The 119255-nt window shown below is 40.0% G+C and overlaps 6 protein-coding genes and 1 pseudogene across 10 annotated transcripts; 3 read left to right on the forward strand and 4 right to left on the reverse strand.

Moving 5' to 3' along the window:
- Positions 1-3513: 3513 nt before the first annotated feature.
- Positions 3514-7255, forward strand: LOC120726463 (XK-related protein 8-like). Its single transcript, XM_040020062.1, has 3 exons — positions 3514-3958; positions 4470-4702; positions 6365-7255. The coding sequence occupies exons 1-3, from the start codon at positions 3651-3653 to the stop codon at positions 7093-7095; spliced, it is 1272 nt and encodes a 423-aa protein (XP_039875996.1). The 5' UTR covers positions 3514-3650; the 3' UTR covers positions 7096-7255.
- A 3818-nt stretch (positions 7256-11073) lies between these two features.
- LOC120726464 (XK-related protein 8-like) lies at positions 11074-14766 on the forward strand. The gene is made up of 3 exons (XM_040020063.1): positions 11074-11431; positions 11868-12058; positions 13274-14766. Exons 1-3 carry the CDS (start codon positions 11124-11126, stop codon positions 13939-13941), a joined length of 1167 nt encoding a protein of 388 aa, XP_039875997.1. The 5' UTR covers positions 11074-11123; the 3' UTR covers positions 13942-14766.
- Positions 14767-15427: 661 nt separating this feature from the next.
- Positions 15428-19053, reverse strand: LOC120726460. The gene is made up of 2 exons (XM_040020055.1): positions 17026-19053; positions 15428-15970 (listed from the first exon to the last, which is right to left on the reverse strand). The coding sequence occupies exons 1-2, from the start codon at positions 19051-19053 to the stop codon at positions 15782-15784; spliced, it is 2217 nt and encodes a 738-aa protein (XP_039875989.1). The 3' UTR covers positions 15428-15781.
- Positions 19054-24741: 5688 nt separating this feature from the next.
- On the reverse strand, positions 24742-33665 carry LOC120726459 (interferon-induced very large GTPase 1-like). The gene is given in 5 exon segments (XM_040020054.1): positions 24742-26441; positions 26550-28752; positions 28755-29304; positions 29420-29457; positions 33571-33665. Coding segments are annotated over 4 exon segments (4158 nt in total). The 5' UTR covers positions 29441-29457; positions 33571-33665; the 3' UTR covers positions 24742-25057.
- LOC120726447 lies at positions 31109-36056 on the forward strand (annotated as a pseudogene).
- Positions 36057-36878: 822 nt separating this feature from the next.
- Positions 36879-53049, reverse strand: eya3 (EYA transcriptional coactivator and phosphatase 3). Of its 3 annotated transcripts, XM_040020056.1 has the most exons (19): positions 52929-53047; positions 49748-49843; positions 48605-48654; positions 48434-48528; positions 48268-48348; positions 48121-48175; positions 46169-46278; positions 45769-45906; positions 45504-45589; positions 44758-44935; positions 43787-43956; positions 43428-43511; positions 43245-43334; positions 42738-42796; positions 42485-42645; positions 41989-42103; positions 41648-41769; positions 41435-41535; positions 36879-40526 (listed from the first exon to the last, which is right to left on the reverse strand). In XM_040020056.1, the coding sequence occupies exons 2-19, from the start codon at positions 49793-49795 to the stop codon at positions 40446-40448; spliced, it is 1824 nt and encodes a 607-aa protein (XP_039875990.1). In that variant the 5' UTR covers positions 49796-49843; positions 52929-53047; the 3' UTR covers positions 36879-40445. The 3 variants fall into 3 exon arrangements, 2 of the variants coding, with proteins under 2 accessions (XP_039875990.1, XP_039875992.1); XR_005694325.1 differs by lacking the exon at positions 41648-41769 and having other exon boundaries at positions 52929-53049; XM_040020058.1 differs by lacking the exon at positions 45769-45906.
- Positions 53050-54578: 1529 nt separating this feature from the next.
- On the reverse strand, positions 54579-75917 carry si:ch211-195b13.1 (STKc_SGK domain-containing protein). Of its 3 annotated transcripts, none has more exons than XM_040020060.1 (13): positions 69128-69430; positions 59925-60000; positions 59074-59149; positions 58940-58980; positions 58785-58842; positions 58597-58680; positions 58376-58507; positions 58176-58288; positions 57957-58080; positions 57753-57848; positions 57508-57663; positions 56937-57026; positions 54579-56548 (listed from the first exon to the last, which is right to left on the reverse strand). In XM_040020060.1, exons 1-13 carry the CDS (start codon positions 69153-69155, stop codon positions 56384-56386), a joined length of 1239 nt encoding a protein of 412 aa, XP_039875994.1. In that variant the 5' UTR covers positions 69156-69430; the 3' UTR covers positions 54579-56383. The 3 variants fall into 3 exon arrangements, with proteins under 3 accessions (XP_039875994.1, XP_039875993.1, XP_039875995.1); XM_040020059.1 differs by lacking the exon at positions 69128-69430 and adding an exon at positions 60524-60883; XM_040020061.1 differs by lacking the exons at positions 59074-59149; positions 59925-60000; positions 69128-69430 and adding exons at positions 66744-66748; positions 75907-75917 and having other exon boundaries at positions 58940-59009.
- Between the last annotated feature and the right edge of the window lie 43338 nt (positions 75918-119255).

Below are 119255 nucleotides of genomic sequence, written 5' to 3' on the forward strand. Positions count from 1 at the left end.
TTGGCAAGTAGTTAAAGTGGAACTGGTTATGTTTCATGTTGTTCTGGTTTTCAGAGATGCAGGAATACTAAAGAGGTTTGTACAAATCCTCACCACTGACTTTTCTGATCTGGGTGCCACATTGACAGTCACTATCATTCTGCAGATTGGTGCAGATTTTGTGATAGGTTCAGTTTCTTTTTCAATTTCAGGCCATTTTCATTTAGAGAAGATTCCTGATTCCAACTTGTCACAATGTCTTGGGATGTGCACCAAGAATAATAATACTCTTTCATGAGAAAATGTGATTTTTATATGGTCAAAGGAGCTTGTAAAGAAAAGCGTCTGGACTTGTTTAAGTTGCTTGTACTCTGGGTATCCTCTGAATATCTGGGGCCTGGATCTCCTCCATACCTGCTTCATACCCTGGGGGACGGGGCTATGGCTCCCCACACTCCCTAGCAGATCGTTACATGGAGAAACCTTTGGAATACAAGCATGCTGATCCACACAGGTATGCACACAGGTGTGCACACGGGTGTTCACAGACGCGGACTACAGCTTTCTTGGCTGCTGCCTCAAAGCACATTGTGCGCTGTCTATCTTGCGTGCTGCACAATATCGTTTATTATTTAGTATCTACTGTTATCTACTGCTAGCTAGTTTATTGTGATGGTGCTGTTTTTTTATTATGTTGATCTTTGTTGTTTGCTTTCTCTTCTGTTTTCTTTCTCCATACAGGTGACCCAGGTGTTTTGCTTGTTTGTTTTTTTTCTCTCTTCCCCCCTTTCTCACCATCTCGTCTCCCCTCTATTTTTCTTTCTCTCCCTCTCTTTCTTTCATTCTTTCTCCCTGTCCTATCCCCCAGTCATGTCTGTCCCGTTTGTAGCAACTGAAAATAAAATAAATTCATAATTATAATAAAGGTCAATCAAATGGACCAATATGGCAAGGCCATGATGATCCACTTGGTAAAATAAATCCGCTTGGCATCTTTCTTGGCCTTAAGACAACAATTCTGATGGTTAAAGATCCAAACGGGACACAAAAAAAAAAAAAAGTTGCTTGAAGATGTTTCACCTCTCATCCGAGAAGCTTCCTCAGTTCTAAGGTCAAATGGTGGAGAGTCCCAGATTTAAACCTAGTGGGAGTATCCCCCCCAAAGGGGGACAAAAGGACCCCCTGATGATCCTCTAATTCCAAGGTGCCAAGGTGTGAAAATGGGTGTGTGTCCCAATCAGCCAGGGTTTTGGGTGAGCTCATTGTGAAACCTGGCCCCACCCTATCATGTGATTTCCTGAGGTCAGACGACCCAGGATGTGAGTGGGCATTAAGGCGTTACTAAGTAACGCGTTACTATAATTAAATTACTTTTCCACTGAAAAAGTAGTGTAACTGATTACTGTTCATTTTTAGGTATTTTAATTACAGTTACTTACAATGTACTTGCGTTACATTGTAAAATAATTAGACACGCTGAATATCATTATTTAATTTCAATAATTTGTCTTCTAAACGTAGAAGTAAACTCTGCCGCTTTAACATCGCTGTAGTGCAGCTGCACATCATTTCGCGCCAGTTTGCTGCATAGTCGTATTCTAAAGCGGAAGATGTCGGACTCGGGCTGAAGCGAGTGGCTGTTTTATGAAATGGACATATTCCCGTCTCTTCACTTTTCTGAAACAAGCAGACAAGAATATTACAGTAATATGTAAGCCATGTCCTGGGGAGAAAAAACTATCGGCCGTTGTTAATAGCACGAGTAATCTACTGAAGCGCCTGACACGAGAGCATAGACGAACACTTCTGAGTGATCCTTGTTCATCATCCATGGATAACACTGCGGCAACTCCTGCTAAGCAGGCAAAACTTGATTTTACTTCAGCAGCACAGAAAGCGTCTGAAGGTGAGCTTCAAAAAATGATTGCAGGCAGATGCTACCGTGCATACTGAGTCTCCTTCTTTAAAAAAAAGTTATTTATTCATTATTTAAAGAGTTTAATTTCTATTGTTTGTCCAATCAAGGTTTATAGGGATTTTAAAAAGTATTTAGTTAAATTACTTATTGAGTAATTAAGTTACTTTTTTGACACAGTAATTAGATAAGTATTTTAAATACAATATTGACTAAGTAATTAGTAATTAATTACTTTTTTAAAGTAACTTACCCAACACTGATTGGCATCCTCGAAAGAGTGTCCTTTATCCTTAAGATGCAGATGGACTGCTGAGTGTTGTCCTGTGGAGGTGGCTCTTCTGTGTTGTGCCATGCGCTTGTGAAGTGGCTGTTTGGTCTCTCCGATGTAGAGGTCTGGGCATTCCTCGCTGCACTGTACAGCATACGCCACATTGTTAAGTTTGTGTTTTGGAGTTTTGTCTTTGGGATGAACCAGTTTCTGTCTGAGTGTGTTGCTGGGTCTGAAGTACACCGGGATGTCATGTTTGGAGAAAACTCTCCTGAGTTTTTCTGATACACCGGCTACACAGGGGATGATAATGTTGTTGCGTCTGTCTTTCTTATCCTCCCTCACTGGTGTCTGATCTTCTTTTCTGTGCCTCTTTGCTGACTTTATGAACGCCCAATTAGGATAACCGCATGTTTTGAGTGCTTCCTTTACATGTGTGTGTTCCTTCTTTGTTCCTTCAGGCTTAGAGGGAACATTTTCTGCCCGGTGGTGTAGGGTCCTAATTACTGTATGTTCACATTCTGGACAGAGAGGACAGATGGTTTGAAAGAGGAGTGAAAGAAGCCATCTATGTCCACTGTGAGCGACCATCTTTGAACAGAGGCGGTGTTTTACGACACCAACTGTCTGCCATCTATAATCCAGTTTTGAGTTCCCTCCCCAGACGCCTTAACGCCCACTCACATCCTGGGCCATCTGACTTCAGGAATTCGCATGATAAGGTGGGGCCAGGTTTCACAATGAGCTCACCCGAAACCCTGGCTGATTGGGACCCACACCCAGTTTCACACCTTGGCTCAGGCGATTTGAGGATCATCAGGGGGTCCTTTTGTCCCCCTTTGGGGGGATACTCCCACTAGGTTTAAATCTGGGACTCTCCACCATTTGACCTTAGAACTGAGGAAGCTTCTCGGATGAGAGCTGAAACATCTTCAAGCAACTTAAAGAAGTCCAGATGCTTTTCTTTACAAGCTCCTTTGACTATGATGACCTGGATGACTGAGAACCTTCACTGATGTGATTTTATTTGCAATTTTGGTCAACTTCCTTTAAAAAAATGGGCCAATACTTGCAGGCTTTTGCAATTAAAGTACAAGTACAGCACTTTCAAATAATTTAAATGCATTTCTATTAAATGTAAACATAATAATATTTATAACAGATAAGGCGTGTTAAAACTCTCTGACTGTGATCAGTTGCAGATCTTTTTTTTTTTTTACACCAAGTTCTACTGATTTTTCAATGGAAATACCACAGCATTGTTAAAGGGAAACCTTTCAGTAGGAGGAGTCTACATGTATGGAATATGCCGATACATCTTTAAGACGCTACTGAAAAAAAAAGGGTGGATCAGTTTCTAGGAGGTTCTTTTTAAAACCAAAGTTTGGTTCTCACTGTCAGTCATTCACAGGTTATACGTGAGTTGTAATCAGCTGTCAGTTATAAGATGCAGCTGTGTTAGAAGCAGGCAGCGGGACAGAGAACATGTCAGACACTCAGGGTGAGTCTAAATACTCCTGCTGGGATTTTCTCATCACTTGCGTGGGCCTGCCCTTGTTTCTGACCGACATAGGACTGGATATATGGGCCGCTATTATCTTCTACCAAGAAAAGGCATACGCCTGCCTCGGTGTTCTGCTGCTGCTACTTGTGGGGTCAACACTGCTGGCTCAGGCTTACAGCTGGCTTTGGTACAGCTATGACCAGTTTAAGATGAAGACAAAGGTTGAAGGCCTGCCTACCCAGAGGCAGCTCACGGTTCTGCACGTTTGTCAGCTCGGAGTTTACGTCAGGTAGTATTAAAACAATAATAATGTGTGTAAAGGCTGAGGCTTGTGTGGGAAGCTTAAATTTATTTGCCTGTTTCTAGACAGGTGCAGTTTTTTGTAGAGTAGTTCATAGGAAACACAAGCTGAACCATTATGTGTTGTGCAGCTGAACTGTACTCCACTACAGTGGTGCACATAGTATATACAGTAACTCCAGCAAGCATCAGTCTGCTGCATTAAGTAATCTACACATTATATCATCTGTTTCATTCACAATTTTTTTGCAATATTTCTGTGTTCAAATCAACTGTTGTGAACATGAGAATATTAGAAACACAAGCTGTTTCCTTGGTTTCAGAAGATAAACTGAGGACACATTTTATTTCCTTCATCATAAGTGGGTAAACTGGTTTCATTTGCTCCTTTTCACGCAATGAATACCTGCTGGCTCACAAGAATGGTTCCAGAGAAATTAATCTCAGTGTAGCTAGAAGGAGGATTCGGTCTGACTGGTTATGCTTCATATTTTTCTCAGGCATGCAGGAGTCCTGGAAATGGCAGTACAAAGCATGTACAATAGGCTCCCTGACCCTGAGAAAGGTGCCCTCACGCCAGGAGAACAGAAACCTAAGACTGAGGACATTACCGTGTCCTTGACCCACGATCTAAGCATGTTACGGATCATAGAGACATTTTCAGAGAGCGCCCCTCAGCTCACGCTCATGCTCACCATCATTCTGCAGACGGGCCACCTGGATCCTGTGACAGGTGCAGTTTTACATTTTTACACAAAAATGTATTTTTGAAATCTGTCAAAAACAAATTTCACATCTAGAATGGACTGAATTCACTGAGCTGAACCCATGTTTTTAAACATGGCAGGTGCAGGATTTTTTTCATTCATGTATAGTCTGGTATGTTTGAGAACACAGTGAGAGTCACTGTGTTCTTAATGATTTAAGTGAATGCTGAGGTCCTGAAGTAGAAACACCTATAGGAATGTCAGTTAAGTGTTTTAAGGGTAAATTCAATAAGGCGAGATCTCTTGGAAGAATTTACCACGATTTTTTGAGATAGAGAAATTAACGGATTTGGTAATTAGACTCCAATGACCCCTCATGGCAGAACTGGGTCTCAGTAGTTATAGGATTTAGGACAGGGATGGTGATGATGGTGAAGACAGAGGCTTGCATAGAGGTCTGGCTGCGGTGTCTGAGGTGGATGAGGGGAGGAGATGGATTGCATGAAAAAGAATCTGAAAGGGAGAGTGACACGGAGCACAGATTAAACCGTGCAAAGCGGAAGCTGATTGGCTCAAAGATGGCGGGCGAGAAGACGTTTGGACTAGAGTAATGATGTTAGTGTGTCCCATGTGATGACATGATTATAAAATCAATAGCCAACCTGAGATTTCAGCACATTGTGCTAAGTTGAACCGGTCGATCCTTCCAGTAACACTTCTACAGATTTTAATTTCATGTCGTCGCTTGTGTGAACATTCAAGTTCCCCAGTAGGACAAGAGAGTTCCCGACCAGCGTACTTTCAGCAACCAGCCCAGACACTCCAAGATTGTCAGGTACACTGAACTGTTATTTGACACATGTGGCAACAGTCAGCACCTGTTCCCTGAACTAAAGGCACAGGGAAGCAACCCTCTCATCCACTTTGGAAAAGCGCAATGGAAAGTCACCAAGCCAGAGGAGATACGAATATATCCACCCCTGAGCGCCGGCTGTCACTGTGAGCAACTCCAGATAGGAACATAGTCTATCCCCTCTCCAGACCCCAAAAAATTACAACACAATTACAAAGAATTGGTAACGAATGTCACAGTTACTGATCAGGAATAACTATCAAAAAGTATAGATCAATCAAATAATTTTGCCTTCATTCTAAAACATATTCACGGCTCCTACATTAGCCTCTAATTATTAGTCTGTTATACATAATAATTTTTTACATTATCCAAATTCATAGGAGACATGACAATTAAAATATTTAAAGTACATATATCAACTTTCACTTCCTGCACATATGTCGTCCTCTTTCTTCCGTCTTCCATGTGGCAAGTTCCCATAAAGGTCAAATAAATACATCATAGATAATCTGTCAGAGTCTGTCTGTCACAATCAGAGTCAAGGTTAAGTTCAAAGTGTCACTCCTCATCCTGCTTCAGCTTCCTGCAGCAGGCAAATCTTCATTATTGCCCAATCCAGGCAGCTGCTCTTTGTTTTGATGTGCACCGCACATCCAGTATCTCAGAAAATTAAAAATTAAAATTATTCATTAAATATACTAAAGTCTGCTGATTCTGAGTAGACATATCCAAATTTGATAGATTTGTATTCGGGATGAACCACTTTACAGCATTTTTCAGTGTTTGTCATTTGCATCTTGCTGGTTCTGACACTGTCTCTTGTTCCCTGCAGTGTTGAAGGCTGTCGGTTCAGCTTCAGCTATCGCCTTCACTGTGACGGCCTACCATCGCTCGCTGCGCTCTTTCCTGCCTGACAAGGAGAAGCAGCAAATAACCTCATCAGTCATCTACTTCACCTGGAACCTGGTTCTCATCTCTTCTCGTCTCACTGCTCTCGCTCTTTTCGCCTCCGTGCTGCCCTGCTTCATCTTCGCCCACTTCATCTGCTCTTGGCTGGTTTTATTCTTCTTCGCTTGGCGATCCAAGACGGACTTCATGGAAAGTCCTTGTGGAGAATGGCTTTATCGAGCCACTGTTGGCCTCATTTGGTATTTTAACTGGTTTAGTGTGGTGGAGGGGAAGACGCGGTACAGGACTGCGCTCTATCACGGGTATATACTGACTGATATTTGCATCCTCTGTGCCGTGTGGTGCTGGAAGATGAGCACAGATCCTCCTGATTTTGTGATAGAGCCCATGCACGCTTTAATCACAGCTGCCTGTGTTGTTGCGGTTTACATCCTCGGTCTAATACTTAAAGCTATTTATTATAAACTTTTCCATCCAAACCTTGACAAAAGTAAGATTAAAGGGACCAGCAGAGAGCAGCAACCTGTAAATGAGCCAAATATGGGTGATGAACCGGACGCATGTATGTTTAGAGCCAAAGCAGCCCCCTCCCCACCACCACAACCATGTTGTAATAAAAGAATGAGGAAGCTGGCTGAGAGCTTCTACTGCTAACCTGTTTCACTTTCACAGGAGGCTATAAAGAGACCGAGTCATCACAGGGCTGTGTGTGATTAAGGACTCTAACCTTCTGCATGATTAACCACATATACGGTCGGCTCAAGTTTATGATTTCTGCTCACTATTAACTGGTTCTACTGTCTAACAAAGCATTTAAAAATGCCATTCAATGTTTGTTTTCCCTAGCTTTAATCTTCAGGTCTGTAATGTTCTTGTATGAAATAGTTATCTTTTGCTGTGAAGACATGTTCTTCCATGACTTTCCAGTGGCTGTTCAGTCTTAAAGAATATAGTCATGATTTTTAATTAAAATATTTTCTGATCATTTAAAATACAAAAAACATTTCATAAATAATATTTCAGCTTCCAGAAAAGGAAGCAACGATATTTCCTGTTTTTAAAAAAAAAAAAAAAATCTACTTATATAATTTGTTTTTTCTGTCATCATGTCATTGTGTAAATTACTAATTGAATTTGAAATCTACTCAGTTTTTAAGATGTCTTTAATTATGAAAAACAGCAGATTTTTAAAAAGTTTTTATGCAGATTTTACTCTAAAGTTCCAAGATAACTATCTAATTAATTTAGGTGCTCCTATTGAGACTTCTTAGCACCAAGATTTGTTTGATATATAACCCTCAAGATGTTTTGTTTACATTGATATGTTTTTGTCAAACTCTGATGTGAGCCTTTCAATTTCACCTGGTTTAAAGCCACATTTTAATGAATAATTTGCTTAAGGCATATTTAGAAACACATCATATGAAGGTTCTTTGTTATAAATGTTTATATTTGATATTTTATTTGTAATAGTTGATTACACTTGCCTCTTGCCTAATTTCATGCTTGTTTAAAATTCAGGCGCTGCTGACATATAATCAGTTTTGTGTTCTTAGTATCAGCCTGAGTGTGTGCAGAGAGGCTGTTGTGTTAGATGCAGGCTTCTTTCTTTATTAGGATTTTATTCAGGTTTTTCTTTCCTGACACAAAGCTCACATGAACTTGTGTCTGCTCCTGGTGTCAAAGCAAAATCATTCCTGTTATAACTACAACACAAAATTCTACATAATCATCTCATGCTGGGTAAAAGTCCTTTGAAACACTCCTGAGGATCGACTCCAAACGTTTATCGTTTCCATGTTTGGAGCCCCACCTCTGATAAATTGGTCAGCAAATCTTATCACAGGGTTTTGATGGGAAATGGACAAACTGAACCAATCAGAGAGGCAACAATCTCCTTTGTGACATAAAAGTACTTCCCCGTCTTATCACCCTGACACATTTTCACCTCTAAAGCTCACAGGCTTCAACAATTAGTTAAATCAAACAAGTTTCTTATTTGTTACAAAGAAAGAAAGAAAATATATCACACATGAAATTTCATGACAGAAAATAGCCTTATTACCTTAAAAACTTTAGGAAATGATCTGTGTGTTCTGTCTGAATACAACTGAGATGTTTTTCATATGGATTAATCTTCCATCAGAAACCAAAACTTGTTCTTTCTACACTGCAACAATTCTTATGAAGAACTCCAATGAAAATCTTTTGAAAGTTGTAAGTTGTATTTATACTAAATATGTTGTGAATATTTTCTGTGGTTTACATTTGTAATTCAGTTTCTTCTCAAACAGTTTTTCATATGAAATAAAAAATACAAACTGAGTCTGAAACTTTAAAACATATATTTACATTATATTTAAATCTTACAGAGGTGTTGGGAGTAAACACTGATTATTCTCATTAAATAATTAGCAATAATTATTATGATAGTGTTTAATTTTCAGGGTCTCTTCACTCCTAATGGCCTCACATGTCTTATTTTGTACATTAGCATGTTTACCATGGAAAAAGGAACAAATAAATTCCACTGAGTATTACATGATCATTATGAACTATTATTATGTATTATTTAGAGCTATGGTATATATTTCAATAGACACTTAAGACCAAGTAAAAAGTGAACATGCTGAACGGAGGCAAAGGCCTCTTAGTTTTCTACATTTTTGCTTATTTTTTCTTGGATTCACACTTTGTTAAAGCTGCTTTTCATATTTTGATCTACAATAAAAACACCACAAATCAGGGATTCTGTTTAAGTGATACTGAATGTTTTACACAAAAGGAAAAAAGAAACTCTTCTTCAAAAGCTGAAACACATCAGACTGTTGAGAAGAATATGAGCGTATGTTCACTCCAAACCTTCATCACTTTCCCTCAACTGAAACACATTTCTTTAAACTCTGAGCCGCTGTGCATGTAGAGTGTTCATGGAGACCTTACAGATGCAGTGCAGAAAAAAGGTTGACTACACCAAGATAACACTTAATGACAATGCAGATGATTTCTCCAGTTAAGCATATGGACGATGGTTAAAAACACAACATAAATATGCACACAGTGACACAAACAAAGCTACACTGAAAAATATTTAAACAACAAGCAGAAAAGTATTGCACTGTCATATTTCTTTGTCTTGTGTGCACAAGTGTGGACTGTCATATGGATTAGTGATGATCACTTAAAGTAACTGCGAAGTTTTATAAAGTGATCTCTAAATTCTCATATATTTCAGTTTTGACTGTAGATTTCTGTAAATGTAACAACTTTCATACATTTTTTTTTTAATAAAAATAAAAAAAACAATATCCTGATCCTGATCCCAACCAGCTAGGATACTCTTATCATTTGATAAATGATTTGATAAACAATTATTAGTTATTTAATAAACCAAACAATTTATGCTTTTATCAGGTTTCTGTGACTTTTCTTAGACAAGAATTATGTTTAGTTTCAAATGAAAACAGTAAAAAAGTTTCATGGTTTAGGAAACTGAGCACTAAAGTTCACAGAAAAAAAAGCTGTTTTAATAAATTAACCATGTCAGTTGAAAGAACTTATCTGTCTTCACAGCACACCACTGGGATGTAGACAACAGTCGGCTTTATTCATCCCTTGTGGGGATGTGTTTGGTTTAAGTAAAGGAGCCAAGAGAAAACTTTTAAAAAATACTGTATCATGATTTCTTATTTTTCAGCTCATGCCATGGCTGCAGTAATAGGAATACCAATCACAAAGGCTGTACAAAGGTCTAGTATTATTGTGGATGGTCATATTGAAAAAATAAGCCCATGTGTAGGAGTTAAAAACAAAAAAATGCTAAATCTACTGTAATGAAATCATCGTCAAATCACCAACCTGATCAGTAGGCGCCCTGCTCTAAACGCATTTCTGTGTGTTTAGATAACAAAAGCTAGTGTTTATCTCACTCACCCACTCCATGTTTGTTTACTTTGTTATCAGAGCTGACACTAAAGTAAAATCTTTGTTTACTTTAGTTTCAATTCAGACTTGACCTGATCTCATATCAGACAATTTAAAGTTAAAACCCTTTCACATCAGCAATAGTTGATAGAAAGTGTTCAGATAAACTTTTTTGATGTTTATCAGATATTTGGATTGGGAATCAGTGACAGTGATTTGATGCATTGATTGTGTTGAAAATTTGAAAGTATACAACATCTACTACTTGATTATTTGAAAAAGTTTTTTTCCAATAGCACAAAGAATTTGTGTTGTATTCTGTTTATGCGGCATAAGCCTGAAGGACACACGTTGGGAGTGAGAAATAACTTTATTAAATTAACACCAGTATGAGAAGATCTGAAATATAAATGGTTTAATGCATTCGGAATGATCTCTGCTGATATCAAAAGTCCAGATCGTTGCTTATTTTTCATTTTTCTCTCGTCAATCTTAATGTGTTGACGTTGAGTTTTTCTTCTTTTATTTTTGTTTTTACAGTTTTAGGTTGTTTTAAGTTGTATTCATGTCTCGGTGGACATACTACAGTTATATGTATTATATGTATGCATGTGTGTAAAATGGTACTATATGTCTTTAAGATGTGTGGATCAGTTTCTAGGAGGTGTTTTTTAAACACTGCCTCTTTCAGTTTCAGTTTATGAGCTTGTCTTAAACCTTAACATATAGTTGCTTTAGAAGCAGGCCATCTAGTCAGCATGCCGGGCTCTGAGGATGAGTTTAAATGCTGCACTCGGGACTTTCTCTTCACTTGTGTGAACTTGTTGTCTTTCCTGCTTGATATAGGGCTGGATATATGGGCTGCTGTGTCCCTCTACAAGCAGGAGGCCTACGTGTACTTCAGCCTCCTGCTGCTGTTTCTCTTGGGCTCATCCATGTTGGTTCAGGTGTACAGCTGGCTGTGGTACCGCTACGATGATTTTAAGATGAAGACAAAGATTGAGAAGAAGCCAAGCCAGTGCCAGCTCAAGCTGCTGCATGTTTTCCAGCTGGGGATCTTCTTCAGGTTGTTTCATGATGATATTTGTGTGTTAATAGAGCCCCAGGCACCATCTTTACATTTCCTCACCTGTTCCTTGAAATATTTGATTTATAGGAAATAAATTTACATGAACTTGTTTGTTTGGCAGCTGCACTACAGAAGTACACACCTGCAGTAACATTAAATCATCTACAAATTGTTCTGTTTAATTTTCTCTTGATTTTAGGTTTCTGTTTATAGACCCATGAATCATACATTCATTTTCTTTTCAGTATATAAGCTAGTCACATCAATTGCTGACTTACTTTTTTACTACTTAAGTTCTGTAGATTTTTCTTTAATATAATTGGGTAAAGCCTGTTTTGTTCGGACGTTTGTTGCTCCTTTTCTGCTTCGAGATCTTTTCAGTTCAGCGTGTCTGGTGGGAGGATTTGTTGTAACTGGTTCTTCTGGTTCTCAGGTATGCAGGAGTCATGGAGAAGTCTGTGCAAAGCTTATACAGAAAGCGCGCTGACGCTGAGAGTGTGGCCAAGTTTCTGAGACAGGATCTCCGCATTTTGCGCTTCATAGAGACGTTTTCAGAGAGCGCCCCGCAGCTTGCTCTCATGCTCACCATCATTCTGGACAAATGTCGGCTGGATCCTGTTACAGGTACAGTTTGTTACTCAGCTTTTGGGCTGGGGCATAACCCCAAAGTGATAGGTTAAGTCTATCACAGAGAGACAAACAACCATTTACACTCACATTCAGGAGAAATGTGGAATTACCAATTAACCGAACTCTAATTGTGTTACTGTTAACTGTGGGAGGAAACCAGAACACCCAGTGGATTGTGGATTTGAACCACAAAGCGATGGCATACACGTGGTGTGTGTGTGGCTGTCTGCCTCTTATAACTCCAGTGGTTTTCCTGCAGTTTTTGAAAACTCATGTGATCTTGTTAATTTCATGAGTCCAGAAACTAACCACTCTTACTAGATTGTAACAGGTCATCTCACCAGGAACAAATTAAGTTGCTGAATTTCATACAGATCCGACATGATTTAATTACTTTCACCATAGAAACATGATTATTTATAATTATTTTCTTCAAATTACAAGTTAGACTTTTTTAATGTAACAACCACCCAATTTACTTTTTTCAGTATACCAAAAAAAAGTAGAGGCGGCTGCTCGACTTGACTGAGATGGATGCCTTCCTCAAACCACGATCCAAAGCACGCAAGACTGAAATCCTGTGCAGTGTCGCAGGATTTAACATATTAGCTATATTATTGACTTATTTCACTCGAACATGATATGAACAATTTAATCATGTAGTTGCTACACTATATAGTTACACTTAACTTTAAAGCATGAGTCACTTGTGTTAAATACATGCAAGCTGCTTATGTAAATCCAAGAGCTGGCCAATCCCTTTTTTTCAGTGTAGATGATGAGGAACACTGAGGAACATGTTTCTGAAATTGTTCACTTACTCGTCCAGTCTTCTTTTGCCTCCATGAGACGTGTTGCTGCCATCAAATTCAAAATTGCTTCAATTTTTGTGTGAAATCTGGTCATCAGATTTTGGAAAGTGAAATTGCAGCAGACAATTAAAAGCATCTTTGCTGGAGCTCACACTGAGATGTGAATAGAAGAGAAATAAATATACTAACCTGCTATAATTGGTTGATGTGAAAATGTTAAATGCCAAATGATCGCTGTTTCTGTGAAAACAATCATCATACAGTCGAAATAATAAAATACTGAATGACAAAAAATGTTTGAAAATATTTGGGGTTGCTTTTTGAACTCGTAAATTACTTGGATCTTCTAACAAAGAATCAGCGTTTGTTCTGACTCTGCCCCTCGCTCTCTCCTCAGTGTTGAAGGCCATCGGCTCGACTTTGTCCATCGCCTCCTTTTTGACCACCTACGATCACTCAATGCGCACCTTCCTGCCAGAGAAGGAAAAACACCACATGATCTCGTTAGTTTTCTACTTCATCTGGAACCTGGTTCTCATCTCTTCTCGCATCGCTGCTCTCGCTCTTTTCGCCTCCGTGCTGCCCTGCTTCATCTTCGCCCACTTCATCTGCTCTTGGCTGGTTTTATTCTTCTTCGCTTGGCGATCCAAGACCAGCTTCATGGATGACCCTCGTGGAGAATGGCTTTACAGAACCACTGTTGGCCTCATTTGGTATTTTAACTGGTTTAGTGTGGCCAAGGGGATGAGGATCAGGTCCGTGCTCTATCACGCGTATATCCTTATTGATATTTGCATCCTCTGTGGTTTGTGGTGCTGGAAGATGAGCACAGATCCTCCTGATTTTGTGACACACCCTTTAACCACGGCTGCCTGTGTTATTGCAGTTTACGTCCTTGGTCTGTTATTTAAAGTTATTTATTATACGTTCTTCCATCCAAACCTTGATAAAGATAAGCTGAAAGGGGCCACCATCACAGAGGAGCAACCTGAAGATGAAGAGCGTCCCCTTAAGGCCACTGACAATAAAAGAATGAGGAAGCTGGCCGAGAACTTCTTCTGCTGACCTGCATCATTTGACATCCACAGGATGTGGAGATTAGAAAGAGACTGAGTCATGTAGGTCACAAAGCTGTGTAGGACTGAGGACTCTGACCTGCTGCTTGATTAACCACAGATACATTATCTTATGATGATGTTACTCAGGTTTATCTGGGGATAAATTTACAGAAAACACTTTTCTCTGTATTAACTTGTGCTTTCCTCTAATGAAGCATTTAAAATGCCTCACTTGTTACATGCTTGTATGAAATAGTGATGGGTTGACAAAGAGATGAGTTTGCTAATGCTAATGAATGGGTCTGCCTTCCTAAAATATATGACAGTATTAAACCAGTATAAAAATCATGTTTACAAAATTTTTTTAAATGGTCATTTTAAAGGTAGAACGTTGAATGGCCTTTCAACATTTGTGTGTGTGCTTTTTAAATTCCCATTTCTATACCATTTTGTGAGCATCTTTTTCTTACGCAATAGTGGTGATGTAGGAGGTGTGAAATAGGTATAAAGGTATTAACGAGGTATCAACAACGAAGCAGCAAAAATACAGAAAGTGAAAGAAATAAAACATAAACATTGATAAAAACCATTTTGGTTGTAGGTGTTAACATGTAATTTAACACATATTAACTATGTAACCTTATACTGTATTTGAGGGTTGAAGTTGTCTGTGTGTGAATGTGCACACGTGCATGTGTCTTTGGAGGAGTGTGCAAATGCATAAATATATAAAGAACTCTGAAAATCTCAGTTCTTTCTGCTGCTTAGTGTGGAAAAAGTAAGGAAACAACTAATTAAGTAAACATAATCAGCTCATACTATAACATCCTTATGCTGGTCTCATGTGTAGTGGCAAATTTCTGTACAAAGCTTCGAAAAAATAATTCTTCCACTTCTTAATGTGAGCTGTTCAGATTGATTTCTGACTCGTACATACAAACAAAAGATGTCACGGTCAAAAAACTATTTGCTGCTACAGCGCACATTTCCATTGCCGTCCTGGCTCACTCTAACCTGCTACCACACATGCGCTGTAATGTTTTCTTGCCCGACACAAATTAAACGCGCAGCATTTATTCTCTAACAACATATTTTACAAAATCAAACATGTAACATAATAACTGAAACAGTATCAAAAATATTTCTCTATAGATTGGCTCTAACATTTCCAGCCCCCTAATTGGAGGGCGTGAAGACTGACAATTAGCGAACACTTACAAAAGAGCCAAATAACATTAACACTTCCTGTATCACACATGGTCATTCATATTATCTTTCACAAAACCTGTAACCGACCAGAACATATACTGTATTTTCTCATTCCAAGTTACATGACATTCTCACAGATCAAGCATAGCTTGTCAATGGGTCTCTCTAAGGTGTTAATCTTTGTCTTGATGATCACACGCGCACCAGACCCTTAGCATCTGGAATGACACGAAGAACTCTCCCCAACATCCACGAGCTTCTTGGTGCTGACTCGTCGACCACCATTACAATGTCCCCAACAGTTACGTTTCTTCTGACCTGAGTCCACTTTTGACGCTCTTGAAGCATAGGCAAGTACTCGCGCACCCACCTCTTCCAAAACAAGTCAGCAAGATATTGCACTTGCTTCCAACGGCGGCGGGAGTATGAGTCTTCCTTTCTGAAAAGTCCAGGAGGCAAACCCGGCTTTTTCTTCATCAGTAGCAAGTAGTTAGGAGTCAGTGGTTCCAGGTCTGTTGGATCATCTGTTACTGTAGTCAGCGGTCTGTCATTTAGTACTGACTCCACTTCACACATTGGTGTCAGTAAACCTTCATCATTGACCAACTGTTCCTTCAGTATAGAACTCAGGACCTTCCTCACGGTCTGATCTGCCTTTCCCATATCCCTCCAAAGTGAGAACCAGCGGGTGGGTTAAATACCCACTGGATTCCCTTTTGCATGAGACAATCTAGAATCTTTGACTGATTCCACTCTTGAATGGCTTCGCGTAAGTCCCGTTCAGCAGCGACTAGGTTGGTGCCATTATCTGAACGCATGACAGATACCTAGAGCTGGGCGATAGAACGATAACGATATGTATTGCGAAATAACTTTTCCTCGATAGAAAAGTTAAACTATTGCGATAGGCCTCGTCTCTCTTGTCCTCTTTAAAAAAAAAAGAAAAAAGAACAACAGCCAATCCAAATTAAGTAGCGCAGAGCCGATCCAATCACAGCCGCAGTGTCACGTCACGTGACTTGTTACGTACAGCACAAGTGCCAAGCCGCACATGTGTATTTGTTTGGGAAGCAGCCGGCTGCCGTGCCGCCCGGTAATGGAGGAAATGAGTGTGCCGACTAGAGAAAAATCAACCGAGCATGACCGAAGGTTACCGAAGAGAAAACAGATGATGGTTCCAATGCCGGAGAGACTGTCGAACGGAAGAGCCATAGAAGTTCCGTAGTGTGAAGGTATTTCAGCTATTTCAAGTCTGACAAAAAACAGAGTAGCGCGCACTGTAAATTGTGCCGAAAGCAAGTCTGGAAATACAATAAAGCGGTGCATGCTCAATCTCTGACTGGAAGCGCTAATTCATCATTCGGCTTTTGTCAGACTAAAGTAACTGTTAAAACTGTTTGAAAAGCTAAGCTATACAACAAGGAGAGATTGAGAATTTCCTTTTAGTTCTCAGTTTATTTGATATTGACAAAAGTTAGTCAATTTTGTCTGTTCTTCTGTAAAACAAACTAAGATTTATTTTTAGAATTAATATTTTGTTTCTAAGTGAAATTGACAATTTAGTCGTCTGTTTTGTTTGTTCCATTTTGAAACTTAAACGCTTTAGCGGCTGCCTTTTGTGTAGTTTGCAATATTTGCCTTTATTTATCTGAAAAAGTCTCATGTTCCTCAAGTACATCTACCCTGTTGAACTTATTGGAAATAAATATTTAAATCAAAACAAGCTGCTGATTATTTCACATTTTACTTGTGAGCAACGGCACATTTAAATCTTACAAATATAGTTATTTGGCTTATATCGTGATAGATATCGTTATCGCCTGAAATGAAAAAAACATATCGTGATATGAAAAAATCTTATATCGCCCAGCTCTACAGATACCTGACCTCTTCTGCACACAAAGCGTCTGATGGCGTTCAGACATGAATCAGTGTCCAAAGTGTGCGCAATTTCAATGTGCACTGCTCTTGTTGTAAGGCAGGTAAACAACACACCATACCTTTTTACTGTGCTGCGGCCATGCTTCACATCAAACGGTCCAAAGTAATCCACCCCAACATTAGAAAAGGGGGGTTCATCAGGTAGAAGCCTATCCTCTGGCAAATCTGCCATCTTCTGTTCCAGTGGTTTGCCTCTAGTTTTCCTGCAGATTACGCACCTTGACAGAAACTTCCTCACTTCTGAGTTAGCGGATGGAATCCAATACTTCTGTCGCAGCCGTGAAAGCATATACAGTCTTCCACAGTGCCCAATGTTCTCATGTATATCCTGCAAGAACAGTGTGGTGATATGTGAGCCCTTTGGGATAATGACTGGGTGCTTCACATGTTCTGGCATCCCAGCAGCTGTGAGGCGACCACCAACTCTCAAAACTCCGCCCTGCATCACGGGATCAAGTTTCCTCAAGTGACTAGTCTTTGTCACACACTTGCCTTTCTTTAACATGGTGATCTCTTCTTGGAATTGTTGACTTTGACAGAACTTAATGATCTCTGTCTCAGCTTGCACCAGATCTTTCAGGGTAAGTGTTGTCTGCATTGATTCGTTGTCTTGTTCTTTCTGTTTAACGTACGTCTCTTTCCTTTTTTCACATCGTCGTAGCAGTAAGTCTTTGAGTTTGATCATCCATGCCACAGCTCTCTTCACTCGATGCCAGCTGGAATAGTGATCGATCAGCTTGTTCAACGTGTGAACATTCTCAGCTGCATTTGTGAGATGTACCATGGTTGCATGCCTCACTTCGCTGTCATCTTTATCAATCCTTTCCTTGTCAGGTCTTTCTGGCCACTGTCTTTCTGGGGTTTTCAGGAAAGCTGGGCCGTGGAACCAGCTTAGACTCTTCATGAGCTTAGATGGTGCAAGCCCTCTGGATGCACAATCAGCTGGATTGATTGCTGTACCAACGTACCTCCACTGCTGAGGATTTGTTAGCTCTCTGATGACCGCAACGCGATTGGCCACGAATGTCTTGAAGCGAAGATTCTCATTTTCAATATACTTCAACACAGTTGTGCTGTCAGTCCAGAATGTAGATTCAAGAAGATTCATCTGAAGCTCCGTTCTTAACATTTTGTCTGTCTTTGCAGCAACCATAGCTGCAGTCAACTCTATTCGTGGAATAGTGGTTTGCTTCAGGGGCGCCACACGGGATTTTCCCATCATTAACGTACAGTGAACCCGTCCGTCATTGCTGGTCATCCTCAAGTATGATGCTGTTCCATATCCACTTTCGCTCCCATCAGAAAAATGGTGGAGCTGTGCTGTTGCGACAGGACCGAAGTCCAATGGTCTCACACACCTGGGTACGGTTACCTCTGACAGCTGGCACAGCTCTCGTAACCACTTGTTCCACTTATGACTGAGCTGTTCTGGGATCTCATCATCCCAAGCAAGACTCTCCCTGCATAACTGCTGCAAGATCATTTTTGCAGGGAGAGTTCCTGGGGAAAGGAATCCCAGTGGGTCGTAGATGGAGCTGGTGACGGAAAGTATTCCACGTCTCGTGACAGGTCTTTCTTTGATGTTAATCCTGAACTTGAATGCGTCAGACTCAGGGCACCATAGAACTCCTAAAGCACGTTCCATAGGCAGCAGGTCATGGTTCAATTTCAGGTCTCTGACATCTTTGGCTCTCTCATGCTCAGGGATGAATGAGAGCAAGGCACGACTGTTGCTTGTCCATTTTGTTAGGTGAAATCCTCCACCAGAGCACAATTCAGTGAGGTCTGTGTATAACTCCATACCTTGAGTTTCCGTGGCAACAGACTTCAAGCAGTCGTCAACATAAAATTTTTCCAGAACTGTGCTTACAGCTTCAGGTGATGATTTGCTGCGGTTCTCCTCTGCTGTTCTTCGCAGTGCATAGTTGGCACAACTGGGAGAAGTCGCACCGAAGACATGCACCATCATCCTGTACTCAGCAATGTCTCAATTGAGGTCCCCTGCTGGCCACCACAGAAAGCGCTGCAGGTCAGCATCGTCATCCGGGACACGCACCTGATGGTACATTGCTTCGATATCTGCTGTAAAGGCGATAGACTCTTGCCTGAACCATGTCAGCACTCCGATCAATGAGTTTGTTAAATCTGGCCCTTGTAGGAGTTCACTATTCAGTGAAACTCCTTGGTAGCTGGCAGCGCAGTCAAAGACCACCCTCAGCTTCTTTTTTTGTGGATGGTATACCCCATGGTGGGGAATATACCACTGTTGTCCTTGCGGTTTAACTGTGTTGTTGGAACCTCAACGGCATATCCCTTGCTCAACATGTCACTCATGAAGGCAGTGTATTCTTCATGGAGTGCAGGATTCCTTTTCAGCTTGCGCTGAAGGCTCAGTGCACGCTGTAACACTGCACTTCGATTGTTCGGCATCTGAACGCACGACTTCTTCGTAGGAAGACTTATGGAATAGTGCCCATCAGTGAGACGAGTAGAGCTTGACACAGACTCCATGAAGTGGTGGTCCTCTTGAGACATTCGTGCTTTATCATCACAGTGACGCTCTGGAAAGTCGTGGTTATACTGTCGTACAAGCAGTTGTTCCACGTTGTCGATGGCTATTCTGTTCACAATAGCACATGGTTGTACATCATTGGCTGCAGTATCTGTTTCTCTGAGTGGTCCATTCAGAATCCATCCAAGTGCTGTCTTTACGGCATATGGACCATTGTCCTCACTTGGGATCACCTTCCATGGCTCCAAAATGGTGTATTCTTTAGTTCCAATGAGAAGCTCCACTTCAGCCTCAATATGAGGCAACCTCACCTTGCGTAGGTACGGCCACTTGTCAACCTCTTTCTGGAGTGGGATGTTCTCTCTGGAAACAGGAATACTTTTCTGTGTGAAGACCTTTGACAGTGCGATAAAGTTGTTGTCTGCCAGACTGCTGACTTCCAATTCTGTGAGCACATAACTCTCCTCTCGACTTTTGGAATTTATGGTCCTCAACGTTAGCTCGGTTCGTCTGCCTTGCACCTTCAACTGCCTTGCCAAGGCTTCGGTGCAGAACGATGCAGAGTTACCTGGGTCAATGAAAGCGTAAACCTCCACAGCCTTGTCACTCTTGCAGGACTTCACCCTTACAGGTACAATGGCAAGCACGCAGCTGCCTCCAGCCCCAGTACAGGCCCTTGTCTCCTTTTCTTCAAACAACCCGGTAGGCCCTTAGCAGTGCTACCCGTATTGACCTCAGCGGGAGATTTCTCTTCCTCATAACTTGAGAAGTGCAACAAACTTGGATGATTGAGTGAACAAACCTCGCACACCATCTTCTTTTTGCAATCTCTGCTCATGTGAGCCTTTAGCAGGCATCCAAAGCAAAGTCCGTTTTTCTTCAAGTAGTCCACTCTATCCTTATGAGTCTCCTCTCTAATCTTGTAACACTCTTGCAGTGTATGAAGTTTCCCACAGAACATGCAAGGTCTTGTGAAGGCGCAATTGAGTGACAGGTCACTCTGGTTCTTACTCACTCTGCTTCTTTTGTCCATTTCTGAACCTTGGTTAACCTTGATAGCAAAGCTGCTCCCATGTCTAATGTCTTTCTTCAACTTATTTCCTTGCTGTGGCTTTTTCATAACCTTGTCTGACACTGCTGTTTCAAGATCGCCAAAGAGTGGGTCGGACATGATCTTTGCTTGGCGTTCAACGAAGGCCACCAGCTCTGTGAATTTTGCTCTGTTGCAGCGCCACTCCTGGATATCATATGCATGGATTCTCCAGCGCTCTCTTATTTTAAATGGCAACTTGGAAATGATGACCCTCATAGTTGCAGGGTTGTCCATCTCTTCCATATAGTCCACATCCTCCATGGCATTACGACAGCTCACCAGGAATACAGAGAATGCGCTCAACGCCTTTCCATCTTCAGCCTTAATTTGTGGCCACTTCAATGCCTTCTCAATTAGCGTGCTAGCAATCTGTAACTCATTTCCATATTTATCTTGAAGCAGCTGCAGAGCCCTTTCATACCCCCGATGTTCAGGCATATGCTGACAACTCCTCACAAGATCACGAGGCTCGCCTCGAGTATACTGCTCCAGAAAATATAGCTTGTCTGAATTGCTATCAGCTCTGGTGTCAATAGCGTGCATGAATGCCCTCATAAACGACCTGTACTCCAAAGGATCTCCGTGGAACACTGGCACATCCCTTTGTGGTAACCGAGCCAGCTGTTGGTTCTTTACAAACATCTCTGTGATATCTGCCTGTTTCTGCATAACTTGATAAAGCTCACTTGGTCCGGTCTCCTGAAGTGAGACACCATCTTTGCGTTGGCTCGGCCCCTGCAGTGGAGTTCTATGTGTCTTAGGTATGGCCCCTGCTGCAGTACTTGGATCACCAGGATTCCTCCAAGAGGCAGACCTCTCTATCTCTGTTGGCTTCCCTGGTGTGTGTTTTACGTTGCCATGACCATTTTCGTTATTCATCTTCAGTCGGTCACGACGTGGCATTACCGTAAGTCTGGTTTCACTCACTTGAGACTTAACCCCTTCACATTCTTCATACACTTTCACTCTGGCAGTAGACACTGCAATGGCTGTTTCAATTTCCAGTCTTTCCTTTGCAGCTTTAATTTCTGCTTCTTTTAACTCTAGAGCCTGTTTTTCTTTCAGTGACGCTGCTCGTGCCATCAGAGCTGCTCTGTTAGCTTCTTCCTTGACGCGCTCTGACGATGCTGTCGACACCCTTGACGTGTTGGATACTTTAGACGTGTTTGACACTCTAGATGTTTTTGACACTCTGGATGCACTGTCCATGGAAGTTATCTCTTGATCACATGTTTGTATTTCAATCCATGTATTAACTCTATTAATGAACTGCAAACATCGTTCTGACATTGGCTGAAACCAAAGTTGTTGGTCAGCCTCCTTTTCCTCCTCATCTTTAGTACACAGCAACACTGCATAATTGCATTCTTGTTCGCCGTGTTGTTGTGTGTAGGCGTCCTTATGCCGACGATCCGGTGATTTTTCTATGTCTCAGTCGGTGGCTCCACCGCGGAAAACATTCCTCCGTTACTGGCTAGTTTTTTGACTTTTATGTAGTGGCGAATTTCTGTACAAAGCTTCGAAAAAATAATTCTTCCACTTCTTAATGTGAGCTGTTCAGATTGATTTCTGACTCGTACATACAAACAAAAGATGTCACGGTCAAAAAACTATTTGCTGCTACAGCGCACATTTCCATTGCCGTCCTGGCTCACTCTAACCTGCTACCACACATGCGCTGTAATGTTTTCTTGCCCGACACAAATTAAACGCGCAGCATTTATTCTCTAACAACATATTATACAAAATCAAACATGTAACATAATAACTGAAACAGTATCAAAAATATTTCTCTATAGATTGGCTCTAACATCATGTGTTCGTTTTCCCCTTTAATTCTCTTACTTCACTTAATTTCCCCCCTTTTTGTGGTCAGTGTGTTTACATTATATATTAATGTGTCAGTGCTGTGTTCCTGTAAAAGAAGCAAAATGTGCACAGGTTTTAGTTTGTGGATGTTTGGGATCAGGGCAGAAGTTTTAAAGGGTCAAGATGAGAAGGTCACAGAGGAATCACCGACCTTCCAGTGACCTGCCTCAAGCATATTAAAGGATCCAACCTGTGCTGTGCAGGCTGCTCCTGGGATTTGTACACAGTTTAACTGCTTATTCACATTTCACATTGTGATGTAACAAAGCAAGTGCTCTGACATTTTTACTGCAACCATATTTCAATATTTTCCAGCCGGCCATTTGTGCTGTTGCAGCTGTATGGTGAGCCAGAGTTGTGCAAGCTCAAAGGGATTTTGAACACATTGTGTTAAGGTTAAACAGTGAGTTTCAAGCACATCGCTCTGGCTTCTAGTTAGAGATCAGATCCTGTGAGACACTCACAGAGGGAGTTTTTTAGTTAACTGTTTCAGTTAATGCAGCTCCAATATGAATTACCAGTGACAAAAAAAAAAAAAACATTAACACAAACTTACAGCAAGCACATGATAAATCCATTGTAGTCTGTAAAAACTGAGCCGGCCTTGCATCAGCATAACCACTGCTACCACTAAAATTGTTGAGTACTCTGTAATTTATGGTACAGGTACAGCCTGAGAGAATGCCTGAGTTTGTGAGCCTGAGCTCAGGCCTAATGCACTGACTTAACTTATTTACAAACAACTCTCCTCACACATTTGCTGATCCACCATGACAGAAGTGTAGCAAAAGTTACACATGAAAAGAAAGTAACTGAAACTTATTTTCCAAATTTACAAATCTGATCACACAAACAGCCAGTTGACTTAGTTTGGCAAACAGCTGTCAAGTTTGTTTCATCTGTTTTTTTTATCAGTTGTTGATGAATTTGTTGCTGCTCCATATCAGTGCAATTTATGAAATATAAGGTTAGCAGATTTTGACAATTAGATGGACTATTCTGCATTCAATGTTGTACACAATGAAAAAAAATCAAGCAATTCAAATGAGATGAAGCATAATCTATTTTATTAGTTAAGACATAGAAAACAAAAAGTTGTTCAAACTGTTACCAGATGTCTTTTTTCACTTGACTAAACACGCTAAACATTTGCAAATGCAAACAAAAAAAGAGCTGAGATGAAATAAAAGTCGAGTTAAACAAAATTCAGTGTGGATATAACAGGTTTAGATGAAAGTAGCATAAGACAGTCAAACAGATCTCAAATCATATATCTGTGAGAATAAACTTTAACTTAAACATTGAATCTAAAAGCAAATTGAAAATTTCACCACTCAATTACAAAAGACGATGTTTTTGTTGTGGTTTCAGATGCAATGTTTGAAATTAATACGGTAATCAAAGAGTGTTAACACTTGTCATTAAATACATTTAAAAACAGGACATGGAAAAAGATTTGAATCATTGAATGAATTTTTCTGAAAGATCTACAGATTAACACAGTGCAATGTAATGTACATTTAGAATATATTTTATATATATTTTATATAATTATATATTTTAGAAGATGAGAAGAATGATTTAACAAATATAATTCTCAGAATTTTACCTGAAAAATCAAGCATTAGAAATATAAAAAAGCAAAATAATGGAATTAATAATGAAATTAATAATGAGATTTTCCTGGATCAAAATGGGAGTTTGGTGGTAATCTCTGCATTTCTTCGATGCAAGCTTTGTCTATATATATTTAGTACATTGACTTGGTTAACTTGTTTGACAGCAGTTTTATGATTTAGTTTCCTTACATTTTTTGACTATTTTATAAATAAAAAAATCTTTGTTATAAACAGGTAAATGATATGCTAATTAACAAAATTAGGTTAATATGTATTTATCTGGAAAACACTCTGAAAGCCTAGATGGACACAACATTGAGAATGTGACTTTTGTATTTCACTTTGTATTTTTTGTGAATTAACTTACAGTCACTCATAACATCTTCTTCATGTTAATAATTTATAGAATTTCCTTTTCTCACTCAAACAAAATCAGACCGTCACAGCTGGATTCACGAGTTATTAGGTGAAAACAAGTATCAACATTTACAGCAGTTTTACAGTTTCTTTGGCTCATTAAAACATTTCATCCAGACTTTTAATGGCTTCTTTTTTAGATATGTATTTCCATAGATCTGGAATCACTCCTCTGCCCTGGAACTTTTTCTCATAGTGCTTTTCCAGTTGCGTTTGAAATTGACAAACCAACCATTTCCAATATGCCAGTTTAGTCCCATCAGGGGTGATTCTCCATGTATTATATGGTGGACCAGCAGTTTTGTACTGTTTGTAGGGAATGTATTTCTCTGGGTCAGAGCTAGGGTGAAAACCTCCTTCACTTGTAACAATTGTTGTGCAGAAACTGACGCTGAGGGCTTTAGTTTTTCTATAGTAATATCCTATTATCCCATCAGGTCGATGAAAATGAGTGCTGTGGTCATCAGGACTGTGATCTTTCATGGTGTTTGGTACAAACAGCTGCACAGAATGGACATGTTACCCAGCAGCAGTTACAAAGCTGATCTATGAGGATTTCTTCAGGCTTCAGTCTGGATTCCTTCATCTTATACAGTGACAGGCTGCTCATCTCAGTGATAGATGTAAATCCTTTTTTAATCTCTTCCTTGAGGAAATCAAAATATTTTAAGTCACTGAAGTTTTCAGAACAAATGTTGTCAAATGTCAGCTCATCCTTTAGAACATTAGAAAATTCCTTCAGCCACATGTCTGTGTTTCCTCTCTGATTTTGGACCTTTTGTACTGCAGTAAATAAAGCCTGACTTACAGTTGTTTTGATGTCATTAACATTTTTCTTGAGTATTTCCAGAGCTTCATCATTGTGACTCATGTAGATGTACTTCTGTACCTCTGCTTTGATGAAAGCTTCTGTTTGTTTCCTTGGATTTGTGATGTAGGTGATGAAATCATCAGAGTTTTCTTTCTTAGCGAGTGACCTCAACAAATGTTTCTCCAAGTTCAGTCTGTTCCCACTGAATGCTGGGAAATTACACCTCATCCTTCCAGCGAGATCAATGGCAGTCTTGTTATAAACAGCCTCAATACTGGAAGCTTTCAACTTTTCACAGACCAGTTCTCCAAGCACAACAGCAGATGAGTTTTCTTTACAAAAACTTCTAAAAACTGTGTAATACTGTGTTTTCTTGCTTGCCAAATAGGCCTTTGCATCGTTGTTCTTTAAAAGCCAACTCTCTGCCTTATAGAACACATAGAGCAAGAGATCAACACAAAACTCCTTCCTCAAGGTGTATTTCCTCTTTGACAGAAATTTCTGAACTTTTTTTGTGACATGATTGGCCATTTCTTGCAAATAAGTTGTTGAGTAGCCTCTTGTGGCTACAGGTTTGCTTTTGATTGCACCAAGTGACTGTTTTTCAGCTTGGTCAATGAGCGATCTGATCTGTTGGTGCTTTCTCCGCTGAGGAACAAAACTTAAAATATGTTTTTGAAAAAAACTAGTCACCCGATTACTACTTGTCATCACATAAACTGAATAATCACCAACCTCTGATATAATCTTGTATCTGCCACTTCTTTTACATTCATCTATGAGAGCTGGCTCAAAACCAAGTTCTTGACGGATTATAAACTGATCATTTTTCAAGTTAATTTCTTCAACAGGTTTTGTATCTGCTGTTAATTCAGTAACCCAGCTGCTCCAAACAGAGCTGAACTGTCGTTGAAGCTCTTCTTCATCTTTGGCCTTGTCCTTCAGTTTCTGAATGAGCTCTTTGCTCTTCTGCAGCAGTTTGTTCTCAAACTCTGATTTCTGATCCTTCATTTTACGACCTTTCTTCTGTTGGATAGGCATAATATATATTATTAATATAAGAATAAGAATAAGAATAAGAATAAGCATAACAACAATAATAATAATAATATTATTATAATCCAGTTTGTTCTTCAGGTGGATGACTCCATCCAGTTTTCTGTTCACTTGTTCATCATGGAACTCTTTAATTTTGATTTTCAAATTGTCTCTCCACTGAGCCAAGATCTCTTTCAGTTTTCTGTACACTGCAATTTCAAGTGTGTTTTCCAAATAAAAAAAAAAGTCATTCAGCAGTGCAGTCCACAGGTCCTGGATGTTTGTTTTGAACTGTGAGAGAGTGATCCCAGCAGACTCTGAAGCTTTAAAGAGGATGGTGTTCTTCACTTCCTGGATGCTCTCACTGTAACCTGGATTTGGAGGAGCCATGGGTGGATTTCCCTCCCACAGCTGGGCACAGTATTTCACATCTGTTTGAACATCAAATTCAATGACATCACTGAAGCACTCTGCATCACAAACTTCCTCTTTAGCTGCTAGTTTGGCCATCTGGTCCAGTTTTTCCTGCAGGCGTCTCTTTCCATCCATGTTTTTCTCTGCTGCTGCAACATCTGTGACATTCTGGTGAACAAACACACAACTGGGAGAAAGTTTAACTTCCTTCATCCTCATGAAAGCCTGAACAACAATCTGCAGGATGCCCTGCATCTCAGATGGATTCTCTCCAAAGATGTTGATCAGTGTCAGGTTTCCCAGACCAACAACAAGTGTTGCCAGTTCATTGTCATGATGACGAGTGTTGCTACCTCCAAACTCAAGAGCACGCAGTCCTTCAGTGTCCACCACTAGAACATAGTCAAACTTCAAGTCTTTCTTCATCTCCTCTGATACTTTGAGCAGCTGCATGAAGGCACCTTTGGTGCACCTGCCAGCACTCACTGCAAACTGCAGCCCAAACATGGTGTTCAGCATTGTTGATTTTCCACTGCTTTGTAGGCCCAAAACTGACAACACAAAAACTCTCTGGTCCCCCAGTTTCTTGATGACTTCTTCTAAAAGACTGGAGATCCATGTTAGAGGCACATGACCTGCATCACCATCCATCAGCTCCATCGGGTGTCCTGATATCATCAGGTGTGCAGCCAACTCAGGGTATTTAGACCAGTCAGAGTGTCTGTGCTCTCTTTGTGCTGTTTTATGGGCTTCATAGATCTGTCCCATTTCTCTGAAGATGTACTGCAAACCAAAAGTTGCAGACTGAATTTTCTTTGATATGTCTTCAAGGTCAGATTGTGTTTTTAATAACAGATCTGATTTGTCCCATTTGTTCCTCAAAGCCAAGACCTCAGACCACTTTTCATCATAACTTTGGAGAATTGAAGACAGATCATCTGTGGAGAGGGCATCTATGAAGATCTGAGTCCATTTTAGGAAATACTTTTTCTCTGTTGGCGGCAATGATGAGAGACTTCCAGTGAAGAACTCCATCAGGTTACTGCAGGAAGCAGCACATTGTTTCTGACGTATGTTCATCAGTTCTTGTTGCTTTTGACTTTTCTCCTTTTCAATGTTTCCTCTGAGTTGAAACAGTTCTTTGTGTATTTTGCTCCACTGATGCCACAGTTTGCCTTGACAAGGGAGAAATTCACATTTGATCTTTGAGACATCCATGTTATCCTTTGTAAGCAGATTGATTATTTCCATAGCAGCAGATTTCCCTCTTTGACAGGCTGGGTCAGCTTCATCCACTGTGATTCCAGAGAGCTCAGCCATGGTTTCAAGCTGGAAGGATGGTTTCAAGATGGGACCATCAAGAGAAGATAAAACTTCTGTAATGATCCTTTTCAAGTGTTCAGATACATCTGAGTAGTTTCTATCTTTGAGGCCCATTATGTACTTTCCCTTTTTTGTCTTAACAGCATCACAGCTGCCATCAACAGTGAGACAAATGAGAGGCATATGAGACTTAAAAACACAAGATATAAGTGACCAGCTTTCTTCATTGTTTTGCAGAGATGCTATAAGAAAAACATTGATGGAGGATTTTTGAATCAGTATGTCACGCTGTTTTTCAATCAACAGAGCATCACCATGGAGATTACAGAAGGCAATACAGTCATTGAAGGCATCATTGGGTTTTCCAGCAAGGCAGTACCAGGCAATCTCTGCCACACCATCCATCAAATAGTGAGACTCGGTGCTTCCTGGGCAGTTTCTGTGGAAGAAGGTGTCGTGACGGTCGTTGATCAAAGTGTTCATCAGCTGAGATTTAGACACTGACAAAGAACCCAGACGGAAAAATGACACCAAGGGTGTTTCAGCTTTGTAGACTGGAACACTCTTCATGGTGACGATGTTTGGGTTATCTTTGAATCACACCGAGTTACCCTCCAAGTTTTTGTTATTTGTCTGAAAGTCCACAGAGGAAACTGAATCTCCTTTGTAACTGGGTCATTGACAAGTAAAGGTAAGGCATACTGACACCGAGAGAGCTTCGTAATCATCATCTGTTTCAGGAAGCTGTCTGAGCAGTGAAATACTGCCATCTGAACGTCCATTGGATGCACAGAAGTCTGCTCTTTCTTCTGTGTGTCCACACTACTGCTCACAAAAACTTCCCAGTCACTGCAGGAGGCTTTGAACGACTCCTTGATTTGACAGCTTGATCTTACAGAAGTATATCTGGCCCTGTAGTCTAACATTATCAGCCTTTGGAGAAAAGTGGTAGGTAGATCTTCCTCAGATATTACATGGTCGATCTGTTTCCTAGGTGGACATATTTGAAGAAAATCTGCTGGTGACAACTTATGTTGAAGTTTGTCTTGAAGGTGAAGTCTGTCAAGCAATGTCTCGGTTTCTATTTGACATGACTTGTTCTGGCTGTCTTCTTCCATCACTGGCTGTAATAAATAAGCAAATAACACACATCATGCATTCAGAAATGACAGTGTCAAAGAATGAGACTATTCTTAAATATTCTTTAAGCTCTTGTGACAAATATTTGGACTTTCCTACCTTCTCTGTGTTTCTGCTCATGTTTTCATCTGAGATACCTGCAAGATAAAAATGAACCAGAAAGTGACATATACATGGCTGGATTAAATCAACAGTATGATAAAATTAAAATCATCAATGCAACATCGAAACTGAACTATCGTTTAAGTAGTAACTGCTGCTGTTCCATAGGTGTAAATGCCCACATCCTTCTGAAATTATATTTAGTGCTTATTACTTCTGCTGCTGTGTGACTCTACAGGCATGTATAAAAGTCAAAGACTGAATGTAACAGCCTGCTCTGTGGAAGAAACTGGGCATCACTAGGCAACCTGTCCAAGTTCAAACTAAGTTTCAGGATTTACTGGGATTTTCCATCCAACACAGCCATCTCTAGGGTTTACACAGAGTGGTTACCGGATAAATGTTGAGTGAATAGCAGTTTTATCTGAGAAAATGCTTTGTTAATGCTAGAAGATAAATGAGAATGACTAGACTGCATCGAGCAGAAGGCAACAGTAAATAAAATAACCACTTGTTCCCATAAAAGCATGCAAAAAGAGCATCTCTGAGTGCATAATACAGGTTTACTACAACTGGTGAGTAGAAGAAAATTATTGATTGGTCTGACGAGTCTCAATTTGTGCCGTGACATTTTTGGAGGGGGAGGAGGATGATGATCCAGCCATACACACATCACACAAACATCACATTGGGGAGACAGGTCAGAACAGGTAGCGTAAAGAAAAACAATTAAATGTACAACACAATAGGGTAGAGGAGGAGAAAAAAAGAGAACTCTACTCAGACTGAGCTTCTGATAGGAGATCAGTATGAGACCAGAAAACAAAAACTCAAAAGCACATGAATCTTCACACCGTAACACCATGAAAACACATGACAAGCAACAGGGGTGGGGGAGTAGGGTTAGAGTAAACCAATGTAGACAGCAGCATCAGGTCACAGCATTTCTGCGTGGGTCCAGCTGACCCACCGTCTGCATCGGATGGGGGGCAAACTTCAGAGGCATTTGAAATGGGGGAGGGGAGTGAGTCTGCGTTTGTGTCAGTGTACATGAGTGTATGTGTGTGTGTGTGTGTGTGTGTGTGTGCGTGTGTGTGTATCCTGTGTTCAGCTTTAAGAGAGACTGTCCTTTCACCTGATTAAGCAAAAGTCAACAGTCCTTCAGCTAATACAGGTGTCCTTGGAGGATAGGGTCAGAGAGACCAAACACAGGGACAGGGACAAGAATTTGTTGTTCCAGAGCCGCATGAGTGAGGGAGATGATTGTTTGGGTTAATGCGAACAACTGCACCAAGAGTGTTAACAACCTAAAAGCATGGATTCATTATACCCAGAACTACCAGTTCAGGCTATTAATAGTAGTAATGGTGTGGGGGGCATTTTCTCGACAAACTTTGGGCCAACTGAACATTGTTTAAATGCCACAGCCTGCCTGAGTGTTTGTTACTGACCGTAGCCATCCCATTATGACCACACAGTTTTCTGATGGCTGCTTCCAGCAGGATCACTATGCTATGTCACAAAGATCAGATCGTCTCAAACTGGTTTCTTGAACATGACAAGGAGTTTACTGTACTCAAATGACCTACACAATTGCCAGATCTCAACCCAGTAGAGCCTCTTTGGGACGTGATGGTGATTGTCTCATTAGCAATTACAGCAACTATGTGATGCTTTCATGTCAATATGGACTCAAATCTCCAAATGGTAAATGGCCTGTACTTGTATAGCACTGTACTAGTCCCTAAGGACCCCAAAGCACTTTACACATCCAGTCATCCACCCATTCACACACTGGTGATGGCAAGCTACATTGTAGCCACGGCGCACTGACAGAGGCGAGGCTGCCGGACACTGGCGCCACCGGGCCCTCTGACCACCACCAGTAGGCAACGGGTGAAGTGTCTTGCCCAAAGACACAATGACTGAGACTGTCAGAGCCAGGGCTCAAACTAGCAACCTTCTGATTACAAGGCAAACTCCCAACTCTTGAACCACATTTGCCCTACCTCCATCTCCAAGAAATGTTTCCAGCACTATGTTGAATTCATGTCATAAATAATTAAGGCAGTTCTAAAGGCAAAGGCAGTCCAACCCAACACTAGCAAGGTGTACCTAATTAAGTGGTTAGTGAGTTTATATGAAAAAAGACTTTTCACTACACAGCTTGTCCACTCAAAGCAAGTAGGCTCCTGGCTTGAAAATCTTGGTTGGCTGGGAGCTTTCTGTGTCAAAACAGATTTTGAACATACTTTTCAAGATGTTCTGGGATTCCTTCCTGTGCCAGCCAGCCTGCCTAGTGATGCCCAGTTTCTTCCACAGAGCAGATACTGATTAAACTAAACCAAGTAATTTATTATGCTTGTCAACACTGGCTGTCTACAATTGTTTACACTCACTAGTTGGCGGCAAACGATGTGTTGCATATTGTAGCTTCAATGCTACTACATGCCAGGTAGTAGGCATCCCAATTCCAATAACCAACCAACCATTCTGTTTCCTGCCATGCAATATTTCTGAAGCCACAAAAAAAGGCCAACACTTTGAGATCTCCTAGAACACATAAAATGTGGCTTGGGCTGTCTGTATGCCAAAACATACTTGGAAAGCATGCTAAACCCCAAAATGGTCCTGATGTAGAATTCAGTAAGTGACGATAATGCATGGAATGAAATGAAGTGCTGTTTAAATGGGTTACCACTCCATGAAGTGTAAAGCACTTTGAGTGCTCAATAAAACAATAAGAGCTTTATAAATACTAGTACTCCAGGTTTGTTCCCATGTTTAAAGAATGGAATAATATTTATCAGTAAAACAGTGTAGAGTAGTGGAAAACTGAATATTAATATAAGTTTTAAAAAAAAAGCTACTTAAATTAAACTAACAAAAATAAAGTTTAAAAAAGTGTGTGTGGACAGTGGGATGGCGTTGGCATGCATGGCTGCCAGTAGCACTGGGACATTAGTGTTTATTGATAATGTGACACATGACAGAAGCAGCCAAATAAATTGTGGATGAGGTGTTCAGAGACAAACTGTCTGCTCAAATCCAACTAAATGCAGTCAAATTGATTGGACAGTGTTTCATAATACAGATGGACAATGACCCAAAACAACCCAGGAGTTTATTAAAGCAAATAAGTGGAATATTCTTGAATGGCCAAGTCAGTCACCTGATCTTAACCAAACTGAGCATGCATTTCACTTGTTGAAGAATAAACGTCAACAAGTGAAATGCATGCTGTTTGCTACAAACAAACAACAACTGAAAGCTGCAGCAGTAAAGGCCTGGCAGAGCATTAAAAAGGAAGAAAGCTAGCATTTAGTCATGTCCATGAATTCAAGACTTCAGGCTGTCATTGTCAGCAAACAGTTTTCAACCAAGTATTAGACATGAAAATTTAATTTTCAGTTATTTAATTTGTCCAATTACTTTTGAGACCTCCAAATGAAGGGATTGTGTTAAAAACACTTTAGTTTCTCCAATTTTTATGTAATCTTTATGTTGAACCCACTAAATTAAAGCAAGAAGTCTGCACATCAACTGAGTTGTTTCTTTTAAAATTCATTGTGTTAATGTGGAAACTAGGAAACGGTTGTCTCTGTCCAAATATTTATGGACCTAACTGTATTTTCTTTCATCTTTAGAATCATATTTATTCTTAATGTTTTCATCTGTAAGTTAGAGTTAGGGTTTAGATCAAACCAAAAGCAGATCCCATGTCTCTCCTTTGAATTTTTTTATTGTGTTTCTCCACCTTGTATGCACCTTGTGGGAAAATGGTAAGAATTTTTTTAGAGGCATGCATGCATTAACTTCTCCCACTGTCTCAAACTAAGGAGGAAATGAAAGACCAAGAAATCATGAGAACTTCCTTAGAGATTACTTTTTGTTAAATTAAGCTACATTAACAGAGATGAATGGAAATCTGGCTTAAATCAGGTGGCACCATAAGTGTAATGAAACGAACCGTAAGAGTGGAGCGAAAAGAGTAGCATGTTATCACTGAGACCAAGCAGCTGGGAAATTTGGCTCAAAGGGTGACTGTAAAAAGGAATTGTAGCCCGAAATAGAAGTCTCGGTGCACCACCAACAAAAATAATTTTCTCTATTCTGCAACACAAAAAGCAAGGGGGAGGGATACTTACTCAAGACTCTATTCTTAGAAATGTGGATTCAGAGACATCAGGGACCAAAAATGTTTGTATTCCAGGGGCCAGAGCAGGCGACACTGAAAGAAATTTGAAACTGCAGACCAAAGGTAAACAAAATTCATATTGAATTAGTATGTGACTTTGCTAAAAAAAAACAAAACAAAATAAAAATAAGTAAATAAATAATAATAATAAAAAATGTAGGATTCTGGAGTTTTCTCTGGTCCCCTCCACAATTGGGCCTTGACAGACATGTGTATGTGTATGTACTGAAAACACAGTGAGGAATCTTGGAGTCATTTTCAACTCATTCCTCAGAATGAGAGGAGAGTCTTATCTCAACCCACTGCATGATGAAAGGACATTTCTGCTCAAATTCAACAAGCTAAATGCAACATGATAACAGCATATCAAAAATTCATTAAAAATCATCCTTGATAGTTGACGTCAAAATCTCAATGGATTAATTTTTTTGTTCACCTACTCTACATGCCTGTATAATTTCATCTGAAGCCACTCAGATAAATAAAATTAAACAATTATAATATTCATTATATTTAAAGAGTTAGATAACAGTTATCCTCAAATTCAGCAAAGTTAATGGAACATGATGAAGCCATATTAAAAATTGTTAAAGTAGAATCAGAAAAAAAATCAATTGAATGTTATTAAGTCATATTAAAATGTATTAAAAATCATCCTTGATAGTTGATGATCAACAAACCTCTCGGCAGACAGTTAAGTGGAGAGAGAGAGGGGGCGGGGAGCATACAGCAAATGGACACAGATCAGACTCGAAACCAGGCCAGTGCTTTTTAACAAAACGAAAGTAAATACAACATGAAAATCAATAGATATCGGAAATCTTAGAATAGTTTGAGATGAAACTCGGCACAGATTTAGAGTAGGTGAGTCGAAGGAGGAATCTGAAGGAGAAGAACTACCGGAAAAGAGCGCAAAAAATATGTAAGCGTCGGCTGGCTTCACCGCAGCAAATGGATCACTCGAACGCGATTTTTCACGGCATGAAGCCATAGTGCTACTTGCTGATCGTCACTCCTCTTTAAGCCTGTAACAGCTCTTGTACGGGCCTTTTACGATCGTACAGTGACAAGCACTGTTTTAGAGGCAAACAAGAAAAAATAATATTCAACATACATACCTATCTCTTGTTCCTGGTTTGTGCAGCTCGGTTTAGTTTCGATTTCTAAGGGAAGCTGTCAGCGGAAATAAAAGAAAGTTCCTGTCAACCTATAAAACAATCGGGGGGGGGGATTACATTAGGAAGACGATGCATGTATACAGTGGCTTGCAAAAGTTAAACTTTTCCGCATTTTGTCACATTACAGCCACAAACAGGAATCAATTTTATTGGAATTCCACGTGAAAGACCAACACAAAGTGGTGCACACGTGAGAAGTGGAACGAAAATCACACATGATTCCAAACATTTTTTACAAATAAATAACTGAAAAGTGGGGTGTGCGTAATTATTCAGCCCCCTTTGGTCTCACCACACGCACTCTGGTTTTCCTTCATGCACACTTCCTATAATTTATAATCTTTCTGCTATTTGCACATTTTTACTGTAAATTTCTAAGTTAAATCTGTAAATTTTGTAATAACCTGTAAATTGTAGATACTGTAAAACCACTGTCATGTAATGGTCAGGCATTGCACAGCCACAAGCATTTCACTTCATGTCATACTGTGTATGGTTGTGTGTGTGTGACAAATAAAATTTGAATTTGAAATCAGAAAGCTGTCTCTGAACTGCAGGACTTGCAGGAGGATCATGACCTCTTCCGGTACGGTTCTTTACCAGCAATCCCTAACTACGGTATGTACTTAGGGATCGCTGGTAAATTGAGTGTTTCACTGGACAGAATATCATGGCTATGCACACGACGCTGATCAACAAACCTCCTGATGCAAGTAAGAAGACGTCCTGTCATCCATTTCATCAGGATCTGAATTACTTCCTCTTTTGACCATGTGATGGGATTGTATGGACAGCTATGGAGACAGTGAACAGGCAGAATATCTGCCTGGTCGTCCTGCCAGGATCACACAATGGCATGCTGCAGGAACATGACTATCCTGAGTTGGAGGGCTGAGTGAACAAGATGTACCATGGAGTCCGAGACTATGACCCACAGTATCCCAGGGTGCACCTAGAAATGGAATAGGGTGACACAGTCTTCTTCCACCCACTGCTCATCCACGGCCCTGATATGAACCAGACACTGGGCTTCTCCTGGCCATGGTCATCTCCTGTTAGTATGCCAGCAGTAATTGCTATTATATTGATGTGAAAGGAAACACACAGGAAAACAGAGAAAGAGGTGAAGGAGATTGTAGCGAGGAAGTATGCTGTTAGTGATGAAGTCACTTTCAAAGACACCCGGGCCATTCTGGTTCGTCTGGTGCAGGGATATGAAGATACTCTTACAGGGTGATGAATCTGAGCTGAAACTTCACCACATCAATGCAGCGGCTAAATGAGAAGCAACAGGCTTGCAACACTGCAACAAAGTGTTGGGGGGTTTTCTGCCGAGTGCTGTGCAAGGGTTGAAAAACACTGTTATCTAATTTTTTCCAAACACTGTCACTAATTTTCTTTCACCAAAATGCACTGGATTAGTCTGTGTATAATTCTGACATTTAACAGTGTTTTACAGCTCAGAGATCCATTTAAAATCCATCTGTAAAGTTGTTTAGCCAAGCGGAGAAAAAAGAAGACACTAATTACACAAATGGGCAAATTTAAGTAATGGATTTTTGCAAGTTGATACATCCTCTATCTGCTGGTGGTACATACCGTGCATCATGGAATTACAAGGGAAACCTGGGCATGAAACTGCTGTTCAGTCAGATTCAACTTGTAAAACTGAATCTGAAGTTCTGAAAATCTGCACTTCAATCAGATGTTGCTGGAATGAAAATCCACTGTGTTGGTATAAAGAAGCAAAACTACAAAAACTGCATCTTTGTCCAAAGAATTATGGGCCAAACTGTAGTATTTGTTTTAAACTTCAGGTAAGCATTTCTTGGGCCTGTGTGGACACAAGTGAGCAATGGCTGGTACATCTGGATTAATCTTGTAATAGAGAAACCAAAAAATCTACTTCCTGTTCTCATTAGAAAGAGGACTCCACTGGAAACTAACTTTAAGATTATATTTAATCTAAATATGTTATTTCTACTACTATAATCTACTGTCTTCTGGTCTATATTTGCAGATACATTTCTTTTTAATTTTTTCCCCATTTGAATAAAATAAAAACACACAAACTTCAGTCTGAAACCTTTAAAATGTATTTACATTATATTGTCTTACACAGGAAAACCTTACAGGGCTGTAGGGAGGAAATAGTGATTACTGTCATTAAATAATTAGCATTGATTATTATGATAGTGTTGAGTTTCAGGCTCTCTATGTGACCGCAAACAGCCTCACATGTCTGAAAATGAGATGAAATATATATAAAATAAACAGCTTTTGAATAACAGCAATATTTGGCATTAAAAAAAAAGGAAATCTAAGATTATAGTCCCTTAAACATTTCATGGTCATTATGTACGGCCACGATAATATACTTCAAAACAGGCGTGACATGCAGACAAAGTAAAGAAATAAACATTCAATAAGCTGAACAGATGCAAAGGTCTCAGTTTTCTGTTTGAGGACTGCTCGTTCTCCCTTGGATTCACTAAGGTAGTAACTGAACGACAGAACGAGCACGCTTTGTTACAGCTGCTTTCACCTTCTGGCCTGCCATAAAAAATAAAAACACCAAACATCGGGGATTGTGATTGTCTAAGCGATGCTAAATGTTTCACAGCAAAAGAAAAAAAAAAGTCTCCTCGTCAAAAGGAGGAAAACATCTGAACGCCGGACTTTAAATTTCTTTAAACACTGAGCCGCAGTGCATGTGGAGTTTTCTACCAGACCTTTCAGTTGCAGTGCAGACAGAACAATCAAGTCAAAAAAGTCAAACTCAGTAACAAAAGAAAATCTCGACAGTACTTAAAAAGTATTGAGATAAAAATAAAGTAAAATAACACTTTGGATAATAACAATGCAGAGATACGTGTATCAAACATAAAAAGATATTTCCCTTTGAGATTAAGCAGACAGATGATGGTTAAAGGCACAATATAAATATGCACACGGGACACAAACAAAACGACACACAAATACACATTCTTAACGGTCAAGCTGCATGTGTGTGAAAATCTTCTTCAGGCTCAGTTATTGTTCAGTCTTAATCTCATTCAGACTGGGGAAGGTCCATCCCTCTGCGCTCCTCGCCGTCTACATAACAAAACAAACCCCTCGAAATACAGTTAATGAGCAAAGTAGAAGTTTATTGCACTGTCATCCTTTATTTTTGATTCCCTCCTATATGATTTAGAAAGACTTTGGGTTGTTGTGAGGCTGAGTGACGATAACTCAGAGTAACTGAGGAGGTGTGTAAAGCCATGTCTCGTTTACTTCTTTTTTCCCCTTTATTATAATAATATCTGGGTCTTAGACTGCCTTCTGTACCACTTTCTGACATTCACAGACAAAATTAAGACTGCATCTAATTATTAATCATCTTCCTAATTAGTAATTTGATGCACATCATATCTACGACTCCAATAAGACCAACAGAGCCTCAAAAAGCCAAAAATATTCGGCTGCAAGTTTTCTGGTACTTTGAAAAACAATGAAAAAAATACTTTTATGAAAGAAAAGAAAATCAAACAACAACGACGATGAAAGAAAAACAACACTCCAGAATATTTTATGCTTTCATCTGAAAGTCAGCAAGTTTCCCAGATTATAAGAATAACTCACTGTGATGATCTCTGAAGGACAAAGTTTCATGATCGAGGACTTTGATTAATCCATGTGTGAGAAACTCCGCCATCAAGTTTACACATGAACCCTGGACTATGTCTTCCCTGCACACCAGGAAGTAATCTGCTTCAGACGTGTTCTCATTTGTGGGAATATGTTCGGTTGAAGTTTGCGTGCAGAAAGCAGCGCAAACAAAGCTCCTCCGTTCTCGTGTATTTGTTTTAGAGAGGCGCAGGTTATTGACCCCAATGGACCGAATCAGACAAGGTAACGTCAAAAACATTTCAGGGCTACGGCACATGTATGAAAGCGTCTGGTTTAGTCTCATGTGTCCCTGCTGGGTCGTCTCAGTAATCCAGCCATGGATGCTCATATTTTCCTACTCAAACACTCTGAAAACATACTTGGGTTACTTGGGTCATCGAAGAAATAAAAACGCTACATGATCTTCAGCTGTGTAACATTTCTCTAAAACCACAGATGGGCTCAGTTTTTCTTTAAATAGGAGGAAAGTGAAAAGAAGACTTCTACTTTGTGATTAGCTTATGAGCAAAAAATAAACTCCCATTAATCGGGTGTTCACTTGTACTAGAACAATTTTGGAAAGACCAAACCAGCACACTTTAACCAGGCATCAACAGATCCATATCACAGTGAAATGAATATGACAGTGCGGACCTTTGAATCACGGTTTCGTTCTGGTTACAGATTTGTCACTCCACCTCTCTTCTGGGAATTCAAGGACACTTGGGACTGCGCTCTGAGGAGCCCAAAGGACACAAAGAGTGTTGATTATCATTGGCATAGGGTGGAAAAAATGTTTTCAAGTCCAAATATATTCAAAACATCACCAGTCATGACAAAACTTCAGCTTTCAGCTTCAATTAAAGAAGCTCTTTACAGCCACAAGAGGAAAAAGGATAACTACACCAACGTCAGATATTTAGTGGATGTAGTTCTACATATGTAGTCCAGCCCTGGAGTGTAATTGGAGGCTATTATAATATTTATTCTTTATCATTTATTAAACTTTTATTACTTATTTTTGCAGTATTCTGTTAAGTCACATATTTGTTTTCTTGCCTTATAAAACATCAAATGAAGCCACGAGTCTGAAAACCACACAATGGGGGAAAAATAATAATAATAAAATTGCGATCCTTCTGCCCAGTCATCCATGAAACTGATGATGCTCTTTGCATTTTTTTCCCCCACTTATTACCACTTCCTGCAGTTTGCATCTCTTATCCTTAGCACATGCTCGGTGACCACGGATCACACACAGTGGAGAGGTCAGAACTGATGGTGCTGACTGATGGTGTGGTTTGGTCTTGTCGTGACAGTCAGAGATTAATGGCCCCTGCCGCCCTCCATCACTGAGTACCTTTTGTTTAATAACGGTCTGGCTACATGAGAGGCAACACATAAAAGTGGGATTAATTGATACTTGATGACTGTCAGGAACATAATGAAAAACAAAGGCAAAATGATGCTTTCAAGTCACCCCGGAAAGAGATTTTTCAAAATAAAAAGCTATGACAACCTCCACAGACAAAGCCACCAACAAACAACGTCTCTTTAGCCGTTTAAACTCAGTGAGAGTTGAGGGATGGTGTTCGCTGCAGGACTTTTGGATGTTTATGTGAAAACAAAAGCCAAAAACCGTGAAGAAGCTGGATAATAGAAGTCATCCCTTCCGTGTCCAAATCAGTGCCAGTTTCAGCCGCAGTGAGCTTAGCTGCCGTAGAGGAGGGGGTGCTGGGCGAGAGGAACCTTACTTCTGATGACTGACGCGTCCAGTTTGTTTCTCGCAGGCGGCTCCGACCCAAAGTCCGCCTCAAAGCGTTCACCAACACACAGCGAGTTGCAAGTCGTCGGACAGCGAGAGCAGATTTCTAACAGGTGAGTGTGGATTGTTGGGCTTGTGGAGAATTTTTCCACACACAGTTTCACTCCACAAGTCACCAGTACGACGACAACATTTTTCCCTTTGAGTACACAACATTCAACAGCATCCTCGTTACAAGAAGTCCAGTTCCAGCGCTTGGTGAAGGGACACGAGGTCGCCGTGACTGGAGATCCGCCAGAAAGGCATGTTGTGCTGCAGAAGGAAGGAGACAAAAAATTAGGCACAAGAAAGCAGAGTGTGTAATTGTAAAGAGCACAGCCTGACAAAGTGTTTTGTCCATGTGAGACATTATGTTTGTGGGTCTCCCGTCTACATATGGCAACTTTATTTAGTTTAATTGTAGAAAAATCAGGGGTTTTTTTTTTGGGGGGTGGGGGGGGGGGGGGGGGGGGGTGTCACTAAACTTTTAAGCCAGACCGCTCCAACAGATTGTGCAAACATCCAAAGGAATATTTAATGTTTGAATAATTAAACATCTCTTAAAACCACTTTACTGCAGAATGTTTTCATGCAAGAAAATCCCTGCATTTATAATCACTTCTTAAAAATACATGAAAAAACCCCCACAACTTCCTGGCTCTTATTTTGAAAGTTCACTCGTTGTCAACCAGCTTCCCCTGTCCTTTTCATCTTATATGTTTTTTCCTGACAGGTTAACTTTGTACCATTCAGGTACTTTCTCAGAGAGGATCTAGGATGAACCTGCTCTGGAGATTCAAGTCAGTCTAAACAGTAACTTCAGCAGGTGGAAAAATGGCTCATTTATCTTTTTTGTTTATTGGTTATAAACCATCTTCTTTCATGCCACACTGTAAATAACTGTTCAAGTCAATGTCATCCAGGATCAGATTCTCCTAGTAAACCATGCCTTGTTTCTTTTTCCTGGTACATGATCTCGTGATCAGGAAGAAAAAAGACAACAAAAACCATGTGGAACATGTACCTGCATCTTTTTTCCTAAAAATCTGAAATTCTGCCTGTCCACACAAAAACACAATCGAATTGTTCCATTAAAATGGGTCAAAAATCATAAAATGCTGCAGATTATCCAATTTGAAATGAAATAGTTTAAGAAAAAAAAGGCAAAAATGGAGTTTTACCTGTTTTGCTGCAAATTCCTCATCTCGGCCGTCACCGATCACCACATAAGTCACTTTTTTCCCAAAGCGAGAGACGATCCTCTCAAAGCAGCTCTCTTTTCCTACATGACAGGAAACCGCAGGGAAAAGGAAAATAAAGAATCACATAAAGATATAAACAGATCTTTTTTTTTTTTTTTAATTTGACACAGAGTAATCAGGTTGCATACGTACCTATTTTTGTGGCACTGTAGATGTTTTCGATGGGGAAGACGTCTCCCAGGCCGTAGAGCAGCACTTTGGCCAGAGCTGGAACCAGCTGAGTCGTGGTGACCAACACGTTCATACACTTCCCCCTGTTGGTGGGTATCACACACACACAGATTTATAACATCATCATCCAATTCAACTGTACTTGATTTGACACAAGGCGGTTTAAATTGTAAGATAAAGACCCTACAATAACTCAGGGTTAAGGGTGAATCTCAAAGATGCAAACAAAATATTTTAACAAGGAGTAACTAATCTACGACATACTACCTACGAGCTAAAACGATAACCTGAGGTGCTCAAACCTGGACTGGATGAGCAGCAGAGACTTGAGCGCAGTGCTGAGCCAGGAGTCTGTAACATTCTCGATCTCGGACTGAAGCCTCAACAGCAGCTCCCTCTTCATGGGATTCAACAGGCCTGGAACACCAAAAAAAACCCAAAGCAGACGTCTATGCTTAGCCTTTGAGCCTCTTCACTGCAAGCTCTAAACTCCGTTAGGAGCAACACTGAAATGCACGCTTTTTACAAAAACGCTTACAATGATCCACCTACTGTGGCTCAAACTCCAAAGTCTGAGTGCAGCTCACCTCCTTAACAGTTTGCTGTTTGTTTTTGGCTGCTGTACTAAAACATTTATTTGTGTAACAAGAGCAGGAAAACAAAGAGCTTAAGCTCCAGTCACTGCTGGTTTCTGGGAGCTGGGAAAAAAAGTCTGGTGTTTTAATGTGAGAATGTATTTTTCCTTCATCTGAGCTGCTGTCACTTAAGCCTTCACAGGACGCTGCTTTGCAAACTCACCCCCGACATTTCCTTTGTAAGTATTGTAGATCTCTTTTAGACGGCGGTAGCGAAAGGCCAGTTTACGCATCCACTCCACCCCTCCCTGAACTCCTGTGGTGGTTCCTGATGCAGCTCCACCGCTGGGGCCGTTAAATCCATCCGCCATGAAGTTGTAGTTGCTGAAGCAAAGACAAACTACCTGTGATTACTCAGAACGACACAAAGCATTTTGTAGTGTCTGGGTTAGTTAGCGGGGCAGCGTGTAACACACCTCAGGTCCTGTCCATTGTCATCAGACGCCACATCCTCAACATGGACTTGATCACACTCCTGGAAGAAAACACAAGTAGAGGGATTCTTTTCCTAGTTTTGTTAGGAACTAATTAAATATGAAACTAAAACATGTATGACAAGTAATTGTGGGGCTTTTTGAACACCTTCAACCTGTTAAAACGGAAGGAGGTGGAACCAGAAAAAACACTCACCAGTTACCTGATTATTATTCACATGTATAATAAGATGCTTTTTGATTGGTTGTAAGTTTAGAAGTGCTCATGTCAGGAAACAGAGCCGCATTTGTTTGTTTAATGCAGTTCAACCGGTTTTTCACAGTCAGCCTATTGTCTATCTGCCTTCTTCCATCTGACATACAACTCAGTGAGTTTGTAAAAAATTAAATTAAATTAAATCTGGAATTCTGGTTTGTACCAGCTGCTGTGAACAAGCAAAAGCTGCTCATCTCTCATATTCACTCCAGTCTAAACAAACGTCACTGTACCTCGAGGTCATTGAAGAAAAGATGGGTGTCTGCCAGCTCAAAGATCAGCTCCTCCATCTGCAAGCCCAAGTTCAACACAGTCGCCGGGTCCTGAACAAAATAAAACAGACCCACAATAAGCATGTTACACAATTCAATAGGTCTAATTTTTGCATTGTAAGCTTCATCTTTGGAAAAACCAACCTTGCCAAACTTCTGAGCATAAGAGCCGGTGAGCAAAGAGTGGAATATAATGATGGTTTCATCCAGATCCCATAGAAAAATGCGCTGAAACACAAAAGAACAAGATTACCTGTTGGGCTGCACTCCATATTACAGTGAACTTTTTCCTGCTCCTCTAACTTTCCCATTATATTTCAAAAAGCATGAAAAAAAAAAAACCCCATAAACATAACTTGGGTTTGGACTTGACACAGAAATGGTTCAGTTCCTGTAATAGTTAATTAATATATCTATCATTGTAAGGATTTCACAAATGTCAAAACAAACTCGCTGCTATTAATTATATCCAGTACTGTTTAATAAGTAAATTAAATGGTTACCTCCAGGTCACTCTCAGCAGGTGGAGAGTTATCAGACTTCTTGCCCTTCCCTTTGGCTTTGCCCACCGAGTTCCTGCGGCCGACCTCGTCCTGATCTCGAGCTCCAGCGGGCACTGCCACAGCTGTAGGAAGAGCCGCACAAACAGGCAGGTTTTCTGGTGGGGACGCATCTAAAACGAGACCAAGAACATGAGCGTGGCAGCCAGCATAAAAAAAACAACCTTTAAACAAGAGAGCAGCTGAAAGAAGATTCTCATTTTAGTTATTTAGATTTTCCACTTAAATTCTTTTTGAATTCCACAGCACATTATGGGATTAAAAAGGAGAATTGGCTGCAGACTTTTTCGCTTGTTTACTGAGGTGCAGATCCAGAATATTAGCTGCTCTCTTCACACTTCAGTGTAACCTGGTCTAAAGCTGACAGTTTAATGTCTGATCCAACTACTTTAGATCTTAAATTTCTCATCTGCATCTCTGAAATGTCTCGAGCTGTTCAGGGCTGCAGTGGATATCTAAAAAGAGCTCCAGACAAAACAGAAGAGTTCTGTTATAAGTTCTTCCAGGATGTAGAACAAATTGCATCTTGAAAATGAAATTTTAGCCAAGTGCACAGGAGAACTGATAAAAAAATAAATAAAATAAAAAGTACACTATACTTCATCTTAACTGTTTAACTAGTTTGTTAAATATTTCTACACAATAACACAAGCACCTTAACAGTGTGTGCAGTATTCATTTAGTTATTTTTCAGGTTTTTATTTATGTAAAGTTAACTTAGAGAAAGACAATACCATGAGACGTTTTGGTTTAAGTATTCTTACTGTGCTTTTTCCTGCTTTAAATGTAGGTACAGCAATGTTACACAGCTATTTACCATGTGCTGTAGAACAAAGTGCTGACAGTTATTTAAGGTAAAGAATCCAAAGGCAGAAAAAAAGGTAAAAGGCAAAAGATAATGAAAAGCCAAAAACCTCTAGGAGGCAGTCCAGCTGAGGCGGCCTCCTCTGATTTCACTGCTGAATATCCAGCAACACCTGCACCGCCACTGTGGTCATCACTGTTAGGTAGCCCAGCAGGCACGTAGCTGGGAGGAAGAGTGTAGTACTGAGAGAACTGACTCTGTCCCAGAGAGTTATAGCTGCTAAAATCCTGGAGAGAAGTGAAACAACATACAAACGTGATCAGCAGAATGATGGGAAAGGACTCCACGCAGGGCTGAGTAACAATACGCGGGAACAATCTCATCTTTTCAAGAAGTTCTAATATCACTGAACATAAAACAAACTCAGGTTCTGTGTCAGACAGTACGATGAACCCTCTGTGATCAAAACTTGATCCCAAAAGCATCCACTTCCTGTGGATTTCTGCCCTCACTCAAAGACAAAAAACACTGAAGTTTGAGCTGAACTTTTGCTCACATTACAAATGCTTTTAATATCCTTTTATAGATCACTACGTCTAGCATTCTAATCTCCAACCACAGCACACAATAAACATGTTGAGCACACACATACAAGACTTCTGCATTCCTTGCTTGAGATTTGCACCATATTAACACTTTGCTCGCATACATTCATAGCTTGAAAGGAATTTTTTCCTTTTAATTTTTGGTCATTTTAAAGGCAATTTTCCACTCCCACAGTGCACCAACCGCTCTTAAAAACACACACAAAGATAATTTTATTCTTCATCTTACTGGAGAATCACTGATTCTCACCTGATGGGCCACCGCCGAGGCGGTTGTAGTCGCGGCTGTAGCTGAAGGGATGTTGGAATACACACTGGATGTTGTGAAGCTTGAGCCTAGAGAAAGAAACATTCGCATTAAAAGAGATGCAAAGTCTAAAATCTAAAAATAAAAATACTTCTACATGATGTTATAATGGCAAGAGAGGAAATCAGAGCTGTGCCGCTGCAGGTTCTCCTTTACTGTGTTCTTCAGGTATTTGCAGACAGTGAGACAGAGTGAGATGGCAGCTTGCCTTGGCTGGGGTATGAGTAGTGCAGCTGGCCTGGCTGGGTTGAGGTATATGTGGAGCTGAAACTGAGAAACCCAGGCTGGCCACCAGAGGGCGCATCAGGCAGCCCTGTCTCTGTTTTTATGCCTGGCCACATAGCACCTGAAGATGAAAGAGAGCAATGGAAGCTGAAGATGAAAGACGCAGCAGAGGAGAAAGTGGGTCACTGAAGATGCAGCAAAGTTAGTAAACTGGGTACTCGCGTCAAGATTTGTGTTTTTGTGTAAAAGCAGGGTTTAAAAGCAGACTGGTTCAGCGCCAAAGCACAGTGAGGCTTTAAAAGCAAAGTCATGAAGTGTGATGCTTGGATTTTAGAGAGCAGACTGTCCTTAAAAAGGGTCGTCCTAAAAGACCAGGCACTAACCAAAAGGTGGGAGACCGTAGGTCTGGCCTGTTTGGGGGAAGGATGAGTACACAGTGGACTGGGCCAGAGGAGGAAACGCCACCTGACTGGTGTATGACGTTACTGCTGGGCTGAAAGAGAGAGAGAGAGAGAGAATGACTACCTATAACAAAAGTGAGTACACCTGTAGCAGGTGCATTATACAAAACAAAAGAGCCAGGCTTTGTCTTGATGTAATAAAAAACAAACAAAAAAAAAACAAAACAACACACACACACACACACACAAAGAGTTGGATTTTTCATCACCACATTTACATACAAACACCTACTTTATCACCTTTTACATTCGTAAAAGCACATTAGTAATCTAACCTGGTGGTCTGACAAACCTGCAACGTGGTGAGAGTAGAAGCTGCTGTACAAAAGGAGAAAACTGCAGCCATCAATAAAAGTCTTCTTTGGAACATCTCAACAAAATTAAGATGGAGGTCCAAACGTTGCAGGTAAAGTCAGGATGCCACAAATTGTGCACCAAGGTTACTGTGGTTAACTAAAACTACACTAAAAAATAAAACTAGATTTAAAAATTTTTTTTTTAATTAACTAAAACAACTGAAACTACTGATTTAGGTGTTGGTGAACCTGGAAAACTGACAACAATAAATAATAATTTTACCAAACTAAGATAACAGTAGGGATGGGTACCGGTATCCAGTTCCATTATGGCACCGGTTCTGACATAAACGGTAGTAACCAGACCGAAAAGCTGAACACATTTCGGTGCTTTATTTCGGTGCTTTTTTTTCCCTGAGATGTCATACACTTTGGATTCTAGCCAATCATTGTACCTTTCCAAGGATAGTAGGCGGGCCCAGGTACGTAAGTTCTGGCGACGCATAGCGTTTTTTTTTAAAAGCCGAAAAATGCACCGTATTGATAGCTTGCTGCAAGACCTCACACCGAGCACATCTACTGCGGGTGTGGTGCCTGTTATCGGTCCCAGAGTTAGCAACATCCCCCAAGAACCCGAAGAGGAGAGTTCTGGCCCCTAGGTCTGCCAGTGTTGCAGAAATGATGACGGATGATTATGGCAGCAGCAGCCGTTCTTCTCTGCACGAGTAGCTTAATGTTGTTCGTGTGTAATTTACGTTGAGTAGGCTAACCACGTTATTAAATTAATGCACGTAAGGTGAACTAGCAAACACCGTCGTAGTTACATGCGGCTGTCTTCTTGTTTGATAGAGTGATACCATATATGCCCTATAGCTGCAGAAAAGGCTAACATTGTTATCTTTTTACAAAAAAAAAAAAACAGCTGAACATGAGAGGTTTTAGGACAAAGTTTGTTTTTTTCCATTGTTTAAGCACCGGTTCCAACCAAAGGAGGTATGTTGTATCAACAGAAAAGGCTAACTTGGTTATCATTTTGCAGAAAAAAAGACACTGCAAAAAAAGAAAAAAAACAATAATAATAATAATATAAGAGGTTTTTGGACAAAGTTTGTGTTCTCCACTCTTTAAGCACCGGTTCGAGCACCGTTTAAGCACCGGCACTGTTTCAAAAGTACCAGTTTGGCACCGGTATCGGATAAAACCTAAACGATACCCATCCCTAGATAATAGTTCAGTAAAACAAAACTTGCCTGATGAGACTTTGTATCAGTGAGACTGCGAGTCAACCACTTTCCAAAAATTCTGTTTTTATTGTAATACTTGTACTGATTTTTCTAAATATAACCAAATAAAAATAAAACCTAATCAGAAAATACAAAACTATAATAACTGTCTCAAACAGATCTTTACATTTACCCCACAATGATCTTCTGACAAGTTAATAACTGAGTGGAAACTGATTAGTATGCTTTGTTTGAAAACTTATTGCATATGTGAGTGAGAATGTTGCATTTTTCTCTCTATAAATCTAAAGTGATTCATAAAGTTTAATGTCTCACTTCCATGCAGCATACTCACTTGCTTCCCTGATAAACCTGTTGGGTGTATTCAGATGTGGCTGTGGCATCGGTGGCTGCAGGAAAAGAGACTATTTTAGCTACAAGAGCACTTACAAGAGTAACATCACTGTGAACTGTTTAGAGCCGAGTCTGTTTCTGTTCGTACCAGAATGACCGTACGAGTTAATTGAGTCACCACATGGTTGAGATGCAGCTCCCCTCTCTGCACTGGACTGCTCCTGTTCACCTGTGGCCACACATGAAATGTCAGTAAACTACAGCAACATTTTTGAACATTATGAGCCTTTGACTTTTAAACATAATCTACTGACCTGGATCAATTTGGGCTGTGGACAGGGCAGAATATGAGTTCTCCTGCTCTGATGAACCTAAAACAGCGTCTGGGCTCCCATCATCCCCCAAATCACTGAAAGAGCAGGAAAAATGTTATTGTAATTAAACAGTAATTTAAAAAAGGTGAGCCCATATAAGTAGATACCAACCCCGACTCTTTCTTCAGTTTGCCATCTACGTCAATCTTGGCCTTCTTTGCCTGCACATGCACAAAAATGCAGACACACAAGTCAGACAGCTCACACAATTTAAACAAAGCAGCAGAACACAGTTTTATTTATTTATGTAGTTTTAATTAAGAAAAAAAGGTGCATGGGTCGACATTTATCAGCCAATGTGATATCAGCATGAATAGTAAATGACAACCTTCTGGGTAATAGAACAGTTCTTTACTGCACTGAAAACAAACAATATATAATATAACATCATTATGATCTATGCACCTCAAATCGTCCTGTGTTACAGCCAAAACATTAAACACAATGTACAGAAAATTAGCATAGATAAAGTAGAATAAGTCCATAAAATAAAAGTAAACTAACAAAACAAAACTGCTCAGTTAGTGTATAAAAGGCCCCAGAGTTCTGGCCGACACACCGGGGTGACCGTAGTGCTCAAAGACTGAATCAGTGCCACAGCCGTGCCTATCTTTGATATCTCCACTACAGTTAGAGAGATTAGAGGGAAAGGGCTGAATTAAATAGAAATCTATAGTTTAAAAAAAATACAGGAGTCCAATATGTAAGTAAAATATAATAAAGGTAAAATAATGTTAATAAAACTCAAACTGAATGTTGAATATAGAACTCTAAAAAGTAAAACAGCTCACCACACTGACAAGAGAAAACAGCTGTACTCCGCTGTAAATAATTCTTGTGTATAAACAGATATGTTATACTTTAATAGACGTATTTTGCGGGTAGCAGATGAATCTGCATATCATCGATTGTCTCAATTAACCATCAATTAGCTTTTAGATGATAAAAAGAGAGCAAAAGCCTTTTAATGCTCCACAAAAAAAATGATACACTGTGAGAGTATTTCCTGCCTCAAAACAGGCCTTTGGTTGTGATGATGCAGGTAATCATGATTGGTCTATATACAAATAAGGCAAAAAGGTCTGTGTAATCTAATTATCATATCATATCATATCATAAGTATATACACTTTCTTATCATTTCTTATCATCATATTTGCATGAACTTTAAGCCACATTTTTGTTATCATACACAAAAACAACAGTTACAGGAAATCAGTAAAGTTACTATGCAAATGACTCCATGCATACTCACCGGCAGCTCCTGCGAGTCATCCATCTCTGCAGCGGAGCGGCCCGACATGTCTGCACACTCAGCCTACTCTCTGTACCTGGAGAGCCTGGCGGGACCCTGCTTCACACCACCACAGAAGCAAAGACAAACAGGCACAGAGTCAATGGTGGGAGCACAGTCTTATATAGTACCCCATACGTGACTCCCCCCTCCCCTTGTCCCATAAAGTGAATCCCTCTCCTGCCCCTATCAGGGTTCGATCAGTAGGAAGGCAGTGGCGATGAAGGAAGTGGGGCACCCTGCTCTAATCTCCAGCACGAGACTCGCAGGTGAGGCACGTGTGGCATTGACGCTCACCAACGTCCTCGCCACTCTGTTTTTACTGCAGGATTAAGGATGCGTGCCACCTTACATGCGAACTAACCTACATTCAACGAAAACATACCCTCTGGGAGCATTAGCTGCTCAGGTGCACGCTCTCATATCAATAGATGCCCCGGGGGGATAAGATCTAACCTCGTTTTGTCCACTGCTCACTTTAACGGGCCTCTGCCCACAGCTGGAGGGATGAGCATTTACTCAACTGACATAATGTAAAAGCAATCAGAGAAAATAGGTCAGTCTGCAAATTAACACCAAATCAATGTGTCAGGTAGGTGTTGTTCTTAGAAGTGGTTCATTAAAGAACATGCTGGCTTGTGCGAGATTTAGATAAGTGAATTAAAAATATATATATGCTAATGACATTTTTAAAGTTAACTGAATTAAAACGAGAAAAAAATTATTTTGCAGGTCTCTCATTTAAGAAAATGAATTATTAATTGATCACTGGATTACCAAACATCTTTATTATATGAGTTCTCAGTCTAATGAATGCCTTCTGCAAAAAACAAAAAGACCCACTTAAACCAACAGATATAAATACTTATATAATGCAGCTGCAACATTGGTCAGTAAATTAACAAGAAAATAATAATTGTAGTCATTTATATGTAAAACCTGGAATCAGCTTTTCAAATGGGAAGATCAGATTTAATTTTTAAAATCATAGAGTAAAAACTGAGTACCTTTCAGTTTGTTGTTTGCTGGTCAGACAAAACAAAACATAAAATAATAAAGAAAACCAAAAAAATTAAAAGAGAGCTTTCTTTCTTATTTTACTTCCACTTGACAGAGAAAAGATTAAACATGTAAATAATTATTTGATTGTTTGATGGATTTAAAAAAAAAAGTAATTTAAAATGTATTATTCAGGTTTGCAGAGTCATCAGCCCATTTGTTTTCCCCTAGGGATCAATAAAGTATTCTGATTGATTCTGTTTGTGAAGATAAGAGTCATCTGAACATTTTTAACTGACCTTGTGTATAATGGCAAAAATGTTCTGGGTTACAAGCAGCTACATTAAATACATATATGAGTGAGCCTTGTTGACCTCTATCAATCTGTCAGCAAACAAAATATATATCTGGTAGTCCCATTATGTTTTGGCTGACAGTTAAAAGACCTGAAAAACATTTTTAAGGTATAATTTTATTACATTATGATGATAGTAATAAAAAAAAAAGGTCAAACAGAACATACAGGGAACAAACGCTACAACTACAGGCTAGTTGTTGCTTCAAATACTGATATCAAGACCACTGAATTCCATGTACTGTGTATGTGTGGATGTGGATGTGCCAAAATTAGTGAATTGCATGTCAGAATAGGGCTGTGTCAAGTACAATACTATAAATATAGTATAATGTAATATAACATAATATTATAAAAATAATTAAAATATACAAGGCTAGACAGTACTGGGAAAGTTAAAAACAATTAAAAAAAATTAAAAATCTACATTTACTACTGAACCACAAAGTTGCTATTGAAAAGCTTCACGCGCCTTCTGCAAGCTGCAGACAAGCGATCTTCCAGGAATTTTCGGGACATCTGACTGGTCAGTAGGTGGTGATTTCATGCTGCTGCATAGCAAGTTAGGTTTGCAGCACAAGTTACCATGGCAATATAAGATGTAAACTGCCTTCCTAGTACAGAAAAACTAATGGTTAACCCTGAAGTTACCTGGATAAGCCCAAATCCTGCTTCATAAAACAGGCTTCTGATAACGTCCTTTCAATTGCTGTGGTTTGTTTTATTTAAGAAGGGCCAGGCCATATTTAATATGAATATTCTATGAATATGAATAAGAATAACACGAAAGGGAAGTGTACAAAGTACACAAAAAAGTAATAAAGCATTAAAAAACGACATATGCAGAGACAAATAACAGAATGACAAAACCATTACTACAAATTTTAAAACCCTTACTACACATTTTTAATATATACATTTAAATGACTAAAGCAATATGTGGTTAACACGGATTTATTATTACTAATTCACAACTCTCTCCTTACTAATAATTACTAATAACTGGTATCGCTCCTTAAAAATGTCATATTGATTGCCGTGTGCAGGCTGCAAATCTGTGTGTGGACTGTGATTATTAAATGCGTTTGCTCTAGTGCACATGCTACCATCGTTGTTTGTCCTGTATGTTATTCTAGCATTAATCCTGGAACGACAGATTGCATCAAGTCATGCGAAAAGTTCCCATCCATGACATCTCCAAATGCTAACAGACTACCGTTAGGTTAGCTGAATTTAGCACCCGGGAACAGTTTACTGTGAAGGTGAAGCCAGACATCGGTCTACTTCCTGGAAAACAGCAACTCGTCAGTTCTATCCGGGGACAACCGAAACATTAATTCGCACAGCATACTAAGTCAGACGTGACTAAATAATTTAAAGTGACTGGCACAAACTAATAAAAGAAACAAACAGACCCAAGTAAAAAGCACGAACTCACCAGCATTTAGACCACACCGGAACGCTAGCGTCCCAACGTTAGCAGACAATGTCGATTATCACTTATTCTTTAGTGGCAACTTAATTACGGTGAACTTTGCCATCAGCTGTTCAATTTGCATGCACTGCAGTCTTCCCAACCCTGTACACTGGGGAATTAATCACTAGCTGTACTTGTTTTCCCCCGGGCATAAAGTTTCCCGTTCCAGAGATTAGTCGGGACCAGCAGCCATTGGAGTAGGTACTGAAATGGCAGCGTGTGAAAGCATCTCACTTCTGCTACATTCATCTGCAAAGCTGATTGCAAAACAAAAACCCGAAACACAATAAAATCATCGAGACACGTCTTACCATTGAAGGAGCGATGGAGGAACGCTTTTAATTAAGCGCCTTTGGTTGAAACCACCATATGAAGCTTTGTCTGTTGTTAGGGAGCACTATTTTGCAGGAAGTGGTCGTTGCGGACTGTTCTGCGCATGTGCGAAGGGCTGATCCATAGTGAGACGAGAGCATCGCACAGACACAGGTGAGAGCAAAATGCAAACAGCTGTTATTTGAACAGGTGAGCATGCTTTGAATGCGTCCAGTTTTACCTCGGGGTTTGTTTTATCGCATGAAAGCTCGTTAATATCAAACAAATTGTTAAAAAATGGTACAGTAAGTTCAGACTTTATTGATTTAAACTAGCTCAGTCTAATAAGATTTAAAGTCCAGGTGTCATTTTCAGCCTTACTGTGATGTTCAAAGGACTGGACACAATAGTAGCACATAAATAAATTAACAATATATGAGCAATAATTCTATTATAATCAGCAAGTATTTTAAAATTTAAGACAATCTTAATGTTGAAATATTTTTAAAACAGTAGACCAGCCATCTTCTTCCGCTTATCCAGGACCGGGTGGTAGGGGCAGCAGCCTAAGCAGAGAAGCCCAGACCTTACAGTAGTGTTCTAGATTATCTATTTTCTCATTAAAATGTCTTTATTTTATTTTATTTCATGTGTAGTTTTCACCTGCATATTTAAAAAAAATATTTTTAATGTCTTCTCATACCTCAAGTAACTAACTTAACAATAAACTGAATAGTTAACAATGAAAACCACTGTTCGTTGCCTCAGAGTGGAAATATATATGATTATGCACTTAAGTGTGAGTGAACAGTATAATTGTGTAATGTGATCTGTAATGAGAGTAGTTAGCAGGTGGAAGAGAGTCTGGAGAGAAGAGGAATGAAAGGAGAGGGAAAGCTCAGGTTGAGGGGTTTGGAGACAAAGTTCGGTTGAGATTGACATGTGCAGAGGGGGGAAAGTGGACACGCTGAACATGGAGCTCCAGGCACCTCAGAGAGGAGGTGGTGGCGACCTCTAAAGGGACCAGCCGAAAGAAGAAGTCTATTTTTCTCCCATTTCTGGCCATCTGAATCTTTTCTCTTCTCGAGGAAATTATGTCCCTTGTTTAAAAACTGATTAGAAAGCCTGGAAATACTTTTGTCACAATCCTTGTGATTCTCCTTTGGGAAAAGGCTAAAAGGACTCAGGTGGAAAGGTTAAACTCAAGCTGTGACCCTATGGCTCAGGGTAAATAAAAAGGTGTGTCTGGCCAGCTGCTGACCTGTTTGCCCGTTGATGGTGTTTCCAACGATCAATTTGCCTGTGAAGCAAACTGGAGGAAATGGGGCTTTAGTATTTTTCCTTCATCAGAACACCTGCTGACACAGTTTAAATGTAAGGAAGAGATACCTGTTCATATCCTCACAGCACAACTGAATTAAGAAGGAGCTCAAGTAAAAGCTGTCAGTATGTAGAAAAATTATTCATTCAGCTTCCATAATTTCATTATAATAAAATGTAAATACATCTGGAAGATTTCCTGTGAACTTTAACCTCTCACTTTCTAGCAGAGATACCTGCAGCATGCAATCATTTACAATCTTCAGTTAATAATTACTTTTTAGATTTAGGTCATCAATACAAAAAAAAAAATTATCAGTAGACGAGACTTAGATTTAGAGACTTTATTTGCCATTTCTGACACAGATTACAGTTCAGTTTTTTCAGTTGATCATGTAAATAGTCTTGTTTGTACAGTAGCAGTGGCATGAAAATAAATATACATAAAAAATACAAAACAGAAACTTAACGCTTCCAAATATGGAAGAAAATGATCTAGAGCTGTGTGCTGCCTTGTTTTTTAGTATGATTATTTTCAGCAGGCTTTAAAATTCTTTTCTGGGGATGCAGAAACCTGAAATATGGAGATTTTAAAAAATGGAGTAAAGATATCATGAGTAATCCGTGCTCAGGTGAAAAGCCTCTCTTAATAATGACTATCAGAGCATAAAGTTGCCTTACACTTTTGATAAAAAGAGATAAAATATTTAATTCTTTCCGTGTTAACAATATTTTATTGCACTTTCCAGAACCATCTTATGCAGGAGGCCCGAGGCTCAACAACGCCAGTGCCTACTCCACCCAGCGGGTTCCTCACCGAGTTCATTAAGCTTTTTTCTTTTAATGATATCTTTCTAGAAAAAGGAACCAACAGGTTTAGGGGGAAGAGATATGTAGATACATTATACACGGATCAGGCCGCCTTGGACAGGCACAAGACATTCACAGTTCTTCTCTACATGATGCATAAATACACAGACATTTGTGATCATAGACTCTACAGTTTGTCTGGAGTGTTTGCAATAAAACAGCAATCACTTTTAAGTTAAAATAAGATTGATATACAGTATCCATGTGCTATCATTGATGTGGGGCTGTTATTGCTGGTTGAACTCTTCCTTAGTCCTTTGTAAAGTTTGCAAACAGCAGATATAAACTAATGTAGTCGCTAGATGAAGATGACAAGGAAGTGAAAACCCAAAAATAAATTATATTGCTTTGGATGAAATAAATCTACTTGGATATTTTGATACACTAATCGACATTTAGAAATTATTCATAATCTAGTAAACAGTGAATGTTTGTGGTTAATAAAATATATGTAACTTCTTTTCTTTTTCTACACAGTACAATAAAAGTTCAGTTCATGAGGACAAACGGGTCAAAAATAAAGTCTTAATGAGTCTGTTTGGTCCAAGAAGTACTAGCAGGTGCGTAATATCGAGATACTGTCGTTTCTTTTTTGTTCAGAGCAGAGATATGAAGCTAAATAAGAGATATACAGCTGTCTAATCCAAAGTTTCTAATGCTTCAAGCAAAATAAGCTTCACTTTTCGTGACCCTTGTTTCCTCGAGTGCAATTGAGCATTCACATGAAGACAAAACACAGTGTGAACATTAAGAAAAACGCAGAGCTTGGACATATGTAGAAATGAAATGAAGGCATCACCTTTAAACGGCTAGCGTTCTCGTCAAAAGTCCAAACAAAAGAAACTGCCTCGATGTTTTTGCTTTTTCCGATAAAGCTGGCTCTGCTGTTGTCGTCCGAACTGCCTATTGAACTTCAGGCACTTCTCTTCATGTCACTTCACCGGAGCCATCAGAGATGTTTTAGGGCCATGACGTGCATCCATACATGGCACATATGTATTGCAGTTTGATGCCCTACAGACAGGCAGAAGTCTGTAGGACCGGCTGTGTTGTAACATGAGAGTCCTCCATCTGTACACTGGTCATGCACAAGCTAACTCAAGATCTGACCCTCATCCCTCAGTGTTCTTGTCAGTTAGATCCTCTTATAACGTCCTCCTAGACAAGCCGCTCCAGTTTGGTCCATGTGTCAAAGCAACACAGTCTGGAGCTTTTGTCCTGTTTCCTGCTCATTCTCAGGACAGACAGGAAGAAATGTTGGCGATCACATGAAGGAATGTTCGGCTGGAGGCCCGTAAGAGAAGCCGGGAAAGGCTCCGGCTGCTTCCTTGACGCTGCTGGTCACAGTCAGCGTGTCTGTGCAAAGAGAGGAGGACACTGGCAGGTGGGTGAACTCGGGGTCAAAGTGTCGCAGGTCCGTGGGACCAGACTGTAACACAAAGATGGGGAAGACGTTAGAAAAATTGCATGTATAATAATGAATTTGCCACTGATATCAGGGTGTTTCATAGCATAAACACAATGTCCACATTCACTATGTATGACTTTCCTTCTATTTCTGACTATTCCATTAACAAAAAGGCTTTGGATTTCCAGCAGATGTCAATAAAGCAGACGCAGTAATATTGTAAATATTGTGTAACTGTTCTTTTTAATGCTTTTGTACAGTTATGGTTAAAGCCGCTCATGCACTTCCAATTAATATTGCATTAATGTAGTTCGCTATAATCGTGAAGTGAAACATGAAAGTGATACTGTGATAGCCTTGTTCTGGGACAACACATCATTCTGATTAAATTATAATGAGTAATACATACCACTGATGGAACAAATGGAGGTGTGATCTTCTTGGCCATCAGGTCCTCCCAGTTGATTGGAGAGAAGAACGAATGGTACTTCAGTTCAAGCTGAAGGAAAAAAGAGAAACTGGATGAGCACAGTGATGGAAAACAAGTGTCACAATCTGTTACAGTCCTGTATGTTAGCCATTCCCAGACTTGAGAGGTCTGTGGCACATTTCAATATCTGAAAATTATTTTTGGACCACCCAAAACTTTAATAACAGCTTCGATCATCACGCAAGCCTAAGATCAAGTATTTCCTTGTTTTGTGCTTGATTTTGGACGAGTTCGGGTTCAAAAGTAGGTCAGAAAATGAGGAATGATTGTGTAATTATTTTAATTCCAACCCTTTGTTTGACTTGTTCTATTTCTTTCAAAAATGCAAACCCTTAACTGCAACTTTATACTAAATTATACTGTTGAAGATTAATGTTTTTAATTTACAGCAGGTGACTTCTTGCAGCCCAGTTGCAGTACTTGCAAAGGCCACTAGGGGACTGCAGCCCACAGTCTGGGAATCAGGGCTCTATGTGATGTGTGCACTTACAAAGTCATCCTTTCCTCCCAGCCTCTTGGTGCGGTCCTTCTGCAAAAGCCCCTCGAGCAGGTCCCTGCCTGCATTCGACACGTTGGGCTTGAGCACCGGAGCCTTGTGCAGGATGTTACTGTACATCTCAGCCGTGTTGCGACTGTAGAATGGAGGCTGTTTCAAAAAAAAGAAAGGAGTTGTGTTAATCTTGTATAAACAATCAGGAGATCTAAAAAGGCATAAAGTCACCGGTTTCCACTTACAAGTCCATAGAGCATTTCATAGAGCACCGATCCCAGGCACCACCAGTCGACAGTGCGGTCATACGCCTGCTTCTGGAGAACCTCAGGAGCCAAATACTGAGAAAAAAAACAGAGAAAAGTTAAATGCAAGTCCAACATTATTCCTCAGAAGTCGTACTGAGGTCATACTAAGGATGAACAAATGTCTAAAGATGTATCTTTTACCTCAGGCGTCCCACAGAAGGTTGTCGTGGTACCGTTGGCCTCAAGGCCTTCTTTGCAGAGGCCAAAGTCTGTTAGGACAATGTGTCCCTGTGAGTCTAGCAGGATGTTCTCTGGCTTCAGGTCCCTGTCAAAAACAAGACAAAGAAATGTTTACTCTAAATGCATCAGGGCACAGGTTTACAGATGTCCACTAGGGGGAGCTGCGGCATCACTCTTTACCTGTACACTATGTGCAGAGAGTGGAGGTAGCCAAGTGCACTTGCAATTTCAGCAGCGTAGAACCTGGCTCTGGGCTCCAGGAAGATTCTCTCTCTCTGGAGATGGTAGAACAGCTGGAGTAGAAAAAAGCAAACATCTGTCAGCATCTGTTTCAAACAAGGTTATATATTCTGTCCTCATTCTGCCGGACTGTGGCTTACCTCTCCACCGTTGACGTAGTCCAGCACAAAGTACAGCTTGTCAGTAGTCTGGAAGGAGTAGTGCAGCCCCACCAGGAAGGGATGCTTGATGTTCTTCATCAGCACACTGCGCTCAGCCATGATATGCTTTTGCTGGAGGAGAGAAGATGGATTATAACATGCCGTTTTCATTGCATTTCACATTACCAGCCGAGAGAAAATAGATAGAGGAGGGGTCCTACCTCTTTCTTCTTCAGGATGATTTTCTTCTGTAACACTTTGACAGCGTAGTACTTGGTGGTCTCCTTGTGCCGAGCCAGTAAAACCTGTTTGCCATCAAACATTTGCATTAGTAATGTAGTTGCAGAGATGACCTATATGTGTGGAGGAGAGCAGTTACATAAAAGGCTGCACGCAAGGACAGACTCACCTTTCCAAAGCTGCCTTTTCCAATGATTTTAAGGTAGTCAAAATCACAGGGTTTGATCCTAAAGAAGAGAAAAAGATAGAAAATTTCATTTATAATTTGTTCTCATTTATGTTTGTCAAAATTGTGGCATAGAGATTTCTTTGAAGTATACTTACTGAGTGTCCTCAGCCAGTGAACTTTGAGAATTTAGGCACATCTGAAAGATACAACACGGGGAAGATCACAACAGTGCTGCATTTTACAGATAAAATGAGTCAGACTGTGATGAAAGTAAATAGTTTCTGCTTACATCACTATCAGGAAGTTCATTTTCGACCTCCTCATTCTGATTCTCATCAATCTTCAGGAAGTTGTTAACTTCGACACTGAAAACAGAGAGACAAAGACTTATTCATACGGAGGATTCTGACTTCACCTGGTTTTTATTCAGCACAGATGATTGGATTTGAGATTTCTTAAGAGGTTTCTGAAACTGAGAAGCTGAATGGATGTCCTCTGCGTGGGTGCGACTCCAATGACTGTCTGAAACTTCCAGACAGGTCAAGTTCACCAAGGCTTGTCAAAGCTCAACCTGTCTGAGAAAACCTTAAGCTGCTGATCCGCAAAGACAGGGTTCAGCCTGCTCTGCAGGACTCAGGGGTCCAGCTCAGATGCCCTCCTGGAGCATCTGGAGAGGTCAGATGCAACACTGGGTTTTTTTTTTTGTCTTTTTCCCACCCCACCCCACTCTGACCTGTGTCACGGGCCAAGCCATGTATCATGTAATAATTGAATTACAGGTTTATCCTTGTCAAGGGAACACAGGGGATTTGCTTGAGAGGTGATTATGCAGTGGTGAGATTGTTAGCAAGCCTGTCATGAAAGAACTATTCTTAACTTGGCTTCTTGGACCCAGATTATGCTTTTAACAGAATGTCCTGCTAAACCCAGGTGGCTGATTGGATTGGTCGGGACCTGTGCGCACTAATCATGAATGGGATAGCAGTCAGAAATAAACACTAGAAGCTGAAATCCAGGAAGTAACTGGAGCCAAGAGAGATGTTCTTTGTGCCCTCACTTAAAGGTTAATTTTCAAAACCAAAATCTTACACTTCCAACCTTCTCTATTTGTTTATTTTATTTTAAAATATGAATACTCACTGTTGGCAGATATGTGGAGTAGACACCAGCTTCTGGATGAAGTCATTCAGACCCATTTTTCTCTCCTTGATGAAAGCTGCAGAAAAAGAGGGAACCCCTTTATGTTAGTATGATCTAATCGTGATCCAAACAATTCTCTCTAATTAGAGAGAAAAAAATCTGTGTTTGAGTCCTAATCCGCAATTTGTGAGTTTTAAATATCGCATTTCCAGTGTAGGCTTGCGTGTAGTGTGTATAGACCTCTTATGTCGCGGGCTTATAGGTTATGCAACCACTTGGGTCATTCATTCAGATACCAACAGTGGCAGCCAACAAAGCATTTTCCATCACAAATCCTTATTACAACACAAATAACCCGATTTGACATACTTATTCAGATTTCCATACCGCTTTCGTTTATGTCCAGGTTTGAATTTTCCACCATTTAAATGCAGAACAAAATAAATAAAAAACAATCTTTTTAATTAATTTATTTACATCTAATTTTTATTACTAAAAATAATTTAAAAGACAGGCGTAATTTGTTGTAATTTACAGCTTGATTTAGTGATGGATATTTGGGTAGCGTTGTAAAAACAAGTGTCATTTTTTAGGCTCACCAGTGAGAACAGCTACAATTCCCCTCATTTTGCAGTAAGTTAGATCACATCCAGCTTCAGTCACGGCCATGTTCAGCGATAAATAAATATCCAAAAGTTTAAAAATATGAAGCAAAAAGATGCAGTGATATTTCCTCTGTGGTCCTGGTCCTCTAACCGTTAGCTACCGTTGGTTTTTTTTTTATGTGGCATCAAACGCGCAGACTGAACTCCAATCGTCCGCGCTCCGCTCTGAACTGCCGCTGCTCGAGCCAGCCAATGTAGCTTATAGGGGGACCACGTGGTATCAGGAGGTGACGCCCCGTTTTCGTCACCGTCGTCTCCACGGCAACAGTCTCGTGACGTCACGGGATTCCGCTGCAGCCATATTCTGCCTGCAGGAGGCGAGGTGGGGGGAATGACGAGAGAGCCCACCGCATAGGAGGAGGAGGAAGAGGAGGAGGTGGGTGAAAGCAACCCCTACCACACTCCCACCACCAGCACCTCCTCCTCCAACCCCCCCCTCCTTGTTTTCTCTCAATGGAAAATCTCCAAACTGGCTGTTAGCACCACAGGCACAAAAGGGATTATCGCCAGTTATTATGGAGAAGGAAAAGAAGAAGAAGTGCAATCCCAGGAATGGTCTTGTGAAATCATGTGGCAGCAGCTCCCGTTTTCCCCCTGCTGCAACGCTTTCATCTTCTGAGGGAATGCAGAAATGTATGTCACGACTGCTGCATTTCACCCTCAGCCTGCAACAGCTGCAGTGCCTGATCCCAATAACCAACAAAAATGTGATAAAGCCATAAAGTGCACAGGGGAAAAAAGAAGGAAAAATACTGCATGGCTGCAGACAGTCTTCTATTTAAAGCAAAGAAGTTTCCAGAAATCTCCCTGCTTCTCTCGTTCTAAGTAATTCACTCCAAGTAAAAAGTGTAGCCACGACCTTGCTCACGGCACACACACAAGGTTGGGGTTACGAAGGTGACTTTGCACGATAATTATATAAATTCAGAGAAATAACATTTGACATCATGATCATCTGAGCTTAAGCAGTGATGGGTCCAGCTGTCACAGATGTGGTCCACTAACCCTGTTATATAATTACATAACCGTGCCATAATGCAGATGGGTATACACTGCCCAGCAAGGAAGGTGAGTGCATGCAAATTTTCCAGGAAGTGTTGACATTAATAGGTATCTGCTGATTGAAAGTGTTATTTAATCTCTCACTGAGTGATAGCAATGATGTTGCAATGCAAAACAGCATTTATTCAATGGCAGCAGGGCTTATGTTTGCAAAGCTGCACCTGAATGAGACTTCCAGAACAATGTCCTTTGGTCAGACAAGATCAAAGTGGAGATGTAAGGCACTAATGCACAGCACCATATTTGGTGAAAACAAAACACCTCATACAAGCTGTGGAGTATGGCGGTGGAGAGGTGATGATTTGGGCTTGTTTTAAAGCCACAGGACTTGGGAACCTTCCAGTCATCCAGTTGACCACAAACTCCTTGGAATACCAACGTATTCTTGAGGCCATCTGTCTGACAATTGAAACACGGCTGAAACTGGATCATGCAACTGGGGAAAATCAAAACAAAATTAGTGAAAAAGAAAAGACTTAACGTGATGCAATGATCCCGTCAAAGTCCAGACCTTAATCTGACTGAAGTGCTGCAGTGGGAGCTGTGCATAAATGAATGCCTGCAGACCTCAATGAGCTGAAGTAGAGTGGGCTAAAATTCCTCCACAACAACGTGAGAGACTGATAAAGTCATACAGAAAAATGCAAATGTGCACTGTAGCTCCGGGCTTTGAATGGAAATGCATAGCTGAGGCGGGCATTAAACGTTGTTGTTTTTAACCTGCCACTGCAAAGTCTGTGTGACGTCCGATTCCACCCACGTGAGAGTAAAAAGCGTAATTGTGCAGTGAATTCACAGTATGTGAGTGGGTGTGATGTGTGCAGGAAGCCCGTAACTAAACCGCACTGAGTATTTTCAGTACTGCGAACGTGTCTGATGAGGCCATCTCCTGTTGTATTGGTGTGTAAAAATGACTTTACTTCTACTTGAGTGACATTTCCAACGTGAGGAGTAGTTTACACTCTGGTACTGATTAACACCACGAGATGTTAGTCATCATCGACGGTAGTCAAGCATACGAACCTTGGATCCAATCAGAATATAATTCGTGGCTTTTGAACTAATCATTGCTGTTAACACCAAAAACATCCCTTTCTCTTACCAAATGAAATAACCCTGAGATGTGTTAGCTCTCACAGGTTAATCTGCAAATTAGTATTTATTAGAAAATACTGATTAAATATCCTTTTTCAATTTCCTGCAGTCCAAGTGGACCACTTGGTTTTTTTTATTATCAAAACCATCAAGCTTTCAGTTTTGAACAGTAAATACTGAGCATATTCACAGAAAATTGACTAAAACTATGATTTTATGATCAGAATTTAAAATTTTCCTTTGATTAACTGTTCACTTTATAGGCTGCTGACTTGTACTTCACTTAAGACTGTAAGCGCTTACTTCCCCTCAGCTGTGATAAACATCTGTTTCGGTAAGATTAGGATTCATTCAGCTGAGATGTGTCAGTGGGAAACTCCTCTGTTTTTGTCCCTTTTGACAATGTGACAGTCATGCACCATTTAAAGGAAGTGAGACTCCTCAGGACCAGTTCATGTATTAAGAGAAAAGGGAAGTGGGGTGCTTTATTTGAAGGGGCCCAAATAGAAAGTAGCTCAGAGCCAGCTGGCAGTATGACAGATCAAACCCTGGATGGCTACCTAAGCAAACACACACAGCTCAGCTTCGGTTCTGTTTACACACAGAAACACAGTGGATCTGATTACGGGACACCAACACCTCTCCCTGGCTTGGAATGATGGGGTTCCCCTCCCCTCGTGTAGTCTTTCTGTGAATTATTCAAGTATATTATTTCATCATCTCTCTGCAAGGACTCGTATGACCGAGTTTCTTTCTGTTTCTCCACCAGCGTTACCTTCTGTCACATGACAGATTAATCAGGTTTTATTTAGCACTTTCACACAGGCTGCCCTGCTTTCCATCACTCTGTCCAATCGTGTGATTGATGCTGAGCAGACAGGCAAAATTTCCACTCGCTGACAAGCAGTCGTGTGAGGCACCTGCCAGCCGTTCCACTAAAAGGCTTTCCAGCTCTCACGGGGTGGCATCGACGATAACTTCCCAGCCTCAGCGTGGTACTGCTTTTGTCAAATTGGCTTGTGCGCTGCATCAAACACCTGCCCCAGTTTGAGCTTCACATGAGACAAAATGAAACCAGATCTTTAGGGTAGAGGCCGAGTAGTAACTGAAACTCATTTAAAGTTACTCGAACGAAGGTAACTAAATAAAATATGACTTTGAGCATAACTTTTTTGAACTCTATTCTTAGTGCTTCGCAAAGAGATAAAAGGTGTAATTTCTTAAAGGTGCTGCATGTCAGAAAGTTATTTTGAGTGATATAACCATTCAGGCCCGTATCCGGTGTGGTGATCCTCTGTGTCATTCAGCTGACTTTCCAGAGATCAGGGCTGGAAGGTTAATTGAGTTTTTATTTAATTTGATGATTTTCACTTCCAGAAAAGCTCAAATAATGGAGGTAATTCACCGGAACGTCATATGCTCCTTTTCCAGTCATAAGTCTGCAAAATCCTTCCTGCCCCACAAATCTGTATGTTCTCATTCCCAGCCCAACACTCCCTCTCTCTCACTTTGTCACTCTCTCTTATTGGCACCTGCCTGACCTATGAGCCACCACCGATCCTCGGTGAGGCCTAGGTTGGTGCTGGCCATCCACCCGCCATCTTCTATCAAAAAATGTTGTCTAATTGTGTTTGAGTTTGTGGTCCTTGCTGATGAAATTGTGATAAGATGAATATTCTTTTGCATTTTCTTAGTTTTTTTCTCATATTGTAAACAGTGTTGCACTTTTGCCCCGCCTCTAAAAGCTCATAATCACTCTTTAGTTTAGTTGCAGCCAAGAAGACTAAAAGAGAGCCTTCAGTCAATAAGATCATGAGGAATGAAAACTCAAGCTTTCTGTAGCTGAAGGCTTATAATGGTTGCCTTTGTCTCCGGATTGCTCAAGCGCTCTCATCCAGTGCACTTGCAGAGGCTATCATACAGGTCACACAAGACACAAAGTTTGGTGTTGCCAAGGAGACCTATTCACCTCCATCTACAGACTTCCCATGTTGATAGTAGGTCAGCAGGGACGGGCTATTGTTCTTGCAAAATGGATTTTGCAGTCAAAAACCCTCCTTAGAACTAAGAAGTCATTGTTGAGTTCCTTAAATGCATGAAAAGACTTTAAAGTTCATATCCAATTGTGTTTAATAATCCAGATCGCAGTATTTTAGCTTGTGCTGAGGTCTCAAAATAAAGCTCTTGCAAACAGCTTCTGTAAAGTTATATATATATTCAGATCAAACATCTCAGAACATCAAAGGAGGTGTGAGTATCGGTGAGTTCAGGGGACACAGTTTGTCCAGTTATTTCAGAAATAAGAGCAGGACTGTAAGAACTGAAGTCGAACAAAGCTAAAAAGCTGGAAATATGACATTAGATGAGAGTTTCAGGGAGTTTTATGGATAAAGGAGAAACTGTGTGTAGTTTTCTGTATCCTGACAGATGAGTAGTTAAAATAGTCAAAAAGGAAGTGAACCCGAGACAGGCTTGGAGTTCGAGACGCTAATAGAACAAAGGGTAACTCAGAAAGTCCTTGTTTCACTCTTACAGTTACATCTGACTGACAATTCAAGACCTCAGAGCTTCTAAACTATGTAAATATTTGTGAATATCTTGTCATTTAAAGAAATTTAAACCATCACAAAACATGGGATATTTTCCATCCACATGTTTGCAGTAGTCTCCAAGGACTCTGCCTTTTAAACAGCTACATTTAAAGTTATTGTTGTGTCAATGCAAGATAAAATGTAAATATAATTATGAGCCACTGAGTTAACATACTTGTGTTGAATAAAAATTGCAGTACATTTAAGCCTCTACATTGGAAACATTTTTCTGTTTTGAATATATCTCTGAATTTTTGAAATGTTTTACGAGCCAAACAAGCAAACAAACATCAATCAGTCCAGAAAATCATTAAAAATATATTTCAGTGCTTCAAATATAATAGTACGGTTCAACCTGGACTCTCGGCTGGCTGCTTACTACCAGAGTAGTGGGTAGGAGGCAGCAGAAGGTGGATGAATGAGTCATAGAGGCAAACAGGTCCTTGGTGACCACCCATAGCGCTGGCAGGAAGGCTAATGAGGATGGAGAACCCAAATTACAATCGCTGACCAGCTCTGAGGAGCAATCATGGCCTTGTGTTATTCACACCCACGCAGTCATGGCAGCCTTGGCACTCAGTTGAAAACAGATCTCTGCTAAAATCTCTTCTCTCCTCCTCCAGTTCCTCTTTTCTGTGTCATCTGCATCATTCTGGCACCTAGTATTACTCACACAGAGACCCGCAGAGAGCCAGACCGGAGGTGGTGGTCGAGGCCGACTGCGTCGCAGTGCAGCCCCCGGGCCCCTGCGAGTGGGAGCAGATTTTGGCTGATAAATCTGGAGTTAGAATTACTCGCTCTTTGTTTCGCGTTTGAATTCCCGGGCAGTAGATGAGAAGTGTTTTTTATTTTTCTACCCTCCACGGGGGATTAGACGGCTGCTCATGCGCCTGCTTCATCAGTTAAAAAAGAGAAATGTTTGCTCTCTTTTGCGATGACTCAGACACACAAACTGTTCCATAATACATTACTTTAATTTGCTGCCAAGCAAGTAGGAAGATCCAGCCTATTTGGAGCTGCAAAGCCTCTATTAATTTTCATAATGTGACTGCGGTTATTGCTGTAATTACTATAATGATAGCAGAAAGACTTTTTTCATTATGTTCTCTCTTCGAACATGTGTTTTCTCACATGTTAGAAACTCAATTTAGAAAGAAAAAAAGGAAGCAGACAGAAATAAAGACCCAGGAGCCATTTTCATTCAGACCACCAGACTGTCATTCACTAACTACAGCATCTGTGTGAGCCAAACATCATGAATCAGTGGCTGGTGGTGACTTCCGTTACTGTACGCAGTTCCCTTTTCTCTGTTTTTGCCCTGGATCATAATAATATGAAACATACTGTATAAAAAGCAGCCACGTTTCTAAAGAAGCTCTCAGCTCAGTTTGGCCAGTGAAGGGTAACGTCTCTAGGATACCCCAGAAGCAAATAAAGCTTACTCATTGCCGTGGTATTCATTTGGTCCAGTTTATGATCAGTGGTTTATGGCTTTGTAAGTCCACTCATGAGGTCAGTTATTCATTTGGAAGATATCTAGTGGAAATCAATCGAATGCGCGATGAAACCAAAGCAATTAATTAAGTGAGTGAAGTGATTTAGATGGTGACGTTGGTCAGCGTGACATGGATAATCTGAAAACAGTGTCTGTGTGACTGCATATGTTTGCTTTACAAATTTACTGAGCAGCTGACATTAAAGGACTTTCCAGATCGACTTGTATGTGGGCAAAATAAAGCTTGATTGGTTTTATTTATTCAACAGAACAATTTTCAGTTACCTAAGAGCTTCTTTAAGATCAATCCAGTCTGCTCTAAGCCTCCTAAAGATGCCTTTATATCAAACAAATTCTCACTGAGATGATCGAAACCACAAAGAGGGAAGTAAAAATTAGTGGCAGGCTGTGCAATACTTATTTTTTACCAAAATACCAAACAGAGTTGTTCCGTATGTTAAAAAGATTTTCAGATTAACCATCAGGCAACAACAAAGCAGGTTGGATGAGTTTAGGGAACACAGTGCTGTCATTAAAGAGATAAGAGCAGGACCGTCTAAGTCTTTAGACGACTGATCTTAGCTGAAAGTTGGAAATTAAATTACACTGACATTAGATGAGAGCTTCAGGGAGTTTTATGGATGCAGGTAAAACCAGATGGTTTTCAATTATGTGACAGTTACTTAAAGACTGATCCAATTACCTGCTCTAACTCTGCTAAAGATGCCTGTAAGTCAAGCAAATTCTCACACAGCTGATCTAAAGCACACTGAGGGAAGTAAAATTTAGTGTCTGGCTTTGAAAATGGTTTTCACAACACTATTAAATAGTTTGCACCCCGCTGCTTTAAAATGCCATTTGAAGTAGTGAGAATAGCATTATTCTAATATGTGACCCCTTCACTGTGTCCAAACAACAAGCCTTTCTGAAGACGATGACAAAGTCATAGAGAGCCCAGTAGTAACTGGTTGTGTTTCTGCGACTGAAGAAACTGTGTGCCGTGACACAATGACACACTGCACTACAACTCAAAGCTGACTGTCTGACCCCACGAGATAAATTATGCTGGACGATCGTTTGAATGTTTAAGAAAACAACGAGCATCCTCCTGGTCAAACTCCTGACCCGTTACACCTTCTTCTTCCTCTGGATTGGACCCTGTGGATTTTATTGAAAACTCAAGGCTGTAGTCTGACTCTCAGCTCTGAGAGAGTTTCAATCTCTTATAGGGACCATTTTAGGGGAGTTTTTGGTCACATCTGGAACATCCAGGTTTTATAACAATGGAAGCTTTGAGAAAATATCTGTATTGAATATTCTGTCCTGCTAGGTTCTTTCCAGATGTAACAAATGGTGCCTAACAGCAGCTTTGAAGCACACCTGTTAACACAATACATCTCATTTGTTTAGCTTGAACACAAACCAAAGGGGGATTTCCTGGACTGTATATTTTTTTATGATAGTGATGTCATAGTCATAAATTTCATGTCTCTTGTCTTCATGTTGTTGCAGATAAACAACAAGTTGAGGTTTTCTGTATGCTGTGAGATCATAACTTACATTTTTATAGTTTGCTTTTGCGTTGATTAAACAGAGAAATGTAGTGTGTTATTGAGGGAGCTTTAGAGGCGCTTACAGGCAGATTTTATTACCTTTTGCCAGAGGCCTTCTGTCTCCTCTTTTTCTAGTCTTTATGCCAAACTAAACTAACCATCTGCCGCTTGCAGCTTCTTACATTACATCCAACTCTTAGGGGAAAAAAGGGTCTATTTTCTTATCCCTTTAAGGTTTAATAACTGTGTGGGCCCCAAACTGTTTTTCAGGCTATCACAAAACACCTGAATCATCTGATCCTTGGTCCGAGTTACAAAACCAAGGCCCAGCAGCAGCTTTTATCCTCTCAGGTGACAAATGAGATGAGATGTGCGGCTGTTGCAGAGAGAAGGTGAGAGACTCCGATGTGGGCATCGTGAAAATAAACCAGATAATGTGAGAAGTTATACAGAAGAGTGCTATACGGTGTCTTTGAATTTTTCATCTAATATCTTATGTAACTAGAGACAGTGACGTCAAAGCACGCCGAGGGAATGATAAAGGAGCAGAGATACGACGAGTTAATAAGGAGTCAAAAAGATAGAACGGTGATTGAAAAAGCAGGGAGGACAGTATTTAGATGACTGAGCTGTAAAAGTTGCTTGTCTCATGGTGCATCCCCCCCCTCTCTCTGCTGTGCTGCTGAGAGACTGCACATTTTTCCCCAGATACTCTGAGACAGTGAATTAAAGGAGCACCTACCTATGAAGGATTTCTTGCCGGTCTTCATGTCCTCCTAAGTGTTTGATTAGATGTGATATCAGGCACAGAGAGTCTCTGATGAATGGCTGTCTGTCTGCTGCAGAGCGCCCAGGTGATTGAGAGAGATGCAGTGCTCCTGTAAATATTCCTCCCTCTCCGTATCTGTCTACTTGTCAACGACTCCCACTGCAGCTGTGCTCACAAAAGTCATTGATTCACAGACAAATAACTTTCAGCGCTGCACTTCCCTCTTCTCTCTGCCGCTTGTGCTGTTTCTTCCTCTTATCGCACAGCCTGCAAACAGCTGTAACCAAAGATCTGTGACGCACCTTCCTTTCCTCTCCCTCTACACGCATCCCCAACTCTAACCTCACCTCCTCCACCCTCGGCTGTTCTTTTATCTACCTGAAGAGCATCGAACAACACAAAGGCAGGTGTCTGGTTACAGCTCCCGTGAGCACGGGAGTCCCGCCGGAGGGGAAACCAGTCTCCATGACATGGGAACCACCTGAGGAATACAGAGCGAGGACAGAGAGGGGTTTAAACTTGCTTTTAATTGGCCACCACTGCAGGAGTGATGTATTCACTCCCCATCAGCCTCCTCTGCCTCTGTCACTTACTGCCTCTCAGGATTTTGGGGGATAAAAAGACCTGGTTAGTCACACTGACAGCCATGATTGTTTTGTTAGCCTTGAGCTCTAGGTTATCATCACAAACAATGAGTGCTGTGTGGTGAGGAGTGAAGCATGTGGGGGTTGAGATACAGCAGCAACAACAGCATCACTGATGAGTAACACTGTTTCTCTGTCAGTAAAGTGCTGCGGTGAATTATGATTTGCTTTGGGAGGAGTGAGCTGCAGTCATACTGTAATAAATTTACACTCAACAAATCTCTTACTTTGGATCATTTAAGAAAGCGTTGCAGTTCAGTGAGCGTAACTGCTGCTAATTTTAAAAAACAAACAAACATCATGATAGAAATATGAGTACTAACAAACTAAAGTTGGTTTTATCACATTCTGGTGAGCTAAAGAAGGTAATGGAAGAGTAAGAAAATGAAGAAGTGTGGTTTTATTAGTGTCTTTATGTGCCTAGATCCAATTCTATGTATTCAAACGAGTCCTGCTAAGATTAGATTATGTTTCAGTTCGACCTGCAGTATCAAAATGCAAAATGCAAAGTACAAGACAGAAGTAAATACACATGGGTGAAAAAATAAAGTAAAAAACTTGCACTGTGTGTCTCCTAAACTCTCCTAGATGGATGAAATGGTATAATTCCCAAAACACACTGATTTGTTTGAATCTTGTCTGAGATGCTTTGGGAAAATCCTGCATAGGTGCCAACAAACAAATGGGCGACTGTAAAGGTCACGGCATATCATTTGATTCTCATTAAGAACAACAACCGACATTGTGTTGTCTCTTCTCATTTTCTGACCACTGTTTTCGTTTTACTTTTAAAAAATAATTTATTTTTCAGTATAACATACATGACAAACACGTGTGTATGCAGTTAACATATTACTATAAACAGGTTCCTTAAACTTACAGCTCAGGAGCTCAGTTAACAAACAAGCTTATGAACACAGTGATTCTCTTGTTTCGTAAGACTAAGGAGGCCCCAGGGGGTTAATTTGTCACCTGTTTCTAGAAGCTACTTTGAATGGAGCTGCAGACCTGGGACTTACAGATAAGTCAGTTGGTCACAAATACAAAGAGACCTGGAGGTTAACCTACTTGTGACTTTTTTCTTGGGAGAAAAAAAATTGGCAAAAGTATATTGATTCAGGATGAACACCAGCCAGACATCAGTTTCCTTTTGTATTTACATGCAGCTGATATTTCATCAGTCTGATCTCATATCTATTGATTCGTGTCAATGTGTAATAAAGCTGGAAGCTTTTCCAGTTTTATAGGGCACAGAAACCCACATTTGCCAGAAGGAAGGGTCGATGACAAAAGAGATGACAGTTCATGTTCCAGTGGAAATGATCGTTTTTACATTTTCTTTGGTATTATTTGTACTTCTCTTCGATTTAAACACCAAAACTTCTCGGTTAGGTTAAATTTTAGGCAATAAAACTTCTTGGTTTGGTTTAAGGAAAGAAAAGTGTTGCAGACATTCAAACACATTCGTTTCAGAGTGCTTGTGTTTGTCATGTGACAGCTGGTGCCTATGCTAATGAGTGAATACACTGCTTTGTTGTTGCTTTTTTACATTGTGCTGTGAGATTGGGCTGAAAATGTATTCAGGTGGAGTCCAGGGTACTGTAGTAGTGTTCTCCTGCAAAGAGATTTGACTGCAGCAAGTTGGAAGGAGCGCTAAGCTGGCTTAACCTGGAAAATACACGGTTTATCCTGTTAGTTATACGGCGCAGAGGAAGGAAAACTGTAATTATTATTAAGTGAGATTACTAGAGGTATGGAGAAAGAGCTTCTTCGCTCTGATTCTGACACAAAAATCCTCATGCATATCAAATGTTACTTTTTGATACCCCCTCTGAGAAACTGTCGAAACCTTCACAGTCAGGAGGCGGGAGCATGATGACTGTGTGAAAACAATCTGCATCGCTGTTAAGAAGAACAACCGCCGTCCAAAAACGAGGCTTAAATGAAGTTGCATATTTATTATGTGACACATTTCGCAGCTCGCTCATTCTGCCTCTAATGATACAGAACAGAAAGCATCTGATGCACAGATTCGTGTCCTGCTGCTGAACTCGACTTCACGCAAACAAAAACTTCACCCACCACCAGCTGATGAGCGACATTTAAATTTCAAAGCCATGAGAGGTCGGAGAAAGTTTACAAATGTTTGCATTCAAATTATGCTCAAAAGAGAGAAGTGCTTTGCCTGACTCGTTTTATATCCACCGCCCTCTGCTCGAATGAATGCACTTTGCCAACAAACATATTTTCTCAGCCTGCTCATCACCTCCACAACATAGTTCACAGGGAAAGTGAAAATAAATACAGACTGGTATCATGTAGCTTGAGAAAAGGCCACATGGATGGTTTCTTTGAAGACAAAGTCTCAGCCTGAATGCTTCATGATAATAAGTCTGAAATCGAGAATCATCACCAACACAGCGATTTGTGACTGGACAGATTCGCGTGTAATTTCTATTAGGGCAGAGTGTGAGCAGAGGAAGCATAACGATATGAGTCAGTGTGAAGGAAAAGGCTGATTATGTGGCTGGATGTCAGACATGTGACTGTTTGTCACGGACAATCTTTGCTTTCATTGTCGAGGAGTCAAGTGTTTTACCAATGAGGAAAACAAAAGGTTGTTGTTTACTTGACTTTTCCAGAAAGACAGTATGATTTTCTGTTTTTGCTTGACTGGAAAACTCCATCAACACGGTCAAGTGTTTTTAATGGTTTTGTGGATTTGTGGGTTGTGGCATGGTTGGCAGTGCTGTCACAGTAAGAAGGTCTGGGAGTTGAACCCTCCAGCTGGTTATGAGGAGTCTCTCCCTGTGCCTGCGAGGGCTCTCCGCAGGGGCTCCAGCTTCCTCCCACAGTCCAAAGATATCCAAGTTAGGTTAACTGGTGATTCTAGATTGGCTGTGGGTGTGAATGGCTCTCAGTCTCTCTGTGTTAGCCTTGTGAGAGACTGGTGACGTGTGCAAGGCCTGCGCCCTATGACACCTAAGATAAGCTCCAGCCCCTCCCTGACCCCTGAGCGGAAAGAAAATGGATTTGTTTAGTACTATACAACAGCAGCACTGTGTATCCAAAGCAAATTTACCTCTTATCATGTCTTAACTGTGACGCACTTTGTGAATTGAGGTTATCTGCTGGTACTAAGATAAAATCTGCATGAGAAATGTACACAGTAATGCGGGTCCTTAAAATGTCTTTAGTAAACATTTAGTGATACATCAAGGCTTTAAAGACTAGCTGTAATCCTCTGCTATCAGAATATATGATTTGAGGTTTTGAGTTTTTAAAAATCAGAGAACAAATACATAAATATTAAACAAATGGACTAAATACATACAAAAATGTGCTTTGTTTTTCTTTAAAAGACAAAGTTGGGGTTACTTTTCAAACTTCACACGTTTAAACGTAATGACATTTCAGAAAACATACATAAGGAAAATAATTGGTTAACATCACATTTAGCCTGCTGAATTGTTATTTTACAAGATGGGAAACAAGGAAGAGTTGGCTTGGAACTATCACAAAGTTAAAAACAATCCCTGCTAGTCAACTCTTTTTTTTCTCTTGTTTGCTTCCATGTTTTCGAGAGGTTCAGTCAGTCTTGTCATCATTGGCATCACAAGGGATTTAGGATATATCTAGATGCACAGAAAAATCTCTCCATCCACATGGAGATACAAAAACGGATTAAAAGTGCTATCAAGAGCAACAAGTGGCATTTTTATAATTATCAAAATCTAAAAGCAAATCTAAAACATCATTTAGGTGGGAGCAAAAAGCAAAAAAGGAAAGAAAACTCACTTTTTCCCAAAATACCCATGTGCATGTGGACAAAGCCTAAGAAAATAAGATATTACCTGTTTTGTAGAGACATTGCATTGGCAGCAGCAGAACAGCCTCCTGTTTCACAGAGCTAGGCTAACCGTTTCCCCGTGTATACAGTCTTGACACTAAGCTAAGTTAGCCAGATTCATATTAGCTTCATAATTAACTGACAGGCATAAGTAAAATCAGATTTGTAATCTGCACAACGTTCATCTAATGTTAAATGTAATGCTGACTGACTAATATTTTGGCCTTTTACAAACAAATATTTAGAATTAGCTTGCAAGCATTTTCTCTTTTCTTCTGTTTCATCTTCTTCTTTCAGCCCCAACCATTAGGGGTCTTCACTGTGGATCATCTGCCTCCATCTCACTGTAAACCTATCATCAACTTCTGTTACACCAACCCTCTCCATGTCCTCCTTCACTACATCCATAAATCTTCTCTTTGGTCTTCTTTCTTTTCTCATGCCTGGGAGCATCATCTTCAGCATCATTTGTCCAATATATCAACTATCCCTCCTCTGCACATGTCCTTTTTAATATATATACATATACATTTATATTCTGTAGACCAGGGGTGGGGAACTCCAGTCATAAATACCCATTGTCTAAAGCAGAGGTGGGGGAACTCCAGGCCTCAAAGGCCAATGTTCTGCAGGTTTTAGATATCACCCTGGGTCAACACACCTGAATCACATGATTAGTTCATTACCAGGCCTCTGGAGAACTTCATGACATGTTAAGGAGGTAATTTCGCCATTTAAATCAGCTGTGTTGGATCAAGGACACATCTAAAACCTGCAGGACACCAGCCTTTGAGGCCTGGAGTCCCCCCCACCCCTGCTTTAGACAATGGGTATTTATGAAACTATTATTATATTTTTATTTTGTGGGGGGTTTCCCAGGCTCATCTTTTACCCAGAATCATTATTAACACATTGAAAACATTAAACATACATTGAAAGATAAATAAATATAAAGTTTCTTGCAGCCCTGATGTATGCTGCAAAGTCTCGGTTTCCTGCAGACCCTCAGCCACATTTGTCCTCCATTTTCCTGCTTCAGCAGTATCCTGCAGCTTCATGATCACCAAGTCGGCTGTGGATGAGACGGACGAGTCACGTGTGAGCAGGAGGTGAGGGATTGAGATCACTCTGTCTGTACAGTGGGTCACTCAGCGAGCAGTCCTGGCTCACCTGTTGCTATCTTTAATCTGATTAGCAGCTAGGTCATGCTAGGAGAAGCTCTGACATTAGTCTGCATTAGTGTGTGTGTGTGTATGTGTGTGTTAGTATGTTGGGCTGAGCTCCGTTGTTTTAAGAGTCACGGTAGGTTGTTTCCCATGAAAATTCAATCTGATACACGTGCCATACAAAGATCTGTGGAAAACAGAATCTTTGAAGAAGTGAAGCCTGAAGTCAGTCTTGGTTAAAAAGCCACCCACGGGTAAGGGCGGATTTATACAGATACTCTCTAAACATGGAAGAGCTTATCAGTTGCTGCCACAAAAATAGAAACAGGCTGGGCTACTTTAGTCTTCTTAAGAACCGTGTGAGTCTAAAGTGTTGAGTCACACTTGGCATTGAAAGACAGGAATCAGGAAAGGTCCAATAAATAAATAAATCTTTGTCAGCTGGCCTTATGCATACCTCGGTTTGTCACAACAGGAAAAACACAGTGAAAATAATAACTTTTCGTGGAAAATCACAGTGTCAACTAAGTTTACAAAACGTATTAACTTCCACGTGAACCTGATATATTTGTATTTCAATATTTGTGTGCATTCAAGAGTTACAAGCCGGCAGTGATCACTGCTGCTTTAATGTAAAACAGAAGGAAACTGCTGTCCAAACCACAAATATTGCTCTTTTTGTTTAAATCAGCTGACATATCACATTTATACCCGGAGCTTTGCTGTGGGGAAAAAAAGTAGCTCGTGGCAACAGAGACAAAATCCTGTTCATTTTTTTTTTTTTTTCTTTAGAAAAAAAATCTGGATAATGAAAAATGTATAAAGACTAAAAATAAAGTAGAAACTAAAACTGTGGGTAAAATCACTTAAGTTACCTATAAGAAACATTTTAAAAAAACTACACTTTTGCTTAAAACTTATTTACGAATGAATATCGTACGACTTACGAAATTAATTCGTTCCCGAGGGTCTATCGTAAGTCGAAGCACCCATCGCACCTCTTAAGTGAATGACAGGCTATAGGCTAATTGCTAACTGCAACAACAATACGTCGTTGAAGTGGAACAGTGAAGCGCAAGTACGAAAGCCAACGAACTCCAGGCCTCGAGGGTCGGTGTCGTGAAAGTTTTAGATCTCACCCTGGGTCAACACACCTGAATCACATGATTAGTTCATTACCAGGCCTCTGGAGAACTTCATGACATGTTAAGGAGGTAATTTCGCCATTTAAATCAGCTGTGTTGGATCAAGGACACATCTAAAACCTGCAGGACACCAGCCCTCGAGGCCTGGAGTTCGACACCTGTGTTTTAAAGTCTTGCCTCTGACAAATAAACCACACATTTTAATGTGTGGGTAGCATTTCTGGATCATGTTCACATGTGGCTTCTTTACGTGATATGGGCACACTGAGCTGTGTTCACAGACTGTGATTTCTGGAAGTGTTCCTGATCCCAAGCAGTGATTTCCATGACAAAATCATGCCTGTGTTGTATTGCAGTGATCTTTGGGCCCTGATCTGATAAACCTGCATGAAGAGATGCCTTGCTAAGATGCTCTTTCCATGCTCAGTCATGTTACTGACCTGTTGCCAATTAACAAAATATTCCTCTGGATGTTTCTCTTTAGCAGATTTTACTTTTCCAGCCTTTGCTGCTCCTGTCCCAACTTTTTCGAGATGTATTTGTGCCATCAAATTCAAAATTTTATGAAATAGTAAAATATTTCAGTTGAAACATTTGATTTATTGTGAATAAAATCCAATGTTATGAGATCTGCCAATCATTGCATTCTGTTCTTAGGTACATTTTACACACTGGGTTTGTAATTTGAGGTGTCTAAATTACAAATCTGACAAAACAAACGAGCAGGTGAAAGGGGGCACAAAGCACATTCTCCTGGCTGATAAACCTGTGACTTTTGCCAGGGCTACCTTCCAAACTGTCTAATGACATTGTGGGTCTCTAAAACGGGACTGTTATCGTGTGCAAAGGGCCGCTGCCAGATGACACCTTGTGCGTAACGTTGAGAGGCAGGCAGCATCTGACCAAGCAGAGAGAACCCAGAGACTCTTCTTGCACCTACAGGGTTTGGATACTTAGACAAACAAGGGGTTTAAATAACTTAAACATTTCTTCTTTCAGTGCAGTGTAAATTTAGTGGACCTTACGTAAGTAAGTAAGCACTATAAGATGTCAACACATCTTCATGCACAAACAGACCTTCACAGGCACTCAACAGATACATGTTTAAAGGAACCAGACAAGATAAGCGAGACTGAAAATCGCTTTGACATTTCCAGCCACTTAACTTTAGTATACAAACATACAAGTTTGCAAAAGCACAGTCAAAAGTTTTGTGAATGGACCTCTGCTTGGGTGTGTTGAGCCTACATGTGTCCTTCTACCAAATTTAATCAATTCAGCGCAGACTTTTTGCCAAGATACTGACCTACTTTGGCTCTCACAAAGTCTTTGCAGTGGAAGGAAAGTTTAGGCTCAGCACCATTAAAAATGTGACAGCTTAATTTCTGACAGTAATGAGGACACTGCACTGCTTGGACTATAGTAGGGCATTTGGCCAGTCTACCCTGAAGGACAGAACAGGGTGGAAAATATAACATACCAAAATAGCCCTTTCGTCCTCGCTGGCATATAATTCTCAGAAGCCCCATGTCTGCTGTTTTTACAGGTTAACAAAATGGTAATGACACACATTACATCATGCCTAAAGATTGGGTAATTAATGCCATCATTCACTGTGGCGATACCCTGATATAGTCTCTAACAGTGTCTTTCTCTGCCATCTCCTTGACGCTCATTAGACTTTGCATGCAGTCATGCATGTGCAATTTTAGTGTGTATATGTGTGTGCATGTGTTCAGGGCTGCAGACCAGTGAGCAGGATGAGTTTAAATGTCTGTCATGAATACTCTGTGCAGAGGAAGTTACACAACACCTCTCATCGTCTTACCTAACTGCTGAACTGCCAGGGAGGCTCACAGAAATGTGCTGGGACACTGGGAATAGTATGAATGATGCATTGGTCATGCTTCTACAAGTTTAAGGATATTAATCAGTAAAGAAAGGCATAAAATGTTTATGTGTAGGTGTGCAGTACGTACAGCACCACAGGCTTTATGCAGAGGTCATGTTAGACTTTCTTGTTGTGTTTCATTTTGATATACAGGGTTGTAAAAAAATAATCCCTAAAATTATATTTTTTAATTGTGATACTGAGACATAATTTGCTTCTATTTATGAGGTCATAGAGAGAAACACCAGCAATAATGAGTGCAGAGGCATGTAAATGTATTGTTCAAGCAGGTTAATAGAACTAAATGGATTTAAACTAGGTGCTTGTTGGAGTGTAATCAAAGGCATCAAGATTGTCTCACCCTCTTATTTAAAGCGGTCACACCCTTAGTTTTGCTTAACTTTAGTTTAATCATGTGAGTCATAAATTCACACATCTCACGGTTGTCAAGAACACAGAAATAATCTATAAAGACCAAGAGCTTTTTTTGTCTTTCTGTGCCAGGCTATAAATATGTCCACATCCACCCTGTTCTCATCCCCGGGGCATCAATTTGTACTGCATTGTCAACGCTACTGGTGTTGTCATATTGTACTGTATTGTACTAGTTGGTTAGTACCGTACGGACCCTCACGCTCACCATCTGATGACACGAGGGGATCCTAGCAGACTAGCGGACATTGGAAAGAATATGCAGCAAAAATGTGTTGCCTAAATTTACCCCTTAATGTTGCTGCTTGGACAGGCCTACCCACAGAAACAGTTGCCTGCCTGTCTTGCCACGACTTGTGCTCATTTTATGCTTGAGCGAGGGTAGAGTGAAGGCAGTCGACCTGTGCATCTACCTGCAGAGAGCGCCTGCTGTCGCTGGAGGGGGTGAATTCTGCTGTTGCCCACTTTTCATCCAATCAGAATCCCACCAACACTAAGCCATACGCACCCACCGATCTGCATTTGGGATTTTGGAGGAGTGCATGCAAGCATGTTTGCAGTTGGTAAAATGCTGTCTCCGTCTGCTGTCCAAAAATAAATATTTATACAGACCGGCACATTTGCAGGAACATAAATTATGCTTTATGTGAAAAAAAGACCTGGTGCTATTAAAAGATGTGGAGCCCACACTGAAAATGTGCTGCGGCTGGTGGAATCTGAAGCATAGTTGCAGGGTTGCAGCTCAGGGTGTAAGGTGTATGAGTCTCAGTCCAGCAGCTCAGTGAAGCTTTACTTTAGCAGACTGGTGCTAAATTAATACCAATAGATCCCAATGTCAGTCCTTGCATGTATGATGTTTAGTAGGTTCAGTGTTATATTTTTCGGTTTAACATGTTAATATACATGAGAGTGATTGGCTCACTCTGTGTGTTAGCCTCCCTGCAGCCCTGAGTTGGATAAGCTGAACACAATAACACCCCATAAACACCTGTTGACCTAAAAAAAAAAAAATCCTATTTTAAAGATAATGTAAAAAAAAAACAAAAACAAAACATCTACACTATATTATCAAAGAAAACTGGATCGGGTCAGTTCCAACTTGAAAATGCTTCTCACCCTTCATACGTCCCAGATATGTCCGAAACCAGTTCATTTCCCTATTTTTGGATTATGTATTAAACTTCAGAAGCTCATCCACCATGTCAAGATTAAAATGATGAAAATACTGAATGCTTTATCTCCAGATCAGTCAACAGATGTATTAACTGTGATTTATTAATCATACATCTAACAGAAAAGTTTCAGCTGAATAGCAGCTTCCAGCTTTTCTGTTTTAAATATTGTGGTTTTTTTGTATCTGGACTGAAGGTTGAAAAGAAGCTTTGCAGTATGTGTTTTTTTTGTCACCACATTTAAACAGGTAAATTTAAATAATTCCAGGAAAATATTCAAAAAAAGTAATAAGATATAAGAATTTTCAGTCAAATTACAGCAGAAAATTTTAGAGCCTCTACTCAGGTATTTTGTCTTGCGTGCGACATCAAATGAACCTCCGTGTGTCTAAGTAGGTGCGCGCTCTGACAGCCACCTGTCAAAGTTAGAACGATAAGTCTCTTCTCGAGCTGCTTTTATTTTACAGACTTTTCTTGGTTGTTCTACACTTCAGCCTGGAGTTTACACTGTACAGCGTGTGTGTAGGAAGTTCCTCTTTATCATCACCTCTCAGTTCTCTGATCCTCCTCAGTCCTCTTCAGGCAGGGCCTCACATAACATGCCATCCTGAGCTCAGCCAATCACATCAGAGAAGGTTTATTTATTTAAAAAGAAACATGAAAAATCTTAACGTCGTTCTTAAAGACCGAACAAGAGCTCCTGCTGCCTCTGCAAGATAAGTTAGAGCTCTGTTTTTGGTAGAGTAGGGCAGCTTATTGGTATTTAGAAATGTGCATAAATTGCTTTTTACTTAAACCGCAATAAAGCAACTCTCATATTAAGATTTGGGATTTCCTTTGGTTTTAGTTGCCCCACAGAAGACCCAGCTTCTTATGTCATCTATGAATAAACAAAATCACTGTAGCATCTATAATAAAGCAGTGATGGTTCTGGAAAGCAGGCATCTGTTTTGGTGCCTGAGTGTGGGGTTTAATTATTTCTTGTTTTTTCCTGTTTGTGCAGAGATGACGTTTATGTGTTTATATAACTCCAGTAAATGAGTTTGATAGCTTTTCAGCCTTCAGTTAGATGAATACACTGCAGATTCACGGCCAGCAGGAAGTAGAAACGATGCGGCGATGCTGCCAAGAATCCATCCCGGCCATCCAAAAGTTGCTCGAGATAAATGTCAAAGAACATAATGCTGCGTCACCCCCAGAGCTTTTAAATCCAGATGTACAGTTACATGTCAGCTGGGCAGAGGGAGGATTAGATGACATCAGTGGTCTTTAGAGGGCTGGAAAGAGTTTAGAAGAGGACGATTACATCAGCCTGGAGCCGGGACTTTAATATTAATGAGCCTGTCTGCCATGATGGAGTCTGTGGGTAAAGCTCTGGAGATGAGATGCAGGCAGCAGGTGCAGGCCCAAAGCAACAAGAGTCGATGACGAGTCAGTGCACTTTCCCCAAAGAACATGACAACAACATTTACATAATGTCTGCGAGAAATACTCTGATTACACAATGCGGTGCCTCTTTCTCTCAAAGCAAATCTCTCTTAGATTTGCTTTTGTTTTGCTTTTTCTGGCTGGAACTCATTTTTAGACCTGAATGTTTGACATTTGGGGTCATGATGCTAAGATTAGACTAAAGGTCCCTAAAGCATTTTTATATAATGTCTCAGGGGCCGTTGTGCCTTACATAAATCTGTTTGTCTCTCAAATTCTCACAAAATACAAACTCAAACACTTAAACTGAAGGATGCATTGATTAAACGTTGGTGGCCACAGTTAAAAGGTCACTTTCAACTTGATAGTTTTTGAACGCCTCAAACATGTGACAAACAACAACTATGACTTATGGACCAGCTGATTAAATTTTGGTAGTCAGCTGTGAACAATTTATCAATGACCCTTAGCTGATAATCGTCATGTTACCACATGTTTGTGGTCATAGATCAAGAATTAATCTAATTCTGACAACAGTAGAAGCAAAACAGAACTCATACATGTGAATGAGAAGGCGACAGGTGCAAGGAGCAGAAGGAGTGAAGGTGAATCAGCTCAAAAATGTGGGATCAAACATTTGTAGCAACCAACAGTTGCCAACAGGAACCTGCTGTGACGAAGGTCAACTTCCCTGTGTTCCACCAAATAAAAACATACTAATTAAATAATAATTGATGAAATATAACTTCTGGTCAACATTTAATACCATACCATTGGAGGGGTTGAGACCAAATTTCCTTCAGACTTTGACCACAAATTGAACACAGCTCTGGAGGGAAACTGCACTCTGTTTGACAGAGGAGGTGTAATTAATACCTGGAGATGTTGTGGTTTGGTGTTTTAAAAAATTATTTTTTATGTAATTTTCAGGCCTTATTTCCTTCCTCATCATGTTATTGGACAGTTTTACTTTCTGTTCTTGTTCCCTCCTCTGTGATTATCCTGTTACTGTACTGAAACCTTTTCTTTCACCTCCCACTTGCCAGATTGAAAAAAGAGAAGACAGTCGTCAAACTTTCCAAAAACTCCAGAGTTTCTTGTTTCTGTTGTTTTTTCTCACCTGTGTGCATAGTTTCCTCCACTGTGTCTGACCTGACCTGTATCTGACCTTGCACATAAACATTTACAGCAACACCATTATATTTTAAGAGCAATAAAAAGTGTTCCTTTGTTTTCTGTTTTCTGTATGAAGCCAGAAATGTCTGCTTGAAGCCAAAAGGATTTTTAAATGAAAGCTCTCTGATATCTTCTGGTAATCCTCAGAGAGTTGCGTTATCCCAAAACAAAACAAAACCCTTAACATCATATTGCCCGTGGTTAATGGCGCGATGCACGGATCATTTTGAAGCTCATGTGTTTTGACTGCTCTCTTGTGCAGTGGAGGAGTTTGTTATGTAACGCCCAGGGAAGGGAGGCTAAAAAAGAAAGGAGCCTGTGGAGGAGAAGCTCTGGCCTGCAGGTGCAGACGCTGTGGGAGGACTGCCTGTTTTTGGCAGCCTGACCCTCCATATGAGTTTAACAACATACCCAAACACACTTTATGATCCATACAGTTCAATCGAGTTTCGATCTGTTTGTGCACATTTTAGTTGGACAAATGTTTCTCAGGCAGCTTAGCAGCTGAATCTCTGTGGGTGGTGCCACTGTTGATGGCTGTATGATGGTGTAAAGGGCTTCTAACTAACTGTGTAAATTAACCTGGTGCAGGCAAAAATTAAAAAAAATGCAACTTATTGTAGTAATCATAGTTAGAGTCATATTTGTCAGGGTTTTGGGGCTTGTGGTAATCATAAAGCTGATTTCCTTAAACAAGAAAAGGAATGCTTCTTCCTTAATAAATGTGGGAAATTGGATCAGTGGCACCATCGTGTTATAAGAAGACTCCTTTAGTGCTGTTGTTTTTTTAATTCAGTGACATATTCAGGAAGTCCAGTTGGAGTAACATCACAAAGACATGGTTTTACAACAGTCACTCATTGTTATCACGATCACTAGATAAACAGTGGAAATACTGTATTCAGGTTTCAAAGTAATCCAGCATGAATGTGCGCTTTGACCGGTGTCTTGCTCTATGATGTGTCATTGTATTGCTAAACATGGTTTCACTCTTTTGTTGGGCAACTGTGTGTTTTTCACCCTCAGTTTGGCTTTATTGAATAATCAAGGACGAAGTCAGTGTCTGTATGCGTGTTTCTGTCAAGTGCAACCTGTCATACAGTCAGCTTCACACTTGGCAGTTACACATCTGTGGACTCAAACACACTCAGTGCCTAGGTTGAAGTCATATGGATGAGTTGGCGATCAGCTGTTGACATCATGTTAACAACAGATCATTGGTTTCAGCTCGATAAGATAAGGCATTCTTTACCTATCCCAAAAGTTGGGAAATCCCTGTCACAGCAGTGAAAACACTGACGCAGCATGACAAAGTTGTGTCGTGTTGTGTTAGATAAAGTTGAATGGATTATTAAAAGGAAATGACTCAAATGAGGTCATCAGCTTGATGAGGTAAAGACAAAATAAGTTACATAACCAAAAGGGGCTCAATTTAAACGCAGAATAAATGCGGTCAACTGTACTTTTGGATGTCTGTGGAGGTTCTCGGTCATCCAAATCAAAGTGGTTTTAGGAGCTTGAAGAAGAAGGTCTGTTTTTTTTGCATTTTTCAAGCTCTCAGGAGTACCTTTGGATACTCCCTTATTTAAAACATGGGTCTACAACTTTGTTTTGACACAGATTGTTTTGCAGATGCCCTTTAAGATGCAACCCTCTACTTCATCGAAGCATAGAACGACTTCAACTTCTTCACAATGCAGCAACATAGATTTGACCATATTACTCCCAGTACTGAAGCCCCTTCATTGGCTTCCAGTTGAGCACATAATTGCCTTCAAAATCTTTCTACTAGTTCACAAAACTCTCAGTTGATGGGTTTGGTCAATAGGTGCAGATCTTGTAGTTGGTCACATAATTAGATATAACTGTGCTGAAGGTGCTTTCAGTCACTGTGGTCCTGTTCTTTGGAAATGCGGCACAGTGCCAGCCGCCACAGTCACAAATAAAATGCTGGGATGCTTTTCTTTCCTGGGTCCTCACTCTTTATTGTTTTGGTTTTTTTTTTTTCATGGACAAACATTCCTCACATCCATTCTGGTAGTTTTACCAATCAACCTCAAGAATTTGCTATGATTATGATTATTATTCATTAAACCTAAATGACTGTTGTTGTTTTTTTTTTTAACTGATAAATTCAGAAACTGCAGCAAAAAAGTATCCAGATGTGCAGGAGGAGAAATCAACGGTGCTGAACAGCCAAAGCACAAATGCTGCGGGCTGAGCTGACTTAACGGGTTCTACCAACATCAAATTACAGCATCAACTTCTCCCTGAAGCACAAATCCCCAGTAAATGTATATTTTTGTTTTCTTAATTTGTATTTGATTTATTTGTGAAGTTGTGTTTTGTTGTTTTTATTTCCTTGAGGCGTTGTAGCTCACTGAGAACACATTGAGTTTGTGTGGAATGAAATAAATCTGACATTGACGAGGAGCATGCTTGTGGCAGTCGAGCTGAATCTCAATTGGAGAAGATGCCCTGTTGCTTGTGGTGCACAAAAATTTACTTTAAATTCACACTTATTGTGGACTGATTTAAAATAGTTTTGGACCCTATTTTAGCAGCTATCAACAATAGTCGTTATTTAGCTATAACGACCAGTTAGCTTTAGCATTGCTCCTCCAATTTCGGCTATTTTGCCTTTTATTCACATGCACACTTTGTTCATTCATTTCCCCTCTTTGGTGGGACTTTGTTTACATTTGTGTGCACGCTGCTCATCTGACTCATTTAGGTTTTTTAAATACGATTAACATTAAATGTTAGCCAAACCACAAAGCTTTAATCTACGTAACATTGAGGTAAACGACTGAAGCTACATATTGGAACCTGAATGAGCTTTGTGTTTGCTGACACTCCTCATTTCTTCTGCCATAAATCGGGCATGCTGCAAGCTGCAGGCATGTTAAGACACTGCACAGGCTCAAATAAATCATATGCCTTCCTGTTTTTTTAACACAGGCCAATCTGAAAGCTTCCCCAGTCATCTTGCAAGCTTTATTAATATCCCCAGCATAAGAAAGGTATTACTGGCATTACCAGAAATCAGTTTTTCACACATTGTAACCTTTAAAAAGCTGCATCAAAGGTAGGCCTAAACATTAAGCTACAAAAAAGAAGCTTCTCTGAAATCTTTGTCTTTCTTGACAACACATTCGAGAACTAAAATATGACACAAACAAAAGGAAAAGCCTAAGTGATCATCTTCAAGTCCCAGTGGCCTGTGCAGTTCTTGTTTCATTGTTTGAATAGAGCCGTGATTGAATTAAAGCAGCAGTTTGTTATGACTACAGTTGTTGGCTCTGATTGTTTGGAGAGGAGCTGCTCAGCATTGACGTCAATGCAAATATTTACCTCAACAACAAGAAAAAGCTGAGCCAACCGCTGACCTGTGGAAATGAAAATGATTTGTTCCCCTTTAGTTCATGCTTAATGTACATTTGTCTATAGTCTGACAGGACCAGCATATTTCACTCTTCACTGAGTCTGCACTGATGCTTGTGAACAGAATTGTCCTTCCTGCAGCATTATGGGTTGAACTCCAGGCTCCTTCCTGCATGTCATCCCCCTTCTTGCTCTTCCCAGCTAAATCTTTTCTCTCACTCTTCTACAAGCTAGTGATTAAGCATTTTCCAAAATTTCAAACTCTCAAAAAAGTTTAACTTTACAGCCTTTAAATAATTTCATCCAACCAGTGTGGCTCTGGCTTGTTAAAATGAATGTATGACTAAAGCTTTGAAGCTCTGCTTCGCCTGGTTAAGGGCACTCTCTCCATAATAACTGATTGAGCCGGTGTGTACTGATCAAAGATGCGAGATTACTTGACATTTTGAAAAGCCTTACATAAATAACTGCATAATTTGCTTTTGAAAGGACGTTCAAGAGCAACAAGAATGAAGAAGTCTAGGCTGATGAATTAACCCCCTCATCTTTGAAGGTGCACGCAAGAGACGTGCTTTTAATTAAAGATCTGAATGAATATGAAGCAGCAGAACTGAGAAGGTCTGCATTCGATAATAAGACATGTTCAAAATCTGAATAATTTCATAAATAGATATTACAGCTTGTGAATAGCTGCTGAAGTGTTCGTAATGTTTATAATCTACAGCAGCAGTTTCCAAATTTTGTGCTGTGAGGCAGGTCCAGGTGTGCTATGGGATTTTATGACCCCATATATGATTGTAGTAAATTATGCTAAAAGTTATGAAGAATCCATTATTAAGCAATTCATTATCTTTAAAATAAAAACCTTTAAAACACAAAGTCCAGTCAGTTTGAGCAGTTGCTTGATCGTGCGAATTATCCCTGTGTGACACTTTAAAGGCTCTGATTTACAGTGACAAGGTTAACAAGGAGGAAGTTAACCCATCGTATCGTTTCAGCTGGACTGGGAATTCACCCAATCCCACAAGCACTTTTAACCTGATATTCACACACTCATATGGATGCATGTGGACTACAGGGACTGGGAATTAAACCAATCAGCAGACCTCTGGGCTCATTGGAGCAACCACATGACAAAGACTTTTGTGTGTACATTTGAATAGCCTAAAGGTGTGCCTTGAAATTCTGGCGTTCCCTCTGGTGTAACTGGATCACAAAAAGTCTGAAAACCACTGATCTGTAAAGTATTTACATTGTATACAGCAGTCTTCTATAGACTGTGCTGAGTCTATAGAAACCTTTGTAACACTGAAACCCTTTATCCTCAAATAAGAAAATTAGCAAGCCAATACTGAAATGTATTAAATGGGCCTTGCTGGATAAGAACAGAGCACTAAAGCTTATTGGACAGCAGGCAGACAGAATAAATACCCATTGGATGGTCGGCTTGAAGGAATAAGACACAAAAAATAACATTAAATATGCTGATTTTCTGTATTCTATCTTATATCCAGATAGAATATTAAGGAAAGGAAATTAAGGAAATTAGTCTTTTTAGGATATTAATATTTCATGAAGTTGTCCTATATTATACAGAAAACTGCCTTTCATTGTAGGTCAACTTGCATATGAGATGATGGAAACTGCCCCAGACTGGTCACCATCTTTATATCTGGGGCAGACAGACATTATACGCTCTACAAAAGGAAGTGAGTGAGAGCAGCAGAGGCGAGACCAGAGGGGCTGCCACGTTGGAGAAAGTGACCAGCTTTATGCAGAGGAGGGGACTCATGAGGCCAGAGAAAATGAGAAATCTGAATATGTCTTCCGCTGCTATTTAAAAACTCCACAGTGTGTTGCTGTGTGTAAACTTAGGTGCCGTGCCTACAATCTGTTAACATAAGTCAGATGAAGCTCTTCTTCATTATTCACAAAAGAAAAGCGAATCTAACCCTGACGTTCGTCTCTCTGGCGGCGCTCTCACACTCACTGCATGCAGAAACAAGTGCGTGCAAAAACGGAACAACATGTGGGAAGCATGTGTCGTCACATCACGGCTTCACGGTCGAGAGGGTGGGGGGAACTAACAGAATGTTCGAGACTGCTCCGTGATGGCGAGGCTGCAGAATGGGCCTTTTGTTTGCCGTCTTTCACCGTCCTTCAATGTTTGTTTCAAAGCCTGCCACGAGTTAGAAATCTCTAAAATATTTAAGGCGCTCTAAGCATTCGTGCCAATTCTAAAGAAATTGTTTAGTAAAATGTTGTGATGTAACCTGCAGCTGCAGTTTCTGGTTGTAGTATCAACAGGCAAAACCAGTTAACCGGGCATGGTATGCAAAACATCAGCTCACGCACAAACAGTGTGTGACCCACTCAGGAGCGGGAACATGCTTTGAATATTTCTTAAAAACCTACAGGCAGCGCTTGACCTACTTGTCTTTGCATGTTAACCTAAATAGATGACGTTGATTGCTGACAACTTGAAAACACTAAAGTTCATTTTTTAAATTCCTGAAAGGAAATTAGACAATAAAAGAAACAGTAGAAAAAAAATCAGTTTTAATCTAATTCAGAGCAGTAATGCTGACAATATTTTACTTTTTGCATAATTGTAGCTCTGTATTTAAATAGTTCAATCATAACTCGTGTAACTCGTCACTGACACACAATCACACCACCACCTGCCCTACTCTCACCCCTCCTGTTACAGCTCTGCCTTTCCTCCTCCTCTCCCACTTTGACCATTATCCAAGCTTCTTTTCCCCCCAATCTCTTCTTTCCACCCTGTTCTTCACTTCCCTCTATCTATCATCCCAAATGTTTTACAGGAGTCCTGTGAAAAACTAAGAATGCTCCAGGATTCAATGGCCCGCTTTAGCAGCAATAACTTAAAGTAATCATCTTCTGTGTGACTTTATCGTTCTTTCACATTATTGTGGAGGCATTCGATGTTGCTTCAGTTCATTTAGGTTTGTGGATATTCATTTATGTACAGCTCTCTCTGCTGGGGTCCCACTACAGCATTTCAGTCAAGCTGACGTCAAGAATTGCAAGAATTATGTTCTTTTCTTTTTCAGCCATTTTTCTTGCTGTTTGGTTTGACGCTGTGCTTGGGATCGTTGTCCTGTTTCATGACTCAGTTTCAGCTGAGCTGTAGCTGTCAGCCTCACATTTGACTCGAGAATATTTTGATATACAAAACACCTCCCTTCCACCACCATGCTGACATCTTTGCAGAAGTCTTGTGGTTTTAAAGAGGGGTTTTTTTCCAGGCAAACCTTCCAAAAATACTTGTTCTGTCTTTTTATAATTGTGCTGTCACGAACTTTAACATTTAACATACTAACTCATGCCTGTAGAGTCTGAGATGTAGCTCTCAGGTTTGACCACAGAGTTAATTAACCTCTGCTTTTATAGGGATGCTGACATGTGCTGATAATCAATTAATCACATTTGCTTAACGGGGCCTGGCGACTGCTTTCCCTCTTAATTCCTATTAAAGCAGTAAAGATGTGCTTTCTTTTTCATGTGACTACATCTGCAGAAGCATCGCAGCTGCAACTTTCAGAAGCAGATAAATAAAAAAGTGTTAAGTTTCTACTTCTGAAATGCATCAGAGCACAAGTGTAAAGATGCATGACAGGAAAAAAAATGGAAAAAATACCTTACAGTTGTACTTAAATTTACTTAGGTAGATTTTTTTCTTTTGATTCATGGATGTTTAACCAAAAAGTAGGGGCAGCTGAGACACTACAAATACTTCATGAAGAGCAGCATTAAATTTAATTTAACTACGTCACCTTACTCATGTTCGCAGAGGCAGGTCATATTTTATTTTTTTACCTGCACACCTGCAGCTGATGCTTTCAGTTCGCCGTTGCTCTTTGAAAGCCTGAAAATCAAAGACCTGACTTACGTGAACTCTTTTGTCGCTGACAAAGGCTGTTGCTCAGCATTCAGCCCAGTATGACCCATCTTTTGTACCAGATATTTGAGGTCAGATTTGAGGCCTTTTTATATGACCTGTTCATATTGCTTTATGTATGTTGACAGTTTAGTTACCCAACATTTCATGACTGAGCACAGGGCAACACATTGCTGCTGCGTGGAAGAACTGCAGCTAATGCAAGCATATCTTTTTAGCTGCATTTGTAAACAATAACTGGCAGAAGTGAAAATAAGTCTTGACCCAGATATCCACCTGCTAACACTAAACTCCCCCAAATACTGACTGTTTTCACTAGAGGGTAAGGCTTTGTTTGTAGCACCCACTTTGGACGTTGTCACTCCATTCATTTGACGCTATTGAATCCCTTCAGAGCCTAAACTGTAGCATGAACTTGAGCTGTTGGACTTAGACAATAATTACTTTTACTTTTCAGAGCCAGCTAAGTCTAAACACAGATTACAATTACAGCCTAAAACACTTTGTTTAATGCTAAATGTTACAGGCTGTATTTGGTATTAATCTATTTGCCTGCATATTACTTTTGTCATGGTCCGGGTCTAGTGACTCCGTATTTATGTTGTGTTTATTAATGTTCATTGATTTAGTGAGTTTTCTGTTTACTTAGTAATTATTTCTAGGGTTTAGGTGTTTATGTGCCTCCCTTGTGTCCTTCTTGTCATCCTTGTCTCCACATTCGTGTGTTTCCTGTTTTACTTTGACAGTCTGTGTCCGGTGTTTTGCTTGCTCCCAGTCTCGTCTTGTCTGATTAGTCTCAGCTGTGTTCCCTGCCTAGTGTGTGCTTCCTTCTGTTCCTTGTTGAATTGTCTGTGTTACCTCTGTTGGCCAAACAAACTTATTCACAAGAAAGTGAAGATGGTAGCAAGAGATCAACAGAGAGATTGGTGCGGTGTCTGGGTGAAAAGGTTATACCAATCACTAATAGTGATGAATGAGTCGAGTGTGACAAAAAAAACTGTCAATTTACTGTTTGAGCTTCTCTCACCTGTGGGCATGAGCTGTGAGTAGTGACAGAAAGAATACGATTACTTATATGAGCATGAGAAATTAAATGAGCTTCGCCCCGAAGGGTATCTGAGCTTTCCCTTTATAGGGTGAAGAGTTCACTGGGTCTCAGAGTAGAGCCCCTACTCCTCCACAAGGAGCGATTTGTGCTGGTTCAAGGAGTATCACTCCTAGGTGATGGATTTTGGCAATATCCAAGTGGAAGGAGACCCTGGGATGGACCCAGGATATAATGGAGATTTTACAAGAAAGCCCTCAATATCTTCCCAGAAGAGCTGGAGGAGGTCTGCTTAGTGTGCTGCCCATGTAACACAGACCAGAATAAGCAACAGAAAATGGATTGATGGAGCCCATACTAAATGTTTTCCACTGAGTCACCATTTCAGCATTAGTCATGCTAGAAAGAACTCCTTGCAAAACAGAATCTCCAACATCAATAAGTTACCAAGCATAGCTGGAAAGAAGGTTTTCCACCAGACCGTTTTTCGTAAATAGGGGTAGATTTAGGCTGTTGCACTAACTTAAGCATGCAAGTCCTACCAAACTGTTGTCTGCTTGCCTTAGCTCTCAGTTATGCAAGTTCAGACATGCAAAACACAGAAAAAACAAATACAGAGCCACTAAAAGAATCTTCAGACACACTAATCGTCTCTACCCACACAGGCAATCTGGGAGGATTACATTATACAGTCTGACCTCGCTCACAACCAGAATGGGACCCAAGTTGTGCAACCCGATGGGGACTTCCTGCCAGCAGGTCTGTACAATCCAGCTGTGGCGGGAATGTAACCCTTAGATATGTAAACTAGTGATTAAAAATGCTATAATGGGAAATGGATGTCCACACTACAGCTGTGGTACATGGGAAATAGAGCAAGGCTGATTACTTTTTCAAATACACAGGGTCAGGAAATCTGCCCTGGAAATGTTTCCGTAACAACTTAAAGTTATGTTTCCACTTCACATATTAATCAATAACTTGTCTCCATAATATGGAGTTGTTTAGTCTAATACATTCTGCTCTCTTGGTCTCTGTTTACAATTAACTGCGCCGATTGGTATCAAGAATCCGCTGTCTCAGTGTAAAAAAAAAAAAATGCCGCTATTGCTGAGCTCAGTAAATTTTCAGCTACAGTAAAGGAACATCTTACACAACACTGTGAATCTGTTGAATTCAAACCATCTTAAATCGACAGAAGGTGCGAAACACAGAGATTTAACTTTGCTGAAATGATGTTTAAACAGGAAGTGGGAGCCAAACATCCTAAGAGATATACAAGGCTAAAAATGTGACTAGTTACATGACTGATGATGCATGATGATCCAGTTAAGTCATCCTGACCTGTTAAACCTTTCTTTGTTTGAGGCTCTTGATTACTTTTTATAAATTCATCTCTCAAGTGGCACTTCATCTACCAAAGGTCCCTGACGTCATTCGGCTCCATCACCAGTCTTCTTCTTACATAAACCTAAAGGCCAGTGCAGCGGAGAAACTTAAATCCTTCTCAAAGACCAAAGCTCTTTAGCTTTTTCTCGGCTGAGATGATGCACGACTGAATGCCCAATCGACATCCGACGCTGATGTCAAATGGCCTGAGGAACTGCAGTCAATGAATGGAGTGGCTTTTATTCCTGAGTAGTTGTTTTCTGTACATCTATGTGAGGGGTTTGTCTTTTCATTCCTCTCTGACTTGCGCACATAGGAAGGATCAGACTCTAGGCTACACTGCCTTACTCAGATGGAGGAGTTGCATAAGAAGTGAGTGCTGGACTGAATCTGGGTTAATCCTACTCCCGCTTCACCGAAGTGACAGTGCAAAGTCAGAGATAAGAAATGAGATCTTCTTATATGCACAGGAATCAAATCTCACACCTGATCTCATAACAGCAAAGGTGTGCTTCCTGTAAATCCTTGACGTAACCTTGAAATCATCATTGATAATATCAACTAGATGTGCAAAGACAAAAAAAACCCTGAGTATTAAAAGTCTGTTTGATATTTAATTACCGAAGGTTTGCACATATCTTGGTTTAGTTTCTTTGTAAGGGTAATTTTAATGATCAGGAATAATAAACAAAGGTTACATTAGACAATAAATAGGAAGTTCACTTATTGGACTGCCTCCTCCAGTTCGCATGTTAAGAGTGTCCTTGGGCAACATATCAAAATACCCCCAAAACTGCCCACTAATGTGTCACTGGTGTGTGCAAAATGAAAATATATATTTACACAATAGAAGAATTGTGTAAATGTGTGTGAATGGGTGAATTTCAGCCAGAAATGAAGGTAGAAGAGCACTATGTATAAATGCAGGCTGTATACTATAAATATATTACGGAAAACATGCTGAACTCGCCAATTTCAAAAGCTATAAAAACACTGTCTTCTTGGTGATTTTAACTCCAGTATCCTTACAGTTACGGTAAATTCCCCACTTTCATATTTATTTGATATTTAGTGCAGTCAAGTGCAGCTTTTAATGTCTACTTTGAAGCGGAAGTTATTTTTGATGCAGGTTAATAACACTTGCGTCATCACAGCTTATTATAGCTCAGCATCACCTAACTGGCTCCCAAAGGTTACGCTGCATCTTTATATATGTGCTCATTACCATCTGTGTTTAGTGTGTGAGTGAATCAGAAGCAAGATGCACGGGGCTTTCTCCATTAGGAAAAGTGCTATTTGAATCCATTCATCATACATTCATCACCACAAACATCTTTAATAACCTTCCAGAAGAAGTAGTTTCACTTTACCTGTGGTTACGTCCACTTCTGTTATCTCAAGTATCATTACTGAGTTCATGATTTATTCTGTGGTACTACTCTGAAAGTTCTCATCCGCAGTGTTTCAGAAACTCTGGCGGTTGAAGATGAGGCACAAACAAGCCTGCCTCTGTTTTTAAGCTAAGCGATTAAACACATCTGCAGCAAGATCATTTGCATCATGATTAGTTGATTTATTCAACCTGAACTCTTTTGCTGATGGCATAATTTAAAGTATTTTAAGCGAATCTTACAATGCTTATCATTTACTACAAATGCTTAGATTGACAGATAAGTGGACTGTTGCATTAGGAAGTTTAGGGAGGTGAGGAATGGCACAGGGGAGAGGAGGAAGGCAGCAGAGTTTTTATTCCAGAGTTGTTTTTCTATAGGAAACATTTGTTGAAGAAGCTTCTTGCACATGTAAAACGTTGGCATTTTAATATAATATCATATATCATATTATTAAGATAAAAAAAATACAAGCATGCATTGTTTTCTTTGAATACAAAACTACCGCTGCATACGATCGCCAAAGGCCAGTGTTACTGGAGCAACACAGCCATTTACCATTACCCACATGTAATTTCTATCTTTTTTGTTGTATGATGGACTTATCATATCTGGAACAGCATAAGCATGAACTTTCTATCACTGATGTCAGCATTATAAACTTTTGATGTAAGTAATTTAGTCTTAAGACCTGGATCTGTTTATTGTGAATGACAAAAGGATAATATAAAGCATTTCTTGAACACAAACTTTCTCTTGCTAGGAAGTCTAACATGGACATCCAATTGATGTTCAAAGCATGCACACTATACAGCAAGGTTAAATCTGGGACATCGGCATAAATTTCATCAGTTACTGTGCCAGCTGATGGTTATTCAACATCTAAATGTTGGCTGGGATAATGTGTGTTTATCACTGTTAGGAGCCTCGTTTTATTCCAAACTGTGGTTTGTTCTGTAGCGATAATTATGTAAAGTAAATATTTGTGACCGTACGGTGACTGATTAAAGAACGAGCTGAAGTAAATCATTAATGCTTCTACAATTCTGGAATGTCTGTTATCCAGAGCTTACTAAACATAGTAGTTCAGTGCAATGCAATACAGTTAAACATTTAACGGCTGTGTGATCCATATCTGTGAAATACTGGCCATATTAACTGATGAGGTCAGAAAGTCCATCTTCTATTAATTATGCAAGTAAAAGTCTCATAGAGATTAAAATCTCTTTTCCAGGAGAGACCTGACCAAGAGGGCAGCAGACAGTCTAACAAAACGAACACATACATATAACAGCTAAAGAAAAAATTACAATTGGTGTTCAATACAGACAAGTGAACACAAACAAGATTAAAAGTACACATGCAGATGTACAGATAAGAAGAAACAATCCAATCCTAAGCAGATATACACAGAACAGTGATGTGCACAGTTTTTACAGCCAATAATAAAACGTAACGCACAATGATAGAAAGTATCCGACCTCTTTAGTAGCTGGTCTGGTGAATTCATAGACCGCAGATCACTGTAATCCAGGGGTGTCCAACTCCAGGCCTCAAGGTTCGGTGTCCTGCAGGTTTTAGATATCACCCTGGGTCCACACACCTGAATCAAATGATTAGTTCATTACCAGGCCTCTGGAGAACCACAAGACATGTTGAGGAGGTAAATTAGCCATTTAAACCAGCTGTGTTGGATCAAGGACACATCTAAAACCTGCAGGACAGCGGCCCTTGAGGCCTGGAGTTGGACACCCCTGCTGTAATCCAATGAAAGTAAACAAATTTTATTATTATTTATTATTATTTTATTTTATTTAATAACTGTACAGTACTCTGTTTACGGTAATCATTGTCCTTAATGTAAATATGTAAGAAAAAAATTGTGTATGTTTCTGTTCTGTGTCCTGTGTACTGTTTGTTTGTATATGTGTCTTTCTGGCTGCTGTTACAACCAAATTTCCCCTTGTGGGACAATTAAAGGATTATTCTATTCTATTATTCTATTCAAACTGCAGAGATGACGTATTTCCTAACTTGGAGAGAGAAACAACATTTATTCTTTAAGTTGAAACTTTAAGCCTTTCAGGTGAAATTTTAAAAGATACATTTGGATTATAGATACTTATAATATGTAACCATTTAAATTTCAGCCCCTTGAATGGTTTGGATTTTTTGTCATTTGAGGATAAGATGAACCTGGATTTGCATTTAAGTTGAAAAGTAAACATCATCAAAGGCAGATTGCAGAAATTCGAGGGTTTGTACTACTGAAGGTGGCGAACAGTAGATAAATGTGTCATCTGCATAAAAATGGGATGCAGCATTTGATAAATTATCACAAAGGTTGATTATATAGAGAGAAGACCAGTGGTCCTAACATGGAGCCCTGGGGAACTTCTTTGGATACGGAGAAAAAGAGAAAGAAGACCTGGAGAAGTTGACACATTGTGTTCTAGATGACAATTAATTTGAAAACCAACTTACAGCATTCACAGACAAAACAATATTGTTTACTCTGTTTACCAAAATAACCATGGTCAACTGTTTCCAAAACCTCGACAAATTAAGAGACAGAGTTAAACATTTGCCATCATCATATATAGTGGTTCAACACTTTAATATCAGCAGTTATTGTAATAAACTAATAAACAGAGCTTAACACCAAATGGGGCTACTGGAACGTTTGTTGAGTATTTATTACATACTTAACGTTTTAATTAAACCATTCCTAATATTGTTCCTAATATTGTTTAATTAAAATGAGCTTTAGTTACACTTTATTGCTATATGCTGTTTTCAATAAATTATTTTCTGTCAGCGGGCAGTATGTTACCTAATAATTTGATTTCACTCATCAGTGTCATTCGATTGGAGTGCCTGCTGCTCCCATAATTGGAAATTGCCTCAAAGCACTGATGTGGACTGATGCACATATCGACGGCATGTAATTGGCTCCCTGTGAGGCTGGACAAGACCGACGCTGTGAGTTTCATGGTCTGTGTGTTGTCAGGATTGGCCAGAAATGGAAAAGAAAACGAAGGAGAAATGGACTAAATGGAAAACAGCATCAGAACAGAGGGAAATCACAGACTGAATGTCTGCGTTTGGCATGTTGTTAGGAATCTAGCGAGGTTTGGAGTGAAATCTTAATTATTTGATCTCCTCTTTTCCTGGTTTTCTCCATTCATCAACCTGTCCATTTTAATCCTGCGTGCAGTCTTTTAATGGAAAATTTTAACAGGAGATTGAAGCCAACGACTTTCTGGTGCATCATGCAGGATTATTCATTTTCTGAACTTCAGACGTCATACAATGCCAGATGGAAAATTGAGATAGAATAAGAATAGCAAAGCCGCTCAGTTGCCACCTGCACACTTCATCAGCAGGTAGCAGCGTTTGTTCTCTGTATTTGTTTTCTGTTATAAACCTGTGTGTTGCCTGTAAGAAGGACAGTAATCGTTAGTAATTCTTTCTGGTGTCTGCAGCGCAGTCCCCTCTTAAATACACATAAAGATACAGATTCATAGAGCAAACTAAATCAGGTTACAGACGTGTTCAGTTTCACTTCAATTCATTTGTTGGGCTCAGGTTAATTCAAAATTTATGAAGTCTAAATTCATACGACTTGGGGACTCTGGATGTTTCAGTTACATCAAGTTATGTTTACCTGTTTCAATTCAGTTCAATTCAGTTTTATTTATACAACCCCAAATCGCCTCAAGGTGCTTTATTTTGTAAGGTAGACCCTACAACAATGCATACAGAGAAGAACACAACAATCATGTGACCCCCTATGGGAAAGCAATTTGGCAACAGTGGGAAGGAAAAACTCCCTTTTAACAGGAAGAAACTTTCAGCAGAACCAGGCTCAGGAAGGGGCGGCCGTCTGCCTCGACTGGTTGGGGTGTGAGAGGGAAGACAGGACAAAAGACATGCTGTGGAAGAGAGACAGAGGTTAGCAACAAGTATGCAAAGAGTTCTGTTAACACATAGTGAATGAGAAAGGTAACTGAAGAAGAAATACCCAATGCGTCATGGGAATCTCCCAGCAGCCTACACTTGTTGCAGCATAACTAGCACTAAGCAGCTCTGATCAAGGAGCAAAACATTTCTGAGTGTTACTATTTAGTTTTAGTTTCACCTTTTATTAATATTTTTTATCACCTACACTTACTTTGGACTCTCCTCTTTGCTTTAAAAACAGCTCAGGTTAAGAATTACTGACTTATACTGCCTTCTAGTAACTTTGTTCATGATTAGACAAGCTTAGCTGTTGACCTGATAATCAATAAAAACCTCCACTGTTTCTAAAAAAACCCCAAATCTGTCCTAGATTGTATTAGTTTGAAAAGCTGAGGTGAATCAATTCTCAGTCAATCGGTGATTCTGGGAGAAAGGCTAGCCCATTCATCGAGATGAAACCAGCAGCTGCTCTAACCAGTTTTCTGGACAAATCCCCGTTCTGAACTGGGGCAGGATTTATGTGATTACATGCGTGATACAATGGCTCACTGTTCATATTGTGTTACTTACACCAGAACACCACAGACTGCAGAGAGCTACAAACTACATCATCCAGTCTATTTTCTATAAATGGTTTGCATGGATTATGATGGGACTGAGGGACATTAAAGGGACGTGATTGAACTGTAACTTCCAAACAGTGAATGTTAAATTAAAACCAAGTGAGCCAGAAAAAATGAAGCTCAAGCAAAACATGCAGTTCCACTTGTGGCCACTTGAGGCTAGCTCCATAGGTGAGCCAATCCCCACAGACGTATGGCAGACGGCTGCCCCTCCCTAAACCTTGTTCTGCCAAATGTTTCTTCCTTATAAAAGGGAGTTTTTCCTTCCCGCTGTCGCCAAACCACTTTCTCAATCTGATTGTTTTGATTTTCTCTGTATTATTGCAGAGATAAAGCACCTCGAGGCAAATGTTGTTGTGTTTTGGCACTGTATAAATTCATTTGAGGAGAACTCCTATGATAAAATCAACTTAACAGCATTACAAAACATAGAGCTTGGTACAAAAACAGCTTTGGGCTCTACCCAGACATAAACTTTATTTTGGCAGTTTCCCAGGTGTACTAATCCCTGCCAAAGTATATCTTGCGATTTATTTTTATTCTTCAATCATTCTGAGCCAACAACATGATTTATTTAAAAATAAGAAGTCCCCTCACTCTGTTTTGCTTTGCCTTCCTGCCTCATGTTTCCCTACAGTCTGGTCAAGTTGCTGTTGTCACTCAGATGTCTTGAGTCCCACAGTCGGATAGACTCTCATTCCTCCTTCTTGGATTGCAGAAGACAGCGGTAGCCTCCGTTCTGCTCTGGTGATCGTCTACAGCTCCTGCAGTGTCTGGTTAGAGATGACCTTCAGCTTGTAGAGTTTGAGCCACTATGCTGTAGCTCAGTGAGGCTGTAGAAATACCAGCTGCAGTTCAAGACTGGCGTTAAAGTCCATCCGCAGGATGAGGAATTATGCTGATGATGGATTGTTGCTGATCTATCATTCTGCCCATTGAAAAATATTTATATCAAGTATTTTTTTCAGTGAGTCCTGGTGATTCTTTTTTTTCTCTATATTCTCTGAGACCCAACACTCTGTTTTGGACCAGAGCACACTATTATTCTGTATTTATTGTATGGATGCTGTATTGATTGACAGGTATCCAGATAAAGGGAACTGAAAGCCAGCCTGTGTGTGTCTTAGCTAATTAGCCATTAATTTGCACACTTTATGGAAGGAAGGAGCATGCTAGTATCAGTTGATACATTTGTACTTCCCATTTTGTTCTTCAAATTTAGTAACTTCTAGCTTTAAAAAGTCAACATGGTGAGAGCTTCAAAATGCCCTGTCCAAAAAATAAGTCATACTAGCACTAGCATACTGTGTCCATGTGTAACATGCAGTGATTATACGAGTAAAACTTAGGTTTATGTGATCCAGACTCCATCAATGCCCACAAAAGGTCATTAAGTTGCTTCTTGATGACGAGCTGATGGATCTGACCACTTGTGGGCAGCCTGTCAGATGCAGTCTGGATGTTCTCTGAGATGTGAGAGATTGTGATTCACCGGATGGAGATGAGCTTAGCATTTCTCTCTCGCCATTAAAATTCGGTGTCAGTGAGGCATGACCGTGATGTTCCAAGACACTCGGGACCACTGAGTGTGGGCTGAAGGCACGATTTAAGCTGGTTTTCAATGACTCCCCTGGTTCAGACATGAAATGGAAGATAAACCTCCTTAAATTCATATTATTCAGCTTTTGAACCTGTCATAAATCATTACTACTTCGTCGTGGGCATGCCATGGTTCTGATTTATGTCTTTATGGGAAGAGAAGACCTGGGGACAGAGTACTGTATGCCTGTCTAACTTCAGTTTTCTAAGCACATCAGGCCACAATGACCCTAACTGCTGTGGTCAGATGGTGACAAAGAGCAGTAGGCCTTTTTTTCATGACTTTGCATCTGAGTCAAGGATTTTACACAAATAGCAAACTGATATCTTTTTTTTTTTGCTAACTATGAATATGCATTTAACATTACATCAGGATGTGTCCAAATCACTTCATTTAAATTTGTGAAGTTCTGGAAATGGGCCTATACAAATAACCTTACCGCTTAAATTTGGCTTATCACCCTGTAAAAATCATCTTGTCAGGCGACTCTTTTGAATCTGCATCCTTCTTAAATCTTTCAGTAGAAGCCACATTATGCTTTCTGTTTCACTGCGTCAGAGTGATGTTTCTTCAAAGTGATTTTCATTTCACAGAAGGGGAACAGAAGTTGCAGGGAGCTAAATCTTTAAAATGACCCAAGTCATGAGGAAAAACTGGGTTGGTATGGCCAAAAAATTCCAGCATTGACAGTCTCACCTTTGAGGAAGAATTCACATTGGATGAGCTCATGAATGTTGACAAAAAAACAAAAAAACAAAAACACTAACAAACATTCACCTAGTCTTGCTCTTTACCTAATACACATCCTTCCTCATAGCCAGACACTCAGCATTCATCAGCAGTGAAAATCCTTGACGCAAAATTTGGGTCGAGATGATGCTATCTCTCCTCAAGTTTGGGGTTTGTGGTAAAATTGCAGAATGAAGATTGCAAGTGGTCATAACTGGACTTGAAGAGAGTGATCTAAAAACAGGGGCTATGCTCGACACTACCCAAGAAGAGAACCTTGAGGGGAGATTGTCCGAATTTAAATCAGATAAGGCTAACTAGTGTCCAAAAACAAGTCTAAGCACTGATATGGAATATGTTAAAAAGAAAAAAGAAATCAAAATCTGGCCATGGTAATGTGGTAATATGACATCACAGATTTCTTGTGAATTCCTCTTTTAATAATTTTGTCATGATTCGCAGGTACTACACAGAATGACCCAAAGAATATACCAGGAGAGTTTATAATATTACATCTAAAGCCTAGATTATACTTTGTTGAGTACACGGACGCAGGCAGCACAGTCTCTAACCATTTGGTGACAAAATTTACATCACTGGGACCAATGCAGGCCCAAGTGCAGCGGTCCCCAACCCCCAGGCCACCAGTGTTGGTCAAGTTACTTGAAAAAAGTAATCAGTAACTAATTACTGATTACCACCACAAAAAAGTAATCCCTTTACTTTACTGATTACTTATTTTCAAAAGTAATTAGTTACTTAGTTAGTTTCTTTTTAAAAACAGGATTTACAACCTGAATAGGTGATAAAGCGATAGATCTTTCAGCCCAATTCTACTTTTTCTGCATAATCCATCATACAAAATGTAATCAACTGGAAAAGTCTCTTTTTAAAACTTGTTTTATTAGTTTTAATCTTTTAACTTTATGCATCAAGCAAATATTAAATTATATGCAACATTCTCTGACTGGAAGAAATTTGTTTAATATTTAAACCTATTTTCTGCACATTCCAGCACATAAAATAAAATATTTTTTTTTGTGTTTACACTAAGTCTTTCAAATAAATAAAATAAAGTGAAACACAGCAGAAAATAAATAAAATCAAAGACTAGCGGTCCTGTTGCGCTATTTTCACCTGTATAACAGGAGTGGGGCAGGCAGATGTTTACCCTGGTGCAGGTGTGCCGCAGCGGTCAGTGGAAGAATCTGCAAGTTTCTCTGTGAATTTCTCATTACGTGGTAGCGCACTCGGCGCTTGCTCGGAAGTTAAGGGTGGGGTTTTTTCGCTGTAAAAATAAGTTTTCTTCCCACGCACAACGGACACTAATGTTTTTGTCACTTTTCATGGAATCAAACTCAAAGTAAGGTCAGTACTTCCACTCTTTAAACGCTGCACGCTCATACTCTCTGCAGCACTCGATATATTATCCATTGTTGATCTGCACACAGCTGTTGCCATGAACTTCGCACTCGCTCATGTCATTGTCATGAGACACTCTCGCAAAAAAATCACGGTTTTAGTAACGCAGCAACGCAGAGTGCTTACGGGAAAGTAACAGTAATCTAATTATCTTTTTTGCAATAGTAATCCCTTCCTTTACTCGTTACTTGAAACAAGTAATGGGATTACAGTAACGCGTTACAAGTACTGCCCATCTCTGCAGGCCACAGACCAGTACCGGTCCATGAGTCGTTTGGTACCAGGTTGCGAGAGTTGAGGCTAGGGTGTGAAATTTAAGGTTTTATCATTATTTTTTTATCGTTAACTCGGTTGCCTGGGTCTTTTCCGGTGTGTTATGAATAAATCTCCTTTTTTTGGTACTGGTACTGGTTTTATCTTGATGTATTTATCTGCGACACCTTAAAGGCCAGCCTGTGAAAATATTGTCAGACATAAACCGGTCCGTGGCGCAAAAAAGGTTGGGACGGCTGCCCTAGGACTGTAGTGGACTTATTGTCGTAGTCTTTTATTTTGAAAATTAGCTTGATTCTGTGTGATGTTCCTATGTTTCACTTCCTGCCCTCCTCATCTGTTCTCTCTGTCCATCTCTTCCATCAAAATAAACCCTATGTTATTTTGAGCAACAAAGAACAGAGAGGCTTTGAAACATGCTGCGCCTCATTTGATGCATTGTAAGCATTGCCTTCAGTGTGACGCAGACGTGTCCTGCTGGGGTATGTGGCACTGAGTTGAAAAGCACAGGCCATGTCTTTTAAAGGCTCATTTAATTATAAATTGTTTAGTAAATAAAGTCAAAATTAGGGGAATAATTTTTTATTCAGAATTATAGTGTTATGTAAATGCATATGCGCAGGGCAAAGTCATTTATTCAGCAATGCCAACAAGTCCAGCAAGTCCACTGTTCTAGTCGGCAGTGTCGTGGTCGCACTTAGTGAGCGATGGGTTCAAACCGGAGAGAGATGGGATAAGTGTGCAGGATGTAAAAAGTATGTGAGCGCTTATCTGATGGAAGATTAAGAATACATGAAGTGTTATGAAAGAGGGAACATCATCCTAAGGCAAACACAGCTATTCCATCCTGTGTGTGATATCACCTCACTTACATAAGCAAACCCGCTGTCCTGTGACTGACATCGACCTCGGATGCTTCGCGGTCTTTCGGATGCGCTGTCCATTTATTTTATAAATACATTCTATAATTCCTCGCCATGTTTGATGCCCATCTGGAGTGTGCCAAACTGGCACCAGCTGGACCACAAGCAAAGACTTAAATGAAATGCAGAAATTACTTGATTAAATCTTCTTTGCCAATTTTGGTTTAATTCCTGCAGAGTGGCTTTCTGCAGCCTCCACTTTGCAAGGACTGCTACAGGCGTCTCAGCCCTGTGTCCTCTGCTGCTCATGTTTCTTCTTATGTAACAGTTACAGAGTAATTGAATCATCCGTGTACTGTACAAGATCAGGAGCTAAATGGTGTGACACGACTTCCAGATCTAAGTTCCTGCTTCTCCTCCTTATAAGTGATGGCTCATCTTGTTGGAAGAACTTTCTCTTGTTAATACTGGACAAATTATTCTCCATGAGGTGCAGGAACAAAGGGGACATCCTTTGCAGGTGAAGTGTTACCAGTAAGAAATTTCTTTCAGTGTTCAGAGTAAAAGATGACCTCTCTGTGCGTGAGAGTGGTTAAAAGGGAGCTTTTCAAACAAGAGCGATGATTCAGTCTTTCCTTCGTGCTGCTTTAAATCTTGGGCTTAAATACTGTACCAGAGGCAGATCACTCTCCCCCCTCATACACCAAACACAGCCTCCTGATTTGGAGGTCTGTTTAAGAAACCAAGGTTCCCATCTCTCCCTCTATTCGTGGATTTCCGCCTGCTGTTTAAAACCCTTCAACCACCCCAGGATCCATTCATTCACCTCGGGGCGTGTTTATCCATTTAGTTCAATTCAGTTTAGCTTTATTTATATTGCACCAATTCACAGTAACAGCTGCCTCAAGGTGTTTTATACTGTAAGGTAAAAACCCAACAATAATGTTTGGAGAAAATAATCAGCACCAGATCGCCAAGTGCTGCTTTCCTATGAATAGCCCACTCTTACAAAGTTCATGTCACTGAGGTTTATTTATTCAGGTTTCTATTCAGGACATTGTTGCAGAGGTCTTTTGGTTCGTTCAGATGCTACTTTACAAACCTAAGCTGTCCTGCCTTGTTTTTTTTTAGAGAGAAAGGGCCTTCTCCTTGCAACCCTTCCTAATGAGCCATGTTTGTCTTCTTTCTAATTGTACAGTCAAGAACTTAAACGTTTAACATGCTATCTGAGTCCTGCAGAATCTGAGATGTTGCTCTCGAGCAGTTTCTCTGCAACTGCACGATATGACATTAGGCTGAATTGCATTTCTGGGTAAGAGTGTGACATTAATAACAATTAATAACACACACCAATAAACTGCCAAAAGCTTTTATAGAGGTGCTCAGAGTTGCTGATGATCAGTTAAGTGCATTTGATTGGCAGATTAGTAGCAGCACCTGCCTGCTACTTACCCTCTTATTCCTGTGGAAACAGTAGGGTGTTCTTAGTTTTTCACAGGACTGCAAGAATTCCTGTGAAAATGTTCTCTTTCATGATTGTATGTCTGACTTTTGATATCAGTCTCGCGTTTGGCTTGTAGTGAAACCACGTTTAACAGCCCTCCGGTTGTGTCAGTGAACATAACATGCTGCCATTGTTCTGAGTACAACTCGGTGATCTTCCCTTTGCCTATAAAACACGAGTGGTCAAAGTAGAAAGATATTTAAATGGATTATGGTTTGTTTGCGAAGCACTTTATTGTTTAACCTTCATGAACTGGGCTGTGATTTTCCTTACGTGTGGAGGTTGGATGTCTGGAAATGGATATTTCCTTCAGATTATTTAGAGATTCACTTGCAAGGTCAAGGATGAAGGGGAATAAAAATAGCGACAGCTATGTGCGTGAAGACAAGAGGTTAAGGGGTTAGTCATGGCGCTGTCATGCAAAACATTGTTATGCAACTGCTTCACATTTAACCTTCAGTCTTTGTTAAACACTGACAGAGGGCACTGGGTCATACAGGGGTGAAAGAAAGACTTATAGCAAGAATTTATGGATTATTCAGAAAGCTTTATCTTTGTTCCAGAAGGTTGTTATAGCTTATCCACATTTCTCTTTCAGGAGTGTCTGATGCTGAGAAATGCTTTTGTTTCCAAGGGACTCTTCAGATAAGGCAGTTATTCTTCCCATCATTGCCAAGTTGGTCCAGGCATCTTCAGGGACCCATGCTGTTTCTTTGGCCACTAAAGGAGGAATTTTCCATAGCTCCCCTGCAGAGAACAGCTTTTTTCTCATCTTGTTTTATAGACACATGTGGAAGTGGGTCACTGCAGTGCATGTGACAGTGTTTTTATCACGAAAATACTGATGCATCTGTGTAAGAATATTAACCTGCACCTTTTCCCCTTCACACAGGGTCGGATTGCAGAATGACTAAACCCTTTTAAGCTTTTTGTAGGCCAAGATGGTGCACCGGTTCAGCTGTGTGCATCTAATTTGTGTCATTGCCTCCCCGTTCTGACACAAAAGCATAGTATTACATAAACATAGGGACAATGCTGCTGTCATGACTCCCAAAGGAAACTTTTTTTTTCTTGTTGACGTCAAAACTGTAGGCCGATACCCTGTTAGGATTTTTAGAAACACGGTGCCTAATTTAACCCTACATTCCTCCACCCTTTCATTTACAGTGATAATGGCTTGTCAATGCCGTTTAAAAATAGCACTCTGTCATCGCTTTGACGCACTACTCGACAGCCGGGTCGATCGTCTGCCTCGCCCAGCTGGGTTTTATGCAGCTCTGCAGACAAAGAAAAGCATGTGGGAGAAAGTCCTTAGCGTGCCGTGACTGCATGAATGAACAATACTTACTTAGAAATAAATGTGGAATGTTTCACAAGTGGAAGAAAATCTCGTCAGCGTCACGCCACAGGCCCAATCCTCTTGAACATATGCTCAGTCAGTCTAAGTTTAATGCAGGCTTGGCCTGAGCTGAGTGAATGATCGAAGGATATTCTTTCTCATATTGGAATACAGCCCATGTTGGCACCTCCTCTGGAGACGAGGACAATAACGCCAATATCAGATGTTGTGTTTGCAGACATGTAGAACAAAGTGTTCAGAACAAGCTGCTCTGAGGAAGACATTATTATTTATGGATCTGAATAAAAGTTCACCTAAAATGTAGCAAAGACACAAGAGTGAAGTGCAGAATAAGAAGGTTTTAATAAGCAACTTACATCTACTTATACCCAGTGACAGAGAAACTGAATCACATGCATGCGATTAGAGACAAACATTAATCCCGTGTGTCAAATTAACACAAATCTGGTGTTTTTAAGTAAAATAAAAGGCAGGAAATGCTTGAATTGACACAAAACAAACAGTTGCAGGAAAAACTGCTGGTAGACTGTGGAGTGTAAACAAGGTAAAGTGCAGATAGGTTTTATTTCTGTGTTGTTTCAGGTGAGGGTGCACAGTGGTGCAGTGGTTACCATCACCCTCATCTGAAACCTTCTTGCTGTGGTTTGCATGCTCCCCCTGAGTCTCTGTGGGATCTCTCTGGGTACTCTGACTACTTCTAAAAAATCCAAAGACATGCATGGAGGTAATTGGTGAGTCTAAATTGATTGTAGGTGTGATTGGTTGCCTGTGTCTGTCTACACAACCTCTTGCCCTAAATCAGCTACAACCCTGAAACAGACAGGAGAAGAAGGTAATGTGTAACTCATCATGACTGGTCACAGTCCCTTTTGGATCTACTTTTAATCTGCTTCACAGATCTCTGGACCTCTAATTCTTTTTGAAGGTGCACTGCATTGCTTTTTGCTAATTAGTTTTACTGACTGAAGCCTTTTTCTGGTGCATTTATAGAAAACGAACAGCCCTCTATATCATGTTATAAAACGTTCTTTAAGTTTTATGGATATAGCACCACTTCTCAGCAAGGCACTTTATATTGCAAAGCAAAGGCCCTAAAATGTTATAGAGAAACCAAATGACCAGCACTTGGCAAATGCAGGAAGGAAGAAGTCCCTTTTAAAAGGAAGAAACCTCCAGCAGAGGCGGGATCAGAGAGCAGCAGCCACCATGAAGGTTGAGGAGGAAACAGAAGAGAAAATAGGGAGACAACACAAAACTCAAACTTTAACAAGAGTTACAGATTTACAGATGTGGTTTGTCAAAATAGTGTAAAGAAGGACAAAGAAGTTTCTGAATGCATTGTGGGAAGTTCACAGAGAGTCATCTAATCCAGCTTCAACTAAAAGGACGTTTTAAGCCTAATCTTAGGAGCAGAAGGACACAAGGATAACAGATCAAAGGCTTTTTTGTGACATGCAATAATAAGTTATCAATGCAAGATATACAAACCCTGATTATAATAAATAAATTAAAACACTGGCCATTTTTAGAAGAAACTCTGCTAAGTCTAGATTTAAAGAAGGAGTATTTTTTCATTATGAAATCCTGAAGACTGATGCGTGTTGTGGTGCTGGTTTAAATATCGCTTCATTGCCACTGAATGAGCGTATTTTTCTGTAACATTAATTGACCGTTTTATTTATCTCAGGAAGAATGGTTGTTGCTGTGGTAACATCTAATGGGGCTCTAAATAAAGAACAAGGAGTTTTAAATTGAGCTGATGCCGTGATGCATCCCGTAATATCATGCATAATAGCATCCAACATATTAAAGCCTCCTAAATTAGAAAAGCTACTTCCATCTGGGTCAGTAAGCAAGGAAGATGCTCACTTTGGAAAATATACAGATACGTTTCGGCACAGATTGTTTTTCCAGTCATGCTCAGTTGAGTGCGTTGTAATCTCTGGCAGAGTTAACTTAAATTGCTGCCTACTGATGGGGTGCAATCAAAACCACAAACTTTTCCTTACTTAAAACAAAGCCTGCCTCTAAATTTCTGGTCAGACTTAAATGTTTTGCAGCAGGTGCAGAGTGGATGGTGGGCATACAGACTCCATACATGAATATGATGCTTCATTCATTTAAACTTAACTGTTCCTCTGAACATAGCCCTGCCAGGATTACATTAAACTTTACTATGCATGGAGAAAACAATTTAGTTGTGCAGAAACTGTCGCTCTACATTTTCCAAACTGAGCTGGTTCCTTCCTTCCTTGCTGACCCAGATGAAAGTAGCCTTTGTAATTCGTCCAGGGAAGGAAGTGGCTTCTACTTGTGGCTCCTCAGAAAGCAGATGGTTCATTTAACCAGATATCAGATCAAAGACTGCAGCTCAGGCCTCTGCTTTCTCTGCCTGATGCTCTTCACCCTTTGAAGTTTGCTGTGTGCAAGCTCAGTTTGGAATAAGAGGACATCGTTTAGCTTTGAAATCTCTCTCTGCATAGCAGCATCTCATATCCTCCTGATTTATCAGTCTGAAACTGCTGCACAGCTTAGCCTGATGCAGCAGGAAGCAGCAGGTTGGAGTGTGTTTATATAAAAGAAAAAGATGAGTTGATAGGCTTGTGTAACCGTTCTACATCCAAGGAGACTCCAAACATAGCTCAGCTTGTACACAGGCTGCAAATTGACCGGCGATGTGCACAGTGTGAAATGCCACAGTCTGGACGCAGCATGCTACGGGCACCTGTGATACCCCTCTTCAAAGCGTGAGCATATTAAATTATTGCTGCGTCTGTGAGTGCATGTGTTTGCTGGGACAGACGAAGCAGGCAGAGCAGGTCCATGTCAGTGTGAAGAATCTAAATAAAACAAGAGGTGCCAAGAGTTTAAGTTCATGTCCCAGTACTTTATGTTCCAGTTATGAATACACAAACATGACTATGAAGTTTAGCACCTGTTGTGAGGCATGGTTTTCCCACTGGACACTGGCAGAAAGAGTGAAACTCAAGGTGGCAGTGACATGAAAGGAGAATTACAGTGAAACCTACAGTATAAAGTACATTTACAAAATGATTTGGTGGCTTTAAACTACCACAAAAACTGTGCTGTTAAATATTAAATCCCAGAAACATGGCATGTTTTTGCAGTAATTCCCAATCAGCCTCACATCACAGTAAGGAAAAAACAGACTTTGCTTCATTTTAAGGGTCCAAAAGCTCAAAAGGATGAATCCTACAGCTTTATACCAAACAAATTTGAAGGGTCAAATGTCACTGAGAAGATATTTTTAATAAAAATTGTTCTATTTCAACTGTTTAGGACACTTTACCTCGACCCCATGCCCTGGTAAATCTGGGATCACAACATTCCCATGTCAGTCACTCCTGTCTGCTCCAAATAAAACATGCAAACATAAAACCTGGAGAGGATGTTTTCCCCCCATTAGCTTCTGTCTGAATATGCACAGAAGAGCACAGAGATGTATCGTATTCCTCATATGCCACACAGCTTGTGGGATGCTGCTTTCTTTAACATTAACACACATGAACACTGATCGGCCTCTCTAATCACCCTGATAACCTCAGTCATGGTGGATCATTGGTAGCTAACACTGTTTTCCTGCCATAAAACCACAACGAGCTCACACAGCAGTAAAAGATCAAACACAGCACAACTACTAATGAAATAACAACTTGAAGAAGAGCATTAACCATTCCAGGACTTTGGGGCATTAAAAGGGATTATCAGAAACTCTTTCCTCCTTTTTTATGAGAGCTGAAGTGCTGCTGCTGCAGTTTTAAGAGGTTTCTGGACCATAAACAACACTAAATCACACTTGAGTGTTGCTTTAAGCTTTTTTCATGTGATGTCTTCTTTTTTCTACATAGACCTTGAATCAATTTGGTCATCCTTGTCATTCCCATACCCTGGACATGGAGTTTGTGATCCTGATCATTAGAAACTGGAACATCATCCTGATGATTTGTTCTTACATAACGCCCTTTTGCCCATTTTATCACGAGAGCTGGGGTTACTGAGCTAAATCATGGGAACCAGAATCAGATCGCTGCAGCAGACTGCAGGCGTGAACCGTCAGACCCAGCTCTTTGTGTTAAAGAGTCATATGACACAAGCCGGGAATGCATTTTTACAACCATCAGCATTCCTGACCTTCATCCCACTTTCTTCCCCTTCATCTGTATTTCCAGACACATTTTATCTGCTTATGATTCTGCTCATGAGGGAAGGCAGCCACATGAGTGGATTTAGGCTAATATGCGATGACAGTTATATAATGCTGCCTTTCTTCTACAGTCACCAGGTTTTAACCTTTATTGGCTTTATTAGCTCTAATGTGTCCCTATCATGGCAACTAATGTGACTGAAAGGAGACTTGCATTAAAAGCCAGAGTGCATCTCTTGTACATACATGTACGTTGTTGTGTGGAGACCATTCATTTGAAAGGGGAGCTCACATACTTTCACAGACATGCAGTTTAAACTATGCTGCGTGCTGTTATTTAAAGATCTGTGAGGTGACTTTTAGACATTGGGTGGAACATTGCTTGGCAAGACCTGCTTTGAGTTGAAGAGAAAACATTCAGAAGGTTGACCTTTGAGAGAAGACTTGTGCAACATCACATTATTGTGATGTTCAACAGAATATGACAAGCTCGGGGAACACTACGGCTATTGTGAAGTGTTTAAAGGTTCAGATTTAAATAAGAAGAATTAGAGAGGGACCTCAGAGGGAGAAGCACTGTAGAGAGGGCAGGCAGGTATCAAAATCTGGAGTAGTGGGAGAAAATAGCTGAGACTCGGAGAGAGCACTATTTTACAACATCAGAGGTTTAGTGCAGCAGATAAAACTACATGGAAATTGCTCACTGGCAGCACAGTGGCACGGTGGCCTCACACCAAGAACGTCCTCAGTTCAATTCCACCATCAGGCCAGAACCTTTCAGAAGGCTTCAGAAGAATTTTTTGCTAACGAGGGTGTGGTGTGTAATAATACTGTTTTCAGTCACATGTCCTGGATTATTGTTATTAAGGTTGTTATTTATGTTAGCTCAGGATTTAGAGTGGGTTATCTGCTGTTCAGGAGGCCGGTGGTTGAAATGTCTCGTGCATCCAGTCTGCAATGCAAAGAGTGCTTTGAGTGTTAGGTGAGAAAAACATTAAATAAATTACAATCTGTTTATCATGGACTAAACTAGAAGAAGGTAAAACACTAACCTAACTAACTTCATAATGTAGATGGATTAGTAACGTGAGTTGACCAGTGTGCACAGTGGTGCATCAATCACCTCACTGGTCCAAAGTCACGCTGGTCAGGTTAACTGGTGGTTTTAGAGTGTCTGTTGGTGTGACAGTAAATAGTTATCTGTCTGTCCTTGTTGCATGTTAATAATTAAATGATGCCAGGATGTGCCAGCATGAGAGAGCTGAACCAAGAGTAAAGGAGCATTCGTGCACTGATTACATGAAATTTACTGTCAAAGTCATTCAATGAATTTTAAATGTTCAAATCAAATCTGATTTTATGCATCATAGCGAGATAAAAGAAGTAAACCTCCAGAGCACTGTGGAGCTGCAGCTTTTATAACACATATTGCAGGCTGGAATTGTGTCACTGAAATTATTTTGTTTATTTGGAAACAAAGAAATTCTGGAGATGGAATCAAAACAATAGAAAGTAAGAGAAAAACTGCTGCCATATATTTAGTTGGTGAAATTTAGTCAAAGAAATAAAAAAGAATCCCAAAATGAAAATTCAAGTGGAAAATAACATTTCTGAAATTAATTGCTCCAGAGGAACTTGTATATGTTTGAAAGCTTCATTTACCTGCTGCAATAACTGCCACTAAAGCACGCAGACAATCTAGTGGGGGAGTGCGTGGGAAAACTTTCTTTCGGTTGCATTCCTATTTTCTCAGAAGTCGGATGTTGGAACCCAGCGTGACTCTATTTCAGTAGAAGCAGTCAGAGAAACAGGCTTTGTTTGCTCGATAGCAAGGTAAAACCATTCAGCTACTGCTAGAAATACCTGGAATGCAACCTGATGCATGTTGGATTTTTTTTTTTCAACGCTGCTGCAAATTCACGGATACAGCTTGGTCAGTAATCCGTGTATGTTTTTTTAAGTGAGTCACAGTTAAACAAGAATGGTATACAATGCATCTTAGTCTTAATCCTTTTTCTTCTTCTCTGGGGTTAATGGCAGTTTGGATCCAGTCAGGTTGAATTTCCATCTCTTGCTGCACTAGCCATTCAGAACCTCATCACTGGTGCAAAAGAATTCCTCAGCAGACAGGAGGTCCTGCAGTTTTCAGAAAAACTAAATCTTATTTTTCTCCCCCCTGCTAAGTCCCCACACCTAAGCGCATTACCTATGCCTATCCTCATCTCTCTTCTTGCCTCATTGTGTTGCCTGCAAGAAAAACTAATATGACTCTCTTACATTACACAGATTACAACAGCCATTTTTAACCAAACAAAAAGAAAAGAGGGAGCACAAGAGTCCAAATATAAGTAGCTGTTCTGGATGTCTGCTCGGCCGTAGGGCAAGACCTGGAGCAGCAGAGGCAAAGCAACTCAGGAGGTCGACGGCACAGGAGACAGCTGAGGAGATGGGACCCCTCTGGAGGCTGGCGATGAAGGAGGCACTTTGGCAGCTGGTGTTGGGGAAGCCTTTGGAGGCTTGAGAGGAGGCCGACATAGGCGGCGCATAATATACCTTAGTCTACCTTTTACATCATCATCCTAAAACTTGTGCCATTCCTTCATTAGTTAACGTTCCACTTCAAATGAAACGCAACATAGTGATTGGTTGATTGTGTACAGACATGCCAACCAGGGAGCTAGTGGAAGCTACACATCTGGGAAGGATGCACAGACATACAAACAGGAAAGGCAGAGAGGTGAAACAGACTGAGAGAAGAACCATAAAACTCGTCTGTTGTCATTACAAAGAAATGCGACTCAAAGAAAAGCACAGCACAGTTTTCCGTGGCTCATCTTACTTTGGTGTGGTTTGGGAGGCAGTGTGTAATGTAAGAAGGCTGTGCAGCTGACAGTGACTCACACCTCCCAATCTGATTAAATTAATACTTTAATGATGTGATCTTTTAACAACTTGCAGCACAGAAATCTGAAAATGTTGCCCTCATTCTCTTCTGTGTTTATGTCCTATAAAACCGTCCACTGGCCCAGACTGGACCATGTGGTCATATGTGTGATGCTCCAGCTGTGGATTTCTAATTGTGCTTGTGAGAAATAAATACTGAATAAAGAGATTTATTCATGTGGAGTGTTCTTTGATGTCATTCAGTTTGCTGCCGTATGGTTATTGGAAATGTTATAGCCAGAGATTGCCTTAATGACCTTTACATAAGATGCTTATTCAGCCATGAGACCAAGGTTTAAAACTGCTGTCACATTTAAAAAATGGAGGTGAAAGGAAAGTGGTTTAAAGAAGTAATAATATCTGAATTTGTACATAGTAAGCAGATAAATGTAAGTCCGATATTTTAGGCCTTTTAATTTCAATAATCCAATAAATGTAATCCTGTGTGTGCAGAAGTCTCAGAGAATGAATGTGGACATGCTGTGACATTTAAAGCCTCAAACAATAAAAGCAGAGGCATTTATGTGGGAATAGCAGCTTTGTTGGAGATAATTAAAGCAGTAAATCAAATGGGCAACAAATTAAATCTGTCTGCACTTGTTATTTTATGGCTGCTTTCATGTTTCTGTGGTGAGCTTGGAACATCAAGTACGTCTGGCCGATATTCATCTCAACAGCTGGGAGTGGATTATACGTCTTCTGTGTGCGTAATTTGGATTATCTGGCCTCCAGTGCATGATTCTGTGCAATAATCCGGGGGAAAAAAATCATTCAAAAATAAAAGCATCTGCACCCCCTTCCCCCACCACTCCGACCACCACCTCCCACCCTCAGATATATAATGTAGTCTGGGTACATGAAGGGGATTGGAGAGAATAGTGCACGAGGGATTTAATACCTTAATCTGTCTTCATGAATGAATGAGTGGATGAACGGGATGAATGGATGAAGTGGGAGGATGGACCAGGAGGTTTATCCTCAGGTCATGTGTGTGTGTGTGTCTGTGTGTGTTCATTTGTCATCATAATAGCATTTAATGTCCTGGGCAGGTACAAGAAAATGGAAAATAGTTTATTAGGTTAGTAATCAGAACCAGATAGATTCAGTAAACTGCATTATGTGATAAAATAAGAGTCTTTATTAATCATGGATGGCAGGGAATTATTGTTGTATGTTTCAAAGTGGCAAGAGGGGGAGTTTAATAGCAAAACATGATAGATCCTAAATGTAGACATCTCTTCTTGAGGTTTTAGAGCAATGTTTTAACATTTGGAAACGTTTGTGTACTAGCTCTGTCAGAATACAACAAACATATACCTGCAGGTAAGTTGGCTGCTGTGAAATTAGGGAATCACATATCTGTGAATAAATAAGTATACCACATGATTCAGCAGCTCGTAGAGCCACCTTTAGTAGCAAAAACATGTGGCAATGGTTTTCTATATGACTTTTATCCATGTCTTGCATTGTTGCGGAGGATTTTGGCAAATTCGTCTTTATAACATTGACTTATTTTACTGAAGTTTGCAGGCTTTTGCTTATGCGCAGCTCTGTCACCACAACATTTTACTCAGGTTGAGGTCTGGACTTTGCCTGGGCCTTAGTAGCACCTTGATTCTTTTCTTTTTCAGTCATACTTCTGTAGATCTGCTGTTGTGCTTTTCTTCTTCTTTTTTAATGTCATAAACTTTCACATTTAAATGATAAATGATGCTAAATGAGGCCTCTAGAGTTTGGGACGTAGCTATTGGTTTGTTTGGTTTTTACTGCCTGATCTCGTAGTGAATTCCCACTCCTGGGAAGACTGTGTTAACATACTCCTGAGTGGACAGACCAGCAAACTTCCCAAACCTCTACTTTTATAAATGTGTCTACATGAGTAGCAGCAGCAGGCTGTTACTTACCTTCTTCATTTCTATGGAAGCAGTAAGTGTCTATTCACACAGCATCCTGTGGAAACTCTTTGTCAGATAAGTATCGACTCTTTATTTAAGTTCCAAACACCTGGACTAAAATTTCAGCCCAATCTCACCTACTACCAGCTACAAGCAGTATTTTTGCAACACATAATGCATGTATCATATCAAACTATGATTTCATCTCCTTTTTTCCAGGCACGATCTAAAAGTGCCAAGCTCATCCTTTGAGACGCAGAGGCACCCAGGTACTTAGGAAATGAGTCCCAGGGCTGATAGGATGAAAAAGGGTTTATCCTTTAATGCTGCAGAAAAGGTTTCAAAAGGAATGATACTTCGCACAGCTTGCAGCCACAGATTATGAGTAGGAGCTCCACGATTGATCCACAAGCCTAAAAGCACAGCAGAACTTGTAAAAGGTCTCGAAAATAAACCAGTAACTCATCATTTAGTCCCAGCATATAAGATGTAGATGGGTCTGTGGTTACAAGTATTATTCAGATGGTCTATGTACAAAAGCGGCACACATGAGAAGTGAAAACAGTAATCTGATTACTTTTGTCAAGCAACAAGTAAAGTAAGGGATTATTATTGCAAAAAAAAGTAATTAAATTACTGTTACTTACCCATAAGCACATGGCGTTACTGCGTTACTAAACCATGATTTTGTTTGTAGGAGTGTCTCATGACAATGACGTAAGGGCATGTGACGTTCGTGGTAACAGACGTGTGCAGATCAACAATGGATAATATATATATATATATATATATATATATATATATATATATATATATGTATATATATATATATATATATATATATGTATATATATATATATATATATATATATATATATATATATATATATATATATATATATATACATAAAAACATTAGCGTACACTGCGTGGGAAAAAAAAATTTTTTTAGAGCAAAAAAAACCCCCTAAACTTCTGAGCAAGCACTTAGCACGTTGCCACGGGAATGTGAAATTCACAGAGAAACCCCCGGGTCCTCCCACTGACGTGACCGCTGCAGCACCCGGTAAACCTCCACCTGCTCCACTCCTGCTTAACAGGTGCTGTGTTTTACTTGCATCTATTTGAAAGAGTGAGTATAAACACAAAATATGCTGGAAGATGCAGAAAATAGGTTTAAATGTTAAACTAATTTCTTCCAGTCAAAGACTGTTTAAATGTAATTTTTGCTTGATGCAATGTGCAAAATTTTAAAAGATTAAAGCTCATAAAAAATTTTTAAAAAGAGACTTTTTCATTTGTTTACATTTTATATGATGGGTTATGCATAAAAAGTAAAATTGGCCTGAAAGGTCTGTTACCTTATTACCTATTCAGGTTGTGTTTCATCTTTATAAAAAGCCCTAATAACTATTGAAAATTTGCAAAAAGTAATTAGTAACTAATTACTGATTACTTATTTTCAAAAGTAATTAGTTACTTAGTTACTCCATTATTATGTAATTCAAATGAAACCAAAGTAGTAAAGTATACTTTATGCAACATAAAAACATTTAAAAACAAACAGGACATTAAGAGATGTCTAAGATGCAACAGGATAAAATGAGCCACAGTCACATCCAATATTCATTTTAGTTCTAATGCTCAATGTATTTTATGTCCAACGATTATTGTGCTCATTATTGTGATGCTGAAGTCTGAAATTAAGCTCAGAAATGAATGCCAAAGTATAAAAACATCACACTGGGGTTTTAGAGAAAATTATGGCTGCAGCTGACCAATAACCAGCCCAGAAGTCACTAAACATTCCTCAGAATTTAACATGTTTTTCTCAGTTAACACATAAAACACAAAACCACAATGCTTCAGAGATGGTGGTGTTTTTAACATAGTTATGGTCTCTTCCAGCACGACAACTTGCACGGTGGTCCTTTAGTTGTTTTCTCCTTTGGGTCCAGCAACACTATGTTTGGGACTCACATTTAGGGTCGTGTTAGGTTTATGTTAGTGAACATCTGAATGAACTCGAAATCTGTCCTGAAATGTCGCTCACTGGCCCATCACCACATCTCAGAAACAGCTGGAGCAGCAGAGGCACAAACAAGCCGAGGCACAGAGCAAACTTCAGGAGATTAACGCTGCGATTTGTACCAGATGTACTGAGAATTGATGCCGCTGACTTTTAAGCGGATCTCTTTGTAGCACAAAAACAAGTCGCCGTGCAGAAAAAGAGCTCTCCTGTATGTAGGTTATCTTCAGAGATAGCGCTGTGTTATGTGGAGACTTCGGGCCCTGTGAGTGTTTTCCACAAATGCGTGACTGTCCCTCGCAGCCCAGACCGTATTTTTATGTCATGAGTGTTTCCCGCAGAGACATCAAAAGTGAGCCGAGTAGTTCCCGGCAGCACTGGGGATGGTTTGGACTTGCCTCCTGCAGATATGTTCTTTCCTTGGCTGCGAATCAAATGTGTCTGGCTAATTATAGCAGCTCACCGCCCAGGATGACTGCAAACATCTGGTGTTATGTGCATTTTTTTGCCCTGCCATTTTTGACGACTCCTGCTGAATAAAGTTCACTAAGAGGCAACATTTTGTTTTTGTTATTTAATCTGTGCTCTCTGCTGTTTTCTGTTCGTAGCTCCACCATCATGTCACGCAGCTTATTCTGATGAGAGGAGAAAACACTGCAAGCTGTCAACATTTTAGGGACTGAGGCTTTACTTGATACTGAACAGCTATAGTGTAAACAAGCAATTTAAAACTTATTTTTGACCATAATGATGCACTTTTACTGGTTTTAACTTCACATGTGAAAATTTGAAGCTTTTTTCCATTTTAATTTAATTACATAAGCAATTTAACAACATCACTTTGTGCTCCAGGAGATTGTGTCACGTTGTAATGGGAGAGGGAGAATAACATAACAAAATGTGAGCTCTAGCAGATGAAGAAAAAGTACACAAACATCCATCCATTTCAGGGGGGACTGAAAAAACTAAACGACAAGAGAAACACAGCTACCAAAGAAAAACATGAAAAGTAATACAGTAATAATAGTGAACATGAAAGAACAATGATAATTAATAATGATCTTTGTTTTAATAAACTTAGTTATATGGTACAATTCTTAACAAAGTTACAAAGTGCTCCACTCAAGTTTCTATTACCTTGGTACAACTGACTTGTACAGCGCAGTACAGAATGGAGTCATGCCACCAACTGATTATGAACTACCAAAGATTTATTTAACTTAATGTTAATCATCGTGTGTGTGTAACTCCATATCAGTGGACAAATGTAATAGATATAATGTGCATGCAACAAACAAATTAAGACAGCCCAAATAAAAAGAAAAAAACAGTCAGAATCAGGTGTTCTGCATTTCTAACCTTGTCCTTAATCTCCACCCAGGAAACTCCTGCAACACAATGAAAACACACACACAGCAAACCAGCATAAAAATCCAAGAAATTAATAGCCTGAAAAACACAAGGTAAATAATAAAAAAATAAATATTTTAGGCACTGATCCTCAACAATACAAAGGTTTTAATCTTTCATAACAGAAAAAAATTTAAGGTTTTTAAATTAGATGATTTTCTATCTTTCACTCTTTTTTTACGTAAACACGTCAAGCTTGTACGTTTTATTATTCTAATGTGAGCATATTGTTCATGGCAGGGGATGTTTTGAACTTTTGGTTCAATAAGCTAACAGCTGACAGTAAAACTGTACTTCAGCAAATCTAAAATCTAAATCTGTGTTTAAGGCTAACTTAAAAGGCTAACGTGCCCGTGCTAACATTGCTAACACTAACACAATGTTTGGTTTGTTTGCAGTAAGCTATGTTAGCTTAGCTTGCTAGCATGCTAACATTTCCTATTTGGCTGTAAACACAACATGGTCAATGGTAAACAGATTGGTCCTTTTATAGCACTTTTATTCTCTACACGAGCACTCAAAGCACTTTGCAAAACTTGCCTCATTCACTCATTCACACAAGCACTTTTCTATTCTTTCTATCATACATTCATGTTTCAGTGGATGCATCGGAGAGCACCTTGGGGTTAATGTGGAAACTTAAGCAACTTAAGCAAAGGCTGGACCACTACATGTACTTTAAAGTTTGCAGAGATATTTAAGTCTGATCCAAAGTGACTAATCACCAGCGATTAGTCCAGTGATCTTCAAATTATTTTCCCGGGTCACAAAACTTGAAAATGAAGGACTAATCATGCACATTTGGGGCAATTATCTTGTGCCCACTAATGACCTGAGCCAAATTACAATGAGTCAAACAGCAGATTAAGCCTAAACCTCACAATCAAACACAGCAGTGTATGCAGGCATCATAAGGAGAGAGTTCACTTAGAGTCTCCTGGGAAAATGTGGACAACACAAAGCTTCTTGCTAAAAGATGAAAAGTGCCACAAGTGAAGTAATCAGAGTTTTTCTTTCTTTCTTTCTTTTCCCAGTTCATTTGGGACTAGCAGGGTATCCTGTGGTATCTGGGCTGCAGATACTACACTTAAGAGACAGATGTCTGCTGCCCAGTCTCAATGAGAGCCCTAATCACTGAGCCCACTGACATGGAAAACTGCCAACAGATCACAGTGTCTCTAAACCTGCCGGCCTGGGATGGCAGCATTGATCGACAGCAGCCAGCTGATTATATCATGGTGGAAAATTTCAACAGGGTGTACCGAAAGCAGGGGCATGGAGGGG

Source organism: Simochromis diagramma, unplaced genomic scaffold (genome assembly GCF_900408965.1).
Source record: "Simochromis diagramma unplaced genomic scaffold, fSimDia1.1 OVJJ01000753.1, whole genome shotgun sequence".
Lineage (NCBI taxonomy): Eukaryota > Metazoa > Chordata > Actinopteri > Cichliformes > Cichlidae > Simochromis > Simochromis diagramma.

Bases quoted from the DNA above. Each gene is read 5' to 3' on its own strand.
- LOC120726464 (XM_040020063.1), top strand. From the start codon at position 11,124: ATGCCGGGCTCTGAGGATGAGTTTAAATGCTGCACTCGGGACTTTCTC. The intron at 11,432-11,867 runs GTTGTTTCATGA...TCTGGTTCTCAG, and splicing joins CAGCTGGGGATCTTCTTCAG to GTATGCAGGAGTCATGGAGA. The intron at 12,059-13,273 runs GTACAGTTTGTT...CTCTCTCCTCAG, and splicing joins TCGGCTGGATCCTGTTACAG to TGTTGAAGGCCATCGGCTCG.
- si:ch211-195b13.1 (XM_040020059.1), bottom strand. From the start codon at position 60,593: ATGGCCGTGACTGAAGCTGGATGTGATCTAACTTACTGCAAAATGAGG. The intron at 58,981-59,073 runs GTAAGCAGAAAC...TGTATCTTTCAG, and splicing joins ATGAACTTCCTGATAGTGAT to ATGTGCCTAAATTCTCAAAG. The intron at 57,849-57,956 runs GTAAAAGATACA...TTTTTTTCTCAG, and splicing joins CCTTCTGTGGGACGCCTGAG to TATTTGGCTCCTGAGGTTCT.
- LOC120726460 (XM_040020055.1), bottom strand. From the start codon at position 19,053: ATGATGGTGCATGTCTTCGGTGCGACTTCTCCCAGTTGTGCCAACTAT. The intron at 15,971-17,025 runs GTATCTGTAGAG...GCCCAGCTCTAG, and splicing joins TTGTGTGCAGAAGAGGTCAG to GTATCTGTCATGCGTTCAGA.
- LOC120726463 (XM_040020062.1), top strand. From the start codon at position 3,651: ATGTCAGACACTCAGGGTGAGTCTAAATACTCCTGCTGGGATTTTCTC. The intron at 3,959-4,469 runs GTAGTATTAAAA...TATTTTTCTCAG, and splicing joins CAGCTCGGAGTTTACGTCAG to GCATGCAGGAGTCCTGGAAA. The intron at 4,703-6,364 runs GTGCAGTTTTAC...TGTTCCCTGCAG, and splicing joins CCACCTGGATCCTGTGACAG to TGTTGAAGGCTGTCGGTTCA.
- eya3 (XM_040020056.1), bottom strand. From the start codon at position 49,795: ATGTCGGGCCGCTCCGCTGCAGAGATGGATGACTCGCAGGAGCTGCCG. The intron at 45,907-46,168 runs GTTAGTGCCTGG...TTTCATCTTCAG, and splicing joins CTACGGTCTCCCACCTTTTG to GTGCTATGTGGCCAGGCATA. The intron at 42,104-42,484 runs GTGAGTTTGCAA...TTGGTGTTCCAG, and splicing joins TTACAAAGGAAATGTCGGGG to GCCTGTTGAATCCCATGAAG.